General features: G+C 43.5%; 1 protein-coding gene across 1 annotated transcript; it reads right to left on the minus strand.

The window, feature by feature from the left end:
- Positions 1-54,817: 54,817 nt before the first annotated feature.
- On the minus strand, positions 54,818-114,794 carry LOC126455889 (uncharacterized). The gene is made up of 4 exons (XM_050091649.1): positions 113,893-114,794; positions 79,005-79,131; positions 59,507-60,124; positions 54,818-55,006 (listed from the first exon to the last, which is right to left on the minus strand). The coding sequence occupies exons 1-4, from the start codon at positions 114,792-114,794 to the stop codon at positions 54,818-54,820; spliced, it is 1,836 nt and encodes a 611-aa protein (XP_049947606.1).
- Positions 114,795-144,179: the final 29,385 nt, after the last annotated feature.

Raw genomic sequence — 144,179 nt, forward strand, 5'->3', positions numbered from 1 at the left:
CTTTTGTCCACTGGGAGCTTAACACAAGTTTAATGCAATCGTCATCCCGTTTCTTTTAACTGTAGTTCTCTTTACACCATACAAAATAATCTCGATCTCGCTTTCATTAAACTATTTTTGTTAATTATATTAATATCAACATCTTCAGACTCTGAGAATGTGGTAAGTTCTTCATCATTCGCGCTTTCTTCCTTTTATTAATCGTTGTTTGCTTCTTATTCTCATTTTCTCCCTTTAACTTCTTTCTCTCCTTCCCTTTTTCCTTTTCCCGTCTGTCTTTCTTCTTTTCTTCCCTTCTTTTGTTGTATTTTGATCTTTAATTCTTTTCCATCACTTTTTTTTTCTTTTTCAGAGCAGTTGTTTCCGGAGGGCTTAAAACTGTTGATGCAGTCTGAACCTTTCTTTTCAGAGTCTAAACTTTATTGAGGCAAGGCATTGGATGTGTTTTATCTCATAACTTCGAAGGAGTAAAATTTTCAGAAATATCCTCGTATTCTTCAGAGGGTCGAGGCACAGGAATATTTTCGCAGCTACTTGAAGTACCGGCATTACTGTCGTTTCTTGAGCTACTAGGACCAGCGACATCATTTCTTGAAGTATTAGGACCATCGACAGTGACATCATGTTTTGAACTGCTACAACCAGCAAAATCGACATCAGTCATATCATTTTGGCAAACAAGAGATGTGCCTAGCTGCCTGGAGCCTGTGGATTCAGACAGAAAAGCATACTCTGGTATCGTATCGGGCTCAAAAGGAATAATTCCACAGGCTCTAAAACCACTAATTGCGTTATCCAAGTTTGCTGACTTCTCCCAAGCTAAGTTAAGGAGCGTATCAAACTGCACCCAAGTAGTTGGAGCGTTTTTTAAGACTTAGCACGATGTAATCGCTGAAGTCATTGTCTGTTGTGGGGAGGAATACTCATCAAAATTATTTCATTATTTTCTACAAACTCCAGCATTTCAACGCGGCTGGTATGCGATGTGTGTCCATCTGGAAGGTGGAGTACTTTTCCTGCGGGTTATCTTTGAGTAAAATAACTTTTCATCAAATCAAAAAATTGCTCAGTATTTACATGGCCAGACTTTTGTGACATTTTTACTTTAGGACTAGTTGGCAAACCGTCACAAAACAAGAGCTTTCGATTCTTGCCTTTCGTTGTGGAAAATACGTACCCTTTCCATTTACACACGCCAACACTGAAATAGTTTCATCCTTTTCTCCCGAAGTAACAGAAGTCTCATTCTTAAAACCTTTTAAGGCGACTGCATTTTCAGCTCTTTTATTCAGTTGTAAACCGTTTCATCCATATTGAAAGTGGTTCCAAGTTTATCTATAATACCATTTTCTTTCGAAACATTTTTAGGAGATCAAAGTACTCTTTACTCAGGTTTTTCGCTCTGGCAATAGGTAACCCTTGGGACTGCCGGACAGAAATTCAGGATTGCTTCCAAGAAATGAAGAAAGGCAATTGTAGCTTGTTTGTTTGGTTTCATGATTAAAATTAAGTTTTAATTGCAAGCCATGGAACGTATTTAATCTCTAGTTGGTGAAAAACCCCTTGATTGTAATTTTTTAATATGTCTAACCGTTTGTCTTCGCTTTCAAGTCCCAACAGTCAGTTTCTCCCCATGGAACTTTTATTGAAACTCTGTGACTTGGGGCTGCTTTTTAAAGTGATTTCGGTATACTAAACGCTTTTGCTGCTTCATTAACTCCCATTTCCTTCTTCTCATCAGCGTTAATTCCAAACTGTCTTTAGTCAATTCTCCTCTACCAGATGTTCCTTTTCTTTTATGAAAAGTAGGCATATTTCTGTAACAAAGATCCTGTTTATTAGGACACATCTTTGTATTTAATATTATTTTTATAAGCATTACTTCATTTAATAGAATGTGAAGCCATCATAAGAGGTATGATCCGATTACCCGGAGTTTTTTTAAACGCGTCAACTACCCCGAATTTCACTGGTCCATACACCATAATTATTGGAGGACAGATGAATCTGCTTGCCATTCAGACAAACAACGCTACCGGCACGCCATTTTAGGTTACGATTGTACTCCAATATGTACTTAAGTTGTAGCATTGAACTTACGTCGAAATAATTTAAACTAACCTAACCACATAACGAAGAAATCTAGTACAAAATATTTTTCAGTTCACCAAAAGAAGTACATTAAGTTTTCTTCTAAAATACACAAGAAAGTCAGAAGCAAAGCTAAGCGTGGTTCCGTCTACTCAAAAAGAACAACTAGAGACATAGACTGCAGTGCTGTTGTGGGAGAGTAGCCAAATATTCGAGCGGTCTATACTGGGGATCATTCTGTACCGCCCTTACCCTGCAACATAGAAGTAGTCTCAGAATACACAGAAGAACACGATGCAGTGGACGTTGAGTCTCAGTCACCGTATACAACGTGACTGCCACCTATCAGATCACAACAGAGTGGAGTAACTTGAGTGAATAGGAGAACGAAAATCGTAAGACCAATTACATTTAAGATAGCAATCATTTATCTTCTGTAAGACAAGAAATGAATCAACGATACCTTGGAGCAAAATTTTACCCCTCGTCTTGCACATGGCTAACAGCGCGACTGCTACGGTGGCAGGTTCGAATCCTGTCTCGGGCATGGATGTGTGTGATGTCCTTAGGTTAGTTAGGTTTAAGTAGTTCTAAGTCTAGGGGACTTATGACCTCCACCATTTGAATCATTTGAACCATGAATTGCCAAACAGGTGGTATATGTTTGAACACTGGTATAAAGAAATGTAGCACAAGTACTGGCCAATGGAAACCGCTTCCAGCGGAAAGGTTTGGTGTTGTCCCATCATAGCACTCCACAGTACTGAAAGTGACGAAAACATGTTGTCTGTACAAGACAGTCAACAATGACTGAAAGCGTCCAAAAGTTACTTAAGAATGTCGGAAAGCTATTAACGCACTAGTGGTGGCATCTCTGCAGAAAGAGCACTATGATGGGGCACGCACAAGGGTTTCGGAGCACACCGTTCATCGTACATTGTTAAACACGGAGCTCTGCAGCAGGCCACCCCCACGTGTTCAAATGTTGAGTCAATTACGATTGCAGGGAGCACAGACCATCAGGATTCGGCTGTCGATGAATGGAAACATGTTGATTCTTCGGCTGAAGAGCCGAAACATTGTGACTACCGCTCACCATGACATTGGATGACGCCTGGTAGTATTGCGTGGACGAGACGTGGTAACAAGAGTATACAGGCGGAACAGACACGGAGGATCACCCTAGGAAAGATATGGGGAAATCCATTGAGATAAGCGACTTTGACAAAGGGCATATTAATATTACGCAGAGCCTGTGAACTGGCCGAATGTTCACGTTCTACTGTTATGAGCATCCATGGAAAGTGGTACAAGGTCAGTGAAATTACCACTGGGCGCTAAATGGTTGGACGACCACGACTCTTCACAGAACGTGGACTTCGGAGACTTGTCTGTCTACAGACAGATGGTGATCTGTGGCATCGCTGCAGAAAGAGCACAATGCTGGCGTACGCACCAGTGTTTTGGAGCACAGCATTCATTGTACATTGTTGAAGATGGAGCTCCGCAGTAGACCACCTCTAAGTGTTCACGTGTTGGCCCAATTCCGACTGCAGTGGGATTCGACCGTCAATGGGAAAGGGGCGGCTCTTCGGATGAATCACAGTTTTGCTACACTAGGTCGATGGTCATCTTCACAAACGCCGTGATCGAGGTAAACGGCGGTCCGAAACGTGCAGCGCGCTATGGACGCAGGTTCGTGGGAGCAGTATTATGCTGTTGGGGACATTCTCCTGCGGTTGCATGTGACCCGTGGGAGTAAACCGAAGAAACGTTGACAGCTGCGAACCAACTGAATCTTTCATGCTTGATGTCTTCCCCGACGGTGATGTCATCGTTCAGCAGTATGACTGTCAATCGCCCGGAACCAGAACCGTGCTGTAGTGGTTTGAGGAGCTTTATAGTGAACTCACGTTGGCGTTTCGGCGATAGAATTCGCCTCTTGTAAATCCTGCGGTACCCATCTGGGTCGTTATCGGGTGCCATCACCGCGTACGCAAATCACCGGCAAGTTATTTAAGCAAATCATGTGACTTGTGCGTAAACATCTAATGCCGTTTACCTCCACAAATCCACCAACAAACTGTCGGATTTCTGATACGCAGAGTCAGTGACGTATTTCGCTCCAAAAACGGACAAACAAGCTGTCAAGCAGATCCCCTGTAACACAACGCTCTGCATTATCATATCATTTCTACCCTTTTTGTTGCTCCTGAAAATCAGACATTGCATGTTGAACCACCACACAGCGAGACCTTCAGACGTGGTGGTCCAGATTTCTGTACACACCGGTACCTCTAATACCCAATAATATGTCCTCTTACATTGATGCGTGCCTGTATTCGTCGTGGCATACTATCCACAAGTTCCCAAGGCACTGTTGGTCCAGATTGTCCCACCCCTCAACGGTGATTCGGCGTAGATCCCTCAGAGTGGCTGGTGGGTCCCGTCTTCCATGAACAGCCCTTTTCAATCTATCCCAGGGTTCATGTGTGGAGAACATGCTGGCCACTCTAGTCGTTCGATGTCGTTATCCTGATGGAAGTCATTCACAAGAAGTGCACGATGGGGGCGCGAATTGTCGCCCATGAGGGCGAATGCCTCGTCAATCTGCTGCCGATATGGTTGCACTACAGGTAGGACGATGGCATTCACATATCGAACAGCCATTACGGTACCTTCTACGATGACCAGCGGCGTACGTCGGCGCTTCATAATTCCACCCCAAAACGACAGTGAACCTCCACCTTGGTGCACTCGCTGGACAGTGTGTCTAAGGCGTTCAGAATGACTGGGTTGCCTCCAAACACGTCTGCAACGATGGTCTGGTTGAAGGCATATGCAGCACTCATCAGTGAAGAGAACGTGATGCCAATCCTGAGTGGTCCATTCGGATTGTTGTTGGACCCATCTGTACCGCGCTGTATGGTGTCGTGGTTGCAAAGATGGACCACGCTATGGACGTCGAGAGTGAAGCTGGGAATCATGCAGTCTATTGCGCACAGTTTGAATCGTAACATGGCGTCCTGTGGCTGCACGAAAAGCAATATTCAACATGGTGGCGCTGCTGTCAGGTTTCCTTCGAGACATAATCCGTAGGTAGCTGTCATCCATCCGCTGCAGTAGTAGCCCTTGGGTGAGCAGAGCGAGGCATGTCATCGACAGTTCCTCTTTCTCTGTATCTCCTCCATGTGCGAACAACATCGCTTTGGTTCACTCCGAAACGCCTGGACACATCCCTTGTTGTGAGCCCTTCCTGGCACAAAGTAACATTGCGGATGCGATCGAACCGCGGTACTGACCGTCTAAGGCATGGTTGAACTACTGACAACACGAGCCGTGTACCTCCTTCCTGGTGGAATGACTGAAACTGATGGGCTGTCGGACCCCCTCCGTCTAATAGGCGCTGCTCATGCATTGTTGTTTGCATCTTTGGGCGGGTTTAGTGACATCTCTGAACAGTCAAAGGGACTGTCTGTGATACAATACCCACAGTCAACGTCTATCTTCCGGAGTCCTGGGAACCGGGGTGACGCAAAACATTTTTTTTAAATGTGTGTACAATGGTGCAAGGTTACCCTCAGCTAATGTAGCTGTGTAGAACTATGCCAGTGGGGATAACGATACACCTTATAGAGAACAGCTTATGTGATCATGGTCAAATATCTGACATGGGAATTGGTTAATTTGTAAGGTTATTTAAGGTTGTTTTATCGTCAGCTATTTTAAGTTTAATGGTAAGTTTTGTGTACGGGATGAAGGTTTAACAATGGGATGTGCATTAGCAGGGCAGATGGCAGAGATCTTCTTGAATAAATACGAAAGACCTCTTTTAAAGGCAAATGTTAAGTACAGTGGCAAAATACAGATGTACTGAATATACATTGATGATTTTTTCATAATAAATCAGGGGTCCGAAGAAGAAATAAATGAACTGGTGAATGACTTGAATAAGGCGAATAAGGATATAGTCTTTACAGTTGAGCATGAGCGACATGGAGTCTTAAATTATCTGGATCTGAGAATCGACAGTAATAATAACATTCTCGTAACAGAAATTTGTAAGAAACCCACGTTCACAGGGGCAGTTAAGGGTAAGTACTAATGCCACCAGCACAAACATAAATTAGCATTTTTCAAAAATGCGGTGGACAGGGTTAATCCCATACCTCTAAGTCCGGAAAACAAGAATGAGGAAATGAGAACCCTTCGACAAGTGGAGGTAGAAAATGATTTTGACAGGTTGAATGAGGCTGTTAGACATGGTAACCAGGAAAATGATAAAAATCCATACAAATGTAGTCATGTAGTATTGGGTGACCATCACACATAAATTAGCGAGGTTGTTTAACAAGAAAGCGGTTAGAACTGCTTTCAGAACGACAACAAATTAGGACAGAGGTTTAGGCATAAAATGGACACAGATCAGAACTGGTTGAATAATCGGAAGTCTATGAAGTAAAATGTCAGGGTTGTGAAGCGAGACATTTGGGTCAGACGGGACGGAATTTTAAAAAGAGCATAATAACAGAGAGAGCGGTACGTCTGCTGTAGGAAAGCATCTCAAGAAATAGCAGCATTCGTTGAGGGATATAACGGAAAGCATTAGGACCTTGCAAGTTGAGGAAAAAGGGTGGTTGCTATCAAATTAAGGGGAGGTAGAGATGTATTGTGGCTTGAAAGAGTAGTGCGTCGGAGTTTTACATGAGAGGACTGAAGTATCTAAAGGGCAGTACTGGGCATAGTTTAGTGATATCCTACTTAAGAAGTAGCTACTAACATATTTTACCTAGTGACATAGGATATTTCGCATGCTACACCCGTTCGGATTGCTGCGTAGAGGTAGTTTTATGTTAGAATGGACTAGAACCATTAGGCATTCCTGGAAGATCTTATGACAGACAGTAGTATTGTTATTGGTGACCATTAGGGCTTAAGTAAATATCATCGTTGGCAGGTGATGGCAACGGCATTCAGTTAGCTGCTATATCTCGGGAACGGCGGACTCACCGGCTTCTGATGTTTTATGCTCTATGGTTTGAGATGACAAGGCACCTGTGCAGTTTGTTTTTAAGTTGTGAAGAGGCCTAATGACATAAAAAAATATGAAGGTATGTTATAACTGAGAACGCCTGTAAGGAGGATTTCATTATTTGATTTCCCTGGTTTTAGCACTTGAAAATGGGAAAATGTTGTCCCGAAACAAGTGGCAATAATAACATGATTAACAACGGAGCTGAGTATCCTAAATATCGCTGTAAAAGTGAGAATTTTGGAAAAAGCCGACTTCATGCCACTGAATTACTTCGCTAGGAAAGGCATGCATTGTTGTGTGACTATAACAGTTTTCATACGTGATTTGTAGAACATCCCGTGCCCCTTATACAACAATTTAAAGAGTTTTAACAGTGAGTGATTTAAGATGGGATAGTTCGTCAGTGCTTTGGGGGTGGGGGGGGAGGGGGGAGGGGAATTCATTTTGTATATTTTAAGTTTTTCGTTGACAAGATAGCGTCAGTTTCTCGTCCGCTTCCTTGGACTGCCGAACATCGGCCACACTATGACTCAGAGACTGTGAATTGCACCGACAGAATGAGCTTCTCAAGTAAGCCAAGGACACGTCGCAGTGATTCGTCTTTGGCGCCGAATATTGTTGTATATGTCTGTAAATCTAGTTATAGTAGTAAACAGTGAAAACCAAAGACGGCTGTCTAAAAGAATAAGAGGCTGAATATATTTTAATTCTCGTCAGATTTACATTTTCTCGCTGTTAAAAGTTGTAGTCACGCTACATAAGATACGGATTGTAGAGTACATAGCGGTAGAATTCTTCACCGAATACCATTGAAATTTTACTGTGTTTTCTTAATTCCTTGACGTGAACGTAATGTGACCGATACGACCCTATATTATTGAACATAAGTTTCATAGTAGACGATTTTTGTCACTTTTCTTTTGGATCTACAATAATACGCTTAAATATTTACGAAAATTTCAATAATTCATTCCTTATTTATAGAACTGTTATTTTATTTTAGGAAAGCAACATACATTACTACGCTACCAGTATTTTGTCAGGCATGCCTATTACTAAGGTCATCATTCAGACTGTCACACGACGCAGATTACGCAGTAAATATAATTATTTCACTTTGATTTACACACTTTCAGCTTCTTACAGCAAGAGGCTTGCTAAATACAGGGTTATAACTAATACGCGGATAACCTCTTGGGAATGGATAGAGCACTTAAAAAGAAGCAAAAGAGTTGTAAGGTCAATTATTTTATTTCCCCGGCTAGATCCATTCCGTTGTTGTTACATGTTTGCTTCATTTTTTTTGTTTTCACATTTCCAGCTTGGTTCTACAGCTACGTTTTTCTTTTCAAATGTTATCTTCTGATGGCTAAATGAAGTGTTCAATATGTCTACCATTAGCTCTAGCGCAAGCATAAGCCTCTAAACGCCGCATCATAGATTGGCCAACTCCCTTACATATTGCACGTGTTTGCTGTGTGTGCGAAAATGCTTCAACACGCTGGCAAAGAATCAGAATATTTGCAGTAGATCTTGACTACGCTATATCCTTTAAATTCCTCCAGAAATAAAAATCCAATTGATTGAGATCAGGAGACCAAGTTGTTGCAGCCCCTAGACCTACCCATTTGTCTGAGAAACACTGATTTTATCCATTTGTTTGGAGAACACTGATTTAAAAGTGTTTTTGCTTGGAGAGCAAAATGAGATGACGTCTCATAGAGCGTGGACCACTATGTTCTGACTCACGCGTAGAGCAACGTCTTGCAGCAAGCCATTGAAATGTTACTGCAAAAAGTCACTATGTAATGCTCCAGCTAATGTTCCATGCTAAATGAAAGGTTCAATTCCCGTAAGTATCAACAACTTGCAGTATTGGCTCAAAGTATCTTGTAACTACGTCTGCATAAGTCACAAAATTTAGTTGGGAGGCTGCTTGCCGCTAAATTTTGCTTCTGATGTCATGCGCTGGTTTATTTTTCTCTGTTACTAAGGGATGCCCTCCTGAGAAGCGGACGCAAAATAGAAGTGTGTGTTTGTCGCGCTCCTTAAAGTCGTGCAGCCCAGAGCCCTGTGCACAGCGTTACGCACTGTGACGTGGTTTACTATGGTGACCGTAGCGTATGCTACTAAAGCGTTGCAGAAAAAGCACACATCATCCATATACGCAAGCCCATCCTTCTCTGTGCTTCCAAGGTGAGACAAATCATTGGCCACAATATTTTCCCTAATCTGGTTATTTTCCTTCAGTTTCTGGACACACTGTTCGACTTGGGGTACTGTATATTGACAATGAGTAACGTCCCATAGAACTTATTTCTACAATTCAGTGCTTAATTCTTTTATTATTCCCAGCTGTTTGCCATGAAAAAGTTTCTATACACAGTGGCTATGAAGAATGAAAATCATGGATTACGTACGCATAATCACAAATTAACACACAGTTTGCATCGTACTAGAAATGCTTTGAAACAGACAATCCAATCATTTTTTGGGGATGAATTAAGTACTGCAATATGATTTCCCTATATGTCCTCAATTGCGTATTAACGGTGTCTTTTCATCATCAACATCAACACAGGGAACAACCAAAAATCGGCTGTGGCAAAATCCGGTGCATACGAGGGTGATCCAGGTCTGTGATTCTTTTAGCGGTCAAAAACCCGCACACGATCTTCACATTGTCGGCTGGGACGTTGTCGTGGTGAAGCGACCAGGAATCTGCATCTCCGTACTCGCGTCGAATTCAACAAATTCTCGCCAACCGTCATTTTCCGAAGAGTGTCAGACACATACTGTTATGTACTCGGCCAGGACCCCTGCTGCGTGGCTGTTGTTGAAACTTAAAAAATTATAACGCCGCAAATGGTTCAAATGGCTCTGAGCACTATGGGACTTAGCAATTGAGGTCATCAGTCCCCTAGAACTTAGAAATTCTTAAACCTAACTAACCTAAGGGCATCACACACATCCATGCCCGAGGCAGGATTCGAACCTGCGAGCGTAGCGGTCGCGCGGTTTCAGACTGAAGCGCCTAGAACCGCTCGGCCACAACGGCCAGCTAATGCCGCAACTCGTTACGATATAGCATTACAGTTTGGAATTTCACAGAAATTGTGCTAACAACTGGAAACTACTGTGTATATATTTGAAGACCCTTGTGCTCTAAAACAGCGTTTTTAACCATATAACTAGCAGCTGCTGCTGCCTTTAATACGATTTTAAAGCGCTTGCGACCTGGTGAGGTAATTTCCGTCCAACGTTACGATTTTCGGACACATCTTTCAGTGCAGCCGATATAGATCGGATCCAATGGCGTTCTCTGTAGTGTTGGCAGAAGAGCCAACACTGTTTTTCTAGAGGAGGCCGAAATGCACGCGTTTAATTACACGCTGACTGGCGTGAGGTCTGGAATAGGACAATATCTTGAGAATTGCAATAAAGTACGAAAATCTTGTAATACTTAACTTTAATCCACATTTGTAGAACATCGCTCTTGATGATACATGCTTCACAATATTAATTATCAAAGGCTATGGCGCCTTGCTAGGTCGTAGCAAATGACGTAGCTGAAGGCTATGCTAACTATCGTCTCGGCAAATGAGAGCGTATCGGTCAGTGTAGCTTCGCTAGCAAAGTCGGCTGTACAACTGGGGGCGAGTGCCAGTACGTCTCTCTAGACCTGCCGTGTGGTGGCGCTCTGTCTGCTATCACTGACAGTGGCGACACGCGGGTCCGGCGTATACTAATGGACCGCGGCCGATTTAAAGGCTACCACCTAGCAAGTGTGGTGTCTGGCGGTGACACCACATTCTCTTTTTGCCAAGTTTCAATAAATACAGTGTAGGCGCCAGCCCCATACAGTTCATAGACATTTACAGTAGTGCTTCGTACCTTCTGCTGGTGATGATTTTCGTTGAAGGAAGTAACCGTCGCTGTGCAGGCTGCTTGATAGGAAGCCACCTCAGGACCATTTGTCGTTTTCATAGTTTTGTGATTGCTGTTTTGCTCATCTTTATGAATATTTGCACGCGTCTGGCTTAACCTTCTCGTGTAAATGCGTCGATGATTTTCATGTCCTTACTGGAGAGATTGTCTTCCAAACGTACCACTGCTAGCGCATCAGCCACTACAGTGCTTGCTGGTTTAATGTTGTCTAACATCCGGGGCTCGCTATGAGCAGCACCCGGACAATATTTTGCAATACTAAAATGTTGAAACACTAACACCCCGATCGACTAACACAGGTAAACATTAAACTTATCAGCACGTGATCAAGACTGTGGACAAGTGCACAACTTCGCAAGAACAGTGCACGATGCAGACGCAACCATATCTGCAAGACCCGAAAGAGAAATGGAATGCGCTGCATTGTGTACTACTTCATACATAGTGGTAAGGAGAGGTGGGCCGCAGAGTAATGTGGCAACAGTCGTAATAGGACCGGAGCAGAAATTGTAACATGTTTGTGTCATGTTGATTTTTATATGTCATCGATGTGCACGTCAGAGAGAGAGAGCAAGTTACGTCACTGTTACACAATCCTTGGACTTATCGTGGCACAGTCTTTGCCTCTGGGCAGTCGGATACATTAATGGCTGAAGTGTGGTAGGTTACGGACGAATTTAATAGTGCTGTGTGGACTTTGTTAGATGAAGAAAAGACAGCAAGCATGAATATGATGTAAGCAATTAAAGGTGAAAGGAATGTGAATTAGCCGGCCGCGATGGCCGAGTGGTTCTAGGCGCTTCAGTCCGAAACCGAGTGACTGCTACGGTCGCAGGTTCGAATCCCGGCTCGGGCATGGATGTGTGTGATGCCCTTAGGTTAGTTAGGTTTAAGTAGTTCTAAGTTCTAGGGGACTGATGACCTCAGATGTTAAGTCCCATAGTGCTCATAGCCATCTGAACCATTTTTGAATATGAATTTTGAGTAATCTGATTGTTTTAGAAGAGAAGAAGTTTCAGGTAAGACTGCAGCATTGCGCACCTAATTTGTCGGAATGATTACTGTCAACTAGTTAACTTGTTGAGGGATGAGAGAAAGACCACCCCACTTCTCTGAACCATGGATTAACATATTAACTGATCAAGCTTCCTGACATTTATAGAAATTCTCTGTTGACATTGTACCTTTTTTAGATCATTGCTCACTTTCTTAAGAGCAGCATTCTTTAGACCAATGTTATGTGTGAAGATCATGCGAAGGCTTACTCTCCCTTTTGAATATGTATGTCATTCTAAAACTGAAGTCTTGGAATATCATTTTATAGGAACAGTCACTCTCCCCAGGTGTTTATCATTATGCATTACCATGTGAAACATTTTGGAATATGAACCTGCTAATGTCAGCTGCTGTGCATGAATCTGAAACAGTATTGTCAAGAAGCGAGATAAGTTTAAATTTTGATTAGTGCCACATAATTGTTTTACCTTACTTGCGCATTCGACATAAAGACAAGTTTCATTCATATTATTTACCGTTCAGTTAGTATTAGGTTCTGTCTAATCACAGTTTAGCATACGACATGAAGTTGGATAACACTTTGTAAATACATAATTTCGGTAATACATAGACTTTTATCAAGTAGGAGGTAGAGTTGGGCTAAATTTCAGACAGAAAAAAATGTAGTGAGGAGTTTGCAAAATGTTTAGCGAACAAGTTAACACAATAAACAGAAGATTTACTTGTATTTCTCCAAGCTAATGTAGACTCCTCACAAATAATGCAACAAGAAATAGTCCCGCTCTCAGCGTCAGTAGGAAAAGTCTCTCTGTACTGAAGCACGGACGATGATATCGGTGGCATGACTAGGCGGCGTCTGTGTAGCCTCCTATAGCGAAGTGGCTACTACGAGCGCGAGTGATCTGAGGGGCTGCTGCCGGCTGTTCTGTATTGTGGCAGCAGAGGACTCTTCTTGTCCACAGCTGCAGGAGGTGAGACTCAGTGGGGGCCCCACTGGGTCCTCCAGATCCCGTGCGACCACTATCTGTGTCAGACAAAAGCTTGTCATTCTCTGACGGTGATACGCCGTCGGGTAATACTGATTTATGATACCACGCAGCTCCCCCAAAAGTGTAGTGTAGGTGAGCGACCGACGAGGAGGCAGGGGTCGAAACGGAGGGTGATGCCCAACTCCTGTCCACGCCCCAGTGCGTGGCCTTGAGCCAGCCTACGAACACCAGCCGAAAACCTGGACAGCAGACGCACTCCCACAGCAACGGAGGTGGAGGCATCTCGATGACTGCAGAGGCTTCTGGGGTGGCATGTGGGACAGCCGCTGAAAGAGGGGCCCATCTACAGACGACAGTGGCTGTCGAGACAGCGACTTCGTGACAAAGCGTCGACTTGCATTGGCTCCAGGACTGGCGCGAGGCATGTGGGAGGCGGATGCAGCAAAGTCTGGTGCGTCTAGGCAGGCACGGAATCCGAAAGCACAAAGTCTGCGGCAGAATCAGGAAATTCACAGGGTGTGTCATGAATCCTCGCAGTTCCAGCAGCAGAAATAGGGAAGTTGTACGAAGGTGCCTCGCTCCCAGCGTCTCCATCCGCCGCACAATCTGCAAAAGACCGAATCGTGACCTTGACACTTTGCCTGCCTGGGAGGAATGGGCGCCGCCCGCCGCGGCAGGTGCAGAAACTGAAGCAAGGATGCGGTGGCGCCGTCCATGTAAGAACTCCGTCGCCGATGGTCGATCGCATGAGTGGGATTGGTAGGACGACAAAAAGATCCCGTGAGTGGGAGGTATGAAGTGTGCCCATCTGTTGCTTAAATGTTCGTACAAAGCGTTCAGCTTTGCCTTTGGCTTGCGGGTGGAGCGGTACACTCGTGACGTGGGCGATGTTGGAGGCAGCGCCAGACTTTTCTAACTCTGCGGCAACAAACTGGGGTTCACTGTGATTCACAATCACTTCAGGGCACTCGTGACGTGGGCGATGTTGGAGGCAGCGCCAGGCTTTTCTAACTCTGCGGCAACAAACTGGGGTTCACTGTAATTCACAATCACTTCAGGCCACCCCTCGAGGCAAAAGATCAGTGAGAAGACCTGGATTGTGGAAATAGCAGTAGTAGAGTGCATAGGAACCATGAAGGGTGATTTCCCGAAAGCATCAATGACGTTGAGTCAACATGTATTGCAGTAAGGACCCGTGAAATCCAAGTGCAAACGGTGCCAAGGTGATTGACGGCTAGTCCATTCAAAGAATTGCTGAGGTGTGGTTAACTGATGTTTAGCGCAGGCTTGGTACTGGAAAGCCAAATATTCAGTTTGCGCGTCCAGATCTTGCCAAGTGCAATAATCTCACGCCAACGGAGTGGTGCGAGCGATGCCCCTGGCCTTGGTGTAGTAAACGAAGTACGTAAGGCTGGAGAGCGTGGGTAACTACAATATGTGACTGGTCAGTATCAGTGCGAAGCAAAACGACAAGTTGGCGAACTGCAAGCGCGTGCTGATGAGTAAAATATCTTCGAACCACCGAGCTACGAATCTCTATGGCTCAATGCAACCGACCACTGTGGATGTAGTGCAACAAAACCTGAAAATAAGCATCCGTTGCCCTGGCCTGTGCAATTTTCCGGTGTTAAGAAGAAAGTTTTGCATAACGTCTGTTTCTTGTGGATTAGTATAGCAACTAGAACCAGAAGAGTCGTTTAATGCAGAATCTGGGCCAACGGGGAGGCGAGAAAGATCATCTGCAGTGGCATGCTTAGAAGTCGGCTGACGCACAATCACAAATTAGTAATTTGATAAACGAAGAGCTCACCGTTGTAACTTCTTCATCGTGTGGGTTGTCTGACAGAGTAGTGTTAAACGAAGATTGTAGCGGTTTATGGTTACTCACCAAGTAAAATTTTCGGCCAAAAAGATATTGGAGAAACGTTGTGACCACATAGACAGTTGCAACAGCCACCTTTTGTACTCACAAATAATTATAAGTACATTGAGTTTTGTTCAAAACTTTGAAACAAAGGCGACCAGTCTGTCAAAAGAAACAAATTTTTGCTACGAAAGTGCACCGATGCCGATGAAGCATCCACAGTCAATACCATAGGTTTGGTTGGATCAAAATTAACAAGGAATCGATTACTAAGCAAAGTTTCAGCTTCTGGGAAGTTGACTGACATTCTTGTGATCAAGTAAAGGAATATGCTTCTTGTGCAAACGATGCAAGGGAGCCGCGATTTGAGCGGCATTAAGAATAAATCGGATATAATACTTGAGCTTTCCAAAAGACGCATGTAATTCCCACACATTGTGTGGGGTGGAATGTCATAAATAACAAGCAATGTTGTTGCAATTGATGGACTCTCTCGGATTTAATGACAAGTCCTAAGTACTCAAGTTCACATTTGTCTCTGTTACACTTGAGACGAGCCGCAGGCAACACTTGAATCAGAGTGCGAAGACTGCTAATACGATCCTCTGTGGTACGACAACGCCAACTAAATAGGTTGAGCATAAAGGAACTTTTGCATCAGCTGCTACAGAAAGTGTTGAAATGTGGCGGGTTCAGAAGCACTCCCAAACGAAAATCTCAACAATTTGAAGCGACACATGAGTGTTAATGACAAAGACCTCTTGCGACTGCTCATCCAGAAGGATTTTCAAACAAGCGACGTGCAAATCAATTTTGGAAAAGTAACGAGCGCCACCCAATTTATCCACAAAATTTGTGGGTGCTGCAAGTGATCACCGTTAGTAAATGATTGAAGAGTCACAGTTTCCTTAAAATCGTCTTACAACCGGAATCTGCGGGCAGCCCCATTGGAATAACAAGAGGGGACGCCCATAGGCCGACAGTATTGGGTGCTAACGAGTGCCGGCCAGGGTGGCCGAGAGGTTCTAGGCGCTTCAGTCAGGACCCACGCTGCTGCTACGGTCGGAGGTTCAAATCCTGCCGCTGACATGGATGTGTGTGATGTCCTTAGGTTTGTTAGGTTTAAGTAGTTCTAAGTTCTAGGGGACTGATGATCTTAGCCGGCCACTGTGGTCAAGCGGTTCTAGGCGCTTCAGTCCGGAACCACGCGGCTGCTACGGTCGCAGGTTCGAATCCTGCCTCGGGCATGGTTGTGTGTGATGTCCTTAGGTTAGTTAGGTTTAAGTAGTTCTAAGTCTAGGGGACTGATGACCTCAGATGTTAAGTCCCATAGCGCTTAGAGCCATTTGAACCATTTTTGATGACCTCAGAAGTTAAGTCCCATAGTGCTAAGAGCCATATGAACCATCCAGCAATAGTAAGTCCTCACTTACCACTAGAGATGAGTTTAGTGCCTTTCCTGAACGACTATTGCACTTTAGTTTCGTAGTAACGACACTGTGGGTATTTGAAAACACACTACACTCTGTTTGTGACCTAGACTTGCGTGGAGTAGAAGGAGGAGTCGCCTAAAGCTTGTGTAAGCACACAGACTGCACATGTCCCCACTTGCCGCAAAAAAAAAAAGCAAGTTGCTCCATGCGACGGCCAAGTTCGGCGGTTGTGTACCATATTACAGCGAGAGCATGACTTCACAACTTGTGCCGGACGTGTTCCATGTTGACGTGAGCATTGTGGCTGTGGCACCTGTTCGTCGCAGCTACTACAGAACAAACATTCGCTACCTCAAAACTACTTGCAGTACTGCAACTTCTGCCATTTTCTATTGTACCTTCTTCGTTGATTTTCGTAAATATTATGATTTCTGCATATTTAAGTGCTGTATAATATATTAAAGCTATTTCAGGATCTAGTTACTTTCTCAGTTACAAAGATTTATGGTCCGTAATATTCTGCGTATTTTTAAAATCTAGGTACAACATATGGGGGTGGTTAAGCCGTACTACCTCAGCCCTGCATCGCCTTGTACCTTGAAACGGAAGATCATTTTTCCATGAAAGACGTGGTATTTTCAAGTGGACTTAGATTCTTTAAGGTCTCAACAATTATGCCTGTCTCGAAAATCAAAATTTGTGTTGGTTTCAGATTCTGTTTCAAAGTGTTTTTAACTTTTAACTGGTTATTGATAGTCTTCCTAATTTTATTTCAGTTATTGATTATTGGCTTGTAGTAGAGTAGTACAGTAACATACAGACTATTAATTACGGGACCGTCAATTTCTTCTCAGTTACAGATTTAAAAGAATATTTGTTGTTAGCTGCATGACCATATTGTCCTCGGAACACTTTTCACATTTGGGGAACCTTAGTTGACAAATCAGTCTTTCTAATTTCAGAAAAGGGAGTGCGGCACACAAAGGTTAATGCTATCTTTTCTAAATGAAATTAAAATATTTTTTATTTCTGTTACAGGGCTGGGTAGAGGCGAAACTCTGATAAGTGCCTCAAAGTGTAGCAAGTACACCTACTGAATTCCAGTTTGGAATTTATTAACATCGATTCCAGGCGCCGTGTGTACAAAGTTAAAAGACTTTTATAAGCCAATCAATGTTTCTGCCGCCCATCTTTTTCTCAAGGAAAAAAAAAATATATTTTGAGAACGGTTTCGTTGATGTGCATCGTGTAAGGTAAACAGAAGACGATTTTCGCAAATTGTTTTCAATTAAACAAACGCACCTCCAAACGTTCCCGCATTTAAAGCTGTTGTGTTCAAAGCTGAAATTTTAACATAGGGCTGAAGACCCCATTTACTGAAAGTTTCATACACAGCTGCATTCTGCTCTTTTCCATTTTCAGATCACAATGCAGGCAATCCAAAAAGTTGTATATGTATTCCTAAGGAAATGATCTCTCAAACTGTTAAATTTCGTATTTACTTCGGTCTCGCATCTTCCTAGTTATCTCTGTTCGTTCAGGTGCTCCTTTCTCGTTCTCTAGTTGCTGGCAACTGATTAAATACAGCAACCATGGCCGTCCTTTCAACCGTTGGTTTATCAAAAACTGTTTATTTTTTTGAACAGCAATGATATTCGTAGAATTAAACTGTGCTGTATCAAAAATGGCGTCAAATTTTTGAACAAAATCTGTTTCTCTCCGGTTACGAACGTCCGATGATGTTCCAGCATGTATTCATTGTTGCTTTCATTATTGATACAAAACTTGTAATATTGGTATGCACCTTCTCACTTCGTTTGCAGGAATTCTTGCTTATCCCCTGTTAATCACTTCGCTCACAGCTATTATAGTACGTTACTATGACGTACAGGTAATTTACATACCTGCAACAAGTAAAAAAAAAACGTTTTTGTAACATATAGCAGTTTGGTTACAGTTATTTCATGGGAATATAATTGACTAAATTTTCTTTGCGCTTGAACGAACTGAAGACGGAGACATTGGCCTTACCACAATCATTGCCTGCCCTCAAACGTGAAAGACTGCTGCGGTAGCACAATGTGGTTCGTAAGAGAGGAATGGTTCGGTTGTTTCTGACCTCCCTCTATCTGTCTTGGAGTCACTAACCCGATAGCTCATTTAACCAATGCAATCTGTGACATGAGGACGCATTCAGTTAATGAGGCTGAGGCAAAAAAGGCGCTGGTAGACCACTGTAGTGCGTTTTCTTAACTCGTTACTCACAGTCATTGTGTTGGACTGCTTGAAGCACCTTGAAACTCATGACTGACTCCTTCCGCTGATTTCACGAGATCTTTTACGACCACCTGCCTTAATACTCAACGGGTACACCAGTACATGAGCTTCCTGGCGTAAATTCAGCTATAGTTACTCCTTCGTGAATCCACTTCGCAAACACGTCACCAACAGTGAGCTTGGGCAGCTTTCGAAGGGTTAAAATGTCTCTGATGGATCTGTTACTCAGGTGGCATCCAATGACTGCTCCATGTTATAAGTCACTCAGCTCTACTAACTTACAAATTCTGCTGTTATGCTTCTTTACTGACTACACAATGCTCCCTGCTTGATTTTGGGTATCCGCCTCTCGTTACTTCTAGTGATTAATTACACATTACATAGATGTTCTGAATATCTTTGTTTAGATAGTGCATGTCCTAAAACAAATTTGCCTCTACACCGTAAAACTATTACGCTCAACTAATAAAAACATTTAAACCATTTTTGAAAAGACAATTCGCTTCCATTAAACAACAGTCGAGACGATACAAGTGGAACAAAGAGTTTGCAGTTTTACACAAGTTATTATTTTCCACGAGTGCACTTATTGATGAGACTTTTCAAGACTTCGTCTTCTTCATCAACAGTCATAAATTAAATACCGAAGAAACAACTGCCTTTGTAAGAATCTGTAAAATCCTTTCTGAGATCTGACAAGCCTTGTCAGAGTTTTCAAATACACGAATACAAAGAAACAGAAATCCTTCAAAACTCATTATAAGCGCTAGAGAATGTAAACTAAGAAGCGGTACTTTATCTGAAGAGAAAATATGTGACGGAGAAAAGGTTAAGATGAGCTCCAAAGCGACGCAGTTCTAAAAGTGATTTCATGTTGACAAGATATTGTTCCAGCATTTCATTATGTAATGCTTTCAGTTAATATTAACTGTTGCTACGGAATTATAATATTAGTAACGGTTGTACTAAAGGAGTAATACTGAAACGTGTTGAAAATATCCTTATCTCTTTGCATATACAGAAACAAATCAAAATGTTTAAGAAGTTGCATGCCTACTTCAGCATACTTTATGAGAACTTTGGCTTACATGTACAGATACTGTGCATTCTATACCTGTGAGTAATATTATCACATCCAACATACACACATCAAGAAAAGTTTTTCATCAGCCCATTTCCCAGAACTCCTGAAGATAGACTTTGACTGTGGACATTGTATCACAGACACAGTCCCTTTGAGTGTTCAGAGATGTCACTAAACCCGCCCAATGATGTAAACAACGATGCATGAGAAGTGCCTATTGGACGGAGGGGGCCCGACAGCCGACCAATTGCAGTCATTCCACCAGGAAGGAGGTACATGGTTCGTGTTGCCTGTAGTTCAGCCATGCCTAGACGGTCAGTACCGCGCTTCGATCGCGTTTGCATTCTTACTTACTGAGCATGTGAAATGTCCAGACGTCTCAGAGTGAACCAAAGTGATGCTGTTTGGACTTGGAGAAGATACAAAGAGACAGGAACTGACGATGAGATGCCTCGTTCAGGCCGTCCAAGGGATGCTACTGTAGTGGATGACCGCTACCTACGGATTATAGCTCGGAGTAGCCCCGACAGCAACGCTAACATGACGTCGTGTTACGACTCAAACTGTTCGCAATAGGCTGCATGATGCGCACCTTCACTCTCGACGTCCATGGCCAGGTCCATCTTTGCAACCATGACGCAATGAAGCGCGGTACAGATGGGCTCAACAATATGCCGATGGACCGCTCAGGATTGGCATCAACTTCTCTTCACTGATGAGTGTCTCATATGCCTTCAACCAGACAATCGTTGGAGTTGTGTCTGGAGTCAACCCAGTAATTCTGAACTCCTTAGACACACTGTCCAGTGAACGCACTAAGGTGGAGGTACCCTGCCGTTTTGGGGTGGCATTATGAAGCGCCGACGTACGCCGCTAGTGGTCATAGAAGGCATCGTAATGGCTGTACGATATGTGAATGCCATCCTCCGACCTATAGTGCATCCATACCGGGGAAAGATTGAAAAGGGCTTTTTATGGATGACGTGACCCACCAACCACTCTGAGGGATCTACTCCGAATCGCCGTTGAGGAGTGGGACAATCTGGACAGTACGTTGATAAACCTGTGGATATTATTCCAGGACGAATACAGGCATGCATCAATACAGGAGCACGTGCTACTGGGTATTAGAGGCACCGGTGTGTACAGCAATCTGGACAACAACCTCTGAAGGTCTCGCTGTATCACCAAGTATACCGTCCACTCGACTGCTGCTGCTGTGAAATCCCACCTGTGACAGGTTATTGCAAGCTACTCGAACATAGGCGATGGTCACACTGTTGAGACTGGAGCCTATATTGGTATTAGTACAGATTGGTCGGCAGCGTTCTTGATGGTGATGATGATGATGTTTGGTTTGTGGGGCGCTCAAATGCGCGGTCATCAGCACCTGTACACATTCCCAATCTGTACACAGTCCAATCTAGCGCAACATGGAATATGTGGTTTTCATGAGCAATAAAAAGTGCGGAAATGATGTTTATGTTGATTTCTATTCCAATTTTCTGTACAGGTTCAGGAACTCTCGGAACAGAGGCGATGCAATACTTTTTTTGATGTGTGTATTTCTGTACCAGTTATAAACCATTCCCGTCAGGGCAAAACAGCTTTATTTCAAAGTTGTCCATTCGTTGCACAGAAATTACAGCTGCGAGGCGTGCAGGAAGAGTTTCTAGAAGACATGGGGAGGGATCTGGAGCTAAGCCAATCCCAGTGCTATGGCCAGCTGCTAGGTTCATCTGCTGAATGCATGGTGCGATCAGCGCTTTGGAGGTGGTTCCAAGGATTTTCGACTGGGTGAAAATCCAAGGAGTTTGCTGGCCAGGGGAGTACGGTAAACTCATCACGTACACTGCAAGCTGTGTGACACTTTATATAGTTCTGCTGTAGATACCACCGTGACAAGAAGAAACAAACTGCATGTATGGGTGGACGTAGCACCCACGGATCTGGTGCTGTCACTTTGTGATTTCCCGAATGAGGGCATCATCTAGGTAATGCCACTAGAACATTCCCCAGACCATAACGCTTCCTCCTCTGGCCTGGACACTTCCGAAAATTGCTACAGGATTTTTCCTTTCAGACGTTCCACGCCGTACACGCCATCATCCATTTGTACGGTAGAGCATAAAACGTGATTGCGGTGCTGGCGTGCAAATTGTAGCCAGCATGGCTGTGTGAACTAGGTGGCAGCTGTGGTCGCCCGTACAGAGCAACGTTTGCTGACCGGTCGTTGATGATACACTGTTATTAGCCTTTGGTTCATGTGGGTGGTCAGTAATTCAACAGCTGCACGTCTATTTGCCCATACGCTTCGCCTCCCAGACATGGCCTGTGGTGCACTAGAATTGTCTCAGGTAGTGCCAACTTTCCACGGACGATATATTTTAAGTACCCAAGCATTTTACAAACTTTGCCCAAAATCTAGCAGTCGTGCCCATTTGGACGTCAGATAAATCGCCCAGTCTCTGCATTATGACAACGACTGCACACTGTTTACTGTGTCACCCCTCCCCCCCCCCCCCCCCCCAAATCACAACACTCAGCTGCCCCTACCGATTAGTTTAATGCAAGCCGCACTGCATCTGTATTAAGAACGGTATCCAGACGGGCGACGGCCACGTGATCAAAACAAGTTCCCTCTCAGATCTTCGCGCGACTATTACCACACGGAACCGTCCTGTAAAAAAAACATGTGGGGGTTGGCTATGAGTTACAAGTTATTTTTAGCATAAGATATATCTTACTTCTTCCATACTTATCTGAGTATTTCCAGTGCATGTTTTTGTAATTACACTGCCCTCCATAAGTTTGGAAACACCATGCTGTGTATAACAACGGAGCAAGATGGAAGTGACCTATGTGAGTTATTGGTTAGAATACAGAACAGCAAGCTCAAATAACGGTTAATAATGACACGTACAGCATTGTACACTTAATTATTGTACATATACATACATATTGGAACACACTAGTATTTCTCCGTTTTATGTAGACTGACGCTACCTGTCCAAGCAGTTCTACTAAACACGCCAGGTGGCCCGAGTAGACCGCATGGATATGTAGAGATAAGATGTTTACATTTCTGTTCACTTGTAGTTGCGTTTGCATAAAGGCATAACACGCCACGAAAGTAATTGAAAATGGCCCCAAAGTGACAGATTCCTTAAGAATCACGGGTAATGATAATCACTTTGCACCAAAAAGGCAACAGTGTCCGACAAATAGCAAAGAAACTGATGAGTTCCATCAACGGAGTTTTCAAAACCATACACCGGCATCGACAAACAGGCTCCTACAGAGACCGTACTCGCTCAGGAGCCCCCAGGAAAATATCAGAACGTCAGGAAAAGTAGTTGCTAGTGACCAATAAACGTAACAGATTAAAAACTGTCCGTGAATTGACTGCTGAACTAAACGAAATGTTGCGCCCTGTTAACAAGAAGAAAAGGGTTCAGTGGGCTAAGACACACCAACATTGGGCAGCGGGGGATCGGGAAAGGGTCTTATTCACTGATAAATCCAAGTTCGAAATAATTGGAAATAAACGTCGTCAATTTGTACGCCGTTTACCCCGTGAACGTTTAAATCCTCAGTGCGCAATTCCAACAGTAAAGCATGGAGGGGGTTCTGTGATGGTATGGGGATCCGTTGGAGGGAATAAAGTCGGAGATTTGGTGAAAATAGATGGAAAACTGAACCAAAAGGATTATCATGCCATTCTCCAGCGACATGCTAAGATATCTGGTTTGCGTCTAATTGGGAAAGAGTTTGTCTTGCAGCAAGACAACGACCCGAAACATACATCTCGCTTGTGTCAGAACTATGTGAAGTCTCTAGAGCTTCGTAAAATATTGAAAAACATGGCATGTCGCCCCAATCCCCTGATTCTAACCCAATAGAGTTGCTATGGGATTAATTGGACAGGAGGGTCCGAAAACGTGAAATCATGAGTGCGTCACAATTGTGGGAGGTCCTGCTGCAAGAACGGAGATTAATTCCAATTGAAACCTTGGGAAAACTGACGCAGCGCATGCCGAGAGTGTGCAAGGCGGTGATGAAAGCAAAGGGTGGCTATTCTGAGGAATCGAAAATCAATTGTTGCATCTTCCTGTGTATTATTTGAGCTTAATAAACATTTGGAAAACAAGAGAATGCATTTTATACTGTACATCCTATCCATTGTCTATAATTACTAGGTTTTTCCTACCTTATGGAGGGTAGTGTAAGTGGTGTTGACATACAGGTCTTGGATGTCTCTATAAGCTTATTCTGTTTATAGTACTTAGTTTTTCGTAAATGAATCAGAAACTTGCCTTACACAGTGATTCACCATCGGAGACAACGAAATTAACAGGAGATATCAAAATGAAAATTTTGGAAATAACGACATTCAGGTATGTAATTTTCGAATCATTTAGGAATGATTAAGCACTATAAACTGAATAAACTTACAGCGACCTCCAAAACGTGTGTAACTACACGCTAATTACTCGAAGAAAGATCGCAGTCTCTTGAATAGGTATAGCTGGTCCAAAAATAGCGGTAACTCATGACCATTCTTCAAGTATATTTTTTACAATACGATTCCGTTTGCTAACAGTCGCCCGAAGCTCTCAGAGGGAAGTTATATCGATTATGTGGCTACCGCCTGTCTGGATGCAGTTCCTGATGCAGACGAGTGCGGGTTACATGAAACGAATCGGTAGGAGTAGCCGAATCACCATGTGTACCGTCCACTCGACTGCTATTGCTGTGAACTTCCGCCTGTGAGAGGTTATAGCACGCTGACTCGAACACAGGCGATGGTCACATTATTGAGACTAGAGCCTATACTGTAATCAGTACGGATTGGTCGGCAGCGTTCTTGATGATTGTGATGATGATGATGATGTTTGGTTTGTGGGGCGCTCAACTGCGCGATCATCAGCACCCGTTCGCATTCCCAATCTGTACACAGTCCAATCTAGCCAATTTTAATGAATGATGATAGAATGATGAAGACAACACAAACACCCAGTCCATGGGCAGAGAACATCCCCAACCCGGCCCGGAATCGAAACCGGGACCCTGTGATTCAGAGGTAGCAAAGCGTTCTTGAGATGTTTTCGTACAGATATGCGTGAGTTACGGTGTACTAGGAATGAAATTGCATCCATCTCAAGAATGCGATTAGTTTAATTATTCGCGCCACGTTGCAGTACATCTGGGGTTTCATTATGAAGAAGTTCATTGTGTTGTTGCAAAAGGACTTTATAAATGAAAGAGAAGCTTGATGTAGTTTTTTCAGAATGAACAATTGAAACAGTAAATAATACATTATTTGATTTTTGTCAATTAAATCCTTCATTATCCATTTCGTAGGTTGCCACTGAAGTAAAACATATAACTGTCCTATTGAAGAAACAGATATGGAGTGGAATAGTGTAGCTATGTCGTTAATATCTTCGTGGTAGTGTTATAAATTGTGAATTTACAAATTGGGAAAGTAAAAGGGAGATCTCTGCTTCTCGTAGAATTTCTACGAGGTATTTGGAAGTTCGATAAACCTTATTAAATACAGATAAGTTAATCAGTAGCATAAAATGCAGGAAAAAGGTTGCAATAAATCATTCAAGCACGGGAAAGAGAAACTTAAACATTGATGAATACAGGTCTTAGGCACTATTCGGTACATTGAAATTTTTAATCGACATTATTAGTAAATGCCGATCAGATTCGACAACGGTGATTCGTGGAGCGAATAAAAAGTTTCGCTTACAACAACCCACTAGTTGTATTCGCCCAAGTAGGCCCAATTACCAGCAAGTGCGTGGTGGGATGGTTTCTATCTAGTAGTTCTGGGGCTCGTCTAACACATACTGAATGCGAAGGAGTCAAGTACTGTAATTTGAGTGTGCTATCAAAATTTCGTTTAAAATGGTCACATGTTACCAGTTGTAAATTACTGATCTAATGGCTTTCAGGAGCAACAAAAACCTGATTTGCAGTATTTCATATAATTATTGACCGAATTTAAACGTTTAAAATGCTGCCATAATGAACTATGTAAGAGGTGTAACCTTACGATCAAGGGGTTAACACAGTAAGTCACTTATTAAAATTAGAAGCTGTGTAATGGTATGTGTGTTGAGTCAGCGTACTTACGGCACACAAATTTAAACAGATTATACTTATCCAGAATTTGATGATGAGAACAACTAATGACTTCTGACAAACTATACACATACTTTCTAACATGGTCGAAACTTTCATTCGCCAACACCAATCCGTAAAAATTAATGACAGGAATTAAACCCTCATTACACTTTCATTGTTCACGCAATGAAACTTGACCATAAACCGTGAAATCTTACTCCTACGGATCTCTCTCCGTCTGCCGCCACCTGCGGCCATAATGGTGGGGAAAAGCCTGAAGATTGTTTGAGGAAAGGGCCGAAATCAGTTTCTAACGAATGAAAATCTGAAAACGCGATGGAGGCTGTTTTTATTTGATTTTTAATATTTTGTATCGATTGCTGCTTTGCTGCAGTTACAGAATGCTTTCTAAAATTTCATGACCTTTTACTTTATTGCTTATTTACTACTAACTCAACACACATTTCGCAAAAAATGATCCACATGCAATTATGAATATAACTCCAGGATTATACCACTGTACGACCCATAGTCCACCAGATATGACGTCCTAAACATCGAGACGTGTAAAAAGCTAACTTCTCTTGAAACGGGGCTCAAACTACTCTGACTACACTCATCCATTGTTTGATAATGAGAGAATTTAGCAGCTTCCAATAAGCTTCAAACGGAAGTTTGGTAATTTTCAGTGCAATAGGGTCCGCAGCTGCGATGAATTTTTTGAAAGATTTCTTGAAGCCTTCAACTGTCATTCTCTTTATTTCCTGTACGATTGTTCAATTTCGGCGTTAGGCGATTTTCAACTATCTAGACAGGAAGCATCATACACTGGGTACATTAGTGACACTTGTGACTTTGATGTAGGAACAAGTCATATCTGCGGATTTACTAGGATGAACCATGGACCTTGCCGTTGGTGGGGAGGCTTGCGTGTCTGAGCGATACTGATAGCCGTACCGTAGGTGCAACCACAACGGAGGGGTCTCTGTTGAGAGGCTAGACAAACATGAAGTTCCTGAAGAGGGGCAGCAGCCTTTTCAATAGTTGCAGGGGCAACAGTCTGGATCATTGACTGATCGAGCCTTGTAACACTAAACAAAACGGCCTTGCTGTGCTAGAACCGCGAACGGCTGAAAGCAAGGGGGAAACTACAGCGCATGCAGCTTTACTGTATGGTTAAATGATGATGGCGTCCTCTTGGGTAAAATATTCCGGAGGTAAAATAGTCCCCCATTCGGATATCCGGGCGGGGACTACTCAGGAGGACATTGTTATCAGGAGAAAGAAAACTGGCGTTCTACGGGTCGGAGCGTGGAATGTCAGATCCCTTAATCGGGCAGGTAGGTTAGAAAATTTAAAAAGGGAAATGGATAGGTTAAAGTTAGATATAGTGGGAATTAGTGAAGTTCGGTGGCAGGATGAACAAGACTTCTGGTCAGGTGAATACAGGGTTGTAAATACAAAATCAAAACGGGGTAGTGCAGGAGTAGGTTTAATAATGAATAAAAAAATAGGAGTGCGGGTAAGCTACTACAAACAGCATAGTGCACGCCTTATTGTGGCCAAGATAGAGACAAAGCCCACAACTACTAGAGTAGTACAAGTTTATATGCCAACTAACTCTGCAGATGATGAAGAAATTGATGAAATGTATGATGAAATAAAAGAAATTATTCAGATAGTGAAGCGAGACGAAAATTTAATAGTCATGGGTGACGGGAATTCGACAGCAGGAAAGGGAGGAGAAGGAAACGTAGTAGATAGATATGGAATGGGGTTAAGGAATGAAAGAGGAAGCCGCCTGGTAGAATTTAGCACAAAGCATAACTTAATAATAGCTAACACTTGGTTCAAGAATCATAAAAGAAGGTTGCACACATGGAAGAAGCCTGGAGATATTGGAAGGTGTCAGATAGATTATATAATGGTAAGACAGAGATTTAGCAACCAGGTTTTAAATTGTAAGACGTTTCCAGGGGCAGATGTGGACTCTGACCACAATCTATTGCTTATGAACTGTAGATTAAAACTCAAGAAACTGCAAAAAGGTGGGAACTTAAGGAGACGGGACCTGAATAAATTGAAACAACCTGAGGTTGTAGTGAGTTTCAGGGAGAGCATTAGCGAACGATTGACAAGAATGGAGGAAAGAAATACAGTAGAAGAAGAATGGGTAGCTTTGAGAGATGAAATAGTGAAAGCAGAAGAGGATCACGAAGGTAAAAAGACGAGGGCTAGTAGAAATCCTTGGGTAACTGACGAGATATTGAATTTAATTGATGAAAGGAGAAAATACAAATATGCAGTAAATGAAGCAAGCAAAAAGGAATACAAACGTCTCAGAAATGAGATCGACATGAAGTGCAAAATGGCTAAGCAAGGTTGGCTAGAGAAAATGTAAGGATGTAGAAGCACGTCTCACTAGGGGTAAGATAGATACTGCCTACAGGAAAATTAAAGAGACCTTTGGAGAAAAGAGTATCACTTGTATGAATATCAAGAGCTTTGATGGAAACCCAGTTCTAAGCAAAGAAGGGAAAGCAGAAAGGTGGAAGGAGTACTTAGAGGGTCTACACAAGGGCGATGTTCTTGAAGACAAAATTATGGAAATGGAAGAGGAGGTAGAAGAAGATGAAATGGGGGGATATGATACTGCGTGAAGAGCTTGACAGAGCACTGAAAGACCTAAATCGAAACAAAGACCCGGGGGTAGACAACATTCCATTAGAACTGATAGCCTTGGGAGAGCCAGCCCTGACAAAACTCTTCCATCTGGTGAGCAAGATGTATGAGACAGGCGAAATACCCTCAGACTTCAAGAAGAATATAATAATTCCAATCCCAAAGAAAGCAGGTGCTGACAGATGTGAAAATTAGCGCATTATCAGTTTAATAAGCCACGGCTGCAAAACACTAACACGAATTCTTTACAGACAAATGGAAAAACTGGTAGAAGCCGACCTCGGGGAAGAGCAGTTGGATTCCGTAGAAATGTTGGAACACGTGAGGCAATACTGACTCTACGACTTATCTTAGAGAATAGATTAAGAAAAGGCAAACCTACATTTCTAGCATTTGTAGACTTAGAGAAAGCTTTTGACAATGTTGATTGGAATACTCTCTTTCAAATTCAGAAGATGGCAGGGGTAAAATACAGGGAGAGGAAGGCTATTTACAATTTGTACAGAAACCAGATGGCAGTTATAAGAGTCGAGGGGCATGAAAGGGAATCAGTGGTTGGGAAGGGAGTGAGGCAGGGTTGTAGTCTCTCCCCGATATTATTCAATCTGTATATTGAGCAAGAAGTAAAGGAAACAAAAGAAAAATTCGGAGTAGGTATTAAAATCCATCGTGAAGAACTAAAAACTCTGAGGTCCGCCGATGGCATCATAATTCTGTCAGAGACAGCAAAGGACCTGGAAGAGCAGTTGAACGGAATGGACAGTGTCTTGAAAGGAGGATATAAGATGAACATCAACAAAAGCAAAACGAGGATAATGCAATGTAGTCGAATTGAATCGGGTGATGCAGCAGGAATTAGATTAGGATATGAGACACTTAAAGTAGTAAATGAGTTTTGATATTTGAGGGCAAAATAACTCATGATGGTCTTAGTAGAGAAGATATAAAATGTAGACTGGCAATGCCAAGGAAAGCGTTTCTGAAGAAGAGAAATTTGTTTTGCATCGAGTACAGATTTAAGTGTCAGGAAGTCGTTTCTGAGAGTATTTATATGGAGTGTAGCCATGTATGGAAGTGAAACGTGGATGATATATAGTTTAGACAAGAAGAAAATAGAAGCTTTCGAAATGTGGTGCTACAGAAGAATGCTGAAGATTAGATGGGTAGATCACGTAACTAATGAGAAAGTATTTAATAGAATTGGGGAGACGAGATATTTTTTGGCACAACTTGAATAGAAGAAGTGACCGGTTGATAGGACATGTTCTGAGGCATCAAGGGATAACCAATTTAGTATTGGAGGGCAGTGTGGAGGGTAAAAATCGTATAGGGACACCAAGAGATGAATACGCTAAACTGATTCAAAAGGATGTAGATTGCAGTAGGTACTGGGAGATGAAGGAGCTTGCACAGGATAGAGTATCATCGAGAGCTGCATCAAACCAGTCTCAGGACTGAAAACCACAACAACAACTACAATACTAGGCGCGTTATAACTTACTTTATGGATGATTTTTTAGTAGCATTTTATGTCATATACGTCGTTGCTCCTATGATACACGTTATATTCATAAAGTAACTCCGAGATGTTGGCGCTATTTTAGGAGCACGTAACTTTCGAGTAGTTGTTGCTTAGCTCTTATATATAACGTACTTAACACTAGGAAGATTATAACTATTTTACAGAAATTTACTACTTAACCTGCATATGCTTTGTTGTCAGTTATATTTAATTATCGTTCATAGTTGGTGTAAATATGACTGTGTGTAATTTATTTAAAATAACTTGTAAATATTTGTTCTGATATTGTAGGAGCACATCACTTTTAAATAGTTGGTACAAAGGCCTTATATATGAAATCTATCACAGTACTCCAATGAAGCAGTACTGAGAACTAAGAGTGTCGAGTAAAAACTGCTTTATGGTTGCGTGACGTTTCGCATTACAGTCATATTTGTAAATGAGTATAGCGATGATGTTACATTCTATGCTTCTGTAACGCTTCACCGTAGGTTGGTTTGGGCTGTTTGGGGAGGAGACCAAACTGCGAGGTCATCGGTCTCATCGGATTAGGGAAGGGTGGGAAAGGAAGTCGGCTGTGCCCCTTCAAAGGAACCATCCTGCATTTACCTTGACTGATTTAGGGAAATCACGGAAAATCTAAATCAAGATGGCCGGACGCGGAATTGAACCGTCGTCCTGCCGAATGCGAGTCCAGTGTGCTAACAACTGCGCCACCTCGCTCGGCTGCTTCGCCGCAGGACTGGTAGAAAATTGTATAGGAATAATCCCATTTCGCAGGTCTTTTTACTCATTTAAAACTCTTTCCGACTGATCATTTAGATGGATGTAAATTTCAATTTCTTCCATTACATCCATGATTTTCTCTTTCTGTAACTTATCTAATATTCAAAGCGGTCCATCTATATTTGGTATTTCGTGGTTGGCGTCTTTTAAGTGTGCAGCAAATGTGGATGGGTTGTTGTCGCTTATTGTCGTGTGTTCTTTAAATCAGGTACTACTTTTTCTTCCTGTAGAGTTTTTTGATAAACTATGGATGTATACTGCTAGATTAATAACCCAAATTAATTAATGTTTGGCATCTGCAACGGAAAATTTTTTACGTATTTAACGTTAAATATTTAACACATCATCTCGATTGTAAAATAATAACACTAATGAAACGGTTTTATACGCATTACTTAGATTCCTTAAAAAATCTGAAGTGGAGAGGTTACTGGGTAACTGTCTGGCAGCTTAGGTGGCAATTTTCCGTAGGCTTTACAACCAGAGGGTTGGTTCTAAAGTCCACAGAAAATTGCCCCCTAATCTTATAGACGGTATCGCTGTACCACAAAGAAAACGGTGAAGAACCTACGAGCAACTTTGGATGAGCACGTCAACTGGGCAAACAATAGTGTAGAAAGGTGCAGTAAGACTTCCGCATCTTTTATTCCAAAAATATCAGAATATATTTCCACAAAATATGAAACGTACAACGTATAATCACTTGTCATAACAATTCCAATACTGCGACGTAATCCAACGCGGTATGGGTGTCGAACGCTCTTCAAGGTTACAGCTATCAATGAATGCTTGTGTGCGCTACATCTGCAGCATCCGTCTGTTTGGCTTTGTCACTGCTGTATACGTCCAGTTGGCGTACTTACGGCCAGACTACTACTACTGTGCGCTATGTCTGCTTCAGCCACTACTCAGTGCGCGTGCATCCCAGTAACTCGAATCAGAGTGTAAGTAACTGTCATCTCACCATAATCGAAACACAAGGTCTCAATCATCTAGTGTCCTGAACATCATTCACAAAAAAGTCGTCAATCCTTTCTTTACCTGTCCGCCTTTGATACAAGGTACCCCGCAACTCCGCGCACAATTGAATTTCCTCTTGTAGTTATGGAGAAGCGAAAGCCCTGCTTTTTGTCAACATCATAACATTTTACTGAAAATTTAAATGCATTTGGACAATTTTTCCGACGTCAAACAGTAAAGCAGTTATCCTCGTTTCTCCTTTCGTTTTTTAATCAGCCAGGCCGCGTTCTCCCCCAGCACATTTCTCTCCATTACCTGTGGTTGTGTCACGTTCCTCTTCATATTCCCACACTTTCCTTCCTGTCAGTGCCCTTAGTTAAAATTTAGATGACAGTAAGCTGCCTTTTTTCGTTTCGATTTTTCAAAAACTACTACAAATCCTTTATTTTTCTATATACCTACAATTATTTTCCATAGTTTATATTTTAAACACTTCTTAATACTGTGTGATTCAATTAATGGAAATACACTGCTTGATATCTTAAAGGAATTGGGACTCGATACTAAAACAACTGAAATAATAAACGCAACTATGACAAATACAAAAATGGTTGAAATGGCTCTGAGTACTATGGGAATTAACATCTGAGGTCATCAGTCCCCTAGCCTTAGAACTACTTAAACCTAACTAATCTAAGGACATCACACACATCCAAGCCCGAGGCAGGGTTCGAGCATGCGACCGTAGCAGCAGTGCCGCTCCGGACTGAAGCGCCTTGAACCGCTCCGCCACAATGGCAGGCGACAAATACAAAATCGAAAGAAAAATGTATGGGAGAGCTCTCAAAATCGTTTGAAATAAAGTCAGGTGTCCGACAGGAAGATGGTTTGTCACCTCTGCTTTTCAATTGTGTGTTAGAGAAGGTAGTTCGAGAATGGAGGAAGGCCATCAATACTAAAGGGAGTCAATTAAGAAATCCAAACAAGATAAAATCCAAAGATCACTGTTGACTGTTTAGTCTTCGCAGATGACTTGGCATTGATTACAGATTCGCTAGATAATGCCCAAGAAGAAATAAGAGAACTGCAAAGACAAGCAGCCAAAATAAAACTACAAATATCCATTGCAGAATCAAAGTTAATGACAAACATCTGCTATGCCCCTCAAAATATTGCAATTGACAACAATACAATACACAAAACAGATTCCTTTAAATATTTAGGAGAGTAGATTACATACAATGCAAAAGAAGAAACAGCTATAGAAACTACAGTGCACAAAATGGAAAAAGTGTTTCATATGACCGAAAACGTTTATAACAAAAACTCCATGACCTGGAACACGAAATTAAGACACTGCCAAACAGCGGCCAGACCTTAAGCTCTGTATGCGGCAGAAACACTTAAACTAGCAAGAAATGGAGATCTTGAGAAACTAGACAAGGTCAAAAGAAGATTTTCAAGGAAAATACTGGGAAGTAAGAGAAACGATAATGCTGAATAAAGTTTTAGATAAAACATAGAGCTAACTGACGTAATGAGGAAGAGGAGACTAAAGTATTTAGACATATATTGTGAATGGATAACAACAGACTAACCAAGCGGCTATTCACGTTACTCAGTAGCTACAAATCCAAACCCGCATTGATCATAGAGACTGAAAATGAAATGGAAAACGATCGTATTGCAGTAGCCACGATAGAAAACAGAACACTTTTCAGAAAGGCAGTTCGAAAGGCAGAATTTCAGGAGAGAAAGAAAACAACTAGACGAAAGTGGTCTCAAGAAGAAAGGGAACAACACTCTAAAAGGATGAAGGAATTTTGAAGCTAAGGAAATCTAATTCAATGAAGAGTAGCCAAAGTTGTTTCATCGTACCCCCCAAATGGGTTATTCGAAAGAAGGAGAAGAATATTGTATCCTGTACCAAATGTGAGTCTATTTAAAATACACTTCCTGACAAAAAAAGTGAAGCACCAAGCAGGCATTGGCGGATTAAACACCACTGGCCGGTTTGAAAATGATTTAGAGTTACAATTCTGAGTCAGAAGTAGAGAGGCCACCAGAATGAGTTAGTGTTGTTCGTGTTTAGTACTGTTATCTCGCCTGGTAGGCTGTGTTACATGCGTCAACAGAATCTAACATTGAGTGATCACTGTTAGGGACAAGGAGGTGCCGCGGACTTGTTTCACAGCGTTATCAGCATTTGACAAAGTTTGAAAGGGGGTACCCACTTGCCTAGCTGGTCGAATCACGCAATATCGACATTTATGGGGCGTTTAATGTTCAAACTGTATCGATGCTGGAGTCCATGGAAAATTGAGGGTAGGCATAGTTGGCGCCAAGGTTCGAAGACCACGTCTGACCATCGCAAGGGGGGACTGCTGTATTATGCATCAAGCATATCGTAACTTCGCTCCTGTGCCATCTATACGGGAACAAGTAATGGACTCCCTGCCGCATTCAGTGTCAACGCGAACTACTATGCACAGACAAACGTCCTTGTTGGTGCTTCACATTTGATGTTAGTTCTGTTCGCCGGTTAAGTTTCGAACCGTTCTGGCAGATGGCAGCGTCGTAGTAGAGCGTCAAAATGGCGCCTACATACGACTCACATTACAAACAGGGTGCTGTTATTGAATTCGTGTGTGCAGAGAAAGAAACCTTGGAGAACATCCGTAAGCGTTTGTGTGCAGTGCATGACGATGCTGCAGTTGTTAGGAGTACAGGTGGGCGATGGGTAAAGGAAGTTACAGCCTCAGGAAATGCAGAAACGGAGCTCCATGATCAGCCACGCTCGGGACGTCCTGTCACAGCCACTTGCTCCAGACATGCTGAATAGTACTGATGCCATGATTCGTGCCGACCGGCGCATCAAATCTCTGCAATTGGCTTTACAGTTTTCGGTCAGCATTGGAAGCACGTCTGCAATGATCGAGACTCTTGGATATTCAGAGGTGCTCACGATGGGTTCCACGATTGCTCACAGCGGACAACAAGATTCAATCAAAGGCCGTTTCATCTGAATTGTTGAAGTGTTTTGAGACCGACGGAGAGGCCTTTCAGTCACGGATCGTTACGGAGGACGAAAGCTGGGTGCACCACTTAGCGCAACAAACTAAAAGGCAGTCCATGGAGTGGCATCATCCTCATTCACCACAAAATAAGAAATTCAAAACAACTCCCTCTGCCGGAAAAGTCATGGTGGCTGTCTTCTGGGATTGTGATGGCGTCGTTCTCGGGGACGTTATGCCAAGAGGATCCACCATCAATTAAGAGGCATACGTGAAGACTCTGAATAAACTCATGAACCGTTTCCGACGTGTTCTATCGGACAAGAATCCAGCAGATATCTTGCTCCAACACGATAATGCACACCCACGCACAAGTCTGAGAACCCAAGAGCTCATCGACAAATTGGGTTGCGCCTCATTGCCTGATCCACCCTATAGACCAGACCTGGCGCCATCGAACTTCCATCTCTTTGGGACGCTTAAAGACTCTTTACGGGGAAAACACCTTGAAGATGACGAGAGTGTCAGTCATGCAGTGAAAACATGGCAGCGCCTACAGGACAAGAGATTTTACCAGTGGGCAATACATGCTCTTCCGCAACGTTGGCGTACGGCCATAGAACATGATGGAGACTACGTAGAAAAGTAGGACATGGACAATACCTGTAGATGTATATTGTCACCAATTTCTGACTGTTAACAATAATTACGTTCTGAGAAAACAAATGTGCAGCCTTACTTATTGAACGACCCTCGTATTAGTCGAAACCTTGCAGCCGCCGTACTACGAAAATCACATGAGTAGGCCACAGTGAAAAACAAAAGCCGGCCGAAGTGGCCGTGCGGTTAAAGGCGCTGCAGTCTGGAACCGCAAGACCGCTACGGTCGCAGGTTCGAATCCTGCCTCGGGCATGGATGTTTGTGATGTCCTTAGGTTAGTTAGGTTTAACTAGTTCTAAGTTCTAGGGGACTAATGACCTCAGCAGTTGAGTCCCATAGTGCTCAGAGCCATTTGAACCATTTTGAAAAACAAAAGTTTGGAGTGGTTTCCTGACCGACAAAGGTGATTTACTGGTAACACAGAGGAACAAATTTCCACTTGGTGTCTAGCCGCGAGATGAAAGTATGTGTTCTTTACTAACAGCCTTACTTATTGAACGACCCTCGTATTAGTCGAAACCTTGCAGCCGCCGTACTGCGAAAATCACATGAGTAGGCCACAGTGAAAAACGAAAGACAATCGGCTGCGTTTGGAGTGGTTTCCTGACCGACAAAGGTGGTTTACTGGTAATACAGAGGAACAAATTTCCGCTTGGTGTCTAGCTGCGAGATGAAAGTATGTGTTCTTTACTAAATCACATACGGTGATTGCAAAAATTAAATGAGAAATATCCGTCACATGCCAATACTTTCGAGAAACTTGGAAACTTCTCAGTGACAATACAGGACTAATTTATCGTTGATTAATATACAGATCATGTAACAAAATCTAATGTTTGCATTACAGAATATAAAATAAAATGGAGATAGCCGAATAAAACTTGAAACTTACATACAAATTAGAAATTTTTCCTGGAAACTTCCCGCTACTACGTGGATGGTGAAACTTTTTGTGGGAGTGTGCGACAATAATCCGCCAAAAGGTCTGGTGACCGTCTTCCCTTATATTATATTGTCTATCCATTACAGCGATATCTTGGTGAAATCGCTGACCATATTTGGCACCCACACGTCTAAAATTAGGTGGGAAGAAACCCAAATTGGAGTGAAGGAAATTTAATTACAGAGACATGTCGCACTCCATAGCCTCGTAAGAGTGTAGCATGAGCTCCGTGAGTTCCCCGTTCGTCAGTTCCCTGTAATTGTCAGACATCACGTTTACCATGGAATTGTAGCATCAATCTTTTAAAGAAACCCGAACTCACTTCTCGGTATCTGCCAGCAAATGTTCGAATGTACTATCTGTCATCAAGTCACAGATCTGAGGCCCAAAGAAAATTCCTTCTTTAATTTTTGCACTATTAATCGTCTGAAATTTAAATAGTAAAAACCTAAAACCCTGGCCATCTTTGTCCACTGCTTTCACAAAATTCTTCATAAAGCCCAATTTCAGATGAAGCCACTGTCTTTGTCAACTAGAGTTCAAGCGATTTCTTTTTTTTTTTCACCAGAATTGAAAATTTCTCTAAGGCCACTATTCGACTACATACGGTGTTTCCATGCCCTACTCTCCCAGTGACAAGAAACAGTCTGCATTCTCAGAAGAAGTCCCAGGACATTGAGATCCCTACAGATTTCGAACAGCGGGTTACTTGAAACTTCCTGGCAGATTATAACTGTGTGCCCGACCGAGACTCGAACTCGGGACCTTTGTCTTTCGCGGGCAAGTGCTCTACCATCTGAGCTACCGAAGCACGACTCACGCCCGGTCTCACAGCTTTACTTCTGCCAGTATCAGCGCACACTCCGCTGCAGAGTGACAATCTCATTCTGGAAACATCCCCCAGGCTGTGGCTACGCCATGTCTCCGCAGTATCCTTCCTTTCAGGAGTGCTAGTTCTGCAAGGTTCGCAGGAGAGCTTCTGTAAAGTTTGGAAGGTAGGAGACGAGATACTGGCAGAAGTAAAGCTGTGAGACCGGGCGTGAGTCGTGCTTCGGTAGCTCAGATGGTAGAGCACTTGCCCGCGAAAGGCAAAGGTCCCGAGTTCGAGTCTCGATCGGGCACACAGTTTTAATCTGCCAGGAAGTTTCATATCAGGGCACATTCCGCTGCAGAGTGAAAATATCATTCTGGAAACGTCCCCCAGGCTGTGGCTAAGCCATGTCTCCGCAGTATCCTTCCTTTCAGGAGTGCTAGTTCTGCAAGGTTCGCAGGAGAGCTTCTGTAAAGTTTGGAAGGTAGGAGACGAGATACTGGCAGAAGTAAAGCTGTGAGACCGGGCGTGAGTCATGCTTCGGTAGCTCAGATGGTAGAGCACTTGCCAGCGAAAGGCAAAGGTCCCGAGTTCGAGTCTCGGTCGGGCACACAGTTTTAATCTGCCAGGAAGTTTCATATCAGCGCACACTCCGCTGCAGAGTGAAAATCTCAGTCTGGAAGCGGGTTACTTCATGAGTACCCTCATGTTCTCGTAGTTTTCCTTTAACTGAACTGAATGGGCCATTGGTATCGATGGTTTCTCGTTCCCGTTGTGTAACAGAACAGCTTTGAGACGATTCTTTGATGAATCTATAATCAGGCGCCATTCTTCTGGATTGCGAATTATCCCAAATCCTGTAAGTAGCCCATTTATGTCATTATAATATACCAAACTCTCTACCATTGAGAAGAAAGTGGAGAGACCAAGTTGTCGATTACGGAATGTAACACTAATTGAACCGTGCGCGGTTTGTGCTCGTGCCAGCTCTTATTTTAGATCCTGTTTTTTCTCGTGTTGCCATCTCGTTATGTTAGTTTCAATTTCTATTGTCACTGAGTTCCTGCTTTGTCTGCCCATCAACAGCAGCAGCAGCTCCTATCGATAAAGCCCTCACGTGTTATCTCTGCTGCACTGCTATTACTTCCCGGTTGTCGTCTGTCGTGGAGTCGGAACGCGGCATTAGTTCAGTCGGGTTGGAGTAGCAGAGAGGCCTGGATGTCCATGGCCAAGACCGTTGCCGCCACGCACCACTTGAGCTGGGGCGGTCTTCGTGGACCGTCGGTCGGTCTTCCTACTAGACGACGTGAATTGTCTCGCCGATCGCTTATGGGTTGCCTGTGTGTGTGTGTATCGACTCCCAATTTGTCTTCGAGATTGCACAGCCACTGCTGACAAGGGAACCTCCCCATCGCACCCCCCTCAGATTTAGTTATAAGTTGGCACAGTGGATAGGCCTTGATAAACTGAACACAGATCAATTGAGAAAACAGGAAGAAGTTGTGTGGAACTGCGAAAAAATAAGCAAAATATACAAACTGAGTAGTCCATGGGCGACATAGGCAATATGATGGAGAACGTCAGCTTACGAGCGCCGTGGTCCCGTTGTAAGTAGGCTGTTTATGTTTTCTCTATGTAAATAGGCTGTTTAGGTTTTTTATTGGTAACGCCAACTCTGTATGAAAATCACTGGCTGTGCTGTGTGCAGTCTGTGGCTGCTTTGCATTGTTGTAATACTCGCCATTGTAGTGTTAGGCAGCTGGCTGTGAACAGCGCGTAGCGTTGCGCAGTTGGAGGTGAGCCGCCAGCAGTGGTGGATGTGGGGAGAGAGATGGCGGAGTTTTGAAATTTGTCATGAACTGCTATATTTATATATGATGATATCAAGGTAAATACATTGTTTGTTCTCTATTAATATCTTTCATTTACTAACTATCCCTATCAGTAGTTAGTGCCTTCCATAGTTTGAATCTTTTATTTAGCTGGCAGTAGTGGCGCTCGCTGTATTGCAGTAGCTTGAGCAGTGATGATTTTTGTGAGGTAAGTGATTTGCGAAAGGTATAGTTTAATGTTAGTCAGGGCCATTCTTTTGTAGGGATTTTTGAAAGTCAGATTGCGTTGCGCTAACAAAATATTGTGTGTCAGGTTAAGCACAGTCTCGTGTAGAATTGTTCAAAGGGGACGTTTCATATGTCGACCCTTAGCCGAGGATACCTCACTGGAATCTTCTGATTTTTTTCTTGTAGTTTGTGTAATTAGTGTAGATTTTGTTCATTGCTAGCGCGTAATTATAGAGAGAATTTCCTTTGTAGTTGCAGTCTTTCATTGTTGTACAGTAAAACAGTTGTGGCATGCATGTAGATTTGCACCAAGTATTTCGCAGCTGCGCTTGCAATTAACTAGATATTATTTTCAGTGCTATGTTAATGTGTTCTCTTATTTTTGATCTTCAAATTGTGTTTTTCTGTGTTGTCGTGTGAAATACTGTGACAATAATGGCGTGTGAAAAACGTAATACTAGGCTCCAAAGTAAACTGAGAAATGACAGTCAAAATGAAAGCAGTGTATTAGCGCCACCGAGTAATGAATTAACTAATGTTCAAAGTAGTAATTTGGTAATCGTGCATAGGGAAATGGAGCGGGCGGCAAACAATGGCATGGACAGTGAAACAATTAGTGAAGATGGAAGCATTATCGATCGATCGGTCGGCAACAGCTCGCCTCAGGAATCCGAAATGACAGGACACAATTTTGCAAATACTGTAGATTCAGGTTTTGCGTCCTCACCGTTTTCTCAAATGAGTCAAGACACATTTTCCGCTTGTCAAAATGTGAATGTTGCCGGTGCAAATTCACTGCCGAAAAGCACTGAGGAACATGTTTCAGACACCAGTGCATTGTTATTACAGTTAATGCAACAAATGGGACAAAAGCTACAAAAGTTAGACACAACGCTTGAACAAAATCAGAAACAAATGGGACAAAATCTTCTAAAGTTAGACACAATGGAACAAAATCAGAGACAAACACAGCAAAAGTTAGACACAGTGGAACAAAATCTTAAAAAGTTAGACTCATTGGAACAAACTCTTGAACAAACACGTGAAGATTTAACTACTGAGTTACATTACATTGAATCGAAATGTCAAAAAGTCTGTAATGACGTAAAAACTCAAATTTGTGAGCATTTTCAACCTATTTTTTCGCGGCATGAAAATGCATTACGGAATCACGAAGCAGCCATAAAAGAACTGCAAACTATTGTTCATGAAAATCATGAGACCTTGCAAGCTAAATTTGACTCAGTTGCATCTACCGATTCGGTTACGCAACTTGCAAAAACTCAGGAAAACTTAAAGGACACAGTAGATACTCTGAAACTTGGTTCAGAAAAACACACTGAGGAAATAAGTACACTATCGGATAAAGTAGCCGAACTTTCAGATCAGTTCACTAACTTATCTACAAAGGTAGATGATGATCTGAATGACACAACACCTGTAGCCTTCACTGACACAGAAGAGTATGAACAAATTAGGAAATTCAAACAAAATCAGAATCAAATTAATACACAACACCAAAGAGAAATCCGGGAAGTACAAGATCAGTTGACACAGGTAATACAAGAATTACGTATTTCAGAGGATACTCGCGCCCAAACACGGGAAGAGGGACTTAGAAATACGGAAAAGACGCAAAATAATAACACAGGGCATTTCGGAAGTTATCAAAGAAACTGGCAATGTGCACCGAATTTTGAGATGGAACGGCCGACACGACCTAACAATGACCGATATGCGACTCGCCGACGTGATGATTTTGACTATAAGCTGTTCATTACTACACGTAAAGTCAAAACATTTAAGAATTCTGGCAACGACATTCATCCACAAGCATGGCTCCATCAATTCTTTCATTGTTTTCCTCCCAACTGGTCGTTAGAACACAGATTAGAATTTATGTGTGGCTACTTAGAGAATGAACCAGCTGTGAGAATGCGATCGGTCATTCACGATTGTCACAGTGAAGGAGAATTTTATCATGCCTTCCTCTCAGCATATTGGTCTCAAGCCACACAAGACCGCGTAAAACATGGCATCATAATGATGAAACATTTCGAACAATCTGAATTCTCCAGTCTTGTGAAATATTTTGAAGACATGTTGCACAAGAATCAGTACCTGACAATCCCATACAGCCCCTCAGAACTCATCCGCATTTGCTTAATCAAATTACCTGAACATTTACGACATATCATTTTGGCAGGACGTTGCAAAGACGACATTGAAGCTTTTCAGGGACTGTTACAAGAACTGGAAAGTGACACTGACAATCGCGGAACGCGAAAACAAGGACACAACAATTACAGGTCACATCCGTCACAATTCCGTGACGACAGAAACAATAACCGGACACGACTGGTCTATTCTTACAACGCAAATCGTGACCAAAATAGACACCACCCGTACGACAACCGTTGGCAGAGTAATAATAGTTACAGAGAAAGATCGCATTTCCGTAGTAATGACTATCACAGAGACAATCAGAGAAACAGACAATATGGGAACCAAAACAAGTATTATCAGGGAGGCAGAATAACTTCAGACGCAACAGTTCGGCGCAGAGTTACGATTCAGGGAGAAATTCTCCACCACATGACCGACAAACAAGAAACTATGTAAACTACCGACAAAACGACAGACGTGAATTTCATCAGAACTGGCGGGATTCTAACAGAGCTGGGCCCTCTCGGCAAGGCGAATTTGTAGAAGTTGGGTCTCCTAATCCCAATAAAAACGCGCGCCAACAAAGAGACAGACAATGACTCGCGCCGCAGGCACCCACGTGCGCCGGCTGGCTCAGCGGAAAATAACATAGACGCTAACATTAAGAAAAATTCCAGTATTCTTTAACGACGTATACCGCATGATAATTGCGTTGAAGTTGAAACGCTGCGCACTAGAAAGAGTAAAGGTTTACACCACATTTCACATGTAAAACCGTTTATTGAAAGATAATCTGCTTTTTAACTTTGTCATTGCCATAAAACTTTTCACTTTACATTACTAGTATGCTTGTCAGACTTAAGAAACTCTTAACATACTACAATGTTTGAAGTTAAATATCCAGTCTAGAACCTAGGGAACATTTTTAAACAGAGATTAAGAATGCATTGTTATAGTGAACAGACGACACAGTGTTGTTATTTCTACATTCTTGCTTGTTAGCTGCACGATTACGTAACGACCATAAGGCTCACATACTTAAAACATATACTGGTACTGCTAATGAGATTTTAATGCAACATTTTGGTTTACTTGAAAATACATTCCGGGTTTAAAGTACTTTCTGTGAGATGCCAGACGACACAGTGGTTAGTTTATGTGACAACTACACGGTTTTATCACGACGCTACTAATGAGTGACAATTTACAAAGTTGCTTTTGCGGTGTATCTGTTTTATATCTGCACAGTTTTCTGTTTTATTCTGGAAAGAAAAACATGTTTTAGTAGTAACTTTTGTGGTATAGCAACAATGAGACAGCCTTTTTCGTGGCACAACAATACGTTACTGTACAGTACTTTCTTCATCACAACAATAAGCGTAATAACTACGATATCTATACGCAAAGCATTTCACTTTTGTTTATCATGAGGTAAGTACATTGACTTCTCCAGAACTTAGCTTTCGGAGGACGATAACTACGACACTTCCACAGAATTATCTTACAGCAAGACGCACATTTAGCGCTACAGGACACGCATTTGAGAGATTAATTTTGTACTTAAGCCATTTATTTTTAAAGATTTTTGAATTACAAAGAAGGTTTTCCGTGATACATTTCATTCCATTGCAATAATCTATAACACCTGAGGGTATAATTACATTAATCCTCAGGGGGGTACATGCTTACTTTGTGTACCATGTGTGTGGCAACCACAAGGAACCCTAGCTAATATGGTATTTGCTTATACAACTTTACACATCGGTACCATATTTCTCTAACACACAAATTACACAGCTATCTGATCATTTAACTGAGAGATAAACATGTTTTTTATTACGTCAGTGACACATGTTTACGTAATTACACCGTTGGATAACTTCACACTTACGAATTTGTATTTTGTCTGTACTGTGTGAACTCTTCATATGTTTTCGGAACCATTGTGATACTATGAGAGCTTTGAATGATGTATTTGGTATGGATTCATGATTTTTAAAGTACGTTTGAGGCAGATGACACTTTTGACATGAGCAGAGAATTTTTTTAATTATTGGAGGAAGCTACGACGATTTTGAGATTTGACTGAGGTGTTATGATGTTATTTTTATGACGACGATGTGTATTATGCTGCTGAGGTATGTTTATGATTAATAGGCTGAGGCTATATGAGTTATTTGATTATGCTTCATATTTATAATGACGTAATATTGACGAGTGTCGATGGATACGTATATGTGTAATAAGGTAAGGAGTGGGTAGGGACTCTTGACTTGTGAAACAGGATGTTGGAAACCAAGAATCGTACTTTAAGAGTTATGAAATGTGTGTAAATGCGTGAATGTATCACAATGCCGGCGAAAATTTTTTTGGACACTTATATTTATAGGATTTTGTTTCTACAGATTTGCAACGCTAATTCTTGACCTGTGAAATATTTTTATGTGAGACTGTCACTGTAGTGGAAACTGCTGTCGTAAATATTTCCGTAAGAAAGTTAAGTGACCACCTGCACGTAATGCTTCGCGGGCACCCACCTGGGCGACAGCCGCCCGAAAAAAAAAAAAAAAAAAAAAGCCATTAGCCTTTCAGCGGCACAGGTAGAAAAAAAAAAGGGGAGGCCATTGTCCATGCTACTGACATTTCCTTGTTGAAAGCATACTGTGGAGCTCGTAATTTATGATATTTACTGAAATGCCTAATAAAATGACAAGAAATATTTTTACATCTGCACACCTGATTATGACAAGCGTCTTTCTATGAGAGTTGAGAGAATTTCTACTAACTTATGAAATGTCACATGACTACTGAATGATATTTTTATGCTTTGCTTTTCATAGTTGCTTATTTCATTTGATATCTGGTTTCCAGCTGTGTTGCAGCATTGCTTTTATAAAATGAAATGTGTTTGCTAATGTGAACCCTTTCTGTCAACAGATCTATTAAATAATTATTTTATGATCCACATTCTTTAAAAAAGGAGCACTTGGAAAGGAAAGAGCAATAAGAAGGAACTAGTAACAGTAACACATAATTTTCTTTTCAAGTACATGGTAATATTTCTTTTTACAATCAGTTGTTGTGGTGCACCACTTTAATTACATAGATATTAAGATGCGAATATACATTTCCCTTATCTGCATTGTTGTTTTTACTGTAATATTTTTTCTGCTTGAGCTATGTCATGTTTAGATATAAGCTGCTGTTTGCCAGGCATAGTGCTACTGAACTTTAATTTGTGTTACTCTGCTAAGCCAGATTTATTTTTTTGTTGCTGCACATTGGCTCATATTAGTTGTAATGTTGCATTGCTTGGTAATTTAGATTTACTGTAGCTTGCTTTGCAATTTTCCAGTTTTTTGGTCATTGCTGTTTGTGTTACTTATTTTGTGCTGCTGCATTGCCTTGCCTCGTCCCTTAGTTTAGCATCTGGGCTCAGTAGATTTAAGTTATCTTAAGAGGGGGTAGCCTCTAAGAGAATGAGTTGCGATGAATTGGAAGAAATGCATTGAGAAAACAGGTTTAGGTAGGATTTTCTTGGAAATAAATGTCGAGGTAAGAAATGTGTGAACATATAAATACAGAAAGCATGCTTAGATAGAATTTTTTTGGTGGAAACAGAGGATGAAATAAGAGGAAAGATATATGAAGTTTTGGGATGGACTGCAGTACCAAATGTTACACTGAAAAAGAACCCTGTCCTTTCCTATTGGTGTTATCCCACTATGTGTTTGTGTACCCTTGTGTATTTGTTTTCTTCCTGTCTCTGTGTAGTTTCATAGAATTTTTTTCTTCTTTTAATATTAAGCTACATTCACTATGATGAGGAATACTGTTATCCTCAAATATAATTGGCATTAATAATATGTTATGTACTTTGTAAAGATGTTAGACATTATTCATTCTGTTCAATGCTCATGTGTGAAGTTGATGTTTCAAAAGTTATTCTGATCTTCTATGTATGTACTCATGTCATAATTCCTGTAACACTGATGTATATGTCTATTTCTATTCTTTTGTAAAGCCTATTTTACTACAAATGTTATCTGTATTGTTATGTTCTTTAATGATGTATTCTGTACCTTTGTTATTGTATTTTTATGTTACCAAATTGTAATTGTTACCAGTTCTTCAAATTAAGTAACATTTCACTGCACACGTTTCTGTGGGTCATAGTACATGGACAATATGTGAGAAGTAGGGACTGATAGTGTTAGCACGTGTGTTAATAATTCAGCAAGGGACTGGATAACAGCATTGCTGGTTCTAAGGACAATTCCAAACAAATTTTTTTGTGAGTGCACGAGTGGTGGTTCATGGACTTGCTATATTGTCCACAAGACTCTTCGATGGTGATTGTGCACCTGCACAGTCGCAACAGATGGCTGCTGGCCATTTCTACAAGGACTACAGTGGGTCTACACCTTTGCTGACTCACCAGTACCATTATTTCTACAAGGCCTGCAGTGGGTCTGCACCTCTGATGGCCCACCAATACCGTAATCTCTACCAGGACTACAGTGGGTCTGTTCTGTGATGACCTACTAATACTCTTCAAGATTTCGACTGACTCTGCTGTGGATTTGCTCTGTTGTGGACCAATACCTGTCTGCATGTCAAGAGTCAGCACTGTCTTTCCGTTGGAAGGACAACACTACTTCTTCAAGACTGCATGGAAATCCACTACTTCCGTGTGCATTGTCTTTTACTGCTCAGACTTTGAGAAAAGAAACGGCAGTTTCACTGTGATGAATGATCAGGACTGTCTTTATAGACTGTGAGAAAATTTGAGCTTTTGACCAACATTGTATCAATAAGTGTGTGCATTTGATTTCTTTGTTATTGTAATTATGAAAATTTTTTTCAAATCTGTATTGGGCACTGCCCAAACCAATTTGTAAAATTTTTTGTGGGGAGCATGGGGGCTATGTAAGTTGGCTGTTTATGTTTTCTCTATGTAAGTAGGCTGTTTAGGTTTTTTATTGGTAACGCCAACTCTGTATGAAAATCACTGGCTGTGCTGTGTGCAGTCTGTGGCTGCTTTGCATTGTTGTAATACTCGCCATTGTAGTGTTAGGCAGCTGGCTGTGAACAGCGCGTAGCGTTGCGCAGTTGGAGGTGAGCCGCCAGCAGTGGTGGATGTGGGGAGAGAGATGGCGGAGTTTTGAAATTTGTCATGAACTGCTATATTTATATATGATGATATCAAGGTAAATACATTGTTTGTTCTCTATTAATATCTTTCATTTACTAACTATCCCTATCAGTAGTTAGTGCCTTCCATAGTTTGAATCTTTTATTTAGCTGGCAGTAGTGGCGCTCGCTGTATTGCAGTAGCTTGAGCAGCGAAGATTTTTGTGAGGTAAGTGATTTGCGAAAGGTATAGTTTAATGTTAGTCAGGGCCATTCTTTTGTAGGGATTTTTGAAAGTCAGATTGCGTTGCGCTAACAAAATATTGTGTGTCAGGTTAAGCACAGTCTCGTGTAGAATTGTTCAAAGGGGACGTTTCACCGTGGTAGCGTGAGCGGCTGCAAAGGAGAGATCCATGGTTCAAGTCTTCCCTCGAGTGAAAATTTTACTTTCTTTATTTTTGCATAGTTATTATCTGTCCGTTTGTTCATTGACGTCTCTGTTCACTGTAATAAGTTTAGTGTCTGTGTTTTGCGACCGCACCGCAAAACCGTGAGATTAGTAGACGAAAGGACGTGCCTCTCCAATGGGAACCGAAAACATTTGATCGCAAGGTCATAGCTCAACCGATTCCTCCACAGGAAAACACGTCTGATATATTCTATACGACACTGGTGACGGCATGTGCGTCACATGACAGGAATATGTTGTCGACCCACCTAACTTGTACACTTGGCGAATGGGTAAAAAGATTCTTCTACCTTGCCCGATTTAGGTTTTCTTGTGAATGTGATAATCACTCCCAAAAAAGTGATGAAAACATAAGAGTTTGTCACATAAACTGAAAATAAAAAATTAAACGTTTCACTCGATGGAAGATTTGAACAAAGGACCTTTCGTTCCGCAGCTGCTCACGTTACCACGACACCACGGCGCTCCTGCGTTTCCAGTCTCCTTGATGTTGCCTATCTTCCCATGAACTACGCAGTTTGTATATGTTGCTTATTTTTTCACAGTTCCACACAACGTCTTCCTGTTTTCTCAATTGATCTGTGTTCAGTTTTTCGAGGCCTATCCACTGTGCCAACTTATAACTAAATCTGAGGGGGGTACGATTAGGAGGTTCCCTTGTGAGTATCGTTCAAGTCTTCGTGCAAGTGTTTGTCAACTGTGTGTGTAGTAGGTGTCGGTTCCACCTACAACTCGTTTTAAATGTTGTCGGCGTACTGGCATTGGGTCGGTCGGTTGGAGCGGATCAGCAAGCAAGTCTCCATGCGGCGCAGTCAGCAGGGCCTGCTGGCAGTATGTATGCAGTGTCGGAGCGTGTGGGGGTGTTCCGAGTGCTAGGAGGTTCGTGTCCCACCGACCAAGGACATGAAAGTTGAGTGGTGATTTAATTACAGAATCCACGTCAGTTCACATTGTCCCCTTGGTTGGTGGTTCGCTGTTGGTGGTATTCCTGGAAGCAACAGCGAGAGTTCGAGTTGGTGAAAATTTAGCCGCCGTGTGGTGGTATTAACTATATTTGTCGGTTTGAAATTCAAGTGCACCAGCGGAATTTTCTGCCTTTTGGCTGTTAGTGTTCCGGTTACCTGCCCTGGTCACTGACGTAAATTGAGGCAGTGTCCTTTCCTCACCTGTTGTCGCTGTCAACATGGTTTGTAGTTTTTGACATTTTAATGTATTTTTGGTTGTGGGGGGCTATGTCTGTAATGTTTTGGCTTTGGAATTCTCGTATACTGGTTGGTGGATAGAAAGTCATTTAGTCTGTGGGTCCCTGACTGTCTCTTACTTGTGTTGCTTGCGGATCGAGTATAGTTGGGCCGAGTTCTTGTCTCACCTGAGCGAACGTTAAGATTTCAAGGGCAGACCCAGCCCCCTGGAAATTTCTGAGCGCCGTTGCCTATACTACCTATCTGTTGGCGTTTAATTGTGTATTTTTATGGCTCATACCTGATGGATGGAATTTGTATGATTGTATTGTGTTTTTAAAATCAAAGGCCTTCAGCCGCTTTAAAAGAAAGTTTTTCTAAATTGGGCAAGTCTTACATTGTCTGGAGGTAAAGCTAGGGCCTTCTGCCTGTTGAAAATTTATAGTATTGTTTTAAAGCATCGGCCTTCAGCCGCTTTATGTTTTAAGGCAGCAGTCTCCCTTCGGCGGTGCTACGGCACGGACGTCTGTTTACGTCCCTGCCGGAGAAGTTTGCGCTCGAGCAGTTGTTTACCTCTTCGGCGTACTCGTGCGTTTAGACGACTCGAAATAGAATGGCACATGCACTTAACCGAGCGGAAAGGATCGGTAGGAGAAATGGAAATTGATCCTGCTGTTGTGCCGACAGCTGCTTTCGTCCCTGAGTACCGGGAGTCACTTCCGCACTCGGATACGGAGGCGCACACGCGCAAACAACGATCGCCGAAGCGCCACAAGAAACGACGGCTAGCGCCGTCGGATACCTGCTTGCCGGCCGCGGTGGTCTAGCGGTTCTAGGCGCTCAGTCCGGAACCGCGCGACTGCTACGGTCGCAGGTTCGAATCCTGCCTCGGGCATGGATGTGTGTGATGTCCTTAGGTTAGTTAGGTTTAAGTAGTTCTAAGTTCTAGGGGACTGATGACCACAGATGTTAAGTCCCATAGTGCTCAGAGCCATTTGAACCATTTTGATACCTGCTTACTGCAGTCCACGTCAGATGGACTTGGTTGTAACGTCGATACAGTGCATCCGGATGCGCAGCGGGAGGTTCTACCTCCCACACAGCAGTACGACGCGAATCATGCTACACAGGGGTTGAATACAGACACACCGGACGGAAAGCCGACGGAAGGAGTCCCTCCACCCACCGCAGCAACGCCACCGCCTTCGGTCAGCCCGGCCGGAGAGACGCGACGGGAGCTGGACCTCCAGCACAGGAACTGGGCCGACGAATCCGATGCTGACCCCCACACCGACGACGCACCCGCAATGGCGAGTGCTGCGTCCACCGGATCTTAACCACGCAGAAGATGCAGACTGACGCACAGACAGCATGTCACCGGGCAGCAGCACATAAATTAACATAAGCGTTCATGTGAGCTTTACGCGCTGAGGAACAGCGGCAGGCATATCGAACAGCCTCTATTAATATTAATACGATCAGAACGCCTGTCAAATTGCAATTATTACGAGACATGTTGCATGCGTCAGACGTCGACATCGTTCTGCTACAGGAAGTATGTGTTGAGAGCTTCCCCGACCTCTATGAGTACGATACGTACATTACACCTACTACCGACGGCGGCAGCGGAACAGCGATACTTCTACGTAGCGGCATAGTAGCCGAGGACGTGGTGTACCTGCCGTCAGCGCGACGACTGGCGCTCACAGTGCTGGGAGTATAGGTCGTTAACATTTACGCACCATCTGGGTCAGACAGACGGCGCGACCGATCCCGATTTTACGCAGAGGAGATTGCAACACTATTCTTAGGTCGGTATGAACATGTCTTATTTGGAGGCGACTTCAACTGCGTGGATACACCTACGTCACGAGTCACTCTGCAAGTCGTCTCGATCGCATTTACGTAACACGTCGTCTCGAACCTGCGATCCTCGATGCGGAATTGTGGCCTGTCGCCTTTTCAGATCACATAGCATATATATGCACGGTCTCCCTGAGTCGTCAACAAGTGTGGAGGAGTCGCAGTGTTTGGAAACTGAATACAGCACACCTTAGGGAACCTGAGTGCAGACGCTTAGTCGAAGACACTTGGCATGTGTGTGAACGACGCCTCCCGACATATCCGACGACGTTGCAGTGGTGGCTGGAATGCGTTAAGCCTGCATTGCGCCGAGCGTTAATTGCATACGGAAGAGAGCAGATGATGTGGAGGCGATACACGACGGAATTTTATTTCACGATGCTCCGCGAACTTTCTGTACAAGCATCTTCACAGGAGCGTCGTGCCGGTATAAAACGAGCACAGGCCCAAATAATTTCCATAACGCCCCGCCGTCTGGAGGGTGTCGCAATCCGTGCAAGGGCCTTTGAACGAGTCCGTGGAGAATCCCCGTCGATGTATCACATTATCAGAGAAAAACAACGTAGCCGCAGAACCTTAATACAGACGGTCGTACTGCCGGATGGTCGCCGCATGACAACGCAAAATAAACATTGCCAACGCTTTCGTGGAACACTACGGTCATCTCTATGAAGAAGCGGAACACGATCAGGCAGCCTTTCATGAGGTCTGACGAACGCTCTCCGCGTGTCTCGACAAGTCGGCCAACCTGGAGTTAACAGGTGAAATCACAGTTGACGACGTAATGGAAGCGATTGATAAGGGAGCGTCGCACAAATCGCGGGGGCCCGACGGGTTTCCGTTAGAGTTCTATCGTACATTTAAAGATCTCATGATTCCACGATGGACTGCCATGTACTGCGAATTGATGTCTCCCAACGTGCCTCTTCCACCCTCCTTCGTGGAAGGAATGATCATCCGCATCCACAAACCATCTGGTGGCACAGGGTACAGGCCTACCGGCCACTGACCCTTCTTAATTGCGACTACAAGATCTACGCCAGCATACTTGCAGCACGCTTTAAACGCGTAATACGCCAAGTGATTTCACTCGACCAAACCCAGCTAGGAGGAGCTAGCAATATACAAACGGCACTCAGCGACTACCGCGATGTTATCGCACTGGCTTCAACATGTCGTTTCCGGGGTGTATTGGTATCGATAGACTTCGATCGCGCATTTGACAGGCTGAGACATGCTTATCTCACGGACGTGATGACGAAAATGAAGTTTCCGGAAAGTTTGCCTTCCTCCTTCGGGTGGGGCCGCAAACAATAGAACCACGCACACTACTTCTCCCAGATACGACATATTATCCCCGAACGAAGACAAACGCAGTGACTTGGATTCGAGGTTTGACTGTGCGTTATCTTTTCCGAGACGGCAGTAAGAATGTGCTTGACTTTTGGGCTTTACTACAGGAACATCACTCACAGATTATGAGACATCCGAGACATCGAACATACTACGCAAATTTTTTAGGGAGTGCCTTGCTTGATCCCCCACCCAGTTGGGGTGTCCCGGGTAGGTGAATGTAATTATTGTCTATAAGTATCAGAACAACAAAGGACCAGGACAGTGGAGAGGATCCACAAACACACGTGAAGACATACCCGACACCAACGAGAGGTATGACGGGATTAGCGAGGTACGCGCCTAAAAGAGGAACGTAGACCGTTCTTGTTTTGTACTGACAGAAGCAGGATATTTTTTTTCACTATTATGTAAAAAAAGTCCACTTATTTACGTTTCCCAGAAAAATTTTATTTTATAAAGTCATCGTCTTATATTTTTTAAAAAATGCTAGAAGCAGTTTATGTTTGTTATTGTTACACCGAATGTAAAAAAAAAAAAAAAGTTGGTAGAGCACTTGCCCGCGGAAAAATAAGGGTCAGCGCGAAAAAAAAAGTGTAATGAGTAGCGTCACTGTCCTGTGAAGCTATACTTCATAGGGCAGTGGTTGGCGTGTGGACTCTTCCGAATATTTTTCCTAACATTCGCGTTTTTATAATAATAATAAAAAAAAGATGGTAGAGCACTTGCCCGCGAAAGGCAAAGGTCCCGAGTTCGAGTCTCGGTCGGGCACACAGTTTTAACCTGCCAGGAAGTTTCATATCAGCGCACACTCCGCTGCAGAGTGAAAATCTCATTCTGGAAGCGGGTTACTTCATGAGTACCCTCATGTTCTCGTAGTTTTCCTTTAACTGAACGGAATGGGCCATTGGTATCGATGGTTTCTCGTTCCCGTTATGTAACAGAACAGCTTTGAGACGATTCTTTGATGAATCTATAATCAGGCACCATTCTTCTGGACTGCTAATTATCCCAAATCCTGTAAGTAGCCCATTTATGTCATTACAATATACCAAACTCTCTACCTTGAGAAGAAAGTGGAGAGACCAAGTTGTCGTTTACGGAATGTAACACTAATTGAACCGTGCGCGGTTTGTGCTCGTGCCAACTCTTATTTTAGATTCTGTTTTTTCTCGTGTTGCCACCTCGTTATGTTAGTTTCAATTTCTATTGTCACTGAGTTCCTGCTTTGTCTGCCCATCAGCGGCAGCAGCAGCGCCTATCGATAAAGCCCTCACGTGTTATCTTTGCTTTCAATTTCTATTGTCACTGAGTTCCTGCTTTGTCTGCCCATCAGCGGCAGCAGCAGCTCCTATCGATAAAGCCCTCACATGTTATCTTTGCTGCACTGCTATTACTTCCCGGTTGTCGTCTGTCGTGGAGTCGGAACGCGGCACTAGTTCAGTCGGGTTGGAGTAGCAGAGAGGCCTGATCCGTCCATGGCCAAGACCGTTGCCGCCACGCACCACTTGAGCTGGGGACGGTCTTCGTGGATCGTCGGTCGGTCGTTCTACTAGACGACGTGAATTGTCTCGCCGATCGCTTATGGGTTACCTGTGTGTGTGTATCGACTCCCAATTTGTCTTCGAGATTGCACAGCCACTGCTGAGTATTGTTCAAGTCTTCGTGCAAGTGTTTGTCAACTGTGTGTGTAGTAGGTGTCGGTTCCACCGACAACTCGTTTTAATTGTTGTCGGCGTACTGGCAGTGGGTCGGTCGGTTGGAGCGGATCAGCAAGCAAGTCTCCATGCGGCGCAGTCAGCAGGGCCCGCTGGCAGTATCTACGCAGTGTCGGAGCGTGTGGGGGCTGTTCCGAGTGCTACGTCGTGTCCCACCGACAAAGGGCATGAAAGCTGAGTGGTGATTTAATTACAGAATCCACGTCTGTTCACATTGTCCCCTTGGTTGGTGGTTCGCTGTTGGTGGTATTCCTGGGAGCAACAGCGAGTGTTCGAGTTGGTGAAAATTTAGCCGCCGTGTGGTGGTATTAACTATATTTGTCGGTTTGAAATTCAAGTGCACCAGCGGAATTTTCTGCCTTTTGGCTGTTAGTGTTCCGGTTACCTGGCCTGGTCGCTGACGTAAATTGAGGCAGTGTCCTTTCCTCACCTGTTGTCGCTGTCAACATGGTGTGTAGTTTTTGGCATTTTAATGTATTTTTGGTTGTGGGGGCTATGTCTGTAATGTTTTGGCTTTGTAATTCTCGTATACTGGTTGGTGGATAGAAAGTCATCTAGTCTGTGGGTCCCTGACTGTCTCTTACTTGTGTTGCTTGCGGATCGAGTATAGTTGGGCCGAGTTCTTGCCTCACCTAAGCGAACGTTAAGATTTCAAGGGCAGACCCAGCCCCCTGGAAACTTCTGAGCGCCGTTGCCTATACTACATTTCTGTTGGCGTTTAATTGTGTATTTTTATGGCTCATGCCTGATGGATGGAATTTGTATGATTGTATTGTGTTTTTAAAATCAAATGCCTTCAGCCGCTTTAAAAGAAAGTTTTTCTAAATTGGGCAAGTCTTACATAGTCTGGAGATAAAGCTAGGGCCTTCTGCCTGTTGAAAATTTATAGTATTGTTTTAAAGCATCGGCCTTCAGCCGCTTTATGTTTTAAGGATCCTACATATCAAGTATTACCTTATGGAAGATAATGCTGGGGGCTTTCTGGCTGTTGAAAATTTATTGTAGTTGAATTTGTTTCTTTTTTTAAAGCATGTGCCTGCAGCCTCCTTAAGTTTTAAGGTTCTTACTTATCAAGTATTACTTTCTTTCAAGATAAAGCTGTGGGCCTTCTGCCATGGAAAATTGGTTGCAGCTTTTCCTTTAACAACGGCCTTCAGCCGTTTCTTATTGGTCATAAAGCATGGGCCTCGTGCCTATTGAAAGGTTTTTGTAGTTACGTTGTTTTAAATTTATCGGCCTTCAGCCGCTTTAAAAAAATAACTTAATCTATCTGACTAGTCAAGTCTTACATCGCTTGGCCATAAATACTATTTAAGGTTAAAGCCTAGAGCCTTCTGCTTAAAAAAAAAAGCTGTATTTAATTGTATTTAATTCATTGGCCTTCAGTCGTTTTCTGTCGATAGTCAAGCTTAGAAGTTGGGCTGTAATGTTTGGACAACTAAATAAACTGTTATGTTTGGAGTGTAACTGACAGCCGCTCATTCTGGCCCCCTTCCACAATTCCTACTACTTGTCCTGTCCTGCGAGTTTAGCAGGGCGTCTCAAGAGTGTTCGGTTGTAACACGTTCTTTTCGAACACGAAATCCAAGTAATTCTGCTTGCCTCTTTCAAAGTTTTAGGTCACTTGAAAACTCGTTCAGTTCTGTCCGTGACAATGGCTGTGGCTGTAGACGTGCTGCAGATGGCGTCCCGTGTACTCAGTGTATCTTCATGGTCTTCGTGATCTGTTGGTTTGTCACTACCATCGTCTGTTTCATCTTCCAGCGCCCAGTCCGTTGGTCGTTTTGGAACTGGGAGAGAAACAGAATTCTAAAAGGAAGAATCACAGAGTCCAAATCTGGATATAAAGCTTTGTATTTTGATACTAGAGATTACTTTTACTTTCGTTAAACAAAAGTAGCAGTCTTTAATGTGGTCTCTAGGTTCACTCCACAATTGTTGTACAGCAAGCTGCCTAGATGGGTGGGTTGAACGCAACCCGACTCTTAAGTAACAGGAAAAACGTAAGGAACAGTTCTGTAGTGACCAGCACTTACCCTTGTCTGTCTTTGGTTCACAATACCACTCGTATGCCATTTTAACGATCGGTGAAATGGGATGTCTTTGAGGCTTAGTCGTAAACTCACCACACACATAACGTAAGAGATCAGGCCACTGAAATACATAACAACCACACATTTTTGTTCTGCTGAAAATTTCGCTGCCGCACTGTGTAAATCGCATTGAACTGTATTGGCAGTGAATTGCTGTTCTGAGCTACCTGTCATCACTATCGACGATGATTATAGCGGCGATCTGGAGGCATCCCATTTTTCGAATACCTTAGAAAGGTCGAGCGATGTTACTACTGACGTCATGATATGTGTATCCATCAGGTATGACTTCTACATACGGCTGACTGTGACTGGGGGAACTCTGACGGCACAGCGGAACGTCTGCATCCTTACGTGGTATCTCCCACGTGTCAGACACGTGGTGTCAGTTTTCAAGCGGAAGATGCTCGTCCACGCTTGACGCGTGTCTCTACGAGTTGAATGCGTTGTGCTGAGGTAATCCTATGGCCAGTTACATTCTCCGATCTGTTCCCAATTAAACATTGTCGTACTAGCTTGAAAGCCAACTTCATCTCATCTCAGTACCCAGGATATCCAGAACCGCGACCACTGAACCCGCAGGGTAGTCCTGAGCTGTGTACATTGAGTGCAGGCGTTTGTTTGTCTTTTACTTCTCGGCATCATTCACGGAGAACCGAGGTCACTTGGACGTTGTGGAGTAAAGGGAAGCGAGGACAGGTTGTTGGCCTGTCATTACCTGGATGCCGTCTACCGAGTTCGGGTCACGGATGGACGCTGTGGATATTCAGGCGACGAGTGTGAGCTGTCGGCTTGCCGTATTCTCGCTGCCGTGTGTGTGTCTTAGCATGATGGTCCTCACTGAGGGTACTGGGGTCGACTACTTATCAGTGCTACGTTGTTCTGTCTGTCAGCATGCTTCGTACAGCGTTGTGTATTTTGGGGGTTTAGTTGTCTTGCCTGTTATTCGTGGAGTGCGTTAGGATGCCGACCGCAATCAAAAAAAAAATGGTTCAAATGGCTCTGAGCACTATGGGACTTAACTACTGAGGTCATCAGTTCCCTAGAGCTTAGAACTACTTAAACCTAACTAACCTAAGGACATCACACACATCCATGCCCGAGGCAGGATTCGAACCTGCGACCGTAGCGGTCACGCGGTTCCAAACTGACGCGCTTAGAACCGCACGGCCACACCGGCCGGCTTCCTACCGCAATCGAGTTAGTGTCTTCTTAACTACGTATGTTACTTCGTTGGTCTCTAGTACGAAGCTGGGGACTATTCAAGTTTCGTTCTCGTTCTCCCTGTTTGATAAAATTAGTCTTAAGTGTGGGTGCCAGTGTATTTATATCTGTAACCATGTGCTTAAATACTACAAATAACTGTCATGCTTTACAGTGGTGGAAAGATTTTAATGTGTCTCAAGTCAACTGTGTACATGTCATGCATCTTCTTCTGAAGAGTTTTCCGTGAATCTGCAATGTATAGTGCGCGAGCTGCTCTAAAGTATGCAAGAATTTCCATGTTTTCTAAGTGAACTGAAGTACGCTGTTTTTCAAAATGAAAGCAACAAATCGCAGCTTCACAGTCCTTTGTTTAACTCACGAGATAATCATACAAATTGTCAACCAGATGTCGGTAGAATTGTGTTCTGCACGGAAGAGGATATTCCGGTAAACTGACAACCAAGTCAACGATGCCGTCAGGGCACCTATGATGCGAGGTAGTGTTTGCCGGGTAGTCCCACATCCACAGTCACTGTGTACAGTCACAGACGGTGCAGTAACGCACGCAGAAGATGCTTGCCAGACTCCCTGCGGTGGAAGCCAAGGAAAGAAAGGAAGCAGGCCAGTCGGAAACTGATTTTGCCTTATGGCTTAGTGGGAACTAATCTGTTATTTCTCGTATATGGAAACAGTTTATAGAGACCGAAACTGCGTCCAGGATTCCAGGGCAGGGCCGACCACGTGTTACTGCAGAAGAGAGGACCATTATTTGGCTGTAAGAGCACGACAGTACCGCCTTAGTACTGCACAGCAACTTTCATATGAGCTAGCAGCATCCACTGGACATGATGTATCGAGGCATACGGTGAGCAGAAGACTTCAGCAGAGTGGCCTTTATTATCGGAGACGTGCTGTCTGTCTACCTCTGACGTGTCTTCACAGAAGGGAACGCCTAGAGTGGTGTCATCAACATGCCACCTGGACTGTCGAACAGGCCACTGTTGTTTTCCCAGACGAGTCCCAATTTAGTCTAGAGGGTGATTCTCGATGGATTCGCATCTGCATGGAACGTGGAACACATTTTCGGGACCCAAACATTTTGGAAAGAGACCGATATCGAGGACGGTCCCTAATGGTGTGGGCAGGGATTATGTTTACCACTCGAACCCTCTCGTGAAATTGTATGAGTGAATCAGCATGGTATAACTACTGTCATGTGACGAGATCACCTGCGTTTGTGCTGTGGGCCCAGACTTTGTATTGCTGGATGATAATGCTCGACCTCATAGAGTATGGTTGGTTGATGATTTCTTGGAAACGGAACATATTGCAGGAACGGAATGACGTGGTCGCGCTCCGGATTTGAATCCCACGAGCCTGTCTAGGATTCACAAGGGAGACGGTTTGCATCACGGCAGCATCTAACAACCACTCACCAAGACTTCGAGCAGCTCAGCAGGAAGAATGGTCATTATTGCTTCAACATGAGACTGATGACGTCATTCACACTATGCCCCATCATTGTCAGGCCTGTATAGCTGTCAAAGGTGGTCACACCCCATACTGAGCACATAAACCAGTTGTCGTAATTTTTGTGCAAAACCGTTAATTTGGGAAAAGGAAGAACATTTTTGTCTTTAAAATGACTGAAAAGTCACGATCGCTTCAATATAGTTTACTAGATGACCGGTTTCAGCACTCTGAAGGTGCCATCGTCGGATCTGCAACGTGGATTAACATTTATAAAACCATATGCACGTGTTAATCCACGTTTCAAATCCGATGATGGCACCTTCCGAGTGCTGAAAGCGATCATCTGGTAAACGATATTGAAGCGATAGTGGCTTTTCTATTATTTTAAAAACATAGTGATCGCCCCACGACACGCAATGTGTTCACTGCACAACATTTTTGTCTACTGTTCTTCATGGTGTAGTTGTTTGCATTCTGTATTCTTTACATTGATTCTACGTTACTATCACCTGTTCATACTGTTTTGTCGTAAAATAAACTCAACCTTGCAAAATTTCCGTTTGTTGCTTTAATTTGGGACACCAGTGAATGTTCCTATCTAAAGCTTTACGTGTAAATTCACTTTAAGGAATTTATTGAAATATTTCTCTTAATATTTGAGTTTTCATATTGGCTCTGAGCACTATGGGACTTAACATCTAAGTTCATCAGTCCCATAGAACTTAGAACTACTTAAACCTAACTAACCTAAGGACGTCACACATATCCACGCCCGAAGCAGGATTCGAACCTGCGACCGTAGCAGTCGCACGGTTCCGGACTGAAGCGCCTAGAACCGGTTGGCCACCGCGGCCGGCTTTTCATATTGGCCATTATCACTCAGTTTATCACCTTTTGTGTATCACTGTGTTTTACTAACACGTGTGTATCTGGGTATGTTGTTAGTTTTAACATAATGCACATGAGGGATTAAATTCATACATTATGATACCGTTACAAGAATAAAGATTTGTTTTCTTACAGCCAAATGTAATAAATATATTTCTATATCTAACTTTTGTGATCTGGCAGCGTCAATTTGCTCATACACTGATTTGTAAAGGTAATTTTTGATTTCCCTTAATAGATGATTGAGTTAAATTTGTCCAGTAAAACCACCAGCACCTTCCAATCCCCCATTGCCACGCTTCTGACGTTTTCTTTCTAACCACTCCACAAACATCACATAAGCTCTCAACTCGTTACGTTTCACTTAATTTCCTCTTCCCTTTTCGATGCTTCACATTTTTGTAATGCAGTTTATCTGTGACACGTGAACAGACAGTAAAATACATAAAATGTCTTGTTAGATGCAAGAGGAGCCCTGATGTACCAACTGTTGCTGAGATGAATGAATAAGTAAGTACAGGACTTTTGTACATCAGGCTGAATCCTGACCGGCACTAAACGGAGCAGTGTAGGACAGTCAGATATCTTTATGAAGCCGTGTCCCACTATAGTCATTCGCCTTACCGCGTTTCGTAAGGAATGCACTTACGACTTGTAAGAACTTTGGAATATTATTAAGGGAGGATTGTCGTTCACTTTTCTGTGCCGGACACTCGAGTGGTGTTTCCGGCTTGGACCGTCCTGTACAGGGCTCAGTGTTCCCAACAACAAACACAGCCTCGAGTTCTGGCGACAATTTGGCCCCCTGAGTGCCACTGTCTGGGGCTCGGTCACTGTGCTCACTCTTCGGACCTTCTCCGTCGTGACTGGGTTTCTGAATTGATGTTTCATTGGCGGTGCCTCCACGGTCCCGAGCGTCCGGGTTGGCTGGCAGCTCTACGCCGCTACTGGGGCCCGCCTCCTCAGCGGACACCCAGCCAGTCTTGCGCGTCCCAGACGTGGTGGAGGCGGAGTCCGCGGAGCGGGGACCCTGCCGGACAGAGGAGGGCACGCGCGCCGCCGACAGCACGGCCTGGAAGACCCGCAGCAGCGCCCCGCAGAGGCCGGCGGCGGTGGCGGCGCGGCACGCGGGCCCCCGCACCGGCGTCTGCACGCCGGCCGCCCGCGACGCCGCCCCCAGCAGGCCGGGCAGCCACAGCAGCAGCTCCAGCGTCGCAGCTGACATCGGCCAGCGCCCGCACCCGCAGCGACCGGCCACCGACCACAGCTGACAACAAATGTCACCAAACATTATAGTCTGTCTGTAAACTAGAGATTGTTAGTTCGCGAACGAGCGGGTGCAAAGGAACGGTTCACCAAGATGAACGAAAGGACTGAGGAACGAATTCCAAGAAACGATCGGTTCATAGTTCACTTCGGTCGCGGCGGTCTGCTTATAGTTCCTGGGAACGAGGAAGATCGGTTCATAGTTCACTACGGTCGCGGCGGTCTACTTATAGTTCCCGGGAACGAGGAACGATCAGTTCATAGTTCACTAGTTCACTTCGGTCGCGGCGGTCACTTCGTCAGTTCTCGTTCCAGCCTCGGTCGCGTGCTCGTCTCAGTCTCGGTCTCCCTCGGCCGCACCCGTCGTTCTTCGCATGGCCACCTGTCTCAGTTCCACTGCCGACTGCTCCTAGTTAGTTCAGTATCCGTTTCGTTCACTGCGCTCGCCTATTTTACATGTGTTCCAAACTGTTCTTGCACTTGCTTCTGGTCATTCACCGTCCACGACCGTTAATCACAAAGTATTTTACAGTTACGTAAATTACATAAAAATTACGTTGTATGTAATAGGTACGTCTTTTCAGGTAACAAAAGGGCATAAGAGCTCACTTCATTATGTCGATGAACAGCAGAAGACATACTTATAACAAGGCAAGGTTTTTGTTTGTTATTCATATATTTTTTGGTTTCATCGACTTGATTTAGCAGCTAACTCTCAATAATTTCCTTCATTTTTAGTGTAAGAAAATTCATATAAAACGATTTTCGTGTATCTTTCATATACAAAACATGACATTCAGGAAGGTTCTAATTATTTTTAAGTTTGGTTTTTTTCCAATTTGCATTACCTGCTAGCTTGGTTTCTTTAAAAAAAAAGTGGGTTGTGGGTCATTTTGGCTCAGTAGGAAAGGCGGTGCCTCTCCATTTGAAAAAACATAGATTGCCATAAAATCGTATTTACTTATTATCTGAAAAACATTTGTTCAGAATGAGCTTTCAAACCAAAAACTTTATTACTGAGAACTTAATTATTATTATTATTGCTGCATTAACTTTAATAATGCAACATAAAAACCTAATTTCTACTAAGCGTGTGACGCAAGTATGAGAAAACCACATTTGATTTTATGCTTCCATAAAGTCCCTACTTCGCGCACGAACTCAGAGACAACGTGAAGTATATACAGGGTGTAAACGATTATTGTTTACAACGTACCATAGCTATGTAGTGGAAGTCGAGATTTTAATTTTCTCTTCTTCAGCTCTCTACACATCGTAATCGATTGTTTCGCAATTGTTGCTTGCATTACCTTGTTATTTCTGCACTGCCTAATTATTACGTGTTTGTCTGTTTGTTGTATCTGTTCGTAACGGGCAACACATCGTCCGTAATTGGCGAGCAGTCTGTACTCGGGGCCGGTTTTCCGTGCGCCACCTTATATTATTTCCCAGCGATCAGCCACACAAGGCTACAGTTGGCTAAAGGAGAGGTTCAGCAGAATCACAGAAATTAGTTCTAAAAATGTGTAAGAATTCTGTAATGAATAAAAACTCTATACTCCAGGGGGGAGGCAAGTGCCCCCTCTTGGTGCCCTCCATCCTTCGGTCACCCACACTACTAGTTTTCAGTTTTTCATAAGAACCATATACCAAGAACCAATGAACGGTGAACGAGTAAAAATGAACGGTTCATAAAAGTGAACGATCAGCAGTGAACTAGTTCCCAAGGATGAGCGAGTTTGCCCATCTCTACTGTAAACTCAAGAGCGAGCAGCGCTTTTGGTGGGGAAAGTGGCCTTTCCCAGAAGAACGTTGCCACCCGCCTACAGGGGCACTCAAAATCTGTTGCCCGTTACCCGTCTAGCGTCGCAGATCGGCGTGCAGTGATATACGTCGTTTCTGTTCGTGGGATCATAGTTGCCAGTGTCTGTCAGTTAAAAATGGCTCTGAGTACTATGGGACTTAACATCTGAGGTCATCAGTCTCCCAGAACTAAGAACTACTTAAATCTAACTAACCTAAGGACATCACGCACATCCATGCCCGAGGCAGGATTCGAACCTGAGACCGTAGCGGTCGCGCGGTTCCAGACTGAATCGCCTAGAACAGCTCGGCCACCGCGGCCGCCTCAATCAGTTAACTTTGTATTCTTACTGATACACTTCGATATCCGGAAGTTATGGATAATCGTCTAGCATTGCAAGAAAATGTGCAGGATATGGCCCGCATCTCGTGGTCGTGCGGTAGCGTTCTCGCTTCCCACGCCCGGGTTCCCGGGTTCGATTCCCGGCGGGGTCAGGGATTTTCTCTGCCTCGTGATGGCTGGGTGTTGTGTGATGTCCTTAGGTTAGTTAGGTTTAAGTAGTTCTAAGTTCTAGGGGACTGATGACCATAGATGTTAAGTCCCATAGTGCTCAGAGCCATTTGAACCATTTTTTTTTGCAGGATATGATGAAGAGGAGGTAATTGCGGAGTAACGAGCGTTCGAACGTCTCTAATGTTATTACAGCGTCTATTAAAGAGGCGACCCAAAAAGAACTGTTGGCTAATATTACCAGCCCCAATCAAGGCGCTGCAATTTATGCAAACGTCAGCCTCGCCCAATAGAACGCATAAGGAAGGAACGCGAAAATAAGCCGCATGGTTTACTGGAATCGCCACGAAGGAAAACCAATAATTTTGGGAGGAAACCCAACGTTACAGACAGTTTAAAAATCACGTTAAACCTTTGATGCTTATAGAACACTAAATCTCTTTCTCGATTGCTCTTCACCTGATTCTAAAACATATTGCTTAAAACACGTGCGGAATAGCTATTCTAAACACTGCTGAAATTTCCTTCGAAACATGTACACCGATTCTGGACTTATAAGCAGAAAGCTTCACATACGAGGTGCGTTCACACATTAACTTTTATTTTTAGTTCAAAAAAGTGTTTCAAATGGCTTTGAGCACTATGGGACTTAACATCTGTGGTCATCAGTCCCCTACAACTTAGAACTACTTAAACCAAACTAACCTAAGGACATCACACAAATCCATGCACGAGGCAGGATTCGAACCTGCGACCGTAGCGGTCACGCGGTTCCAGACTGAAGCTCCTAGAACGGCACGGCCGCACCGGCCGGCTTTTATTTTTGCTAAGAAGTTATCCTCTTCAAAATATTCCCCATTACATACTACACACTTATGCCAGTGCTTTTTCCCATTCCCGAAACACTTTAGGAGCTGTTTCTTCGGGATAGTTTATAGGTCTCTTAACTGTGCATTTTTAATCTCATCCATGCTTGTAAAACCGCTGTCCTTTAAGGCCTGCTTTGAAATGTTTATACCACTTGGTTTACTCATAACAGTCTCACCAAAATCAATATTTCACATTTCTAAAAATTTCATGCACTTTATTCCATTCTTATAACAAAATTTTATACAGATTCTCAAATCTATTTTTATACAAAACAAATAATCGTTGATGCTACCAAAACACATCTAACCTTTTCGACAGCTGACAACGCAGTAAATACCCAATATGCGTAACATTGTACACACTGTTGAGACATATTTACGAAGACAGTGACAAAAAAGTAGTGCAAATCGGACTGATACACCACACAAAATTATAAATTTCTGCTTACTTTTTAAACACTCTTTGTGTTGCAAGCATTGTTAGGTTTCAATGCAGTCCTTCAAAGAAATCTTTACCTTTTAGTAGAAACACATAAATAAGAACAAGCCTTAAATTCTACAGAGTGATTGGATTATATAGGGTTCGTTTTACGAACAGCAACAGAGGAACATACATTCACATGAACAGGCACTGGGTTCTATGTTTCTAGTAGAATCCTGACTTCCGTTCTTACGTTAATATTATTTACTGTATAATGTTGTGTTTCGGAAGAAGATATGACTTTTTGTATTCCTTATGGTCTTAATGCAGTTGTCTAAAGATAAACGCAGCCGAGACGTATCTGTACACGGCGTCCCCACAGATTTAAAGCGCGCGCCGCGGCAAGGCCGATACTACATTGTGAAACAGCCTGTAGAAACACCTTGTGACGTAGCTGGGTTGGCAGAGTGGGGACTCGCTCGCTCGCTCTTCAGTTTACCGACAGACTATACTACAACCTCGTATGTCTGCACCAGCTGGTGTACGTAGGGAAAGGCTGACCACAGCTCGCCAAACCGCAGGCGAACCTGATGTTCATGTGGGACAAAGCTCGTCCTGACTCACCGTTGCTCGGTCCTCCTCGAAAGTACTCGGCAGAGCGCGACATTTCATTTAGCATTGCGGTGAGGCATTTTTCAGTCAGCACAGCTCTCTTCAGTTCGTCAGGACCGTGGCGTCAGCGCGGTTTACCATTCGCTATTTGTTTGTGGAATGAACAGCGGCTCACTGGACAAAGAGAGACTGTCTAACTATCGATCGTTACAAGCCCTTAAAAAGAAATGGGAATGACACAATAGAGGGATCTGAATCTTCAGTGTTTATTATACAGTCGCATAATCAACAGGAACCGTAAAATTCTTATGAAATGACATCGCAACACTATGCAGAAAAAACTTAAAAGCTTAGTTGACAGATAAACAATCAAAACGATCCACAGATGACATTCATGGTTCCGTACATCAATAAACACTTTTTGCTACGTTTGCAAGCATGGAGCTCTTGAAGCAATACGTGGTACAAATAGTACAATTTTTGAAGTCGCAGGCAGTATTTCGCTGTCAGCTGCAACAATTTCTGATGGAAATGAAAGAAGACTGTGGAGTCTTTGTATATTACTGCAAAGTATTTTGTTTCAGTCACGGGCTAAGCCTGGAACGAATTTTCGCCGTGAAATCCACTACTGCTGAACATTTGAAGGATAAAGGACTGCAAAAGCGAAGATTAGAACATGAAGAATGGCTTTTAAGTGGATGATGATAATGGTGATGATGTTTGGTATGTGGGGCGCTCAACTGCGAGGTTATCAGCGCCCGTACAAATTCCCAACCATTGCTCAGCCCAATTTCTCGACTTTCATGAATGATGATGAAATGATGAGGACAACACAAATACCCAGTCATCTCGAGGCAGAGGAAAATCCCTCAGCCCGCCGGGAATCGAACACGGCATTTAAGTGGACGTGACTACACACTGCCGACAGTAAGTCGTTGCGAGGAGCGAGAAACCATTAATTTCTGAATTGAATGGGACGCATTTAAAAGATCGCACCGTAGATGGGAAAAATGCTGACAGAAAACACAGTCCTGTTCCCAAAGCTTACTGGTGTTAATGAAAATTCGAGGTCTGAAGAATCCCCATCAAAGAACTGCCTTCGAGACCGTTTGTCATTCGAGCTGAAAGCGCCATTGAGCATGTGCAGATGGGACTGGCTGACATGCAGTGTAATTCCTGTTGTAAAGATGAATCCCTTTAAGTAAAAAGAGCCCTGGACGTCTGGTTTGTTTTCCTCAGGTAGAGTTGCCACGTCTCTAGAATGACGTAGCAAAGTACCTACAATATATCGATCGAAATAGGATGGTCAAAGATATTTTCTCGTTAATGAAACGAAATAATTCACAATTAACTGGCAATTTGAGTGCAAAAATGTGTGAAGTTGCCTGCATCTGTTTGTATGCTGGCAGTTGTACCATATGAAGAATAATATTATGTCTTCAGTGCGCCAAAACAATTAAAAAATATTGGACATATTTTTCGCTTGTGAACTGTTTTATTGAGAAATATGAAACATGAACCAAGTTGTTTGTAGGCTGACTGCATTACCATCTAAGTATGGCTTTTTCACACTTTCTCCCACTTCCCCCTTCCCAAGCGTAGACAGTGGGGCTTGGTGGTGAGGGAAGTGTGCAACCAGCCTGAGGACTTCACCAAGCAAACCACGGCACTACTCACAAGTCGAACTTTTGGGCGCCTGTGAACTAGGGTACCTGACAGATTTAAACCTTGGGGTTACAACGTCTCACATGGTTTAGCATCTTTACTCGTTTATTGACATAACATGACCAGATATTGTCTTTAATGCAGTTGCTTCCACTGCCTTTTGCATCCTCATGACCTTGATCATTGCTGAGTGTTTCACCTGTTAGGGGCATTTTCTTATCCTCAGGCCCAGAAGTTGCGAGGGAACAGTCTTTTCTCCTGCGTCCTCTTTGGTAGCGCCAATGGCGGAGCAACGGTGATTCTGAATACCAGAGTCTTCCACCGTCATTCCTGACCCTGCAGGGGCTGCTGTACCAACGTCTGAGTATCTGCAAGATCCCCCATCTTAGTGTTCTCCCTCCAGTTAAGTTCCTACTTGTTCTTCTTCTTCTTGTTCCTTCCCCTCCTCATCTTCCCTGTTACTATTTTCCTTTGCCTTTCCCAGTTTCTTTCACCCGTCACTAAAACTCTCCCCCCACGGATACGGCGTCCAAGGAAAGCATACTACTTGCCATATTCCAGTTACGACTCTGTATGAACCACATACTTTTCACCAGACAATTCATTTTATATTTTACCATCTACTAGCGTATAAAGATACGGAAAATTGCCACCTGGTACCAAAGAACTCAGTACAGTATTAAGAAAACCCGAACAAGGGGGTGAGAGGAAGTGAATGTGGATAAAGTATACATAGATACAGTGGGAGCACAGGCAGGCAACACTTGAACATTATGCTATCTCTACACCAAGTATCCGTAAGTAAAGAGATACCAGAAATGCTGCTACGAACACAAGAGTTATTGAAACAGCTAGCAAAAGATGTACACAATCTATGTATAGGTTTTTACATGGATTAAACAGTTGCGAAACTCAGGGAAACCGCCTGCGATTTAGGTTAAATGGGGAAATTCTAAAGATGGTCATATGAACACAGTTTTATGTGCAGGAAACAGATCGACAGCAGTTTCATAGTTGTGTGAGGATTGCGTTACCCTTGACATGTACAGTATGATTTAAATTCTGTAAGTTCAGTCTGCCTGATATTGTTCATTATAATTTATAGAAGCTGCAGAGGTGGAGTTTTAATCCTCTTAACGAGGAACGTTACAATTTTCCATACTGCTCTACACTGTACCAAAATTCAAAGAGGATCGAGTACGAAGAGGTAGTCATAAAGTCCTTACTATCACGTCGAAGAAATAATTTTACTTACTTAATTTCTTAATATTTTGGCATGCACATAACTTCACGTACATATTGAAGTTCCCGCGCCAGACTATTTAAGTTCATTGTTAGTGGAGCCATTGACAAATTGAATTATGTGGTAACTCCGTTTCTGCATTTAAAGGATAATAACGTTGGAAAAATCCATATTGAGTTAGTACATATGTACGCCAACAGTACATTATGCAACTCAATGGCCGGCCTGGGTGGCCGAGCGGTTCTAGGCGCTATAGTATGAATCCGCACGACCGCTACGGTTGCAGGTTCGAGTCCTGCCTCTGTTGTTCTTTGGTGTATCAAGTTTTAGCTCATAACCACGTTCTTTTGACGTGGCACAAAGTGACTTCCTATATACCTCGGAAGAAGAAATTATTGAATGGCAGGCATTGCAGAAAAACAACGAGGTGATTTAGATGGAGACAGTTTTCTAGACCAGCAAAAATGCAGAGATCTACAGTCAAAGTCTTCATAAAGCCCATTTGTCGTGCTTTTTACGTCCTTGCTTCGTCCATCATGGATTATTTTGATTCCAATGTGGTAGGACTTCTTAACTTTGTCTACTTTATGATTATACATTTTGATTTTAAGAGTCTCGTTATTCTCATTTCAATTACTTTGCATCGCTTTTGTCTTTCCTCGGTTTACTCTCAATCCGTTTTCTGTACTCATTAGACTGTTTCTCAATGTCGAGGTTATGAGGGCCATTACTAAAGTGGGAAAGATTGTGTCTAAGACTTTTAAAATACTACGAAAGACAGTTAAGAGATAATATACAGTATGTGATCAAAAGTATCCGGACACCCAAATAACCGTACGTTTTTCATATTAGGTACATTGTGCTGCTACCACATCGGCAACCTCAGTAGTCATTAGACATCGCGAAAGAGTAGAATGGGGCGCTCCGCGTTACTCACGGACTCCGAACCTGATCAGGTGTCATACTTTTGCACGCGACATTTCCACACTCCTAAACATCCCTAGGTCTACTGTTTCCGTTAGTAAAATGGAAACAAAGGAACACCTACAGCACAAAAGCACAACGGCCGACCTCGTCTGTTGAATGACAGAGACCGCCGACAGTTGAAGAGGGTCGTAATGTGTAATAGGCAGACATCTGTCCAGACCATCAGACAAGAATTCTAAACTGCATCAGGATCCACTGCAAGTACTACGACAATTATGTGGGAGACGAGAAAATTTGGAGTTCATAGACGAGCGGCTGCTCATAAGCCACACATCACGCCGTTAAATGCCAAACGACGCCTCGCTTGGTGTATACATTGGACGACTGAACAGTGTAAAAACGTTATGTGGAGTGAAGAATCACGGTACACAATGTGGCAACCCGGTGGTAGGGTGTAGGTATGGCGAATGCCCGGTGAACGTCATCTGCCAACGCGTGTAATGCCAACAGTAAAATTCGAAGACGGTGGTGTTACGGTGTTGTGGTGTTTTTCATGGAGCGGGCTTGCACGCCTTTTGAGTGGCGCTATCACAGCACAGGCATACCCTGTTGAAGAGCAAATCGGGGATGGCGACTGCATCTTTCAACACGATCGAGCACCCGTTCATAATGCACGGCCTGTGGCGGAATGGTTACACGATAGTAACATCCCTACAATGGACTGGCATGCGCAGAGTCCTGACCTGAATCCTATAGAACACCTTTGGGATGTCTTGGGACGCCGACTTCGTGCCAGGCCTCGCCGACCGACATCGATACATTCCCAGCAATATCCTCCTCAAATTAAGGCCTATTTTTGTTACTTGTAGACTTCTCTTTACCAGGAATTCTCCGTGAAGAATGGCCTACCATTCGCGAAGAAACCTTCCAGCACCTGACTGAACGTATGCCTGGGAGAGTGGAAGCTGTCTTCAAGGCTAAGGGTAGGCCAACATCATACTGAATTCCAGCATTACCGATGGAGGGCGCCACAAACTTGCAAGTCATTTTCACCCAAGTGACCGGATACTTTCGATCACATAGTGCAACTTCGAATTGCACTCACTGTGTCTCATCTCTCTCACTTTCACCCATAGACGACACTACCAGAAATACTTCAAAATGCTGTATCTCTCGTCCAATAGTTCACAATTTATTACAACACGAATAATAGAAGAACTAGTGTAAAATAACTATTATGTAGTAGGCTGACCTTTTAAAAAAATCGCCACTGATCCAGCCACATCTTTTTTTCTGTGAGTCGTCAATTTTCTAACTGTTTAGATGCAGGTCACCAGGAATTAGTCTCCTATATCTACCTCTTCATCTCAGGGCAGCACTGCCATCCTACATCCTCCAGTGTTTGTTGAATGTCTTTGTTGGATGTATTCCAACAGCATTCTTTAGTTCCATGAAAGTTACTCCCTGATGTCTTCTTGTCAGCGTGTTATATATGTCCTTTGCTTCGACGATTCCTCAGGGAAACTCCTAATTCCTTACCTTACCAGTCCATCTAATTTTCAACTTCATTCTGTAGTGCTACCATACAATCCTGTGCTCCAAATGTACATTCTCAGCAATTTCTTCCTCAAATTAAGGCCTATTTTTGTTACTTGTAGACTTGTCTTTACCAGGAATTCTCTTTTTGCTTGTGTTTGTCTGCTTTTTACGTCCTTGCCTCGTCCGTCATGGACTATTTTGCTTCAAATATAGTAGAATTGCTTATCTTTGTCTACTTCGTGATTATCCTTTTTGACTTTTATTATCATTTCTACTACATCGCATCGTTTTTTTCGGTTTACTCTCAATCCGTTTTTTGTGCTCAAGACTGTTCATTCTGTTCAACAGATCCTGTAATTCTTCTTCACTTTCACCGAAGATTTCATTGGCATCAGCGAATCCTGTCATTGACATCTTTTCATCCCGAATTTTAATCACGCTCTTGAACCTTTCTTTTATTTCCGTCATTGGTTATTCGATGTATGGACCGAACAGTATGGGCAATACATTGCTGCCCTGTCTTCCACCTTTCTTGATCTGAGCACTTTCTCCTTGCTCATATGATGTTTATGATCCGTCTTGGTTCCATTACTAATTCTATGTTACCCGTCTTTTCTATAGATTACTCCTATATTTCTCAGAATTTCGAAAATGTTTTACCATTGTACGCTGATTATACCTCATTAAAGCTCTACATAACTACGCATTAATCTCTTTGTCAGGTCATATGCCAAATCAGCAGGTAGATTAGCTGCTGTCCTCTTGTCTGAAAATCAGCCAGTTAAAATTAGCCTCACCACAAGTATTATACATTGCATCGTCCTCTTGCAGGAGCAAGAAGATATGCGTCATTGTGACATATCTTATGCATATCGAGCGCGAAGGACTTCGTCTCGTATGTGTAGCTGGAACGAGGTACGGTACAGTCGCGGGTTCTTCTCACTTCCAGCCACCCATCTTCCTACCAACACATGATGTTGTACTTCAACAGCGAGGTGATAGAATGTAGGAGGACGGCGCACTGAACCAACTGAATATCGTTAAACGCCTACTTCCCTGCAACATCTGGTACTTACCCTGATGCTTAGCTGAGTGACACCTCCTTCCACAGCCTTTGTAGGTGGAGAATGTTGGCATAGATTGTGGACTACTTTGTCTGCTGTATACATGCACTGTGGAGGGTAGAGGGCAGGCATGCAGTAGGAGCAGATGAGGAATTAAGCATTCTCAGAACGTGCATTCTGTTACAATGCATTTAAGAACTCATGTAATTCTTTAATGTATACGTTGAACTCCTCAGGTAACCGGATCTTATGGGATAGTCAGGAAAAACTACAGAACAGCCAAGGGAGTCCCCCTGTGAATACACTTACATAGTTCTGGCGCTGAGATAGAATTTCATGAAACATATGCAGAAGTGTAGCTTCTCTTCGATAACACTAAATCTACACTCCTGGAAACGGAAAAAAGAACACATTGACACCGGTGTGTCAGACCCACCATACTTGCTCCGGACAGTGCGAGAGGGCTGTACAAGAAATGATCACACGCACGGCACAGCGGACACACCAGGAACCGCGATGTTAGCCGTCGAATGGCGCTAGCTGCGCAGCATTTGTGCACCGCCGCCGTCAGTGTCAGCCAGTTTGCCGTGGCATACGGAGCTCCATCGCAGTCTTTAACACTGGTAGCATGCCGCGACAGCGTGGACGTGAACCGTATGTGCAGTTGACGGCCTTTGAGCGAGGGCGTATAGTGGGCATGCGGGAGGCCGGGTGGACGTACCGCCGAATTGCTCAACACGTGGGGCGTGAGGTCTCCACAGTACATCGATGTTGTCGCCAGTGGTCGACGGAAGGTGCACGTGCCCGTCGACTTGGGACCGGACCGCAGCGACGCATGGATGCACGTCAAGACCGTAGGATCCTACGCAGTGCCGTAGGGGACCGCACCGCCACTTCCCAGCAAATTAGGGACACTGTTGCTCCTGGGGTATCGGCGAGGACCATTCGCAACCGTCTCCATGAAGCTGGGCTACGGTCCCGCACACCGTTAGGCCGTCTTCCGCTCACCCCCCAACATCGTGCAGCCCGCCTCCAGTGGTGTCGCGACAGGCGTGAATGGAGGGACGAATGGAGACGTGTCGTCTTCAGCGATGAGAGTCGCTTCTGCCTTGGTGCCAATGATGGTCGTATGCGTGTTTGGCGCCGTGCAGGTGAGCGCCACAATCAGAACTGCATACGACCGAGGCACACAGGGCCTACACCCGGCATCATGGAGTGGGGAGCGATCTCCTACACTGGCCGTACACCACTGGTGATCGTCGAGGGGACACTGAATAGTGCACGGTACATCCAAACCGTCATCGAACCCATCGTTCTACCATTCCTAGACCGGCAAGGGAACTTGCTGTTCCAACAGGACAATGCACGTCCGCATGTATCCCGTGCCACCCAACGTGCTCTAGAAGGTGTAAGTCAACTACCCTGGCCAGCAAGATCTCCGGATCTGTCCCCCATTGAGCATGTTTGGGACTGGATGAAGCGTCGTCTCACGCGGTCTGCACGTCCAGCACGAACGCTGGTCCAACTGAGGCGCCAGGTGGAAATGGCATGGCAAGCCGTTCCACAGGACTACATCCAGCATCTCTACGATCGTCTCCATGGGAGAATAGCAGCCTGCATTGCTGCGAAAGGTGGATATACACTGTACTAGTGCCGACATTGTGCATGCTCTGTTGCCTGTGTCTATGTGCCTGTGGTTCTGTCAGTGTGATCATGTGATGTATCTGACCCCAGGAATGTGTCAATAAAGTTTCCCCTTCCTGGGACAATGAATTCACGGTGTTCTTATTTCAATTTCCAGGAGTGTAGAATTACTCTTGGTAAGCTTAGTATTCGGTTCCGACTCTGGGTTTGGGTTTTTATTTGTCCCACACCAACTGCCTCCAGCTCATGCTTTACACAGACGATAATATCCTCGTCCTGTTTGGACGATCAAAGATGTACTGCAGCCTGGCGTGCAAAGAGATGGCACTTGAGTGAATTTGGATCAGGTAGGGTCTCATACGCCTGACACACGAACATGTCCGCAGCTCGTGGTCTCGCGGTAGCGTTCTCGCTTCCCGAGCACGGGTTCCCGGGTTCGATTCCCGGCGGGGTCAGGGGTTTTCTCTGCCTCGTGATGACTGGGTGTTGTGTGATGTCCTTAGGTTAGTTAGGTTTAAGTAGTTCTAAGTTCTAGGGGACTGATGACCATAGATGTTAAGTCCCACAGTGCTCAGAGCCATTTGAACCATTTGAACACACGAACAGAAGTCACCGCTGGACTGTAAGGAGTGGCTCCCCAGGCTCAGCTCAGGGACTGGGTGCGGGGCTTGTCCTGCAGACAACTGTGGGCAGTCTCTTCCTTTCAGTCAGTGATACTGAGGGAAGATCTTCCTGATTGATACACTGTGTACCCATAGTCTAGCCGAAATCTCACGAAAGACATAAAACTGGTGCAGATGCGCCGTCGCTGCTCCCAAAGACCCATGGTTAAGGCGCTTTCATGTATTCGGTAGTTTCAGGGTCTTTAGCTTCAGTTCGTTTAGGTGCGGTATCAAAGACAGATTTGAATCAAATATGGGGCTCAATAACCTCATCGAGTATTTAAAATGTTTAAAGTGTTCCTAATTTGCAAGTTTGATAAATTAAAAATACGAGAAAAACGATTGAAATACACTGATTTATCTGCAGAAAATTTTAAACCTATCTTTGCACCTCACTTCTTAAACCTCTTAACTGTGAGCTACAACTGACACGTTGCTGTGGCAGGTTTGGAGGATGTACAACCAGCGGCAAAATCGTTCGCAAATGTGGAGCATTACACAGGATTCCTTATACTGTGAACGCAATGTTGTTAATGTCTATGGGCAAGACAGTAGCACTTGAAATACTCTCATGATAAAACTACTAGACCGCACCGTTGCAAATCTGCACCTGAAAATGCGTTTTAATAAAAAAGACTGAATGAATGCGGATAAATCTCGATAGACAGAGCTGCCTTGTAAGTAGTGTTACTGATGTCAAAACATTTTCCTGTTCAATTCTGTCTACGTAGGAAATCCGTAGACCCCTGTAAAAGCAACGGACTGTCGACACCTCCTGACACCTCTTGAACCAGCACAGAGAAGTATAACTAGTTACCAGGTCTCCAATGTCCAGATCAGACGAAGGTTAACAATTCACTCCACGATCTTCCATACACAACTCTCTTAGACTACACCTCTTTACCTAGTAGCGCACGTTCGGTCCTCTCCTAGTTTTGAGGAATGTTTTCAAAATTGTCTCCCTCCACGAGTTGGGAGATTCTCATCCGCCATAACGAATTCAAGCATTCTAAGAGGATTTCCTTTGATTTCGTTTTCAAGTGTCGCAGCATGTATTCTGTAATGAGTGGATCCAGTATAACTAGCCCCAAAAGTGCTAAATCCAGCTGTCACATGTACAACGGGCCATTATATGATTCAGAACTTCTGTATCTGAAGTCCATCTCACTACTTTCCCAGGAGAATTCTTGATCCTGGCCGGCAGTGGCAGCAGCAATGACAGTAGCAATAGGAACGTGCTCTGCCGTTGCCTATCCAATGTCTCCAGGAGTTGTTACGAGAAACTTCTATTTCGGTACCGCTGCTATAGGTGACCTGCTATATTTACCGAAAAATTTCTTGATAGCTCCCCGTACCTTTTTTAGGGCCAAGTACTACGCTTGATGGAATGCAGTAATCCTTGCCATGACCTCTTGTTGCTCTCCTTGATAATGCGACGAACAGTGACCCGTCGTAGAGCCGCACGTCTTATTCGAATGGCTTAGCACTACTCATCATTTCACCAATGTACAAGGTTTCCCCTAAGTCGCTTTCTCGGTTTACAAGACCAGCCAGTTGACTTTACAGCGTCCAGTTTGTTCTGCTGATCATTCATCTTGGCGACTTTTTTTCGATGACCGCTCCATCTGATAGAGGGATCCAGAGTATGAGGTGGTCACTACTATGAAGGTCAATAACAACTTCTCACTAAGCGATTGCTGGAGAGCACAAAGGGAGGCCTTTGACTGAGAATGACATAGTGGTAGCGTCCATCTGTGTTGGTTTGCCCGTGATGGGGTAAACAGCGGCTGAAACATTACGGGGCACTGTGAAATTCGTACTTGTGGTAGATAGAGGGCGAGGCCCATAAAACAGTATGTTTATTGAAGTCTCCCAATTCAGGAAGATGGTTTTTAAGAACCTCTTAATGTAACTCTTTTTTGTCGTGGTATGTAAAGAGAGCTTACAATGATCCTTTGACAAGCAAGAATTTCAGCTGCAACTGTTTTTTAGGTCAGCAGCTAGGGAAGTGGCAGAGAAGTGGTTTATTCACAACGACAGTTACCCCTTCTTTTGGTATTTCCCCAGTCAGGCTATCCTTGCGATGCCGCCTGAGTACACCCCGTCAATGAATGTAAAATGGGTTTCTTGCAAACCAAAATGAAGGGATCTTCCCTGTGCTAAGATTTTCAACTTCTCAACATGTGTCTGTACCCACTTGCGCTCCACTGTATTGCGGGATTCATCTTCGCAGTGTGCTTTCTCTCCGTCTTCCCTCCTGCCGTTCCTCCATGGTGGGGAGCTTGCAGCTGAGAGGGGTTGAGATGAGACAGTTACCGGCTCCCTGGGGTATTAGCATCTAACCGTTTCACCTTCTTATGCTTTGCGCCCAGCTTGAATTTCGGGGACGGTGGTAGTGCTATTTTAACAGAAACATTTCTCTGGATCTCTGTCTGCTGTGAAGATGTATTGTTCTTCCTGACAGTAGAGTGTGTTTCCACCACTGTTTCAGTTGCACAGAAACTTGTTTGCTTAACCAGTGGTGCACGTTATCTGCTATATTTAGAGGTGTGAGCCGTGCTCTGTTCAGCATTCACTGCCTGGCTGCCAACACTTGTTTGATACAGAGTACGTCAATGATTATGAGTACTGTTTCACTAAATTAGGCGGACGTGTGGCCTTAAACACACTCTTCGCGTGAGATAACGAGATGGGTGACATAACTTTTACCTCCTGGATTTTCTTCTCCTCTTCGATTATTTCACATTCTCTGCTCCAAACCAGATTCTGTTGGGAGCAATTCGGGCACATGAATGGTTCAGTGTATTTAATGCCTGGTTCGTCGTTAGTTGAACCACATCATTCGCACATAGCTTGTCTTTGGCAAAACATAGTAGTGTGACCAACGTATTGACACTTAAATCAGTGCTTTGGATTAGGTACTTAGGGTTTAACTTCGACGTGGATAAAGCCGGCTACAAATCAATCAGGAAATTTCCGTTAACTGAATTTAAGAGAGAAGATGGATCCTTCTCGAGTTCATCATTTACTCTTATCACGAAAGCCTTAACCCTGATGACACCTTCGCTTTGCCATTCTTGTTACAGTTATTTTGCATCGACATCCATCATATTGTGACAAATTACAAAGCCCATACAGCAGTTTAATGCCTTGTAGAGTACACAACTTAGCGCAGTGTGCACTTCACTGTTAATTGCGTACAGTCAAAGTGACTTGTAATTGAAGACCTTATTTAATTGAGAAGGTTTTACATTCTTAACCACGAGTGTACCATTAAATAACTTTTTGATATATTTAACTTGTCCTTAAATTACGGCCAAATCTTTATTTCTGTGGAAAGAAGACAAGTTTTGCTTTGGACCTTCCACAAGTTCAATTACAATGAAAACATTATCTTTGTTACTACAAGGACTTCGTCTGGTACTGATACACATCTCAGCTGGGCCAGGTACCTGAAGCATCTTTGGCGTTCTGGTGCTAATAGTGCCCATCAGACCACTTGTATCACTGGGAGTATTTGAATTGGATCTAGGCTTCACGAAGATCCCACGAGCTGCTAGACAAACGAAAGCCCACTCAGACAGGGCCCCACTTGCCTCGATAAGCCTTGTATAAGGTGTCAGGCAAATCCAACACCTTCCATGAAAACCCTGACGTGATAAGCAAATCCAGTAGTATGTCACATAGCTCCGAATAAATCGTGACATTAAATTAACCAAAGTAATACGAGTAACGAGTGAGCAAATGGAATCCCACAGACTAACACAAGAATGCCTAAATGCATGTCATACCTTCCCACCGTGGGACAGACGCAGTTCCGAGGGGAGAAACGAGAACAGAAGCTGAGAGCAGAACCGTGTTAAGCTGGAAGGCCCTACGATAAGGGACGGACGGACACCCACGTCGCCAGCTAACCACTAGGACACCACCCGCAAGTTTTTAGCGTGAGAATTTTTCGCGTCTCTGTTACCTCAGGACCACCCCCCAGCCCATGTTAAAATCTAGAGCCCTCCAGAAGAACAGTATAGATCCTACGATAACACAAAAAGGGCTACACCACCCGCAAGTTTTAGCGTGAGACTTTTTCACGTCTCTGTTACGTTAGGACCACCCCCCAGCCCATGTTAAAAGATAGAGCTCTCCAGAAGAACAGTATAGATCTTACGATAACGCTAAAAGGACCACACCAGCTGCAAGTTTTAGCGTGAGACTTTTTCGCGTCTCTGTTACGTTGCAAACTTTAAAAACATTGCCCCACCATGAAAAGTATAATGTTTCTCATTAGATAGACAGAATTTTTGTAGGCGGAGCTTAAGGTTAACATTGAGACCCTGATTGGTCAGATTAAAACACAGTCAGATAGTTTTTTTTTAAACCAACTTCGGTAAATTGTGGTAAGGAGAAGTTAGGACAAGAGTTGCTTCCGAGAGGGCGAGCTGGACAGAGCTGTGCTCGCCGCCACCCCCTGACGAACACCGACAAGGTAATGAACGCACGCGATGCTGCATAACAGCGCATAAGGCTTCACTCAGAACTGCAGAAGTCTCATCTGTTACATCCCCTTTTTGCGTAATACTAGTGTCGATCGTCAACTAAAGCTCATGGTGTTCACATTTGCCACTTGAAGTAAAAATCTGAAACGCGATGATTTTTCTGTTATATAGTTATTGAGAAACCACATCAGTCACTGTAATTTACGACAAGTTAGATAAGTAATTAAAGATAATTGAGAGTCACTGTAGACCATTTTAATAGTTTTCCCTTTTGTGAAACTTAATTTAAACCTAGATTATAGATGTGATATGGCGTAGGTCATCCTTCGATCCATTGTAGAGCTTGGAAACCTATTCAGGGAATATTCGTTCACATTTTTGTTGAACGCAGTTGGTTTTTACCATCCTGAAAACATTTCCTTTTATCAATAGTGCAATTTATAAACGATGTTTTGTGAGTAGAATAAAATTTCCAATGGTAAACTTAACTGCTTTTTCGACGTTATTTTACCAGCTAACTAAAAATAGGAAAGCCTTGAACCCCTTCCACTAAATTTAGTTAGTATTAAGATTCTTTTACAGGGAGTGCAGTGGAGCTGACGCTGAAATCATGAAGCATTTGGTTATATCATCGCTAGTCTCACTGAACTCTTCTGAATTCTTCATGACATGTGTGGTCTGGCGTCTCCTTACCTGCAACTGGTCCCAGGTTCAAACTAGTCAATTCGCTAAAAAATACGCTCAGAGCGTCGTTGCGAGAAAGTGGTAGGGAGACACGATATAGAACAAACAGACACCACGCAGAATGTTTAGACTTGTACAACTAAGGTGCGGCAGGTTCCCCAGAAGTTGCTCGCTAGCGATTCTTTCATCTTAACAACGATCTGCCCCACTGGTACAAAGCACACTTTGAGGTTCAGTATCTCTTCTTCGTATAAACGTTCGCACCCCTCTCACTAATCGAGCGGTTGAGCCATATCTTGCCTCCATTGACACACACCGCTTCACCACTACACCCACTTGTGTACGTTGAAACATCCCTGTAACTTAAGGCTACAGAGGACAGGCTTCACTTACCACTCCCCAGCTCAGGAAACGCGAGTTTGCCCTCAGTATCCCGTCAAAAAAGTCCATTCTCTCTGAGGTGACGGCTTTATCGAGAATACCACGGGTGCAGTGAGCTTCACGCCACTCCCACTCCCCCATCGACGTGTTAAACTCTAAGTATGTAGATAACTGAAGCCAACACCAAATTTCGTGGTCAGTGGTTGATATTTTCGTTGTAATAATAAAAAACTTACGTTAATCATGGTTGCTCCGTCAGTTTCCGTGCAAACCGGATATCGGACTATTCTTTGATGGAATAAAACTGATAGTGATGTGCAGCAGATAATACCTGTTAGCAACTAGACACGGCTACGCACTCACCAGAGGAGCTACGTGACCCAACAGAAGCAGCACAGCGGCAACCAGAGGGTCCGAAGGCGGCTCTTCGCAGTGGCAGGCGGTGTCGCTGGTGGTGTTCTCCGGTGTAACGCTCACCAGAGGTGGCCACCTGCAAATTAATAGTCACAGGAGCCGAGATGGAGAAATTTTGCTACCTTCGATGCAAAAGAAACTACTTCAAACGTAGGTCTTAATTTAGGTAAAAAAGTTTTGAACAGGTACAAAATATGGCACAGAAGTGAACCATGGACTGTGGAAAAACCATAAAAGAAAAAAACTGAAGAGTCAGGTGTCGTATTACAGTGTTAGCCTGAAAATTAACTGGGCTCATAACATACCGTAAAACTTGACAACTGTGTGAGTCTTTCAGCAGTAATTGTAACATAACGTTACAAACATTTGTACTGAGACACTTGGTTTCGACATATATGGTATTTTATAATCTTTATCCTTTAATTTTGACAGAAATAAATTTTGATATGCGGTGGGGTGTTAGGAATATTGATATTACATTGCGATCAAGCTACCCCCACCCTCCCGCCCATGTCAGGGCAACATAATTATCTGTCACAAAAACGAACTGACATAGTGCTATAACTCTGTTCAAATTTGAGCTGTTTTAGGAGTTTTTTATCTATACACGTTAAAAGTATGTCACGAAGTTTGCCAATTTCGTGAGGTGTATTTTTAAAATTTTCTTAACATCCGAACATCTATTGATCCATTCTTCTTGAAATATGAGCAATGCACCGGCATATATCGATGATATATATATATATATGAAGACAGTAACTGTTCTCGAAATAACAGATACTATTGATGACCGTGCAGCCTTTCCTTGGAATAAATGATGACTAACTGAAACCCTCAGCTGCCGACATCGAGGTATATCAAGAACACCTGTCGGCAGCTGAGGGTTTCAGTTAGTCATCATTTATTCCAAGGAAAATCTGCACGTTCATCAACAGAATCTGTTCTTTCGAGAAGAGCTACAGCCATTGACCTTCGTCTGTGCGAATGCGCAGAGGTTGCCCAAACTCTTACGGGAATCGCCAAAGCGTGCGCAAGTAATGAATGGCTGAGCAAATGTCTATAAGGTACATTACGTATGTAGAATTGTGGACAGTTGGGAGTTGGGAGTGAGAGTCTCACGGGAAGCGTGCAAGGGATAAGTCCCTGCAGTCGCAATGTTCATCTGTGTCCTCGGTAGCTCAGATGGATAGAGCGTCTGCCATGTAAGCAGGAGATCCCGGGTTCGAGTCCCAGTCGGGGCCCACATTTTCAGCTGTCCACACCGAGGTATATCCACAAAACCTGTCGGCAACCGACGGTTTCAGTTAGTCATCATTTATATATCAATGATATAAGAGGTGTTGCTACTTCGTCGCTTGGTGACGGATTTCTCTGCTTCGTGGTATGCGGCACGCAAAGAGGCGGCCCGGAAATTTTAGTGTTGGGTGCACTTGTGCGATCTCTGTCTTGTTCGACAGTCTGCCTGATGGTGATGTAGTCCTAGAGCTGAACGGGTGTTATACACGTCGGAAAGATAGCACCCAGTGTTTATAACCTCATGTGGGATGGGGTGTGCGAATAGTGAGGAAGTATGGTTCTGTAAGTGATGTGGTGTAATGGACAGAAGGTTACCGCTAGGTGATTCCTGAAATCTCGGCTCCAGGTTACTGAGACAATTCCACTAACGAATCACTGGATTTTCATCTGAGCGACCGGACTATTTTGAATCCGGTGAGATTTCAGTTGTTAAACATCAAGTAATGGTTTTAATTCTTTGGAGACATATTCTACTGTGATATCCTTGCCCGTGATTTGGTGAAATAAGCGTAGTAGTGTTAGAGGGTATTAACGGGCTTTTCATGTGGTGAGACAAACCAGTACTTGGATTCTTCACTAGAAATATTTACCTTCAAGCCCACTTGCCATGTTATGTCTGTGGTGTTACCTGAACTTCTGGTGTATAGAAATATATATTATGATCTTCAGGTCCAGTAGCGTGCCAGGTATTTCTTAGCCTGTAATTATTTTCAGCTCACCAAAAAATGTTCAAATGTGTGTGAATTTCTAAGGGACCAAACTGCTGAGGCCATCGGTCCCTGGACTTACACACTACTCAAACTAACTTATGCTAAGAACAAGACAAACACTTATGCCCGAGGGAGGATGCGAACTTCCGGTGGGAGGGTTCGACACACATTTCATGTTCTGTGGCCCATTGATTGGGGGTATTGCTTTTATGTAATCATACACACCGTGTGCTCAGAAACAGTCTGGGGAGCTTACTACGTTGTTGTAGGGTAGACTAAAATATTTGCTAAGAAAAAAAATGCGTTACGTTGCACCGTTTTCGAGTTATTTAACATTGAAGATAGAAAATCAGGTCATCGTGCGCGGAAACTCGAGCAGCCTGCCAGAGGTGGTGTCGCCAGAACTTCGTTTTGTTTCCTCAAACCGAGCAAACGTAAATTTTCCTCACGTAGCTTAAATTTATCACTTCGGAAACAGGCACAGTTTAACTGAAAATGACGATTAGAACAAGTGGTAACTCACAGACCCACAGAAGTCTATGCCGTACTGCATTCTGGCGATTGCAAATGCTTGAATTTGCGCTCACAACGACCTTATTGGCTAACTCCAATGCTAAATAACTTGGAAACGATTGAGTGTACTGAATTTTTTGTTAACAATTATTTATCAGCACAATCTTCCCTGTAGCACCCTCACAAACTCTTCAGACTGTTCCTGGCCAAAAATGGCTCTAAGTACTATGGGACTTAACATCTGAGCTGATCAGTCCCCTAGGCTAATAACTACTTAAACCTAACTAACCTAAAGACATCACACACATCCATGCCCGAGGCAGGATTCGAACCTGCGACCGTAGCGGCAGCGCGGTTCCGGACTGAAGCGCCTAGAACCGCTTGGCCACAACGGCCAGCGTTCCTGACCACACTGTATACGGAATGTGTATATCTCTGCTTTCTTTATGATGCAGTAAAACGGACTACTAACGCGAGTGACCGTAATTCGTAAATCACATGCTCACCAGTAGTAAGCTGAACTTGACCGATGTACTGGCACACGCGAAAGAAAAACATTGACAACACAGTTTTCTCTAAGCAAGACAATTTCATCACACTGTTAGACACTTACTTGCAAGCTCAACGGTACGAAAGAAAATAAATTCATAAGATATAATGCAATATTACAAGAATGGAATGTTACATTTTGGAACAAAGTGATAATGTGAATTAAAATTTTGTCATTTTTATTAAACAACTCGCAAATGTTGCTGGTTTCGTTAATGAAACTTGACATGCTGTCGCAAAGTTACCCCTATAACGCATGGAAACAAGTTCTTTTCGCTTTCCAAAGGCTGAAAAAAATTTTACTTAATTTCAACTTTTACACACAGTTGGCGGCACATATCAATTCTTAATCTTCAGTTGGTCAGGCCTTCAAAATTGTCGACGGTGGAAGGAATTTTCCAAGAACGCTACAAACACATTCTCCACCAACAAACAAATCGGCTTTGGGAACAGCTCAAGTATAATGCACGAACTTGAAACATCCACCAGTAATGACAGCAGTTTGCAACAACACACTGTAACAGAGCTGTCAGTTGATGGTAACCCGGATTACAGTATTTAAGATGAAAAAGTTAGAGCATGCCTTTGTCAGGTATAACACTAAAAAAGGAACCCAAGTTTACGGTAATAAATCAGGAGGTCCTCCACGAAATTGGCGAGTGTAGCAATATGTGGAAAACACTGGCAGGAGGAAGATACAGGATAACATTACATGACTTAAGACTTAAGGGAATATGTTCTACGGTGCCGAGGAGGACAGAGATTGGAATACACCCGACAAATGGTTGAGGATTGTGGGTGTTAGTGGCCACTGCGCGGCGACTTGCGCCGCGGCAGCGCCACCTGGAGGAACAATAACGGTGCACCTATGAGCGGGGTGGCAAGGGACACAACATATGTACCGCACCTCGCATGGGGAGTTAACTGCAGGTACGTCAAAAGGGTCCTCTGGTTTAAAAGTGTGAACAACACTGGATTGTTTACTAATTTTTATGGATCTAATTGCCGACTGTACTGCCTCTGGACCGCGAGAGCAACAGGAAACCGAAGGCATGAATATTGCTGTCCTCCTCGGACTTCTTGTCGTCTCAAGGTGTTATTTGGTACGTTCGTGTGATAAGAGTATTTACCGTTTTGCTCAACTTGTAATGACAGTTACTGAATGGAGTGACTTGGTCGTGTTAGCTGTTTTTGAGACAAAGTTCTGTTGCTTTCATTTGATCACTTCTTACTTGTTATTTGCTGCTAGTATTTATTACAGGTTTATTATACTTTTGTGTAGGGTCACACTGTATTTTCTTCTATGTTTTAAGATCTGCGTTATTTTAAGTATTGTTTTTAGTTGTTATCTCTTCTGTCGGATTTGTTTCATTCTTTTTCTTTGATAGGAAAGGTTTCAATGAGTTTAAACAAGCTTCCTTGGTATTTTTGAAATGTGTGATGAAGAGGCTTTGTATTTTCTGATACATTTTGAGAGAATTATTAACGCTTACATCAATATGTATATGCTGTTTTATCTAACCGAGCCGCGTGGGATGAGCCGAGCGGTCTATGGCGCTGTAGTCATGGATGTGCGGCTGATCCCGGCGGAGGTCCGAGTCCTCCCTCGGACATGGATGTGTGTGTTTGTCCTTAGGATAATTTAGGTTAAGAAGTGTGTAAGCTTAAGGACTGATGACCTTAGCATTTAAGTACCATAAGATTTCACACATGTTTGGACGTTTTTTTTATGTAACCGAATCTGTTGTTCGAAAGGTACTCTAGAACTATCACAATGGCCTTTGTTCAAGTTTTGTATCTTGTTAGTAAATTTTATTTCATTGTCAAATTAATGAAAGTCATCGTATTACCTCCACTCCACAGTAATAACAATTAATTACTTGAAAAAGGGCTATGGACCTGAAACTGCAATATTTTTCCAAATGAAAATGGAAAAGTGTTTTCTTTTTTATTTAGACAATTCAGCATGACCGTGTATCCCAGAGTTAGGAAAATTCAACATTGATTCTAACTGAGACCAACGCACGTGTAACTCGCTGGACAGAAGAGCAGTTGGGTTGCTGTATAGAATTTCGGGTGACATTTTTTTTTTCTTTTTGAGATGGAAGAGGAAACAAAAGTGCCTCCATACCGTGGACTCTTCATGAAACCTTTCTATCGCAGGGAACAGGTCTCATACGGAGTGATGAAGGTAAATAAACGAATGGACCTATTTGAACACTACGCTCCTTTATTTTCCCTCGGTTAGCGACAGTGACACACTCTTCCGGGGTCCAATGCCATCCTACGTAAATATTACTCATCCGACGATACCTTTATCGCCTACCAACAAGCTGGTACCGTTGTTCAGCAGCTTAGGCAACCTTCCCTCATCCGTGATCAGGGCTCCTGCGCATACACTGAAATCTGCACCATGTGACATGAAACTGCACGAGGGACTTGGTGGTGCAGTGATGCCTCTGTCTCGTAGCTAGGAAATGTGTCACCAGCCGTAGGTGCAGCGCGGCACTGGAACTGTGGGGCGATTTGCTGCACTGAGGCGACTGTCGCTGTTTCGGTTCAGCTACTCGTTGTTGCCCCTTGAGTTGACCCTTGAGCGACAATGCTTATCGAATCGAGGTATTCAGGGTTCACTCTCGTTACTGGCAATAACATCTCACCACTAGCCGTCATCAAATGCGCTGAAATCTACTTCCTCTAAATGTAAATCTGCAGCCAACGTAAGATGTGTGGCAGAGAGTATTTTTTGTGCAAATGTTACGTTCACCTTTTCCTTTTTCAGTCGCCAGTGTGGTGCGTGAAGGACGAGTGTTGGTAAGCCTCCAGTTGTGCACCTCTGATGGTATTTTCGCAAGACATATGTAGGAAGAAGCAATATGTTAGTGCCGTGAAAGACAGTGATGAATATGAAAGATCCAACACGGTTAAATAGCAGTAGAAGGAAGATTCTACAGAAGCATAACCACCTGCAAGATTCAAGCAAAGTCCAACACTTGCTTGCAAAAATGGAAAGAAGTAAAGGAAAGCATATGAAAAACAATTCGAGAATCGTAGTATTATTTCCAGTGCAAAGGCTTACTGCTGAATCATTAAAAATAAGAAAACAAAACAATTTTGTCCTTCGTAGAATCATTTAACGATATAAAGTCGCCTTTCCAAACACTGATGGACCATCAAGGCTCCGAAACGGAAAAAACTAAAGCAAAGGCCGGCATACTAAAATGTGTCCTTCGAACTACTTCTTCGATGAAAACCAGAACGTAGTTATTTCATTCGATTGTTGCACGAATCCGGAAATTAAGGTAAAGAGATACGTGAATTTAGATTTGAAAAACACCTCGAATCCCTCTATAGACGAAAGGCCACAGAACCTATGATTTAGTCTGACCCACGCCTGGTCACTCAGTCACTCTGGGTTTCTGTTTGTCTGGCTGGCACACACGCTTCGATGATAAGCTGACTATTCTATTCAGAAATCGCGTCTCATCATTCGCCTTCCAGCCTCCACCGCTCGATTATGAAAAACAATAAGAATGTTCTTTAATTTATTCCCGTGGTTAACCTTCACATGCTGCTATTAGCTCCAGTGTTGTCGCTGCATATCCAGAATGTCGTGGGAACTGTTGCACATGTAGCCTGACCTTGCGGTCCGTAACAGCTTACTTAAATATTCAACCTCAATTTACTTGGTCCACGCGCCAAGCATATCATAAGTAAATTAGCATCTTAATTCCCTGGCCTGGTCATGGCCCCTGCTGCTGTTTGTACTACATCATGCTCAGGCTACTGGACCGCGAGAGGTTAATTAATCGCAAGAGCAAGATGGTAAATTAGTCTGTTTCACAGAAGTATGTCGATTAACCGTCACTTTTGGGAGCAGCGTTTGGTCGGAACGCTAAAAAGGACGGATAGTCAAGGGAGATGAAAGAAGTCATTTACAGAGCTCAAAACGATGTAATAAATCAAAATTAATGAAAAATAGCGTTTGTCATAAACAGAAACGATAACAGTAGATTTTAGTACTTAAAATCGATTCACAAAATTGTGGAACGTATTTTTGTTTCGTATCACGCCACTTCTTTGCTCACTATATCCATATAGCTGTACCGGTTGACTACTGTTCCAAATATTTGTGGACTGTTTCCAGTGCGTCATGTGCTCCAGAGTGGCTCATATTTTCGTCTTCTTCCATTATTCATCATCTGACTCCTGTTGTTCAACACTGAACAGCGAATAAACAGGATCGTTGATCTGATCATCTTCAAGTTCTTCATTGGTAACAGCTGCAGCGCCACCTTCTGCTAGGTATTCCTCTACAGCAGCAAACTGGATATCGTTCTGAAGAGTCTGCAAATCAGTGATAAATCTGTAGTGTCTGACACATTAGTTTCTGGAAGTTCTTGTTCTTGGTTTACTGTTGGACAAACATTCTTCCGTGATTTTTGTACTGTGATTTTCGTAAGTTCTTACCAAACTGGAGCAACTATGTAGTTCAAATCTTCTATGTAGAAACTTTTCATTGCTTCAAAATGATCACATTCGTCTTAATTTTTCTCCGATAAAGCGCCTTCTTAACGCCACAGGTTTTAGAGCAAATGGAATGCTTTTTCGTTTGTGATAGAGACCCAAACCGGGGCTCCCTTACGTCTTTTCTTAACCTCACAGGTTTTAGAGCAAATGGAATGCTTTTTCGTTTGTGATAGAGACCCAAACCGGGGCTCCCTTACGTCTTTTCTGGCAACACCAAACCCACACAGCGTCATCCAAGAGCACATGTATCTGTTTCATCAATGGTTTTGTAGTTTCAGCATTTTCACCATCTACAGTTAACGAAAACCCTCCGGATCTTTTCCCAGTCTTTAACGGTTGGCACTCCAACACCTATTCCGGAGGCCAATTCAGTAACTGACTTACCTTTGTCAAGCCTTTGCAGAATACCTAGTTTCTGTTCGATTGTGCACACAACACTTTATTCACTGAAGATCCACAGAAACTGGCATAGGCATGCGTTTCCAAATAAAGAGCCGGCCGATGTGGCCGTGCGGTTCTAGGCGCTTCAGTCTGGAACCGCGTGACCGCTACGGTCGCAGGTTCGAATCCTGCCTCGGGCATGGATGTGTGTGATGTCCTTAGGTTAGTTAGGTTTAAGTAGTTCTAAGTTCTAGGGGACTGATGACCACAGATGTTAAGTCCCATAGTGCTCAGAGCCATTTGAACCATTTCAAATAAAGAGATACATAAACAGAATACGGCGCTGCGGTCGGTAACGCCTGTATAAGACATCAAGTGTCTCTCGCAGCTGTTAGATCGGTTACTGCTGGTGTAACACAATGTTGTTACAATTAAACCTTGAACGTGGGGGTTGAAGCCGGTGCACAGAAGATGGAACATGGAATCTCTGCAGCAGTAAAGAAGTGAGGATCCTCCCATATGACCATTCAACGAGCGAACTGGTGCACAAATGATGGAACCACGGGAGTGCAAATGTGACCTCCCACTCTTTTCTCCCCCATGATGAATCCCGAGCTGTGACGTCACCTGGCAGCTACTGCAATTTGTTTACAACGGTGTCGCTCAGTGTTTCTGTCGAATGCCTGCATGTGAGTTCGTGTTACACGTTAGTTTGTGTGTAATTCTTGTCCTGCCGAGTGTTCAGTAGGAAAGGAATTGTTCCGTGAGTCTTGTAGCTTCGGTCTTGGAATTATGTCTACAAATACGTCGTATTGTGCAGTTGCTGAATGTAGTAATAGTGGACGTAAGACTGAAGGCGTCATTTATCATCGTTTTCCAAAAAATGTTGAACTACAGCGTAAATGGATTGCTCGTTGTAAACGATGTTAATAATGCAAGAGTTTGTTCTGAACATTTTTGTGAAAGCGATTACAAACGAGACTTGCAGAATGAATTGTTAGGTCTACCTACACGGAAACTGCAACAGGAGAATGCTGTTCCGTCTCTAAAAATACCGAACTAGCACGGAAATATATTCGAAGTTCCAGGTCCCAGCACCGTGAATGTTACCGGTAGCATTGTAACACCGAACTAGCACGGAAATATATTCGAAGTTCCAGGTCCCAGCACCGTGAATGTTACCGGTAGCGTTGTAACAGCGAGAGAACGTCGCTGTGACACTAGAACAGTAAAAATAAGAGCTCTCTCAACGTTGAAAACTTTATCTCCCATGAAAAGTAAGCCGGACAAATCCAGCAACACAGACGTTTTTACTGATCCGCTAATTTCACTTAAAGACCAGGAAATTCAAGCACTGAAGAAAGAATTGGTTAGTTTGAAGATTAAAAATGTTCGACTGGAACAAAGAATTAAGTCAATGAAAGAAGTTATAAAGCAAGCTACATCTATAACACTAAGAAGCACAAATGTGAGAAGTACACTTTCTCGGTGTTTCACACCAGGACAAATTCGTTGTCTGTTAAAGAAGAGGAAGCAAGTAAAGTGGTGCTCAGAGGACATTGCAAATGCTCTTACGTTGAGAGCTTTGTCTCCTAAAGCATATGCCTATCTGAGGAGGAAGAATTGCCCTTTCCCTGCAGGTCAACACTCCAGACATGGACGAAACAGTTCAAGTGCCGACCAGGTATTTTGAAACCAGTTTTGGAGATAATTAAAGGAAGGTCAGAAATGTTCACATCATTAGAGGCGATTGGTGTGCTAAGCTTCGACGAGATGAGCATTGACAGTCGTGTGACTTAAGATTCGTCCGACGATGTAGTACTCGGACCACACAACAATGTCCAAGTCGTCATGGTTCGCAGCTTGTTTTCAAAGTGGAAGCAGCCACTGTATTATGACTTTGATATTGCGATGTCTAGTGATTTGTTGCAGAATGCCATAAAAGAAGTTGAAACAGCAGGAATCCATATCGTAGCAGTTACGTGTGACATGGGACCAAAAAATATGAATGTGTGGAAGCAACTTGGTGTGTCTACATCCAAGACATTGTTTTCAAACCCTGTTGATCATAGCAGAAAAGTCTGTTTTTTTTTCATGTTCCACATTTGCTTAAATTATTAAGAAATCATTTTCTTGGTGACGGAATCACTTTGCCTGATGGTGTTGTGATTACAAAAATGGTTATAGATCTTCTTCGACATCAGAAAGGCGATCTTTCGATCAATCACCACATATCGGAGTTTCATCTCAACGTTAGTGGACGTGATCGTCAGAATGTTCGAAGGGCTGCACAGATATTTTCACGTCGCACTGCCCAAGCTGTGAGATATGTTCTGCATAAAGATCGCGAAGGAAGCTTCATTGAGCTCGTGAAGGATGTTTTCGATGTGCTGAATTCGAAATACCCTCAAGATGAGCAAGCTCCCCTTAGAAGTGGTTGCGGGTTTAATATCAGAAGTCAGGAAATCTCTCTAAAAAGATTTCTTGAAATGTGTTCTAATATGCGAGTAGGAAAAAGAAATAGTCTTCTCCCGTTTCAGAGGGAATGCATTATATCAATAAATTCACTTTTTGGACTTCACAATGACATGAAAAATTCCGGAGCTACTTATATATTGACAGCCAGACTTAATCAAGATTGTCTGGAAAATTTCTTTTCCAGAATCCGTGGTCCCGTGTCTTCTGCAACAATCCAACATCTTTAGAGGTGAAAAACAGAATTCGTTTATTGATACTGACTGGAAGTGCAAGTGAAATACCTTTGTCTTCTGTTGCTTCGAGTTCAGAGGACAGAAATGAGAATTCTGCTTCTGAAAACTACCCGACACCAGCTGATTTAACTGAGGAAGATTTTGCACGTTTTCTCTCGAGTGATTTATGTATCAGAGTAACTGATAAATCATTTGACGTCGCTACAGATGACGAAAACTTGCTCTTAGACTTGGAGCTCAGTGATTCAGTGTATACCAGTGAAGACGTGAATGATGATGCTTTAAAATATCTAGCAGAATATGTAGCATTCAAGTGCAAAAACGTTGACAGTTCTTTGGGAAATACAGCAGGGAAGTGTGTTCTTGATACAGAATTAAGTCTGAAGCAAGACTGGATTACTATTATTTCAAAAGGGGGCCTCATTTCTCCCTCTGCTGACTGGTTTGCTAAAATATGTGAGTTAGAAATTATATTTGCTGCTTTTCATGGATCAAATATTTCTCATTGTAATAGAGTGATGGCAACCTTAGCAGATCATATAAGTGCGTAATTTCCCTAACTTAATAGCAAAATAGTTCAATTATATGTCAGAACAAGAACTTTTATACGGATTAGACATTTAAACAAAAGCGCCAAAATTGATGCAATGAAATGGAATTCGGCAAGGGAGAATCGGCTCTGGTCAGCGTCGCCTTCAGCATCTTCGACGTAGCTTCTGCGTCAGCTTTGTAAGGTAAGTTCGAAGATTACTATCTTTTTATTTACAAAAACATGTGTAAAATAGGCAGTACCCAATTGTAAAACATTTACCGTAGTCAGATGCCTAAAACACGAGCATGAATGCGGATGCGAACATCGGCCACTAGTTTCGCGTGGCGATATATCATCATTGCTACTAATATTTAAAGCATTTCTTTCGGAAACCTTGTATATAATATTAACATTAAGTGTGTTCAATCCTGTGAGCACGAAACTTTAAGTTATATGAGAAGAGAAGAGACGTGAAAACAATTATTTGGCAATATCACATATTCTACAAACGGAGACTGCTGCCGTCTGGCTGCCGGGTGACGTAACAAGTCGCTGACCAATGAGAGCGCACTAAGCCAATCTGGCATACCTTTTTTATTCTATGTTCCTTGGATGGAACATGGAATCTCCGCAGCAGTAAAGAAGTGGGGATCCCCCCATATGACCATTCAACGAGCGAACTGTGAATATCAGGAATCCGGTTAGTTGAAGTCGGCGCTCAAGCGATGGGACATGGCATCTCCGAAGCAGCAAGGAAGTGAGGATCCTCCCATACGGCCATTCAACGAGCGAACCGTGAATATCAGAAATCCGGTTAAACATCAAACCTGCGACGGCTGGAAAAGTATCCTGCAAGAACGTGATTTCGATGCTGGGCCATCAACAAGTGGCAGCGTGCGAACCATTAAACGAAATGTCTTCGATATTAGCTTTCGGAGCCGAAGACCCACTTGCGTACCCTTTGTGGCTGCACGACACATAGCTTTACACCTCGCCCGGGCTCGTCAACACTGACATTGGACTGTTCATGATTGGCAGTATATTGTCTGGTCTGACGAATCTCGTTCCAAATTGTATCGAGCGGATAGATGTGTATGGTTATGGAGACAACCTCATGAAACCATGAACCCACCATGTCAGCAGGGGACTGTCCAAGCTGGTAGAGGCTCTGTAATGGTGAGGGGCGTGTGCAGTTGGAGTGATATGGGACCCCTGATAGTACAGATACGACTGTGGCAGGTACACGTACGTAAGCATCCTGTCTCAACACCTGCATCCATTCCTGTCCACTGTGCATTCCGAAGGACTTGAGCGATTCCAACAGGACAATGCGAGCCCCCACATGTCCAGAATTGCTACAGAGTGGCTCCATGAACACTCCTCTGAGATTGAACTCCCCAGACATGAACATCATTGAGCATATCTGTGGTCCTTGCAACGTGCTGTTTAGAAGGGATCTCCACCCCCCTGATTTATGGACAGGCCTGCAGGATTCGTGGTGTCAGTTCCTTCCAGCACTACCTCAGACATTAGACGAGTCCCTGCCACTACGTGAGGTGGCACTTGTACGTGCTCGCGGTGACCCTTTACGATATCAGGCAGGTGTACCAGTTTCTTTGGCTCTTCAGTGTATGTATCAGATGCATTCGAAAGAATAACACGAGGCGACCATAGGATCTCTTGATTATTGTTAGTTCTATACTGCTAATACGCATAACATACAGAAGAATGGAATGAAATATTAAAGAGGTATTGAAGGAAGATCACTTCCGGTTCAGAAAACACGTAAGTACATATGAACCAACGTCGATCTAGCAGCTGGTTTTGAAATAAAGGAACATCCAGTTCTTCTTACTTTTACGCTTAGAGGACGCCGTAAAATGTTGCATGGAGTTATGGAAGACATATGGCGCCAAAAGTAACGCACAACGTATATAAAAATGATTTGAGGTTAACAGCTGTCTCACATCAACAAATGATAATTACGAAGATGCTTCTCCCAGAGACCTCGCCGAACGAAGTCAGCTACATCGAAACACACGTAGGATGCATAAGAAATGAGCTACCACTGTTTGATTACTTGAATACTCGCGAATAAATGAAAAGAGTAGAAGAAAATTTGAAGTGAGCTCCCTGCCACCGTTGGATAAGCAGCATCAAGTCGTATTCTGAGCTCACTTATTTGTTGCATAGTTTAATTCTTAATTTCTTTGCGTGGTTTTGGGTACTTGTATAGTTTAATTCATAAATTTCCGGCGTATTATAGCATCTGAGAGAAATAGCATCGCGTTTTTGTACCCTTATAGTGTAAATTCGCGTAGTCATCAGTCATCTGTTTGTTTTGAACGGATTTGAGATAAAAGAGAGGAAAAAAATTGTTAGGGATGTGTACGGATTCAGGAGGAAATGGCCACCGTCCGTAAACAGCTGGAAGCTGTGTTGGCCGTTGTCGACAGGCTACAGGCTGTTGCCCTGGGCCGCGGTGACATTGGGACACCCGAGGCGAGTGCTTTGGCGCCTCTTGAACCTGTAGCATCGCCTGGGATCTCTGACGCCACTGCGCCCTCGTCGGATTTGGACGTCCCTAACGGTCGACACTTGCTCACGGTGATTGGCGAACCGTGGCAGGGTCGCGAATCCCTGGACGGAAGGCGAAAGTTGGTGCTGGCCGCAAGGCTGTACCCTTACACGTCCGTAAAAGGGTTGAGGTGCTGCCCACTGCTGAAAGTACTTCTCAGCCAGCAAGCGTAGCCTCTCCTGTTGCGGCAGTGGTCGGTCTTCCTGAGAGGTCCGGACAAGCGCAGTGGGTGGGATTGCTTGTCATTGGTAGCTCCAGTGTGAGGCGGGTGATGGAGCCCCTTAGGGATATGGCAGCTAAGGACGGGAAGAAAGCCAATGCGCACTCCGTGTGCGTACCAAGGGGAGTCATCCAAGATGGGGAAAGGGTCCTTCCGGATGCCATGAAGTGTACAGGGTGCAGCCAACTGCACGTGGTGCCTCATGTCGGCACAAATGATGTGTGTCGCTATGGATCGGAAGAGATTCTCTCTGGTTTCCGGCGGCTGTCTGAGTTAGTGGAGACTGCCAGTCTTGCTAGCGAGATGAAGGCAGAGCTCACCATCTGCAGCATCGTCGACAGGACCGTTTGCGGATCTTTGGTACAGAGCCGAGTGGAGGGTCTGAATCAGAGGCTGACACGGTTCTGCGACCGTGTAGGCTGCAGATTCCTTGACTTGCGCCGTAGGATGGTGGGGTTTCGTGTTCCGCTAAATAGGTCAGGTGTCCAATACACACAGGAGACGTCTACACGGGTAGCAGGGGCTGTGTGGCGTGGACTGAGCGATTTTTTAGGTTAGACAGTCTTGGGAAGATGAAAAAGGACTCCAGTCTCAAAGGATACAGGGCAAATACACGACGAAAATAGACCAAGCAACGGTAGGTATTGTAGCTGTAAATTGTAGCTGTGTTGAAGATGTACCAGAGCTTCAAGCGCTGATGAAAACCACTGAAGCTAAAATCGTAATAGGAACAGAAAGCTGGCTAAACCCGGAGATAAAATCTGCCGAAATTTTTACAGAGGCGCAAACCGTTTTCAGGAAGGCTGGATTCAACAAAATAAATGGTGGTGTGTTTGTGTCTGTTGGTAGTAGGTTATCTTGTAGTGAAGTTGAAATAGATAGTTCCTGCGAACTACTATGGGTAGATGTTATACTCAACAGCCGTACCAAAATAATAATTGGCTCCTTCTACCGACACCTCCCACTCAGATGATATAATAGCTGAACGCTTCAGAGAAAACTTGAATCTCATTACGAATAAGTACCCCACTCATACAGTATTAATTGGTGGAGACTTCAACCTACCCTCGATTTGTTGGCGAAATACATGTTCAAAGCCGGAGGTGGATAGAAAACATCTTCCGAAATTGAATTACTTTGAACAATTAGTTCATGAGCCCACACGAATTGTAAATGGTTGCGAAAACAGGCTTGACCTCTTAGCCACAAATAATCCTGATCTAATAGAGAACGTCATGACGGATACAGGGATTAGTGAACACAAGGTCATTGTAGCGAGTCTCAAAATCATATCAACCAAAACCACTAAAAATTAACGCAATATATATCTATTTAAAACCAGATAAAAGTTCACTTGATGCCTTCCTAAGAGAGAGTCTTCATTCCTTCCAAGCTAATTATGAAAGTGTAGACCAGATATGGCTCAAATTCAAAGATGCAGTATCGACAGCAATAGACAGATTCATACCGCACAGTGGCAAAAAATAGTCAATACCGTCACTGCGCGATAGCTATGGAAATGTTACCGATGATGGTGCCACTAAAGCGGAGTCACTAAATACAGTTTTCCGTAATTCCTTCACAAAAGATGACGAAGTATATATTCCATAATTCGAAACAAGAACAGCTTTCAGAATGAGTGACATAAGAGTAGATATCTTAGGTGTTGCGAAACATCTCAAATCACTTAAGAAAGGCAAGTCTTCCGGTCCAGATGGTATACCAATCAGGTTCCTCTTAGACACAATAGCGCCTTTCATAGAAACCATATACAACCGCTCACTTGACGAAAGGTCTGTTCCTAAAGACTGGAAAGTAACACAGGTAACACCAATATTCAAGAAAGGAAATAGGAGTAACCCATTGAATTACAGTCCCATATCACTGACGTCAATTTGCAGTAGGATTTTGGGGCATATACTGTGCTCGAACATTATGAATCACCTTGAAGAAAATGACTTATTGATACATAACCAACACGGATTCAGAAAATATCGTTCCTGTGCAACACAGTTAGCTCTCTATTCCCATGAAGTAATGAGTTCAGTCGACAAGGGATCCTAGATCGTTCCCATATTCCTAGATTTCCAGAAGGCTTTTGATACCGTTCCTCACAAACGACTATTAATCAAATTGCGTGCGTATGAAGTATCGACTCAGCTGTGTGACTGGATTCGCGATTTGCTCTCAGAGAGGTCACAGTTCGTAGTGATAGACGCTAAATCATCGAGTAGAACAGAAGTGATATCTGGCGTTCCGCAAGGTAGTGTCATAGGCCCTCTGCTGTTCCTAATTTATATAAATGATGTAGGTGAAAATCTGAGCAGCCCCCTTAGATTGTTTGCAGATGACGCTGTAATTTATCGTCTAGTAAAATCATCAGACGATCAATTCCAATTACCAAATGATCTAGAGAGAATTTCTGTACGGTGCGAAAAGTGGCAATTAGCACTGAACAAAGAAAAGAGCGAGGTCATTCACATGAGTACTAAGAGAAATCCGATAAATTTTGGGTATACTATAAGTCGCACAAATCTAAGGGCTGTCAGTTCGACTAAATACCTAGGAATTACAATTACGAGCAACTTAAATTGGAAAGATCACATAGATAATATTGTGGGGAAGGCGAAACAAGGATTGCGCTTTGTTGGCAGAACACTTAGAAGATGCGACAAACCCACTAAAGAGGCAGCCTACATTACACTTGTACGTCCTCTGCTGGAATATTGCTGCGCTGTGTGGGATCCTTACCAGGTAGGATTGACGGAGGACATCGAAACAGTGCAAAGAAGGGCAGCTCGTTTCCTGTTATCGCGCAATAGGGGTGAGAGTATCACTGATATGATACGCGAGTTGGGATGGCAGTTTGTTGACACCCAGTTAAGTAGGGAGAAATGATGATCATAATAAAATAAGAGAAATCAGAGCTCGAACGGAAAGTTTTATGTGTTCCTTTTTCCCACGCGCCATTCGAGAGTGGATTGGTATAGAAGTAGTATGAAAATGGTTCGATGAACCCTCTGTCAGACACTTAAGTGTGAATTGCAGAGTAACCATGTAGATGTAGAAATAAGAAATAATATAGCTACAGGAGTAGATATTAGTTGTAAGGATTCATAAAACGAAAATCAATTCAGCGATCAATGACACATCGAGTCTGAATTTTTATTGCAGTTCTAGATTTCAGATGTTGATTAGCTACCTTCAATGCGTTTAAATCGAGTCGTATAGGCTCGTTATGCTTTTGACAACAAGTGTTACTATAAGACTTTAAGATGTACATGACTAGATTCTAACAGATAATGACGATGTAGTCTTGAATTGGCCGCAAGCCTGACGAATCTATATTCCTCGATCTAGAACTGCAATAAGAATGCAGATTGGATTTCTGACTGATCGCTGAATTCATTTTCGTTTTTCGAAATCCACAACAGGCGCTGTGCGCAACCGGTACGATGGACTCAAACTCGGTTGTACAGTTAGCAGATGGTATAGCTTACCTGGTTATAGTTTACCTGGCTACAAGTAATACAGCCTAGAAAAGAGTGGCTGAATCAAACAGAAAATATGCTGCAAACATGATTCTGATTAAAGTAAACAAAGGAAAAAAATGTAATCCGATAAACAACAAGTGAATTAAATTTTCTATCTACGGAAAAGACATCACACACTATTAAAGAGGCATCATAAGCTTGGTGATAAAATAGATTTTTCGGGTATATGAAGCAAGTTACGTTGTAACAAATCCAAGGCACGGATTAAGTGTGCCACCACTATTGTTTTACTTATGTGTCTAAGAGCCACCGAATGATATAGCAGAAAAATCCAGATGTCAAGTAAAATTTATGCACGAGCAGATACTGACTGAGAAGTGTACAGGTGTCATAACTGGCCTACGTTCAAGTGTTGGAGACCAGAAAGTGTTGATTCAAATGGAAATTATACTTCGTACGGAATTATTGTTAAAATTAATCAAATCAAAGGGGAAAGTAATTAAGGTGACCGGAAATGGGGTAATGATGTGTAAATATATAAATTATATATTCGTAAGTATAATAAGTGAATTTAGTTTGTTACCTTGGAAGAAACATCATTCCAATCCCACTGAAGCTGGATAAACGTTACAAGAAGACGAGCACAGTTGCAGCTCTTTATCAAACACGGGTATCTGCAGATGTCAAATAATGTTGGAAAGTTTGTGGAAGGAAATACAGAATTTTCTAAAATTTACTCTGGAATTTAGCACTGTAAGAGAAAGATATGCACTAAGGAGCTGAAACGCAATGACCTCTTGCGTAATAGTGTGCTGATTCACCTTTGGAACGCTGTTGAGAAGTGCTCATGTGTGGCATGGATTTGACAAGTCCTTGGTAGCTTTGTGGAGATTTGTGGTACCATACGTTTGCACACATATAAAGCATTTCACGTAAATGTAAATTGCAGCCCGACGATATGTGGGAGCGTTGATACTACCACATAGTCTCCCATGTATGCACCATCTGACAATTTTCAAGTGAATTTGGTAACCAAAACGTTATTGTGAGTTCACTGTCATGCTTCTGAAACCATATTAGCGCTAATCTACTCTTCTCGCACGGACTGTTATCGTACTGGAAGATGCCATCGCCATCGTGGAGGACATCAAGTATGAAGGGTTGCACGTGGTGCGCAATAATGTTCACGTAGTTCAAGCTACGGGTTTCTGTGATCTCAGTGTAGTATCTTCGGCTAGAATTGAAAGTTTTCAGGGTCGCTGCTTCGAACCTATCCACCATTTAAACTCTGAATAAAAATCATCAGCAATAGCGACTGAAGACCTCTGGATTAAGAAGTCACCCTTGTCCTGCCAAGCGCCGTGTTAAGGACTACGGAGGAGCGGAAAGAGGTTTGGGGCATCCGCTTACCAATACGATATGGAACTGCCTTTAAATAACCGAAGAATGAACAACGATCAACGTCATGGGGACACAGAAGGCAACGAAAAGTCCCTGCATTAAATATGCGTAACGTGTGTCCACAGGACGTGTGGTGTATAACTGACAAGATTCCGGATTAGTTCCCCCACGAAAATCTAATAATCATGGTTGACTGGAACGCTATAGTAGGGGAAGAAAATCAAGAGAGAGCTACGGGAAAGTATGTGCTCGGTATCAGAAATGAGAAAGGAGAAAAACAAATTTTCTGCTATAAATTTCAGCTAATAGTAGCGAATACACCGTTCAAAAATCACAATGGCAGAGACATACTTCGTCAGACCGAGGTTCCAAAAACAGATAGTGGATTTGAAGGCATACCCGTGAGCACGTATAGATTCAGATCACAATTTAGTAATGATTAAGAGTAGACAGAAGTTTAAGAGAGTAGTCCAGAAGAATCAATGTGGGAAGAAGAATGGTACTGAAGTATTCAGGAATGATAAGGCGCGTTAGAAGGTCCCTGGAGCTGTTGAGATACTGCGATAATGAATAACACTGTAAGCATTTCTGTTGATGAGGAATGGACAAACCTAATAGGGAAATCACAGCAGTTGGACAGACAAATAGAGTAAGAAAGAAGATAACAACGAAAGAACCCTGGGGAACACGTAAGACACATTGACTCTTCGACGAAAGAAGGCATTTGAAAAATATTGAGTTTCAGATAGGAATACAGCAATATAAGTCATTTACGAATAAAATAAATAGGAAGTGAAGGGAAGCCAAGGCGAAATACATCTAGAAAAAATACGAAGACATCGAAAAGCAAAAGTTTGTCGCAAGGTTTGATTCAACGTATATAATGGGCTATCAAAATGTCTCCGTTTGTAGGCTTTGCAGCAACGGATGTGCAACGTATCGCTACTCAGATATGTGTATATAAGCATTGACATGTAGGCAATGTATTGGTGTGGCTTTCGTGTCATTCCGACGCGGGTACAGTAAATACGGGAACGTGAGCTACGGCGATGTTATTAAAAATGCGTGAAAACAATACCAACGTGGTGTTATTCTTTCCCTGGCTGCTAAAGCACAAACAGTGGTAGACATCCACCGGAGAATGATGAATGTGTATAGCGGCATGTTTGTCGAAATCTACTGTTGCAGAATGGTGCGCCAGGCTCAGTGCTGCTCGCAATTCGACACAAGACGGCGGTCTTTCTGGGAGGACAGCAGATGCTACGAAGCTACGCCAACTGAAGTGGGAGCAACTTGAGCACCTGCCGTATAGCCTTGATCTCTCCCCATGTGATTATCACGCCTTCGCTCCCTTGTAAATGATCTTCGAGTGTCCACGATTCCTGTCGGATGGTGACGGACACCAATCAGTTACAGACTTATTCACACAGTGGGACAGTGTTTCATAAAACGGGTATCTTCAACTTGGTGATGGGATGATTACCTCAGAGGTCGTGGAGATTTTTCCTGAGTATCATGTCGATTCTGGACTGTACGGTCTGCCAACCAACATTTTGCTCACCCCTTATACAAAAGTCAAAACAACTTTCGATGAAATTAAAAGCAAGGCTCCAGCATTAAGAGTGCAAGAGAAAGTCAACTGTTAGACACAGAGGAGAGAATGTGTTGGCGGCAAAAAATACACTAAAAACGTCTATGAGGGGGAGAAACTGTGTGACATGACAGAATTCGTAATTGATACATTACACAGCCAGTACTACAGGCACAGACTAAAAGAGCTCTCAAGGACTTGCAACCGAATAATGCAAATGAAATTGATTACAATGCTTAGGCCTACCTAGAATCATTGAGGGAAATGATAATCAAACAATTATTCATCTTGGTTTCTCTTATTAATCAGTCTGGAGAATTTTGGAAAAAAATATCACCCACACAATCTCGAAGACAAGCAAGGGCAGATAATAACGTGACAACTACCACCCAAACAGCTCACGGATGTAAGAAGTTTCTGGGAATACTAATGTAGAGGAGGATGAAAAATTGAGATGGCATTAGATGACGATAAATTTGGATTTAGGAAAGGTAAAGCCAGCAGAGAAACGGTTACGTATTGGGACTCGATAATGGAAGCATAGCAGTAATCGACATAGAAAAAGCATTCGAAAATTCATAATAATGTTCAATCTATACATCGGAGAAGTAGTGATCGAAGTTCAGTTGAATGGTTGATTTGCGGGAGGAGACCAAACAGAGATGTCATGGGTCCCATCAGATTAGGGAAGGATGGAGAAGGAAGTCGACCGTACCCTTTCAAAGGAACGATCCCGGCATTTGCCTGAAGCCTAAATCAAGATTGCCGGACGCAGGTTTCAACCGTCGTCCTCCCTAATGCGAGTCAGGTACCATAACCACTGGACCACCTCGCTCGGTAGTAAGTGCACTAGTGGTGTTAAAATTCCGGGGAATGTATATCAATGACAAAATTTGCTGATTGGAAGTCAAGATGAACTGCTGGACCTACTTATCGAAACGAACTGTCAAATGAGCACACATTATGATTGACAGTATACGAAGAAAGATAAAAATAACGACAAGTAGGAGAAATGAAGTCAGTAATTAACTCCAAATTAGCGATCACGAAGGAGGCGAAGTGATGAAAATCTCCTACTTTGGAAGGAAATTTACATATGACAGACGAAGCAAACAGCTTAAAAGAAGCACTATCAAAGGCAAAGAAAGGAATACATTGGTGTCAAACATATAATTTAATTCGAAGAAGAAATTTCTGAGATTGAACCCTTAGGGTACACAGCTATATATTAGTGACTCATGGACTGTGGCGAATCCGTAAAAGAAGAGAATTCACTTGATTCAGATGTAGTGCTGTGGCGGGCGTTGAATATAAAGAATGAAGACGTTCTCCAAATCGACGAAGGAATAAAAATGTGTAAATGACTTATAAGAAGTGGGGACAGGATGTTTAGTTTATTAAATTATCGGTGATCATTTTTATTGATTTGATTTGGAATAAGTCACTTTACAGCATATGTATACTTGATTACTGTCGACATTAATGAACAAATGGAGGATCGTCTCGCAGGATAGGAAGGAATTACTCCACCGCCACGTTGGCATCATCCAATTGGAAACCTACTTGTTTCTTCCGTTATGTCGATGACACGTTCGTCATCTGGCCCCGTGGTAGGGACTAGCTCCTGGATTTCCTTACACACCTAAGCTCCATACATCCAAACATCAAATTCACTATGGAGACCGAAGCAGAAGGAGGATTACCATTCCTGGACGTCATGGTCAAGAGAAGAGCTGATGGTACCCTGAGCCACAGTGTGTACAGGAAGAAAACGCACACTGACCTGTACCTGAATGCAGACAGGAGCAACCTCTCATCTCAGAGGAATGGAGTACTAAAAACACTAGTACACAGGGCGCGCAGCATCTCAGACGCAGAGAATTTGCCCCAGGAATTGGAACACCTCAAAACCGTGTTCCGAAAAAACGGGTACTCGGAATGGCAGATTAGACGCGCTCTCCGTGCCATCACCACAGCACAACCTGTGGAGACGGATGAAGTCACGGAAGAAGAGGTAGCCACTGCCTTTATTCCGTAAAATGGCGCACTACCGGGGAAAATCGGCCTATATTAAAGAAACACCGAGTTAAAACCATCTTTTGCCCGACCAATAAAACACGGGCATTACTGGGAAGTGCGAAAGATGGCCTCCGTTTGAGGTAGGCCGGCATATACCAAATTCTCTGGGAAGACTTATATCGGACAAACAGTACGCACCATCGAAGATCGTTGCCGAGAACATCAGAGGCACACTCGCCTGAAATATCCAAATAAGTCGGCGGTAGCAGAGCACTGTTTGACTGAGAAACACGAGATAGATTATGGGAGTACCAAGATCCTGGCTCAGACCTCTAAATATTGGGACAGCGTTATAAGGGAGGCTATCGAAATTCGCATCAGGGAAGATCTTATCAACCGAGATTGCGGCTACAATCTCAGCAAGGCTTGGGACCCGGCATTGAATGTAGTTAAGAAGACTCTCAGGAAGAAGCACGAACTGGCGACCAGGGCGGACGTAGCAAGCACATCGACGCTACGGCAGATTCCGACGCCCACGTCTTCGCGACCGCTGGCGCGCGGGCGCGGACGGCGAAGAGAGCGGCCCGCGGGGGGATGGGATTTAAATCGGCCGCCCGCCCTCAGGAGCTCAGTTCGTCAGCGCACCTGACGATGGCGACATGTCTGATCGCCGAAATATTGTGCCCGTTGGACACTATGAACCGGCAGTATACCCGTGGACTGTTCGAGCACAAAGAAACCTTCTTCCCCAGACTTTGTACTCGGAAGAGGGCGGCCCGGACATTATGGACTATATTTTCTGCGGGGTAGAAATGGGAACAGACAAGGAATTTAACACTCTAAACACATCTCATTTGCTCCATTGCTTGCAATATCACGCATAGTTCCACATCGAATACAGTAAACTCGTCAGGCAATTGTAACTTGACGATCAGGGAAAATAACAGAGTAAACAACGAAATCCCCTTGTTTGGACCCATCCACAATCTCTGCCTCAGAGTTTCGTTGCTCAATTAAAATCTCACCAAATAAAAACATATGGAGGCCTAAAACTCTCCTGTTTTTTTTTCTAGGATTTTTTTTTTTAATCAGCTGTCTTCTGACTGGTTTGACGTGCCCCACCACGAATTGCTCTCCTCTGTCAACTTCTCCATCTCAGAGTAGACTTGCAACTTATGTCCTCAATTATTTTCTGGGCGGGTTCTAATCTCTGTCTTCCTTTTACAGTTTTTGCCCTCTTCTGTGCTCTCTAGTAGCATGGAAGTCGTTCCCTGACGTCTTAACAAATGACCATCATTCTGTCCCTTCTCCTTGTCAGTGTTTTCCACCTATTCCTTTCCTCTCCGTTTCTGCGCAGAACCTCCTCATTACTTACCTTATCAATCCGACCGCTACGGTCGCAGGTTCGAATCCTGCCTCGGGCATGCATGTGTGTGATGTCCTTAGGTTAGTTATGTTTGATTAGTTCTGAGTTCTAGGCGACTGATGACCTCAGAAGTTAAGTCGCATAGTGGTCAGAGCCATTTTCTCTTCTGTTCCTGTTTTCCACAGTCCATGTTTCGCTACCAGTAGTAGTCTGATTTTGATGGCCTCCTTGCTCCTTGCTCTCCCGTACTGCACTGAATCTACCATACAATACTGTGCTCGAAAAGTGCATTATCAGCAGTTTAATTTTTCAAATTAGGGTCTATGTTTGATACTATTCACCAGGAATGCCGTTTTAGCCAGTAGTAGTCTGATTTTGATGTTCTCCTTGCTCCTTGCTCTCCCGTACTGCACTCAATCTAAAATTTCTCTGTGCCTCTGCAGTAACCAGTGTGACGGACTGTTAACCCTGTGCTTGGGGTTGAACGTGCTCCACACCAAACCTTGTTGCAAGGGTCGGTTGGTAAAGAGGCGTTCCATAGTTGGAATAGTATGCTGGGGAAGTGGAAGTAGCGTGGAACATACAGGCCTGACGTACCATGATAGTTGCTGCCAGATGGTAATTCGCAGTTCACTAGCCTCAGTATAGAAACTGGGAATGGGGTTGATCCTGTAAGCACCCATGACCAACCTGATCTCCTCATGACGTATACTGTCAATTATCTTCAGGCAAGTAGGCGTCACTGACCCGTACTCTGTGCATCCATAGTGCAATCGCTATCACACAAACGAACTATAAAACTAAAGCAAATGTATAATGTCCGCTCTGTGCTCTCTGGGCCCTTGCCTTCAGGTCCTTTAGGTGTGGTAACTAACCTGGATACCGTACTGTCATTGAAGTGAAAAGGACAGAAGTGAAGGATTTCTGGTCAGACGAGAGTAGGGTAACATCAACAGCAGCAGAAAATGGTATAACAAGGGTAGAATTCGTTATGGATAGGAAGGTAGGGCAGAGAATCTGAGATCAATTCAGTGATAGTGTTGTTCTTATCAGAATCTACACCAAGCAAACACCGGAACGATATTTGAGGTATACATCCCGACGTTGCAAGCTGAAGATGAACAGCTAGAGAATGTATGTGAGGATATTGAAAGGGTAAATCAGTACACAAACGGAGATGAAAATCTAATAGTCAGGGGGTACTGGAATACAGTTGTAGGGGAAAGAGGAGAAGAAAAGTTTACTGCGGTGTTTGGGATTGGGAGAAGGAATGCGAGAGTAGAAAGACTAATCTAGATCCGCAATGAATTTCAACAAGTAATAGCGAATACTCTGTTTAAGAAACACAAGAGAAGGAGATTTAACTGGAGAACGCCGGGTGATACGGGAGGATTTCAGTTAGATTACATGATGGTCAGACAGAAATTCCGAAATGATATATTGTGCTGCAAGGTGTACCCAGGAGCGGATATACACGCAGATAATAATTTAATAATCACGAAGAGTAGGCTGCAGTTTAAGATTGGATTGGATTGGATTGTTTTGGGGAAGGAGACCAGACAGCGAGGTCATCGGTCTCATCGGATTAGGGAAGGACGGGGAAGGAAGTCGGCCGTGCCCTTTGAAAGGAACCATCCCGGCATTTGCCTGGAGCGATTTAGGGAAACACACAGTTTAAGAGACTCAGTGCGCAGAGAAGTTGGATACGAAAGTACTAAGAAGTGACGAGATACGCTCAAAGTTCTCTAAGGTTACGAATACAGCAATAAGGAATAGCTCAGAAGGTAATTCAGTCGAAGAGAAATGGACGTCTCTAAAAAGGGAAATCACAGAAATGGGAAAGAAAAACACAGATAAAAAGAAGGTAATTGCGAAGAAACCATGAGTAACAAAAGAAATACTTCAGCTGATCGATAAAAGAAGGGAATACAAAATTATTCAATGACATTCAGGAATAATAAAATACAACTTGCTGATGTATGATATAAATAGGAAGTGCAGGGAAGCTAAGACGAAATGGCTGTATGAAAGGTATTAAGAAATCAAAAAAGAAATGATTGTCAGAAGGATTGAGTCAGCATATAGGAAAGTGAAAACAGCCTTCGTCGAAATCAAAAACAAGGGTGGTAAATTAAGAGTGCATAGAGCATGACTGTTAACAGCAGAGCAGATAGGTGGGAAGATTACACTGAAGGCCTCTATGAGGAGGAAGATTTGTTTGATGTGACAGAAGAAGAAACAGGCGTCGATGCAGAAGAGACAAGGGATAAAGTATTAGAATCAGAATTTAAGAGAGCTTTGGAAGAATTAATATCAAGTAAGGCAGTATGGATAGATAACATTCCATCAGAATTTCTAAAATCATTGGCGGAAGTGGCAACAAAACGATTATTCACGTTGATATGTAGCATGTATGAGTCTGGTGACATACCATCTGAGTTTCGGAACAATGTCATCCGCACAATCCCGAAAACTGTAAGATCTGAAAAGTGCGAGAATTATCGCACAATCTGCGTAACAGCTCATGCATCCAAGTTGCTTACAAGAATAGTATACAGAAGAATGAAAAAAAAAGGTTGAGCATGTGTTAGATGGTGATCATGTTGGCTACAGGTAAGATAAAGGCTCCAGAGAGGAAATTCTAACGTTGCGGTTGATAATAGAAGCAAGTCTATTAAAAAAGTCAAGACATGTTCAATGGATTTGTCGACCTAGAAAAAGCGGTCGACAATGTAAAATGGTGCAAGACGTTCGATATTTTGAGTAAAATAGGGGTCAGCTATAGGGAGAGACGGGTAATATACAATACATACAAGAGCGAAGAGGGAAAAATAAGAGAGCACAACCAAGAACGAAGTGTTCGGATTAAAAAGAGTGTAAGGCAGAGACGCAGTCTATCGCCCCTATTGTTCAATCTATTATCGAAGAAGCAGTGATGGAAATAAAAGAAAGGATCAGGAGTTAAATTAAAATTCCAGGTGAAAGGATATCAATGATCGATTCGCTGATGACATTGCTATCCTGAGTGTATGTGAAGAAAAATTACATTATGTGCTGAATGGACTGAACAGTCTAATAAGTAAAGAATATGGATTGAGATTAAGTCGAAGAAAGACGAAGCCGGTCGCGTTGGCCGAGCGGTTCTAGGTGCTTGAGTCCGGCAACGCGTGACTGCTACGGTGACAGGTTCGAATCCTGCCTCGGGCATGGATATGTGTGATGCCCTTAGGTTTGTTAGGTTTAAGTAGTTCTAAGTTCTAGGGGACTGGTGACCTTAGATGTTAAGTACCATAGTGCTCAGAACCATTTGAACCATTTGAAGAAAGATGAAAGTAATGAGAAGTAGCATAAATGGAAACAGCGAGAAACTTGACATCATGATTGATGGTCACGAAGTAGATGAAGTTAAGGGATACCACTACCTTGAGAAGAGATAGCAAAATGGCCTCGCTCCACGAGATGGGAAAGTTGGCTGCTGGCTACATCAAATTAAAACATTCGAGAAATATTCCCTTTGACGCTGCTGGCAAATGTCGAAACATGCTGTACTGGATTTGGTCACGACTCGTGCAGTAACATGAGTCACAGTTGTAAGACTCAAAATTGTTGGATCTGAAGTACAACTTGCTCCTCTTCACAGTCGCACAGTTGCGGCGGAATGGCAGATTTTCGCTAGCATTGGCAGCAGGTGTTGCAAAATGCTGTGCCAACGTATGAACAATATCTTAGGGCTTTGTTTAGAGACACTCCTTTCCAACACTGCTACTATTGGTAATCGACTGTATTTACTGGAAATTCTTATGATGGCTTCCTATACAATTATAGAGCGGGTGGAATGGTTTTAGAGTCAAGGACGCTTGGCATGAGTTAGTCGTGCAGTCGAAAATCTCACGACGATCCCACACTCTCGTGAATCGAAAGCCTACTAGGTTTTCCGCAGTTTGGTGGCACTTAAACCGTCGTAGAGCTGCATGCCTGACCTGGATTACTGTACGTTACTCATTAGTCTATCAAGGGACAGGTTGCCTCCGAAGATGACACGAGGACTTCGGGATGGAGACATTAGCACCACGGTGGATCAGTCATCCGATGTTGTGGCGTTCAAAAATAGCCAGCTGGCTGAACAGTGTCCAGTCAGCTCTATTGATCATCCATCTTGGCTGTTGCCTTTCAGGAAGAGCTCTACCCAGTGTCATGATGATCTCTCTGTTTTCAAAGGATGGATGACCGTGAGAGAAATATTGAATAACCAACGAAAGGATAACGTTCTACGTGTCGGGGCGTGAAATGTCAGAAGCTTCAACATGGTAGGGAAGCTAGAAAATCTGAAACGGAGGAATGGAAAGGCTCATTCTAGATATAGTGGGGGTCAGTGAAGTGAACAGGATTCAATATTAGAGTAAAGTGTAATGAAACATCAGAAAAAATGGTATAACGGCAGCAGGATTCGTTATGAATAGAAGGGTTGGGCATAATAGACTTTGTTACTGTGAACAGTTCAGTGATAGGGCTGTTCTCATCCGAATCGACAGCAAACCAACGGTAGTTCAGCTATACATGTGGACATCAGAAGCTGAAGATGATGAGATAGCGAAAGTAAGATAGAGAAAGTATATGAGGATATTGCACGGCTAATGCAGTACGTAAACGGGGATGAAAATGTGATAGTCGCTGTTATAAGGGAAAGAGTGGAAGAAACGTTTACGGAAGAATATGGGCTTTGCACTAAGAATGAGAGAGGAGAAAGACTAATTGAGTTCTGTAATAAATTTCAGATATTAATGGTGAATACCCTGTTCAAGAAACACAAGAGCAGGAGGTACACTCGGAAAATGCCGGAAGATACGGGAAAATTTCGGTTAGATTACATCTGGTCAGAGAGAGATTCCGAAATGAGGTACTGAATTGTAAGGAGTACCCAGGATCAGATATAGACTCCGATATAGACTCAGATAACACTTTAGTAATCGCTAAGTGTAGCCTGAAGTTTAATAGATTAGTCAGGAAGAGTAAATGCGCAAAGAAACTGGATACAGACGACTAATCAAGAGAAATGATTGGATTTCTCTGGGGCTATAGATACAGTGAGAATAAACAGCTCAGGAACAACTCACTTGAAGTGCAATGGACAGCTCCAAAACGGGCGATCACATAAGTGGAAAGGAAAACTTAGGTACAAAGAAGGTAATTGGGAAGAAACCATTAGTAACCAAAGAAATTATTCAGCTGATCGATAAAAGAAGGGAGTAGAAAAATGTTCAGGGAAATTCAGGAACACAGAAATACAACTTGCTGATGAATGAAATAAATAGCTGCATGAAAAATGTGATGAAATCGAAAAAGAAATGAATGTAGAAAGGACTGACTCAGTATACAGGAAAGTGAAAACAACTTTCGGTAAAATTAAAAGCGATGATGGCAACATTAAGAGTGCAACGGGGATTCCACTGTCAATGGCAGAGGAAAGAGTGGTTAGGTGGAAAGAGTACACTGAAGGCCTCTGTGAGGGGGAAGATTTGTGTGATGTGATAGAAGAAGAAACAGGAGTCGATCTAGAAAAGGTAGGGGATACAATATTAGATCAGAATTTAAAAGACCTTTGAAAGAATTAAGATCAAACTAGGCAGAAGGGATAGACAACATCACATCACAATTTTTAAAGTCGTTAGGGGAAATGGCCACAAAACGACTATTCACGTTGGTGTGTAGGATGCACGAGTCTGGAGACATACATCTGACTTACGGAAAAATACCACCCACACAATTCCGAAGACTGCAAGAGCTGACAAGAGCGAGAATCATCGCACAGTTGCGTAACAGCTCATGAATCCAAGTTGGTGACTAGAATAGTTTACAGAATGGAAAAGGAAATTGAGGATGTCTTGGATGACTACCAGTTTGGCTTTAGGGGAAAGATAAAAGAGCCAGAGAGGCCATTCTGATCTTGTGGTTGATAATGGAAGCAAGACTAAAAAGTTCTCCAGACACGTTCATAACGTTTGTCGTCACGGAAAAAGTATCGATAATGTCAAATGATGCAAGATGTTTGAAAATATGAGGACAATAGGGTTAAGTTGTAGGGAGATACGGGTAACATACAACATGTGCTAGAGCCAAGAGATAATAATAAGAGCGGAAGACCAAGAACGAATTGCTCGGATTAAAAATTACCCTACTGTTCAGTCTATACACTGAGGATGCAATAATGGAAACAATAAAAGGTTTAGGATCGGAATTAAAATTCACTGTGAAGCGATATCTTCCATACAGTTCGCTGATGACATTACTATCCTCAGTGAAAGTGAAGAAGGATTACATGACCTACTGAATGGAATTAACAGGCTAATGAGTGCAGAATATAGATTCAGTGCATATCGTTGAATGACGAAAGTAGTGAGAAGTAGCAGAAATGAGAACGGGATTGATGGCCGCGGAAGGAATTCTACTACCTACGCAGCAAAATAGTAAGTGACGGACAGAGCCCGGAGGACATCAAAAGCCGAATAGCACTGGTAAAGAGGGCATTCCTGGCCAAGAGAAGTCTACTGGTATCAAACACAGGCCTTAATTTGAGGGATAAATTTCTGAGACTGTTTGTTTGGAGCACAGCATTGTATGTCAGTCAAACGTGAGCTGAGGGTAAACTGGAACAGATGTGAATCGATCATTTGAGATATGTTGCTACAGACGGATTTTGGAAATTAGGTGGACTTATCAGTCCAAGGAATGAGGAGGGTCTGTGTTGAATCGGAGAGGAAAGGAATATGTGGAAAATATTCACAAGAACAGGGGCGGGATAATAGGGTATCTGTTAGGACATTTGGAATACATCCAGTAAATAACTGAAGACTCAGATTGCAAGTGGTCTTCTGAACGAAGTGGTTGGCGCTGGAGAGGAATTAGTGCGGGCCGCGTCAAACTAGTCAGAAGTCTGTTAACTCAAAGAAATTCTTCCGTTCTTCAAGCTATACGCTGCCATCCACAGTCCAGACAGGGTGATCCCCAGAGCAATTCTCACAGTTCAAATATGATGAACAAGTGACTCCTTTGTGGACGGTCTTACCACGTTTACCACAGGTGGCTTGTTGCTTACATACTGGAATAGAATGTCCCAAGTACTGGCATTTAAAACAGCGCATTGGGTTCGGGACATAAAGCCACACGCTTAGGTAAATGAAACCTGCGTTGACGCAGTGTGGGAGTTTTGTGCTGTTAAAGATAAGTATAAACGAGCCTGGTTTAACCAGATCGCTCTCCATCCTTTAGTTATATTTTGGTCATCACCAATATCTTCTTCGGCACATTCAGCTTTATGCTCATCATTGGGAATGTCCACCAGTTTCCCGCAATTTACGACATCATTTATGTAATTGAAGGTGGAATGGAGTTCAGCCTCAGTGGAATATTCTCCTAGGCTTTCAGCTTCCTGCAGGTTTGTCGAATGTCTGGAACTTGCGCAATCACTTGACCGATTTGAAGGTGCCAGCATTGTCCTCTAAGACTTGTGAATATTAACTATTAAAAATAAATGCTGATGTCCAGCATGCGATCTGTTACTAAAGTCAAAAGTTTAGAAACTAATTCCAGAGTCGGGAGGTATGGCTACACAAGCCCTCTTGTTAGACTGGGTGTTGGTACCTATTGGTGGCCCGCTCATTCTGCTGGGAGCAGAAGAAGAAAACTTCTATGCTTCCATCTCCGTCCCACGAGCAGCAGGGTAAGTGAAAGACCGTCTGGACAGTGGTACTTGCTCCTAGGTAAGTATTATAGTGTGGCAGACTCCCCAGAGGTTGCCCACTGCCGACTGTTCCACCTCAACAGTAACAATCTCATTGACGCGGAGCATACCTTGAGATTGAAGAGTTTTATACAGATGATTTTATCATCATCGTAAGCAGGGCAATCAAGCCATTCCCTCGCTGCATCATGCAGTGGTCGCTGGAGTACGCCCAGAGATTACAGTGACAGGACGGGAGGAGATTACCAGTCTCTACCTCAGGAATCCTGGGGTCACCAACCCCATACCCAGGAAAGGGAGGCTGAGACCCTGAGGGCGTTGCCATTGATATTAGGTCATTTCCCGACGACCCCATGCCCACAGTAATCCTCTTGTGGTGTCACCGCCAGACACCACACTTGCTAGGTGGTAGCCCTTAAATCGGCCGCGGTCCGTTAGTATACGTCGGACCCGCGCGTCGCCACTATCAGTGATTGCAGACTGAGCGCCGCCACACGGCAGGTCTAGAGAGATTTCCTAGCACTCGCCCCAGTTGTACAGCCGACTTTGCTAGCGATGGTTCAATGACAAAATACGCTCTCATTTGCCGAGACGATAGTTAGCATAGCCATCAGCTACGTCATTTGCTACTACCTAGCAAGGCGCCATTACCAGTTACTATTGATGCTGTAAAACATGTACCGTCAAGAGCGATGTTCACCAATTATGGATTAAAGTTATGTATTCCAGCAGCTACGTACGTTTTTTTGTTAGTCTCATTTCCTTGACCTGTTCCAGATCTCACGCCAGCCTGCGTGAGCTAAAACGCGTGCCTTTCGGCTTCCTCTCATAGTGGGTTGGCTGTCTTGCCATCCACAACACCTCTACACGGGAAAGCAGAGTGGACGTCTGCTGCGGAGCTCCATCTTGATCAACGTACGCTGAACGGTGTGCTGCAGAACACTTGTGGCTGCATCAGTACTGTATTATGTCGTGAGATCTGTCACATATCACCCCATGTCCTTCCTTACAGAGCAGGTGAGTTTTGTCCTACTCCTTCTGTAATGTAGCGTGAACGTGTAACACGTTGTTGCTTACTCGTAATTTCAGCATCCTTCAGCCACATTCACGATTGTAGCACACGAACAGCTTCGTCGTTTCCGAGATTCTCGTTCCCTGACACTGGCATATCACTACGTGCCCGTTTTGAGAGTCATTTATGTCAGTCGATTTCCACATTCGAAACCTGTATCGTCGCTGGAATGATTGCCAATATGTCTCTGTTCCAGTTACACACTTTCTTTAGGGCATCACGTGCCCAACGTGGGCTGTTGTCATAACGTTTTGGCTCATGAGCATTAAGTTCTGCAAGTTGTACCAACATCTGCACAGTATGTGATAGAGAAATTTAATAGTATCGTATTGAAGAAGTATTAAATTCGATAATGGCGAAAAACATAAGTCTTTGCACACTTAGCAAGTAAGAGTCATGGGATAACGATATGCAGAGATACAGATGGCGGTAGCATTTCGTACACAAGGTATAAAAGGGCAGTGCACCGGCTGAACTGTCATTTGTACTCACGTGACTGATATGAAAAGGTTTCCGGTGTGATTATGGCCGCACGATCGGAATTAACAGCCTATGAACTCGGAATGACAGTTGGAGGAAGACACATGAGACATTCCATCTCTTAAATCGTTGGGTAATTCAATATACCGAAATCTACATTGTCAAGAGTGTGCCTAGCACGGACAACGCAGTGGCCGACGGTGTTGACTTAACTTCCGAGAGCAGAGGCGTTTGTGTAGAGTTGTCAGTGTTAACAGATAAGCAAGACTAATAAACAGCAGAAGTGTGGAACGTAACCGTTACGACAGCGCGGCGAAATCTGGCCTTAATGGGATATGTCAGCAGACGACTGACGCGAGTTCAAGATGGTTCAGATGGCTCTGAGCACTATGGGACTTAACTGCTGTGGTCATCAGTCCCATAGAATTTAGAACTACTTAAATCTAACTAACCTAAGGACATCACACACATCCATGCCCGAGGCAGGATTCGAACCTGCGACCGTAGCGGTCACACGGTTCCAGACTGTAGCGCCTAGAACCGCACGGCCACTCCGGCCGGGCGACTGACGCGTGTGACTTTGCTGTAGTACGACATCGTCTGCAGCGCCTCTCCTGGGCTCGTGATTATCGGCTGGGCCCTGTGCTGGAAAACCGTGGCCTGGTCAGAGGAACACCGATTTCGGTCTTTTAAGAGTTGATGTAAGAGTCCGAGTGTCGCACAGACTCCACAAAGCCACGGACCCGTTGTCAACAAAGCATTGTGCAATTTGTTGGTGGGACCATAATGGTGTGGCTTGTTTTTACATGTGATGAGCTTGATCCTCTGGTCCAAATGAACCAGCATTGCCTGGCAATGATTATGTCTGGTTACTTGTAGACCATTTACAACCATTAGTGGACTTCATGTTCCCAGACAACGACGTCATGTCAACAAGTCACAATTGTTCGCGGCCGGTTTGAAGAACATTATGAACAATTCGAGTGAATGATTTGCCCACCCAAATCGCCCGACATGAACTCCATGGAACATTTATGGGACATAATCGAGAAGTCAGTTCGTGCTCAAAATCCTGCGCCGGCAACTCTTTCGCAAACATGGGCGCCTATAGAGGCAGCATGGCTAAATGTTTCTGCAAGAGGAGACTTGTTGAGTCCACGACTCGTCGAGCTGCTGCACGACCAGGTCCGACTTGATATCACATGACTTTTGTCACCTCAGTGTGGACTGTGGATATTGAAAGCATTTCACTGTATCAAAAATGACAATTATTTCATCGTTCAAGGACTGTTCGATTTACGTTTTGCTTATACTCCCTGTATCAGGCATGTCTTTCGCTCAGGTTTATATTTTGGAATATATTTTATATAGCCTTTCGTCAAGGCAACACGTCTTCTTTCCTGATATCAAAATAAAACTCTTGGTGATGACGTCTTTAACAAGGTGCACAGAAACATTTAAACCGAGAAGTGAGTGTCTGTGAACTTCATATTTGACTGTGGACAGTGTGTGGCTGGAAGAGCTGTTGCTTTTGGGCGATTAGTGTAGGGAGAAAGTCAGTAGCTGCTAAATTAGAATCTGAGGTTTAGTACGCCCCACGTGCCCAGCAGGAAGAAGCTGCACGTTTGTGTACTGCAACACACGCTTAATACTTACCACGTGACCGCATCCGTATTTGAGACTGTCGAAGTGATAATCTCTGCTAGCACTGTAGTACTTCCATCTTGCGGTGTAGGGGTTGCCTCGGAAGCTGATTCAAATTCTGCGGGTAGTTGTAACTGCATCTGTGAATGATCCGTCTCGAAGTTCGATGTGGCAATATGTTGTGTGTGGTCGGTAGGATCAGCATGAGGAGATTCCGTATTATTTTCGTCTTCGGGCTCATTCTCTATGTTTACAACGTGCAGTTGTGACTGCACCAGTGAATTGTCTGTCTCCTGGTGCGAGGTTGTAACATGCTCTATGGGGTCGGCAGCATCAGCATGAGGAGATTCCGTACTTTTTTCGTCTTCAGGCTCATTTTCTGTCGCAACAATGTTCGGAGCTGTAACGACTTCCAACCCATCTGACAAAATGTTTACCGAAGTATACGTGGTTTCCTGCACATCTGAAGGAATCTCGTGTGTGGCAGTTTCTGGAAGTTTGTAGTTTGAATCTGAGTGGTTGAGATGACTCGACTGTACATCTTCGTCGAGCAGTGCCTCTCTGTCCGTCGTTTGGTCACCAGCAGCTGCTAAGGTGTCGTCGGAATCTCTTGGAAATAACCGCTTCGCATGCGAATAGACCTGTCTCTGTAAGTTCTTGCCGTCTCGTTCACGAACACCACGTTTCACTCTATTTCGAATTGTTCTACTATCGCTTTCACCTTTATATTTCCAGCAACACTGCAATGCCTTATTGGAACCAGAGCGGTTGATTATTTTAAGAAGAGTGTATTTTTGTACTAGTCTCTGAGGAAGTTTATCCACACTTGACAGTACTGAGGGAGAATAATGTACGTTGCCCGACTGGTAATCCTTATAATTTTCGTGTGGGTTTTTCCATTTGTTTTGGCGCATGTGAGAATGTTTATACACAAATTCTGATAGTATCAAAGTGTCTCTAGAATTGCGTCTTGTATTGAAGTAAGTTGTAAATTTGTTGCAAATATAGTGTCTCTTATCTCGTGTAAAGTGAGGAATTGCTTTAGCAGAAAACCTTCTGCCTCCATCTGAAAGGCGATGAACCAAAACATTCAGAAGGCTCTCGTGTGTATCACTCATGCTCCCTTTCAAACATATTTCAAATAAATATCCTAAAATCATATCTCGCTGATTCCCATAAGCTGTTGAATCGTGCGCAGCATTGTTTGAAGACACCGCTTCTGTTTGCAAGTTATCGACGTCTGCGTTCTGTTTAGCAATAACGTCAAGGTAATGAATATCGCCAACAACTGCATATCGACGAAGTGTTAGAGTCGGTATCTGCGCTTTCCGGCTTTCGACGATTATTAACCACATATAAGCACCGGGTGAGTTTTCGGCGAGTAATATTGCAGGAATGAATCCGTCTGCATTTAGAGCTGACAGATATGCGTGACAAGTTTCAGCTACCATAATCTCTTGTGGTGAGAGATGGTGATGCGCCCTCTCCGTCGATGGTAGTAGTGTAAATGTGCGCCACCATTTGTCATGCCACATACTGTCTTTAAGTTTTAAATTGGATGTTGAGCAACATAATGCTCTCAGTGCTTCTAGTTTACTTGTATCACTTCTTCTATGAGCATTACCATGGGTGTTCATCAGCCTGGTCGTGCCAGAGTTTCTTGAGAAATGTAGGGCACAAATAATTTCGTGTAGTGCGACATCGTCACGGATTGTGCAAAATCGACGTTCGAGGGGTAGGTTTATCACTGCAAGATTCTTCTTCTTTCCTTCTGTGTAGGGAATGTACCTGCCGACAGTCTTGAGCAAGGGTGCTGAAGATACTGTGTTCCGAATAACGGGTGCCGAGCGGCGACGTCTCTGACTTTTAAGATCAGTATCAGCAGTTTCAGGTCTATGTTGACCAGATGAGTTGTAGTTCTCGTCATTTTTGACACTCCGATATGGATAGTTTGCGTCGATGGCCGAACCTGCTCTTTGCTGGTGGGATCTCTTCTCCACATGATGGTCAGCGAAGTGTGAGAAAGATGAGGAATTGCTGCCGCCGGGGGAGATTTGTTGTAGCAGCGTTCTCACGATGTCCTTGACGCGCGCGACCGTGTCCTCTGCCGTCCGTAGCAGCGCTGAGTCCCTGTGTGGCAGGAGCGTCGGCGGCGGCAGAAGGCAGGCGTCCTGCGGGGTGAGGGCGGTGGCGAGGGCCAGCCACAGCCAGGAGGCGGCAGCAAGTGCTACGGCCGCCCTGCCGCCCCCGCGGGCCGCCACCGCCCGCGCCGCCGCCGCCCAGAAGGCGTGCCCGCTCGCCCCCGCTGTGCCCGACCCGGGCCAGCCGCCCCCGGCGCAGCCCGTCCCCGCCTCAGCCGCCGCCGCGCGCCCCACCAGCCAACCTCCCACCGTGGCGGCCGACAGCACGTCGCTGAAGCGTAGCAGACGGGACAGCCCCACCTCCTCCCGCCGGCAGCAGAGAGCCAGCAGCCACACAACGGCCGCCACGGAGACGGCGAGTAGCGCAGCGCCTACGTCACCCAGCAGCGCGTCCCAGGGCATCGTGTGGGACCCTGGACCTGCTGAAAGAACATACATAGAAGTACACTGCAGTTTCAGCGACTGAGCTCGGCTGGCTGTCGTACGCATCGTCAACTTGAGCTGATGGAGCCTAAGCATAGGCCGAAACAGGTCATTTCAATGAAGCACCATGGCGATCTAGACTGTGTTTTCACTAATTTTACAGCAAATCAGAGTTTAAGTTTCATGAAAAATTTATCAGTGTGACAGACCTTGTTTTTTGGACAACATGGCTGTGGAGATGAAGCAACGACTAGTATGATTAATCAATTATTCAAAAACAGTCTTAATCGCATTTATTATTATTATACCGCCAACCGGTTTCAACCTGACGTAGGGGTCATCTTCTGGGCGTTTACACCATTGGTCGACTGCTGGTGGTGTCACTCCTGTCTACATAACGGCAGGAAACTAGTTTTTTAGTTAAGACTGTTTTTGAATAATTAATTAACAGACCTTGTGTTTAATAATAATGAAATGAATTTGCTACAAAAAGGGCTCATATATAGTCTGCCACAAAAACCAAAAGGTACCAGTCGTAAGCGACGTATGCAAGATCAGCACTGGACAACTGGACACAGAAAAACTGCCTATAATAGCGCAAAAGATATAGACAGCAAAATTGACAAAGTGGCACAGTTTTATACAGCAGAAGATATAAAAACGAAAGCCGATAAACAAGAACAGAAGCTACAGCGTATGTCAAAAATAATAATAAACTAAGAGCAAATAGTAACTCAGCAGTCTGGAATCGCACGACTGCTACGATCGCAGGTTCGAATCCTGCCTCAGGTATGGATGTGTGTGATGTCCTTAGGTTAGTTAGGTTTAAGTAGTTGTAAGTTCTAGGGGACTGATGACCTCAGAAGTTCAGTCCCATAGTGCTCAGAGCCATTTGAACCATTTAGTAACTCAGCATTAAAAGCAGATTAAGGTAATACGATCATCTTGATAAAGAAAAATGTTTATATCTGTATAAATAAAACATTTGAGTTCTTTAAGGCAAATAACATTACACGCACAGTCAAAGACCCTACGGATTCGAAGCATTAACGAAAACAGCGACCAAAAATCAGAATTCCTCCTAACTCAAAAAGATCGGAATAGGTATATCGTGATGAACCCACAATGCCTCAAGCTAAGAGCACAACCAAAGGACATAAACCAAATGTTCCAATTAGACCGAATGTAATCTTGTAGAGGGGCTGTTCAGGTTTTTATGTTGGTAACGCCACGTAGCTCTCTGTATGAAAATCACTGACTGTGCTGTGTGAAGTTGTGGCTGGTTTGCATTGTTGGAACATTTCCTATTGTAGTGTCGGGCAGTTGGCTGTTAACAGCTCGTAGCGTTGCGCAGTTGGAGGAGGTGAGCCGCCAGGAGTGGCGGATGTGGGGAGAGAGATGGCAGAATTTTGAGAGCGGACGATCTGGACGTGTGTCCATCAGAAAGAGTAAATTTGTAGTACTGGATATCATGAACTGATATAGATATATATATATATATATATATATATATATACGATGATTTTTGAACATTATTAACGTAAATACATTGTTTATTCTGTATCAAAATCTTTCATTTGCTAACTATGCCTATCAGCAGTTAGTGCCTTCAGTAGTTAGAATCTCTTATTCAGCTGGCAGTATTGGCACATGCTGTATTGCAGTAGATTGAGTAACGAAGATTTTTGTGAGGTAAGTGATTCATGAAAGGTATAGGTTATTGTTAGTCAGGGCCATTCTTTTGTAGGGATTATTGAAAGTCAGATTGCGTTTCGCTAAAAATATTCTGTCATTTTAGTGTTGATCAGAATAAGTAAAGAGAGAAATGTCTGAGTATGTTCAGTTTTGCTCAGCTATTTGAAAATCAAATAACGTAAGAGGTTTATCAGCACAGTAATTCATTAATTTTTCTAAGGCGACGTTTCAATCTATATAAATATTTTGCATGCTTAATTGAGGCCGCGTGGACTGGCCGTGCGGTTAGAGGCCCCATGTCACGGATTGTGCGGCCACTCCCGCCGGAGGTTCGAGTCCTCCCTCGGGCATGGGTGTGTGTGTTGTTCTTAGCATAAGTTAGTTTAAGTAGTGTGTAAGTCTAGGGACAGATGACCTCAGCAGTTAGATCCCTTAGGAATTCACACACATCTGACCATCTTAACTGAGATACAGCCTAACAAAATTATATGTGACAACAACATGTAGAATATACAATATATCATCAGAAAATCGACATGCTTAATTTTAAAAGTAAAAGACTCGAAAATCCCAGACAACAACATTCTGTTCCTTAAATGTATCTAATAGGTACAGTACCAAAGTACCCACTGATGAGACTACTGACATCACAGCAGCAATCCTCTCGTTATACGGAAAACCATCTCGACCAGAAGTACACAAATTGATAGAAAAAGTACCATAGTATCATCCCACAACTGTTTCGGTTTGAATGACCAAATATTTTCACAGGAAAATGGGCTTTTGACTAGTAGTTGCCTGTCTGGCCTGCTAGCAAATATGCAGGGTGATTCAAAAAGAATACCACAACTTTAAAAATGTGTATTTAATGAAATAAACATAATATAACCTTCTGTTATACATCATTACAAAGAGTATTTAAAAAGGTTTTTTTTCACTCAAAAGCAAGTTCAGAGATGTTCAATATGGCCCCCTCCAGACACAGGAGCAATATCAACCCGATACTCCAACTCGTTCCACACTCTCTGTAGCATATCAGGCGTAACAGTTTGGATAGCTGCTGTTATTTGTCGTTTCAAATCATCAATGGTGGCTGGGAGAGGTGGCCGAAACACCATATCCTTAACATACCCCCATAAGAAAAAATCGCAGGGGGTAAGATCAGGGCTTCTTGGAGGCCAGTGATGTGCTCCGTCACGGGCTGCCTGGCGGCCGATCCATCGCCTCGGGTAGTTGACGTTCAGGTAGTTACGGACAGATAAGTGCCGATGTGGTGGCGCTCCATCCTGCTGAAATATGAATTGTTGTGCTTCTTGTTCGAGCTGAGGGAACAGCCAATTCTCTAACATCTCCAGATACTGTAGTCCAGTTACAGTAGTACCTTCGAAGAAAAAGGGACCAAAAACTTTATTGGCTGAAATGGCGAACAAATGTTCAACCAAATGAAACTTTATAGCTCCCTTAATTCGCCGACAGATAGTGCTTAGCTCTGCCTTTTGTCGTTGCAGAGTTTTAAATTCCTAAAGTTGTGGTATTCTTTTTGAATCACCCTGTATATGTAGATACTTAGAAAAAAATTATTTGACGAACGTGTACACTGGAAAACAATAGTAATGCACCACATAAAATATGTAGGTGATACCACCATTCTATTTAACGGATCAATAGAGGGAATTTACGACTTCCAGCAACAGTTTAACAATATGCACAGAAACATTATATTAACAGTCATACACAGCCTTAGCAACAGGATTAAGTTCTTTAATTAAACTGTCATGAACATGGACTTTGTGCAGTCAATATCTCCTATAAATTATTGACTATAGGTATCGTCATTCATAACACATTCGCTTACAAAAAATTTTGTTCTCTGTAATAGGTGACTCGAAAATATGGGCAAAGCTCAGAACTAGTCTGCCTGTAAATAAATAGCAGCTTTGGTAATAAACATTTAAGAGGGTGTTTTCTTCAATGAACATACGTCTTAGACACAAATGATATAAGAGAAAGACATGGTAACCCTAAGGAATGAATAAGGATGACGTGCACAAGCATTAAACCACAAATAAATTTAGTAAACTCCTTTTTAGTTAAAATGAATGCAAATACACACCTATATACTATACTGAGAACCATTATGTGGAAATGAATACAGACATTAATATGTGCATAGTATTGGCCTTTACATCATTTAATCAAACTGTAAATGAGACTGTGCTTGTTGCACTTACAACAGAACTGATAACGAAACTTATGTTTGTTTTATCAGAGGCTGTAGTCGTGAGGTCACAAAACCAAACATGTCGATATCATTGTGTTGCATACAGAAGCAGAAGTTTTACAACGCAGATTTCAAACCAAAAACCCCTTACTTACCATCTGATGAGAACATCAGCGCGCGTTGGCATGGAGATAACTTTACACTGATGTGTCGTGTGTTTAACTGTCGATACGTGCTTACAAATGTCTTGTTGACAACGCTGAATTGTAAGAGTTTATCCGCGCAGGTGATACCATATGAACGTTATTCACAAGTCAATCGCAGTCCTAGAGTAAGACGTAACGAACATAAGTACCTGTAGAGGAACCAGTGTCTGGCGAAATAAATTGAGAAAGAGGAAAATAATGTCTGTCTTCCAGTCGACGTTGGCGTCATTGCAGATGGTGCGTAAGTTATAAATAAAAAAGAAATGGGATGGAAATTAGTTGTGACGTATTCAAAAATGCCCACCAGGAATGCACCTCAGATGACTAGGAATATGTAAGTACGAGTATTAACAGCGGGCGGAGATTTCAACCATGATTCCGGCAAAAAAAAATCCAGAATCCTAGTGATTGCACCTCTTAAATAACTGGTGTATGGAGAAACTATATAAAATTAATTATAAACATGGGCTGCATATGACTATAAGACCTGTCTTCAGCTCTGTAGTTTGAATTAAAAAAAAATGAAAGTAAAATGGGAAAACATATACATGAAATCACCATCTCATTGACAATGAGGTCGCAAAGAACGAAACACAAGTTCGAATTATAGAAGGATGGGAGAACTTGGTCGTATCCTTATCACAGAGAAATGTGCCGGCATTTCCCTTAAGTGATTTAGGAAACTCACTGAAAATTTATTGCTTTTAGTAGGATAGGAAATTTGACCGCCGTCCACCCAAATCTGAATCCAGTATTTTAACCACACTGAGCTGAAGTCAGCGTCTCTTCATTCTAGCGATACGCTTTCTTTTAAATTGTTACGTTCATCTGAAACGGAATTTACAGTAGTTTAGACGGCACTTCAGAATCTCTAGAAATAAAATATTAATGAAGATACAGATTCAGAGTTTTACCTTTGAGTCACTGTGTGATGTGGCCAAGTTCCAGAAGGTCTCATAAATTTAGACGATCAAGTAATTGCAGTACGGCCGGCTATTCGATTCTGTCACTGCCCAGCATTCGGCTAAACTTTTTTTTCATCTCGACGTTCTGTGACAAATTTCATGGGGAAGTCTTTGGACGATAAGGCTTTAACTGTGCAGTGGAAAGGTTTGGACTTTGCAACAAAGGCAAAGTAATTGTCAGTTATTGATTTTTCAATTTCTGTCGAACAGGCTGTTTTTAAATTATATCAGTACGCTGCTCAAAATGTTAGTGTAGAAGTATGTCGTTTGCTGACTGGGGCACGTTCACCCGTTGTGGAGCCTGATGCTGTTTCCTTACGTGCGGGCAAATGTAGTGCTTACGTTTGTATTGGAAAGTAAGGTTATGTTAAAAAGATGCAGTGTTCTACAGCGTATCGCCAACTCACTGCTGACTCGATCAGGGTGATAGTGAATCTAATAACCTACTCCACACGTTCCTTGTCGCAAAAATCAAGTCTTAACTCGTACTGTACTCCTAGATTAGGTGGCCTTCTGAAGGTCCACAAAGAAAGATGTTGTTCTAACGGCTGTTTTCATTAATAGTGGTGCTCCGACGTATCGTATAGCAGAACACCTTGCTACCGAGTTGAGCGCACTTTTAGATCGTGGCGTACATCACATCAGGAGCTCGGAAGTTTCTTACATAAATTAGACGAACTGTATTTGAATGAATCTCGTGTCTTAATCTATTTTGCTATAATCTCTGTCTTGCATTCCTCACATTTTTTATGGTTAACTGAGGCTGTGCTTGGTGTTTCGACACATCTTGACTTCCACACACTTTTTACTCAGTAGCAAGTTTTATGAACAGACACATGGAGTTGGCAATGGGGAGTCCTTTGTCACGCGTTATCTGTCCATCGGAATGCGGAAAATTCCGAGGGCCTCGCCCTGAATCCGGCGGATTTCAAAAATGCATTTTTTTGTTTACAATATATAACGCATATATATGCTGTATCGCTACATGGCAGTGAGAATTTGTCCACCTCTTTAGGACACCTGAATTCAATACTTCCTATACGGAGCTGGGTAAAATATGCCTGGGGGAGGGTTCATGGTATGTCCCGTTTGTAAGAAGCCAACTCGAACTGAACTGGGCCTTGAGGGTCACCACTGAGCTCAGCTTGATGAGGTAGCTCGTGCCTTGGTTCATAGGGCCCACATCGTCTCAGCTCCTGAAAATATGACAGCTACTAGCCCACTTCGAAGTCATCTTTTTCCAGAATGGGTATAGTGAAAGAAAACGGAACGCGCGTTGCGCCATCGACCAACAATGAATCGAGCAAGTGATGAAAAAGTCTACACCTTGTTTGCATTACGCAGGCAGCATTTCCAACAGGATTGCTTTACTCTGCGCAAATCCGGTGTGAAGAGTGTTTTTCGAACACCATATGTAAGATTACGGCCCTTTTAGGATCGGTAAGGGATGATCAAGATTCACGTAAGGCCGGTGTATACAGTATCACATGCAGCTGTGGCCTACCATGCGTTGGTCAGAATTCGAGCACGCTTACAACATTCGAACAAATTTTTCAATTGCAGATAATGTTCCACTCATTGCCACGCCTTTCCCCCTTACTCACGGTGGTACGCTAACTTATACGACTGGATAACGAGATTTGGAGGAATAAGAGAAATTTTTTTCACGGTGATCGAGCAGCGACTTCTCGATCCATTCTTAGAACGCCGTACAGGGAGGTGAAATCGTCATGCTAAGTTATACTGTAAAATGCAGTGGCTTGGCGGCAGCTGCTTTCAAAAAAGTAAACTTCATTCGCAGCCGAAGCTTGTGACATAGGTAAACTGACTCACTGCAAACTTAGTGCCCTGGGGAAACATATCCCTCTTCCAGAGACTTGGGGTCAAGACAAAACAAGGGACCAACACCTGGGCCCACTCGTTTCTTAAAAAGATAATTTGAAGCTGTCCTACAGAGTTTGCAAGCCTTATAATATCATCAAAAATAGCCAAGAAATGAGCAGCAAAATAATAAAACATCTCTCAGCGATACATGACCGTCACGTCACTAGGCCACAATTTTCAATCAGAACAAAATAACAGTTTTTTTCTTAAGATAATCACACGCATCTGCTTCTTATTTCCACACTGTAGACCTCGATGAAGTGACTCGTGGCTGTGGTGAAGCGTATGTAAGTGAAACTGGAAGGGCAGTAAGTGGCTCTGAGCACTTTGGGACCTAACTTCTGAGGTCATCAATCCCCTAGAACTTAAAACTACTTAAGCCTAACTAACCTAAGGACATCACACACATCCATGCCCGAGGCAGGATTCGAACCTGCGACCGTAGCGGTCGCGTGGTTCCAGACTGTAGCGCCTATAACTGCTCGGCCACCCCGGCCGGAGAAAGGGCAGTAAAGGAAACATATTAACGAGCATGAACACCACACAGTTAAAACGAAGAGTGAAATCGATAGTATCGGAATATCAGGACTGCGGCCAAGACACAGATTTCAACAATTTATTGATGATAGCCAAGGAAAAGCAACATTTGTAGAAGGGGGAGTCCGAGATGCGGCAACGATTTCTAAGATGGAATGTAATTTCAATAGAGAAGACGGCTATTGGCCTACAGCTTCGTGGCTTCTCGTCGTCATGGACGGTGAGAAATAAATATTAAACAACCACAATATTATTGCACCTGGGAGTGAGAGAGCTTCGGTCGGCTTATCGTGAGTTTTTATCGTGATGTTTCACCAGAGCATGCAGAACCACCTGAGAGAATATGCACAACTGTCCTGAAAGCAATCACAGTGTGATGTGTTTTCCTTAGTCACACTTATACTCGTTTACCATAACGACAACACGTAGTTCCGATAATGGCCACGGGAGGCAGAGTGCAATAATATTGTGATCGGGTAATACAAACCACGACAGCAATATTTTAATAAACATTTCCCACTCTTGCTCTACCTGTTTCGCTATTTCTCTAACAGCGATGGACTACCACTAGCAGCTGGAAAAATTTCACACAATAACCCCTCCTTCTGAATAACCACGGAAAACTCCATTTTTTAAGTGAGTTCGACACTTGTCTTTCACACGGTTCAGATACACTGAAACACCAAAACATTCTGGAGAGGATCTCATTAGATTGGTTGGAACGTCGATTGTGTATGAATTTGCTAAAAAGGAACGTGATGCGGCCACAAACTGTGTGACATAACATTCTATTTTCATATTCACTAACAACGTATTTTAACGATCTATCTTTCCAAATGTTTCGTTTCAGCATGAAAACCGTCATGAATATGCTTCGATTTACACCTCCTTCAGACCAAGAAATTACCCCAATATATTTACTATTGTCTGGCGTTATAATTATATGAATACGAGGAGTCTCACATTCATATAATTGATTCGTCTCTACGGGCGATGAATCCACAACCGAATATGCACATTTACGTCCGACCTCCTGCGGGAATCTAAAATTAGCGACCATGGTGAACATAGACAGGGGCTTTAGATATGTGGTTCTGGATGGGAAATTGAGCTGGCCACGGAGAGTACCGAGATAGTCCTCGAATTTACGATAAACGCTGTGTCCGGATGGTGTAGTTGTTAACGCAGCTGCTTAGTAAATAGGCGATCCCAGGTTCGCATCGCAGTCCGGGTAATAATTTCACTCGTCGCTGCTAATTCCGCATGAAGTCCTGAGGGAGCTGTCATCAATAGTCCCTTCCGTTTCCTTTCCTATCTGACCCACCATCTTCAATTTACGTAATAGTTTATAACTATATGAATGCGTGGCGTCTGTTCTGTCAGATAAATCCGAAAGAACAGACACCACGCGTTCATACAACAGATATGTCTAGCTGACTAGTCGATACACCTTCTTCATTGCAGATGCACAAATACGTCCGACCTCCTGTGGGAAATCCAGAGTAGTGAACTGGAGTAAAACGGACAGGGACTGCGTATTTGTGGCGCTCTATGGGAGTGTGGATTGCCCGTGCGGCGTGCCGAAATGGTCCGGGCAAATGTGATAACGCTGTGTCCCGGAAGGCGCAGGAAATCCGGGGTTCGAATCCCAGTCCAGTACAAATTTTCAATCGTCGTCGCTGCAGCTGACAGCAGTAATCCCCCTTTCATTTAGTATAATAGTTTATAATTACCAAACTAGGAATTTGAGATGTATCGAACAGTAGAGTTACACATATCGAAACAATCTTATTTTATCCTGTCCAGGTTATGCTGTTCAGTCCTTCTCACACATTGGACTGAATACCGTACGTAAGTTTCATAGCAACAAATGGTGGTACTTCGGAGATGGTTACTGACTGTCTCTGATGGGCACACGGTCGCAGGTTGGAATCCTGCCTCGGGCATGGATGTGTGTGATGTCCTTAGCTTAGTCAGGTTTAATTAGTTCTAAGTTCTAGGCGACTGATGACCTCAGAAGTTAAGTCGCATAGTGCTCAGAGCCATTTGAACCAATACTGTATTGGTCCACATTCGGAACTTAATACAGCGTCAGTTCAGAGTAGTATGGATTCGAAAAGTCACTGACAGGTTTCCAGAGGCATGTCGCAGCACATATATACACACATGTATTACGGGCCGATGGTTAACGGGCGCTACATATGGTCAATTTGGAGACCAAGAAACCTGAGTTCACTATCATTCTCCGCTGTAGATAGTTATTTCGCTTTACGATGTCGTCGCAATCGGGGGAGTCATCTAGTGTGAAGGGCTGCAGGTGGTCAGCATTAATGCTCATGTAGTCCATAGCAGCGACTGCGCTTTCGATTAGTGCCATAAGTCGCACATGGAAATCCAGTTTAATGTACAGCACAGAATGATACTGACACCTGGACTGCTCCCGTGGAGAGCCATGTTCCTGTGGGAACGCCTGTCCAGACATGACCATCGACCTGGCGTAACAAGAAAAGTTATTCATCCGAACAGTTGGTATGCTTCTGCTGAGACACGGTTCAAACTCTATAATCTTGTGCCCACTGCAGTCGTGACGAGTTCATTGGGTCAGCATGGAAAGACGTAGAGGTCGTCTGCCGACTTGTTTTCATCTATGTGCACTGAAGGTGTGCTCCAAAACGCTTGTACTCTGTCGTCAGATCTTACTAAGGTCACCTACTGTCATTCTCTATAGAGTAGGCAAGCCTCCGACCTCCAAGTCTGTGATCAAGGAATTGGGCACCTGCTCGTCGTTTCATTGTCATTCCGCCATCCGTTCTGCAACCACTTCACAGTCATTCTCACGGCAGTAGCACGTGAACAGCCGACAAGCATCGCCATTTCGGATAAGATCATTCCCAGACGCCAGGCCAAAACAATCAGCCCCTTGTCATAGTCGCTTTTATCTGTGACATTCTCCATTTGCAATCTTCGCTGGAATCGATCATCTGTACTCTTTTTTTATACTTCCTTACCGCATCGCGTGCTCAACAGGCGGCATTCAATCTCGCCATGTCGCAGTGGGCAGCGTCGAAGTTTTGGCTCGTGATTGTGTGTGTGTGTGTCTGTGTGTGTGACTACCTGTTAAAAGACTGAATAACCAACTTTTGCAAAGCGAAAGTGCAAGAAGTGAGTCAGAGAGGTTCAGGAATCTCTCGACAGGGATGTGGAACCATGCCGAATCCAATGCCACGGTCAGCGGTCAGCTGCACTAGTTTCTCGGTTGACAAATCATGGCGCAAAGAGCCCGATCGAGGTGGTACGACAGATGCTCGATTGGGTTTAAATCCGGGTAGTACAGGGGCCAGGAGAGCACGATAAACTCATTCTGGTGTTCTTCGAGCCACGCACGTATATTGTGAGCTGTGTGACACGTTTCATTGTCCTGCAGGTATAACTGGATCCCTTGCTTTCGGACGCTTCACTTCGCATATGCTAAAGGTCATCTTTGCGATGGAACATGAAGCATGACTCATCTGAAAAAGCTCCTCCTACAGCTCGTACCTGAGCACAATATAATTAGTCACCTTCCAGGCGCAAGACATGAAGCAAAAACCCTTTATTCAACTGACATATTATCTGCTTGAGAATTGCTCATTACTGAGTTTTTATTATAAATAATACTCACCAATAAAAACGTCGAGAGACAAGGCATGTCAAACAAATACAGAACTCCTCAACTAACGTTCATGTAACCTCTAGATACAGTTGGAGAGCATTTGTAGGTACGCTTTATTTACCTGGAATAATGAAATCTAATCACGAAAATATTGTTGGACATTATTCTAATTATGGGGCTGGTCGTGATGTGTTTCGAGCTACAGTGAGCGTTCGTAGATTTTTATTCATTTTGTCTTGTTTCCGTTTCGATTGCGCTACTGCAAGGGATTCTAGGACGGCTGATAACAGACTTGCAGATTTTACAAATGTATTTGAACTCTTTATAGACAAATGTGTAAACTGTTTTATTTATTTATTTATTGTTCCGTGGGACCACATTTAGGAGAAGTCTCCATGGTCGAGTCAATACATGAAATTATAACACGATTGTAGAAACAGATAAAATTAAATATAAGAAACATATTCAGGCGACAAGTCGTTAGTTTAAATAAAGAAAATCAAGAATGTAACACTGGAATTTGCTTAATTTTTTAGCTCTTCCAGGAGCTCCTCGACAGAATAGAAGGAATGAGCCATGAGGAAACTCTTCAGTTTAGAATTAAAAGTGTTTGGGCTACTGCTAAGATTTTTGAGTTCTTGTGGTAGCTTATTGAAAATGGATGCAGCAGAATACTGCACTCCTTTCTGCACAAGAGTCAAGGAAGTGCATTCCACATGCAGATTTGATTTCTGCCTAGTATTAACTGAGTGAAAGCTGCTAACTCTTGGGAATAAGCTAATATTGCTAACAACAAACGACATTAAAGAAAATACATACTGTGAGAGCAATGTCAAAATTCCCAGACTATCGAATAGGGGTCGACAAGAGGTTTTCGAACTTACACCATACATAGCTCAAACAGCCCGTTTTTGAGCCAAAAATACCCTTTTTGAATCAGAAGAATTACCCCAAAAAATAATACCATATGACAGAAGCGTATGAAAATATGCGAAGTATACTACTTTTCGTGTTGAAATGTCACTTATTTCAGATACTGTTCTAATGGTAAATAAAACGGCATTTAGTTTCTGAACAAGATCCTGAACATGGGCTTTCCACAACAGCTTACAATCTATCCGTACGCCTAGGAACTTGAACTGTTCCGTCTCGCTTATAACATGCCCATTCAGTCTGATTAAAATGTCAGTTCTTGTTGAATTGTGGGTTAGAAACTGTAAAAACTGAGTCTTGCTGTGATTTAGCATCAAATTATTTTCCACAAGCCACAAACTTATATCATGAACTACATTATTTGATAATGTTTCAATATTACACACAAGATCCTTCACTACCAAGGTGGTGTCATCAGCAAACAGAAATATTTTTGAATCACCTGTAATACTAGAAGGCATATCATTTACATAAATAAGAAACAGCAGTGGCCCCAGCACCGACCCTTGGGGAACGCCCCATTTAACAATGCCCCATTGGGACTGAACATCATTACCACTCTCAATATTGCGGAGGATTACCTATTGCTTTCTGTTCTTAAAGTAGGAGGCGAACCAATTGTAAGCTACTCCCCTTACTCCATAATGTTCCAACTTCTGCAGTAATATTTTGTGGTCAACACAGTCAAAAGCCTTCGTTAAATCAAAGAAAACACCTAACGTTCGCAACCTTTTATTTAATCCGTCCAAAACCTCGCAGAGAAAAGAGACTATAGCATTTTCAGTTGTTAAGCCATTTCTAAAACCAAACTGTACATTTGACAGCAAATTATGTGAATTTAAATGCTGCAGTAACCTTGTATATACAACCCTCTCTATAACTTTAGCACACACCGATGGCATAGAAATAGGTCTATAATTGTCAACATTATCCCTGTCTCCCTTTTTATAAAGTAGCTTCACTACCGAGTACTTTAATCGGTCAGGAAACCGACCACTCCTAAAGGAAAAGTTACAGATATGGCTAAGTACTGAGCTAACATACGTGGAACAATACTTCAGTATTCTGCTAGATACCCCGTCATATCCATGAGAGTTCTTGGTCTTTAGTGGTTTAATTATTAACTCAATCTCCCTCTTGTCAGTATCATGGAGGAGCATTTCAGGTAACAGTCTCGGAACACTTTTTTCTAAGAGCGCTATATGATTCCCTGTTGGGACTAGGTTTCTATTTAGTTCACCTGCTATATTCAGAAAGTGATTATTAAGTACTGTACATATATGCGACTTATCAGTAACACGGACATCCCCACTACGCACTGATTCTATATTCTCGACCTGTCTCTGCAGACCAGCCACTTCCTTTACGACTAACCATATGGTTTTAATTGTATCCTGAGACTTAGCTATTCTATCTGCATACCACATACTTTTTGCCTTCCTAATAACTTTTTTAAGCACCTTACAATACTGTTTGTAATGGGCTGCTGCATTTAGATTTTAACTGTTTCTAACGTTTTGATATAATTGCCACTTTGTTCTACAAGATATTCTTATCCCTTTAGTCAGCCACCCAGGCTGCCTGTTTGTGCTAGTACCCAGTTTTGAACGTTCTAACGGAAAGCAACTTTCAAAGAGCACGAGAAAAGTCTTGAGGAAAGCATTATATTTATCGTCTACTGTATCAGCACTATAAACATCTTGCCACTCTTGTTCCTTGATAAGGTTTACAAAAGTCTGTACAGCAACTGGATCAGCTTTCCTAAAAAGTTGGTAACTATATTTAACATGTGTTGCAGCACAAAAATCTTTTAGACTTAAAATTTGTGCATCATGATCTGAAAGGCCATTCACCTTTTTGCTAACAGAATGCCCTTCTAATAATGACGAATGAACAAAAATATTGTCTATGGTTGTTCTACTGTTCCCTTGCACTCTCGTTGGAAAGAATACGGTTTGCATAAGATTATATGAATTAAGGAGGTCTACCAGCATCCTTTTCCTTGCACAATCACTTATACAATTAATATTGAAGTCACCACATATAACTAACTTTTTGTATTTCCTATAAAGTGAACCAAGAACCTCCTCTAGCTTTAGCAAAAATGTTGTGAAATCGGAGTCTGGGGATCTATAAACAACAACAGTAAGAAGTTTAGCTCCACTAAATTTAACCACACCTGCACAACATTCAAACACCTTTTCAGTGCAGTACTTTGAAACATCAATTGACTCAAATGGGATACCGTTTTTCACATACATGGCTACTCCCCCACACCGCAAAGAGCTCCTAGAAAAGCTGCCAGCCAACCTGTATCCTGGTAAAGGAAGCCTCTGAATTATCTCCTTATTTAAGAAGTGTTCAGATATACCAATAATTTCAGAGTCAACATCTATAAGCAGTTCACTAACTTTATCTCTAATACCTTGTATATTTTGATGAAATATACTAATTTCCTCATTAATCGGATACCCAAGCTTTGTAGAAAGTGGTTTCTTTGTTAGAGAGACTTCCCTTAAGCAGGAATACCTATCAGCTGACTTCAATCTAAAAAAGGTACAGCTCTAACACCCACAACTACCGGAATTTTCCCATGAGTGATCCCACCACCCCCACCTATGCGGTCACCTATAAGTTTTGCCAACCTCCCCTTCCCATACCTGTTGAGGTGCAGGCCATGTCTAGTGAAACCCGTCCTACTGATAGACTCCACCGACACCACTGAAATGTGACTCATGCCTTCTGTCATCAGCGCACCCCCAAGTCTCATGTTATTACGCCTGACGGCTGTATTAAGATGAGGCCGATCGTGACGCTGAAACAGTTCCACGAAATGCACATTTGTGTTGCCAGTCTGAGTGGCTATCTTTACCAGGTCACCATCTATGTCATACTCCCCATCCCTATCAATACTATTACCAGCCCCACCCACAATCACTACCTGATCCTCTTTAGTAAAACCCCTACATAACCCCCCTATGTTAAAAGTCACCTGAGCCAATCCTGCATTAGGCTTCACAATGCTGGTGACCTGGTACTCACTCCCAAAAACTTCCTGCAACTGCTGGCCTACACCTCTACCATGAGAACTACCTAACAGCAGAACCTTCTTCTTTCTCTTAGACTTTGCAACTGTCCTAGCCACCGTAACTGCTGAGGTCTGCTGCATACCTCCTACATCTACAGCTACTAGAGATTCCTCTCCACTAGACTCTGACAGTTGGTCATATCTATTACAAACACCAATAGTAAAACTATCTGAAAATCTCCTTCTCCTAGCAGATCCCTTGCCAACAGCCAGCTCCCATTCCCCAACCCCCTTCTCCCTCCTCATCCTATCTAGCTCCTCCTGTGCGTTTTTCAACTGCACCTGAAGGGCACAGATCTTACGCTCCTGCTCCTCTATCAACTTACTCTTGCTACATAACCTGCAGTTCCAGGAGAGGATCTCACCAGAATGCCCACTGGCTTCCCCACTGCATTCCCCCCAGTGAAAATACTTCGAACAAGTCTCACACCGCAATCCACTACTCACGAACCTACGGCAAAGCCCACACTTCTCACTCATGGTAAAATTTTACAATTATTGAAACAAGAAAACAACTTTATCTAAGTTCCGCTACTACAATAAGAAGATGTTAAAAACTGACTACAATTATCACAAACGTGCTCTACAAGGGAAGTAACTACTATTATTGACAGTATTAATCAACAACAAATGAGAATATAACAAAATACTAACACAGAAAGAAAATCAAACGTCTAATGACAGTAACGAAACTGAAAGCAGTTCGCAAAAATTTCTTCTGAAGTTATTTCACCGGAAAACACCAAGAACACCGGTTGAAGACTACTAAAGTTCCTAAATAAACTACTATACACAAACAATTAATTAGTACTTAGCTTTCGATGCGCCGCTACAGCTGCAACTGGTCAGCGCGTAATGTAAACACGGGTAAGAGGTTAAGTTGCTCGATACGAAACACTCACAAATATCAGGCCACAACACAAGAAATGCAGAGGCGAATGAAGAAACCACTAATAAGTCACTTATATAGTAAATATTATCACAAAAACAGTTAAAATATATATCTGAAACCTAAAAATAGATGAAAACTTAGAGAGCGATCTCACACGCAGTCACGCGCTTATGACGTCACACCAAAGATTTTAGAAGCGAACGTGAAAATTGATTAGATGTTAGTACATTGATTGGTGTTCCGTAGAATTGTTGGTAGAATATTTTATACATTTTGAATGAAAAAAACACAACACTGACGTAATATTCTCGAATATTTATTATTTCTTACACGAGTGTTGCGTGTGTTTCATTCACAAAATGTTAGTACCTTTTTGTGGTAGCTGGAGTATCGCATATGTATGTCTTAGAACCCACCCAAATACGGTCTCAAAATTATTTGCTTTGTGATGTGTAAGCATTTTATTCACGCAATGTGTTTTTCTGCACTGCAGAAGGAACATACGAAAGCATGTTATCAGTTCGAAATCAGTTTGAAATCAGTAACGCCAATTAACCCGCCCGGTTGACCGTGCGGTCTAACGCACGGCTTTCCGGGCGGAAAGGAGGGCCTGGTCCCCGGTACGAATCCCCCCGGCGGATTTGCGTCGAGGTCCGGTGAACCGGCCAGTCTGTGGATGGTTTTTAGGCGGCTTTCCATCTGCCTCGGAGAATGCGGGCTGGTTCCCCTTATTCCGCTTCAGCTACACTATGTCGGCGATTGCTGCGTAAACAAGTTCTCCACGCAAGCGTACACCACCATTACTCTACCATGCAAACATAGGGGGTACACTCGTCTGGTGTGAGACGTTCCCTGGGGGGTCCACCCGGGGCCGAACCGCACAATAATCCTGCGTTCGGTGTGGGGCGGCGGAGGGGTGAAATGGACTGCGGTAAAGAGAGATGGGGCCCTCCACGCCCGCACTAACGTGGTGACTAAAAGTTCTACTGTCACCTCCGTAAACATGTTAGTTATCTAGTAAGTGGATCACAGGATGCTGGGCTGTGATGTTGCCCGTGCGTCTGGGTAAGGCTACGCATTAACACGGTCCATCAGGTGATAGATAGTGGACGAAACGCGAGTGAGGGTAGCGATTTGAAGAGCAGAGGAAAAAAAGTGCCATGGCTCGTGCCGTGGGGAAAAAACCTCTGCGACAGTGGGATGGGTAGTAAGAGCAGTAGTGGCTTACTAGCTGCGATAGTTCATGCAAGGTTGGATTTGTTAGTATAGGTATCATGCATCATTACCGTGGCAAGCGATGGCGATGTGTCCCAGTTGTTGCTGCTGCTGCATTCCTGGAACAATCAAGATCGTTATACAGTAGTGGGAGATCGGCCATAGATCATCTCACTGTTTGGGGGATGTGTGGAGCTTGTTTGCATGCAGTGTACGGTACGGCTTCCCTGTGTGGTGCCAGTTATTCGGCAGTGTATTCCAGCTGGATATCCAGTAATGGGTCTGATTAACAGGGGCTCGCCTGTGCCGTTATGTTTGCGTATGCTTGGCCATAGATGTTATGTCCTTACAAGTATGTCTTTTGGTCTTTTATGTTTCCATCTATGGTTGTGGTCGTAGTTCCCCAGATTCAGAATAAACGGGTTCTGCGAATGTCTGGAGTTTCTGTATAGTCTTGTGGTGAGTTTGTGGATTACCTCCGTGAGAGTCTCAAGTCGGTATTCCCGGTGAAGGTCCGCGATGCGTGTGTATCGTGGAGCATTGCTTATGATTTTGAGTACTTTGTTTTGTATGATCTGCAGACGGCGCAGACGTGTAGGCGCAGCGTATCCCCAGACAGGAGCTGCGTACGTCATCAGGGGTCGGATAAGTGTCATGCACATGGACCTCGACACCCTTCTGTTCAGTGTGCTACGCCTGTTGAGCATAGGATAGAGCTGTTTGAGCCTCGCGCTAGCTCGGTTGGTCATGTGTTGTATGTGGTCCCCCCAGAGTAATTTCCGGTCCAGCCAGACACCGAGGTATTTGACTTTCTCACGGAAACGTACTGGGCGTGCATGTAGAGTTGTTGGTCTGCAGTAGCGGTGTTTGCGCAGTTGCTTCGGTCTTCTAGTGAACAGAACGGCTTCGCACTTGTCGACGTTTACTCTAACACGCCATTTCTCCAACCAAGGCTCGGCCACTCTGAGTGCAGTCTGTAGGCGTGACGTAATGTTTGATGGTTTCCAATCTTGCGCAAGGATGGCTGTGTCATCCGCGTAGATTGCCATCATTGTGTTGTGTGTGGTTGGGAGATCGTTTATGTAGAGGTTAAACAGCAGGGTCCTAGGATGCTTCCCTGGGGTACTCCCGCGTGTATACCGTGTTGTGTTGATTGTTTTCCCTGCACGAGGTATGAGTGTATTAGACGCAGCAGCCGGTCAGGGAATCCCGCGTCGCTGAGTTTGCGGATGAGGCCGTTGTGCCATAGACGGTCGAAAGCCTTTTCGATGTCCAGGAACACTGCCCCTGTAGCTTTGTTTATGTTGAAGCCATGTGTTATATGTTCAACAACCCGTAGGAGTTGTTGTGTTGTGGAGTGGTGATTCCTGAAGCCGAATTGCTCCGGTCTCAGGATGTCATTTGTTATGCAGTGCCTAGTGATGCGTTTGAGAATCACCTTCTTAACAATCTTACTGAGCGAACTCAGAAGGCTGATGGGTCAGTAATTTTGTGGGAGGCTGTGGTCTTTCCCCGGCTTCCTGAACATCAGGACCTTGTCCGTCTTCCAAAAGGCGGGGAAGTGTTGGTGTTTTAGTATGGCATTCGTTATGTGTGTTAGGTACTCAGTTGCTTTATCCGTGAACTCCTGGAGGACACGGTTTTGAATGCCATCATGACCAGGGGCTTTCCTAGCAGCAGAATGCATTATAGCCCAGGAGACTTCGGCTGTGCTAGCATGTCGAATGTCGTCGCGCGATGGTTGGGCTAGAATGCGTGTAACCTCTTGGTCAGTAGCAAGTGTGAACACTGGATCTGATGGTACCAGGTTCGGTGTGAATGACGCTGCGAGTGTTCGAGCAATTAGTTCTGCTTTCTCTTCCGCTGAGTATGCAGGTCCGTCAGGCCCTTGAAGCGTTGGGGTGTATATTTTCTCCCTGGTGAAGTGTCGGGCTAGCTGCCACACGCCAGGTCGTGCGGTGTCCAGCCCTTCGAGTTTTTGATTCCAATGTTGTGTTCTATGTGTTTGTATTTTATCGTGTATGATGCCCTGTAGTCTGTTAATGTGCCGTTTGAAGTACGGACGCCTGGTGCGCTGCCATTGTCTCCTGAGGCGATTCCTCATTGAGATTAGGCCCAGGATTTCCTGGGGCAGGGCCGCACTGCGTTGTTGTGAGGTGCGATCAGGTATGGTGCCTGCCATTGCGTCCCGGACGGCGTTAGTGAGGGTTTCCACTGCCTCGTCAATTTGTCCTGTTTCGTTAATTTCGTGTAAAGGTGGGATGTGGCTATCAAGCGTTTGCTTGAACAATGTCCAATTCACACGCCCGTAGTCCAACATCTTGCGTTGTTCTGTGTGCTGCAATGTTTCCTCAATGTATAGTATTACAGGTTGGTGGTTTGAGGGCAGATCGTTTTCAACGGCAACGTTGAGTGTCGCTGTAATGCCCTTGATGAGGGCCATGTCTATCACGTCTGGCCTGTGTCCCCTCTGATAGGGAATGTGCGTCGGTTCAGTCGGCGCTAGTATAATGTAGTTTCTACCTAGCGAATGTTCGTACAGTTTTTTGCCGTTGGGATTTCGTATGCGTGAATTCCATTCTGGGTGTTTTGCGTTCAGATCTCCAGCGACTATTACTCGCGGTGAAATGTTGAGTAATGTGCTGATATCGCGTGTTGAGATGCCTACAGGGCTGTTGTATACCGACATCAGCGTGGTGTAGGCTCCGTTGAACTTGACTCTGACGGCCGTAGCCTCAATTTTTTCCAGTTCAGGGAGCTCTATGTTTGTGTGCTCAATGTCTTTGTGTATGACGATTGCAGTTCCACCTGCCACGGCGTCGCCCGGTCGGTCGGTACGATAGACACAATAGCCAGGAAAGTTTAATTGTTTGTGCGGTTTAAGTTTAGTCTCGCTCAGTAGCGCGACAAGGATTCCCTTGCGCTCCATGAACGCGGCAAATTCTGCCCTTTTGTTGTGGATCGAGTCTGCATTCCAGAACAGGATCCGTGATAGTGTATGCGGGTCTGCGTTATGGGCCGGGTGTGGTGTATTATTCATGTAAGAGTGTGAAAGAGTGTTGTGATGGCAGTGTGTATGACAGCCCAGTATTGCCCGGGTTCGGCGCTCATGAGCTGGGTGAAGAGTGCAGTGACGGCCGTCAGCACCTTGGTAAGGATTTGAACGGTCGTGTGTCGGGGGAATAGTGTTTCCAGTATTCCCACAGGTGGTGTGCTGGTGTTGGGTGTGGCAGCCTGAGGTGCTGTTGTGGAGTTAGCGGCCGCTTGTGCGGGTATTGGCGTGTTGTTAGGAGCGGCATTTGTGCTTTGTGGCAGCGGTTGTGGCGCATGTGTTACTTCTGTGGTGAGGGGGATGGTAGTGTGAGTTACAGTCTCGGTGTCTTGTTGACTGTTTTCCTGTGTGTTGCTGTTCCGTTGTTACTGTGTGGCCTGTTGTGGTGATTTCGTGTTCCCCGCCTTGTGTTTGCGTGTACGTCTATTCCTCCTCTGGGCTTGGGGTTCGGGGGTTTCTTGTGTGGGTGTGTTTTCCTGTATATGGTGCGTTTCTTCGCAGCGCGTGATTTCCGGGAGTGGGGTCGTGTTGTTTGGGGGCATAGGTGTTGGTACCGATGCTTGCTGGGTTTCAGGTGTTGCCTGTGGTTGTTGTGTGGCGGTTGCAGCGGTTGTTTCACGTGTGTGTGTAGGGCGCTGAGGTTCCGCAGCCTGTGCCGTCCCGCCAGGGCGTGCAACCGTGGCAAACGTTACGCCGTTCCTTACTGGGTTCGGCGCTGGCCTTGGACGTGGTATGTCGTACAGTACCCTACTTTTGTCTTGCTTTCGCTTCAGCGCCTGTTTGTATGAGTTGCACTGTCTGAAGTTTGCCGCATGGGGCCCACCGCTGGTTTGGCTGTCTTTGTGTGCAAGTGTTGGATCTGTGATTTCCAGCGCATCCGCGGCAGCGAGTTGCCAGGCCGCAGCGGAGGGCCGAGTGGCCAAACCGCTGGCAGTTGTTGCATTGTTGGGGGACGTTGGGTGGTTCATAGAGTTCTACACGTACGTCCATCCGCAGAAAGCTCTTTATCTGCAGGATGGCGCGGGAATCAGCCGTGTCGGCTAACTCAACCATGTAGTGTGGTAACGGTGCGTGTGTACGGAACTCTGTCATCCGGGAGGCACTTTCACAGTCGAATCCCAGATAACAAAGGGCCGCATGTACTGTCTCGTTGGGGGCGCTGGGGTCCACTCCCTTGATCAAGTACTGCTGGGTTCTCTCGTCCAGCGTTCTGTACGTGTAATGTTCGACCTTCCGATCTTTGAGGAAGGTCAGAAGATCTTTATTTTCTTTGTCTGTGGCAACGTACAGTGAGGCCCTATCCCCCGAGTACTTTGCATGTAATGTGCTGTTTATGTGCCTCTCCGCGAATGCAGTGTTAAGGGCACTAAGGTTCCCGTAGTTTTGTATGACAACTGGGGGGAAACCAGTCTTGTGTTGTGTGGGCACTGCTGTGGCTTTTTGTGCTTTGTTGTTGTTCGCCACAGCTGTGTTTGCGTTTTGTTTTGTGTTAATGTTGCTAGCCTGAGATGAGCTAGTGGGTGTAGGCAACAGCGCCTTTCGGTTGCCTAGCGAGTTTGGTTGCTCGCTTGTTTGTGCTGGTGTTTTTTTGGGTCTGTGTTTTGGGCCCTCCACCTGCCAGGGCTCTGTGTAGTGGTTTTCTGTATCCACATCCGCCGCCGCTGCCTCGGTCTCTTGAGGCTGCGGCGCCGGTGGGAGAATGGTACATGACTGTCCAGTGACAGGTGAGTGTAAAGTGATGTTTAGTGTAGTTGTTTTGGTGGGAGAGACGTCCGCCCCGAAAAGTTCGGTGATTAGCCAGCGCGACTCGAGCTGCTTTTGCGCTTTCGCGCCAAGCTGTCGAGCGTCGCCAGCCGCTCCCTTGCCTTCGGTAGCGAGCGGGGCGCGAGTTTCGGCGGGTGCAGTCGATCCTCGCGCCTCTTGTGTTGCAGTCTTGCTGCGGGTGATAGCAGGGGAAGTGCTAGTAGCGTCCGCCGTCTCGCACTTAGGATTGTTCATTTGGTGGGAAGGGGAAACGACAATTTTACGTTTCTCGAAAGGCGAGAGAAGTGTTACTTGTTCCCTATGGAAGTGGGTGGTCCCTACTTACGCTAACATGCGCTGTTCGTGCAAGCGCGGCACCTAAAGGAGGTGCGGAAGAAGAATGGCCTGCAACACGCGGGCTTGGTCCCGTGAAGGAGCCCTGGTACTGCCTCAGAGTCCCTAAAAGAACGTGAGAATCACGTTGGGGGCGTTGGGTAACCAGAGGCTACCGGGAGCTGCGAGCCGAAGCTCTTTCGCGGCAGTCCGCGACTGGTTGCGCGGCCTTGCGTCGAAGGGGAGCAGGCTCAACCCTTCGCCACTCGGCCGATTGCCGCTGGGCGGCTGCGCCGGGAGCGTCTGATGCGCACTCCCCGGGCGCTGCCGGGCGACTGGCTGCGGAGCGCTGGTAGCGGCCGGCTGGCGCGCGGCCGGCTGGAGGGGGTAGCGGGCGAGCTACGGTAGTCGTCGTGCGGTTGTAGACCACTGCGGCTGTGGCAGAGACGGAGCCTCTCCGTCGTTTCTAGGTCCCCGGTTAACACACAATCCAATACAACGCCAACTGTTGTTGTTGTTGTGGTCTTCAGTCCTGAGAGTGGTTTGATGCAGCCCTCCATGCTACTCTATCCTGTATAAGCTTCTTCATCTCCCAGTACCTACTGCAGCCGACATCCTTCTGAATCTGCTTAGTGTATTCATCTCTTGGTCTGCCTCTACGATTTTTACCCTCCACGCTGCCCTACAATACTAAACTGGTGATCCCTCGTTGCCTCAGAACATGTCCTACCAACCGATCCCTTCTTCTAGTCAAGTTGTGCCACAAACTTCTCTTCTCCCCAATCCTATTCAGTACCTCCTCATTAGTTATGTGATCTACCCATCTAACCTTCAGCATTCTTCTGTAGCACCACATTTCGAAAGCTACTATTCTCTTCTTGTCTAAACTGTTTATCGTCCATGTTTCACATCCATACATGGCTACACTCCATACAAATACTTTCAGAAACGACTTCCTAACACTTAAATCAATACTCGATGTTAACAAATTTCTCTTGTTCATAAACGCTTTCCTTGTCATTGCCAGTCTACATTTTATATCGTCTCTACTTCTACCATAACTACTTATTTTGCTCCCCAAATAGCAAAACTCCTTTACTACTTTAAGTGTTTCATTTGCTAATCTAATTCCCTCAGCATCACCCGACTTAATTCGACTACATTCCATTATCCTCGTTTTGCATTTGTTGATGTTCATCTTATATCCTCCCTTCAAGACACTATCCATTCCGTTCAACTGCTCTTCCAAGTCCTTTGCTGTCTCTGACAGAATTACAATGTCATCGGCAAACCTCAAAGTTTTTATTTCTTCTCCATGGATTTTAATACCTACTCCGAATTTTTCTTTTGTTTCCTTCACTGCTTGCTCAATATACAGATTGAATAACATCAGGGAAAGGCTACAACACTGTCTGACTCCCTTCCCAACCGCTGCTTCCCTTACATGGCCCTCGACTCTTATAACTGCCATCTGGTTTCTGTAAAAATTGTAAATAGCATTTCGCTCCCTGTATTTTACCCCTGCCACCTTCAGAATTAGACTATTCCAGTCTACATTGTCAAAAGCTTTCTCTAAGTCTACAAATGCTAGAAACGTAGGTTTGACTTTCCTTAACCTAGCTTCTAAGATAAGTCGCAGGGTCAGTATTCCCTCCCGTGTTCCAATATTTCTACAGAATCCAAACTGATCTTCCCCGTGGTCGGCTTCTACTAGTTTTTCCATTCGTCTGTAAAGAATTCGCGTTAGTATTTTGCAGCTGTGGCTTATTAAACTGATTGTTCGGTAATTTTCACATCTGTCAACACCTGCTTTCTTTGGGATTGGAATTATTATATTCTTCTTTAAGTCTGAGGGTATTTCACCTGTCTCATACATCTTCCTCATCAGATGATAGAGTTTTGTCAGGGCTAGTTCTCCCAAGGCTGTCAGTAGTTCTAATGGAATGTTGTCTACTCCGGGGGCCTTGTTTCGACTGAGGTCTTTCAGTGCTCTGTCAAACTCTTCACGCAGTATCATATCTCCCATTTCATCTTCATCTACCTCCTCTCCTATTTCCAATGCCATAAAAATGTAACAATAGCACACTGGTTTATGTCACTTGAACGCTGGGATTAAGCGAAAGCCAAAAACTTGACTGTCTTAAGTACACTGAAGCTAAATAAACCGCAAATCCAAGAAGAAATCAAACCAAACAGAAAGCGCCCTGGGAATCGCCATTATTTGGGTATAACGAAGGAACGATAAGTGGTTCCTAAGTTCCTCGCTAAGATCGACCCATTTTGTTGCTTTCATTTACGAACCCACGAGCAGAAACTTAGTACTCAAAGGGACAATCCTGAAATTATCATTAATTACGATGTCACAAAAGTTGGAATGGATGCACTGGACGAACTATCGCCAACTACTCGGTATCACGGCGAAAACTCGAATGGCCAGAGCCCTTATTTTATGAAATTTTAAACATAGGTGGAGTCAATGCCACTGTTTTACTTCTGGGCACCAAAACAATCGACCAAACTAATGACTTGTAAATAAAAGAATATCTACGGAGATTCGAAATTGATTCAGTAAAGCCCTAATGCAATGTCGTGATGTCCGACCCCTTTCTCGTGAGCTGAGGGATGTTGCTTATGCTTGGTGGTATTAGTCTTCCCTCATCTCCATAGTCAGAACCCATGAAGAAACCAAGATGCTGTATGTATGCAAAACTCACGGACAACAAAAGCGAAATAGTGTGCGAGAAATTCTCAAACCTGTTGACCCGATCACAGATTTTCAGAACGCCAAAACTGTTTGTAATATTATCTATAATGTTTAAGACTATCTACAATATTAAATTTTAAGGGTCAATTAGAAATAGAATGTCTTTGAATTACAGTTTGGTTTTAGTTATTGGAATGCTGCAAGATCCACTGCAGTATTACCCTAAGAGCATTTCAACAGAGTAGTTAAGGATTAAGAGACAGCCATGAAATGGAAAAATGGCTAAATTTTAGCAACAAGCACCTGAGTCATACCGCAGACGCAGATAAATACAAAATTTTCCAGCAATGCTACATTGCACCAGAACAGCGGAAATATTGGCTCTCACAACTTTAAATTAACTCTGAAGGTAATTTTTAATTTTTTTGTAGCGATACGCGCAACGATCCCTCTCTGAACGCTTTGTTTGCAACAGAGCCGTTCTGTTCGTGTTTAATTGCCTGTTTAAAACTGTGTTTACCGCTGTTTTTCGGTACTGCGCGCTTTTTTATCTGCCGTGTGAAACAAGAGACTATATCAGCACACATGCTGTCAGCAGAACGACGACAATTTCTGCACAGCTGCGCGAATCCCTGCCCAATATGTTGTCCTCGTTTCCACATGATGACTATTTAAAACGTTGTATACTGTTACTTACATATAAACAGTTCCCGTTGCTTGACAGATCCTGGGGAGGCAGTAAGCCATTCATTACTTTTAGATTCATTCCAAAATGCCTCCACAATATTTAAATACAACGACTGTATTAGTGATGTCGAATTTATCTATCATTATCATTACAAAACCAGTATAGGACAGCTCTAGTGCCGGCCGGAGTCTCCGTGCGTCTCTAGGTGCTACAGTCTGGAACCGAGGGACCGCTACGGTCGCAGGTTCGAATCGTGCCTCGGGCATGGGTGTGTGTGATGTGATTAGTTTAGTTAGGTTTAATTAGTTCTAAATTCTAGGCGACTGATGACCTCAGAAGTTAAGACTCATAGTGCTCAGAGCCATTTTTTAACAGCTCTAGTCTTCTGAATAGGGGTGTCATCTTGGAAGAAGTAGTTCCTTGCTGGGCATACCGCTTAAGGTTCAAACGAAGTTAGGCTTCTTAAGTGATTTCGCTCCCCAAGCTGTTAAAATTTTCTTCCAGTGTGACCATCATACCGATCGACAGACCAAAACATAATAGCCGAAACCAGTGGCGGTTCGTAGGTGTACATTCTGGCTGTTCACAAATTTTGAAATTCAGACAAAAATAAGAGAATGGGAAATTAATAGCAGCTGCTGTGTTAACAGTTATACTTATCAACATTTTTATACAACTTTAACCCGTTGCCAATAATAAAGATAATAATAATAATAATAATAATAACATGCATAACTTGTCTGAAAAAGGAATAATCGTTATTGTGGAATTTTGTGGCTTTGTACATAAGTACAGCTTATGGCAAGAACAAAATAATATTTATGCTTTCGTTACCTCCGTTTCGCATTTTTGTGTAAGAAGAAGTTTTCGCGCTTTTTGTTTTTTCGGACAAATGTACAAGATTCCTAATTCATGTGTTATTAACGAATTAACTTCTGGGCTGAAAATCAGGCGATCTCACTTTGCATCCACACAACAACTTATACTTATTAGACACTTCTTTGTTAAATGTTCGCTTGCAGACATGTTTCTTGGATTTCGTCACCTTGTCTATCAACAGATCTGATATGTGAGGCCTTAGTTCCTTTGCGGCTAGTGTTTCCTGGTAATTTTCTTTTGTGGTAGCACTTAACACAGAGTTCAAGTTTGTTGCAGTGTGCTACCACCCAGTGGCATTGACGTAAACTTGTAGTTGAGTGGTTAGGGCTAGCAGTGCACGCCATGAACTGTGCACATCGTTTATCAAATCTGTATCTATTTGGCCCATAAGCCAAATACGTCACGCCAGTTAGGCATACTCAGAAGCTCCATAAAACGTGCGCAAGTGAAAATGTGATCGCGTCCATGATGCCAAGTTTGACCTATGGAAGAAATGTAGCACAGCGTGATAGGTTTAGTGCTGTGCATTTCAGGTTACCACGTCTACATTACGTTTAACAGCATTCAAACAAAATAACCAATAAATCCGCAAGGTGTCAAAACTTAGGGTGTTTATGTGATCTTGTGCTCTTATACAACAGCCGACACTGCCGAAGGCAATAACAAAAACGTGCATCGTGCACTGTGATTAGAGGACGTTTGTCTGGATGCTATATTTTAACTGGTGTTCACCATACGATAACAAGTGGCGAAGAACAGCGTGAAAATGAAATCGTTGGAAATCATTGTGGTGTTCTTTGGGACATTGTTCAGAAGTAAAAGGAAAATTACCGTTTGGCATCCAACAGACGACAAGGGCATGAGAGAATACCACAAGCTCGGAATGGGAAAGGACAAAGTCGAGTTTCCGGTGTCTGCCTTGAGTGATATGTGGAAAAGTGATATATGGAAATCACAGAAAGCTTAATATCGATGAAATTAGAGCTATATATTAATATCTCCGGCTGCAGACGGGCGTTGATATACATCAACGGGGACAGGTGAAAAT

The sequence above is a fragment of the Schistocerca serialis genome, chromosome 2 (genome assembly GCF_023864345.2).
Source record: "Schistocerca serialis cubense isolate TAMUIC-IGC-003099 chromosome 2, iqSchSeri2.2, whole genome shotgun sequence".
In the NCBI taxonomy this organism is placed as follows: Eukaryota; Metazoa; Arthropoda; class Insecta; order Orthoptera; family Acrididae; genus Schistocerca; species Schistocerca serialis.

What these genes read in the sequence shown, in the direction of transcription:
- LOC126455889 (XM_050091649.1), bottom strand. Translation starts at nt 114,794, where the DNA reads ATGCGCCAAAACAAATGGAAAAACCCACACGAAAATTATAAGGATTAC. An exon ending in AATACGGATGCGGTCACGTG is followed by an intron (nt 79,132 to 113,892) that starts GTAAGTATTAAG and finishes ATTAATTTGCAG; the next exon opens with GTGGCCACCTCTGGTGAGCG. An exon ending in TGGGTCACGTAGCTCCTCTG is followed by an intron (nt 60,125 to 79,004) that starts GTGAGTGCGTAG and finishes ATTTGTTGTCAG; the next exon opens with CTGTGGTCGGTGGCCGGTCG.